The 144179-nt window shown below is 32.0% G+C and overlaps 4 protein-coding genes and 1 long non-coding RNA gene across 10 annotated transcripts; 2 read left to right on the forward strand and 3 right to left on the reverse strand.

The window, feature by feature from the left end:
* Positions 1-961: 961 nt before the first annotated feature.
* Positions 962-58932, reverse strand: LOC143072465 (uncharacterized). 5 transcript variants are annotated; one of them, XM_076247388.1, is made up of 15 exons: positions 58846-58932; positions 39640-39718; positions 36065-36150; positions 32849-32919; positions 27294-28128; positions 25390-25493; positions 21173-21240; positions 19196-19278; positions 15974-16040; positions 15371-15515; positions 14745-14901; positions 11669-11732; positions 10333-10461; positions 9737-9835; positions 962-7492 (listed from the first exon to the last, which is right to left on the reverse strand). In XM_076247388.1, exons 1-15 carry the CDS (start codon positions 58887-58889, stop codon positions 7277-7279), a joined length of 2247 nt encoding a protein of 748 aa, XP_076103503.1. In that variant the 5' UTR covers positions 58890-58932; the 3' UTR covers positions 962-7276. The 5 variants fall into 5 exon arrangements, with proteins under 5 accessions (XP_076103503.1, XP_076103505.1, XP_076103506.1 ...); XM_076247390.1 differs by lacking the exon at positions 58846-58932 and adding an exon at positions 58703-58824; XM_076247391.1 differs by lacking the exon at positions 58846-58932 and adding an exon at positions 58776-58799.
* LOC143072470 (uncharacterized) lies at positions 43030-81488 on the forward strand. 2 transcript variants are annotated; one of them, XR_012977197.1, is made up of 3 exons: positions 43030-43114; positions 58562-58674; positions 81285-81488. It is a non-coding gene; the product is annotated as an uncharacterized LOC143072470 (long non-coding RNA). The 2 variants fall into 2 exon arrangements; XR_012977196.1 differs by lacking the exon at positions 81285-81488 and adding an exon at positions 59745-60162.
* Positions 77907-81488, forward strand: LOC143072469 (uncharacterized). Its single transcript, XM_076247395.1, has 4 exons — positions 77907-78165; positions 79049-79237; positions 79583-79762; positions 81236-81488. Exons 1-4 carry the CDS (start codon positions 77922-77924, stop codon positions 81250-81252), a joined length of 630 nt encoding a protein of 209 aa, XP_076103510.1. The 5' UTR covers positions 77907-77921; the 3' UTR covers positions 81253-81488.
* On the reverse strand, positions 80956-103096 carry LOC143072467 (organic cation transporter protein-like). The gene is made up of 10 exons (XM_076247393.1): positions 102947-103096; positions 100914-101128; positions 99055-99285; positions 96404-96606; positions 95260-95601; positions 94781-94915; positions 93894-93979; positions 91644-91764; positions 91165-91237; positions 80956-81363 (listed from the first exon to the last, which is right to left on the reverse strand). The coding sequence occupies exons 1-10, from the start codon at positions 103077-103079 to the stop codon at positions 81154-81156; spliced, it is 1749 nt and encodes a 582-aa protein (XP_076103508.1). The 5' UTR covers positions 103080-103096; the 3' UTR covers positions 80956-81153.
* Positions 103097-110316: 7220 nt separating this feature from the next.
* On the reverse strand, positions 110317-140290 carry LOC143072468 (solute carrier family 22 member 6-A-like). Its single transcript, XM_076247394.1, has 10 exons — positions 139846-140290; positions 130827-131038; positions 128371-128601; positions 123961-124163; positions 122272-122586; positions 119895-120029; positions 118014-118099; positions 113111-113231; positions 112386-112458; positions 110317-112108 (listed from the first exon to the last, which is right to left on the reverse strand). Exons 1-10 carry the CDS (start codon positions 139979-139981, stop codon positions 111899-111901), a joined length of 1722 nt encoding a protein of 573 aa, XP_076103509.1. The 5' UTR covers positions 139982-140290; the 3' UTR covers positions 110317-111898.
* Between the last annotated feature and the right edge of the window lie 3889 nt (positions 140291-144179).

Consider the following 144179-nt stretch of genomic DNA (forward strand, 5'->3'; position numbering starts at 1 on the left):
TCTTAACTCAAATATTATGACTTTAATTATATATTTAATTAAAAAAAAGCTGTAGAAGATAAATGTATATGTATCATGTACAACAGTGATATCTGAACACATAATATATGAAGAGTATACTTTACTACATCTTCAATGACAATCTACTAACTCAAAATGAGAAGGATTGAGGATAAAACAAGAATGTGAACATAGAACACGGATGTCCCACTTGCACTATCATTTTCTATGTTTAGTGGACCGTGAAATTGGAATAAAATCTCGAATTCAGCATTTAAATTAGAATGATCATATCATATGGAACATGTATACTAAGTTTCAAGTTGATTGGACTTCAACTTCATCAAAAACTACCTTGATCAAACACTCTAACCTGAAGCGGGACAGACAAACAAACGAACAGACGGACAGACGAACAAACGGATGCACAGACCAGAAAACATAATGCCCCTCTACAATCTTAGGTGGGGCATAAAAATCTATATCAGTGATAACAGAACATGTTTCCTCTTCCAGGCAGAAATCCTTTAATATTCAATAGAAGTAGACTTTTTTCATATTACCGACTTGATTCCAGATTATATAATTTGTCGACTGGTTACCTTGGACATCATGGTACTCCGTCAAGTCAAAACTTTACTGTTTTCCGATGATTTTGTAGCGAAAAAAATGTTAAGCAGGCAATTTCCCCCCAAAACTGTACCGATTGAAAGCTTGGTTTTACATCTTTTGCTTGCTCTTACCTGACTTGGTAGGTAACCAGTCAACAATTTATATGATCAGGAGTCAACAGTCAGTAATATGAAAATAGTCTTTGTCAATATGTAGTATAATTTGTGAGGTGTTAAAAAATGTAATAACAAGAATGTGTCCATAGTACACAGATGCCCTACTGGCACTATCATTCTCTATGTACGATGGACCTTGAAATTGGAATAAAAACTCTTACTTGATATCAAAATTAGGAAGATTATATTATAAGGAACATGTGTACTAAGTTTCAAGTTGTTTGGACTTCAGCTTAACCAAAAACTACCTTGACCAAAAACTTTAACCTGAAGCGGGACAGACAAACAAACAGACCAGATAACATAATGCCCCTCTACTATCATAGGTGGGGCATAAAAATGATAGGTCAACAAGATTTTTTTTAAAACAAAAGGTTTGGAAAATATGGCACATTTTATATGGATAATACTACCTTAAACCTATTTTGTCTAATCAAATAGCATAAATAAATCCCACAAAATTGGAGCAGATTCAGTGACTAGTTTTTTTCAAAGACAAATGAACACAATGATTAACTAAAGATTATTACATTGGTTGCAATGAATTACATTGATTTCCCAGTTAAATAAACATGGTTAATCACTCTCTGACATCATACAACAATAGGCGTTGTCAAGATGTCGATAACGGCGGATCAAAACAAATTGTGAATGCATAGAAAAAAGATATAGTTCCTTACATGTTTTACATTAATTTCTTTAAAAAAAAAAGCCATTTTCCAATGTAATAAAAAGAATAACTAATTAAAGAATTCAAATATCGAAAAAATATTCAACTCGTGACTGAACAACACTGATAATTAACTCGTGTGCTATGTGCATTTGTGAATTAATGTGTTGTTTGGTCACTCGTTGAATATTTTTCTCCATTTGAATTCTTCGATCAGTTATTCTATAATTAACAACTTTAGAATGAACAATAATCAAAGAAATTACATGAATCTCATAAATCAAACGGACAATAAAATGCTTCACTGAGCACAGCCTGATACGACCGCAGAGGTTGAACCCTGAACTGTTGGAGCAAGTTTGGACACAATATTCAAGCTTGATACTGTCTCAATTTATATTTTGATAAAATTTTTGACATAAAATAGGTTTCTGACACAAAACAAATGTCAAGACCTAACAAAGACTTTTTCTTGAAACTTCAAAAATTTGAAATTTGAAAGAAAAAATATGGAACCCCACCAAACTTTTTGAATCCCCCTTGGAGCAATTAACCCCAAAATCGATCCCATCCTTTCTATTGTAGTATGGAACCTTGCAATACAATTTCAGAGAGATCAATAAACTTAAACACAAGCAATTGTCCAGAAACTACAAAAATGGTTGTTTTTAGTCCCTTGTTGGTCCTTAATTAATCCAAACCTTCTATGTGTGGTATATATATTAAACATTGTGGTAAAATTTTAGAGCAATTGAAATACTTATACACAAGTTATTATCCTGAAAGTAGAAAAATGCTTGTTTTGGGTCCCTTTTGGGCCCCTAATTTCTGAACGGTTTTGACCACCATCATCAAAATCAATCCCAACCTTCCTTTTGTGGTATTGAACCTTCTTAATAAATTTCAAAAAGATCCATTCACATAAACTAGTTATTGACCTGAAACCAAATATGTCTTCAGACAACGCAGACAACGACAACATCATACCATTATACAATCCCAAATTTTTTTTGCAGTCTTATGAAAAGAGTCATGTGAATAAAATGTTCTTTTAAACCCAGTGTAGCAGAAAATTGTAGTTAGCACTTAACTTCCATAATGACAACTTTCAAACCAATAAAACTGAAAAGTTGCATTTAAATGATTATAATACCTCTTTGATTTTGACATCATAAATTGTTTGTATTATTTTAAGCTGTAAACATGTTGAATTAATAAAAAAATTAATTAATGAATTGGATTAAGGTTATTCCCATAGCCTTCTTTCTAGAAAAAAAACCTAAGCAATAAAGTAGACAATGTTTACAACTAAATTCATGGATTCAGAATCATACAAAATCAGAAATAAAGGAGATATTTGAAGGGAGATGAGGACCTGGATATGCATATTTACATTATTGAACCTCTCAGACTATGTTTATAAAGTCATGGATTTCAGACTCATAAGGAGATATCTGAAGGGAGATGAGGACCTGGGTATGCATATGTACATTATTAAACCTCTCAGACTATGTTTATAAAGTCATTGATTTGGTAAAGAAAATCACTGAAGGAAGACACTAACCTGGGTTTATATTAGTGTTGTCAACGGTTAACTGGTTAACTGGTTAACCGTTTGAACTACCGAATACCAAAAAACGCTAACTGGTTAACCAGACTTTTTTTTTCAATTTTGATAGACTTGATATAAATTTGTAATGAAATCATTAAATAGTTATGTTGTCTTAAAAAATTGTCGACCTGGTAATTAATTTTACAGATCAATTATCCAGTAAATTGATTGCTATTGTTAATAAAAAAAATTACTTAGAACTTGTCTCTCAGCTTTGGGCAAGATCTAAAGGAAACATAATTAGTATATATGTTTTGTTAACAGTAACTTTAAATCAGTAATAGGATTAAGTTTTACGATTTACTTTATTATTTCATTTTTGTTCTTATATTGTGTCGACCTACATCTGAATGTGCAATCTCTGTCGTGCAAGGCTTTGTCATACTTAAAATGAAATGCTAACTCAAAAATGGTGAATTGCAAACCTATGTGAGTAACAAGCTTTGGCTTAATCATTTCAAATTGAAACACTCCACATTATTTTTGGAGACAACAAGAGAAAATCAAAGAATCATCAGTTTCAAACATATTCAATTCTACGAGATCAAGAAGGTTTTTTTTAACTTTTCAATCTGAATTTAGTACAAACGCCATAGTTGATACGGTGTATTTGATTATTAAAAGTCAAACTTTTTCAAGAATCTTCACAAACAAGCCTTATAATACCAAAGGACACTGAACTTCAAATCAGCGTATCATAAAAACTTAAATGTATGACTTGGATGACCGAAGGTTGTAACATTATATATATGTAGGACTCAAATCCATGGTGGGTTCCAAATGTATGTCAGATTCCTAATCTGTGGTAAATGTGACGTCATGCCATCCCAAATCTATGGCAAGTTTTGTAATTTCCTAATCTATGGCGGATTTATGTTGTTTCCAAATCTATGGCAAGTTTTGTGCAAATGGAAAACAATGCAGTACATTTTTGACCAATGACTTGTCTTAAGTAAGCAGGTAAGAGGAAATGTATGACAACGGGGCCATGTCTTTAAACATCTTTTTTATTAGATGACGATTTAAATCAATTTTGTATCTGGTAATTTTATATATCATTTTATAAACTTTGCCTAACCGAAGACAGTAAACCACTACTAATTAGACATAGGAAGATGTGGTATGAGTGCCAATGAGAGAAGGTACAGCCTTCAACACGGAGTCTTGGCTCACACCGAACTGCAAGCTATAAAGGGCCCCAAAAAATCCTTCTCTAAAACATGTGGTACTGAAAATAGTGGCGCCATTATTCATCGCGGGATTCGGCCAGTACAGCACATTTGGTCTATCTTCAGGATAATAGGTCACATCTTCCTTTAAACCACCCGCAAATTTTTGTCTGGGAAATATCTTCATCTTGAATGGTGTTCAAATCTATGGGTTCCGCCATCGTTAGAGGCGGTGAAGATGTAATATGGCGTTATATTCAATTGTGACGTTATATGGTACCCTCTCCCCAAGATCTGCCATAGATTTAGAGTAAACAAAAATCTGCCATAGATTTTAGTTGTTTGGCGTTTGTAACGTCACATTTGCCAAAGATTAGAAATCTGCCAAATATTTGGAACCTGGCATAGATTTGAGTCCTACATATATAACACTCATACCACATCTTCTATATATATGTGTAGGGTACTATAGATAAGGCCTTCAAACATCAACATAAACTACCGGTTAACCAGTTAATCAGTCAAACGAGGATCCAAGTAACCGGTTAGGCAAAATTGTACGATTTGACAACACTAATATATATTTAAAAAAAATAAAAAATACATTGTGTATAAAATAACAATATAACATCTTCACACACTTAAACACATGTCTTATATCTATCTCTAGATTCTCCTTCTGTGACAAGGTAACACTATGACTATTGAAATTATATTTTTTATATAGCGGATGTGGTCGAGTGGTCTAGAGGGCTGGACATGAGGCTAAGCAATTGGTGCTGTAGTGTATCAAAGGTGTGAGTTCGAATCCCACAGAGGGACGGACAAAAATTTGTCAGCAGAAAAATCTAACTCTAACATTGTTTGGTGTAATTTTCAGACTTATAGAAGAAAATTATTAAAGATTTTAACGGTTTCAATGCATCACTTTTTTACTAGTACTTTCACTGGTTTCGCAGATCTTCAGGTAATGTGACCTGTGTACATATAAAACAATTGATTGACGTTAACAATAGTATGACGTTAACAATACAAGAGAGACTACTAATGTCATTTTAAGTCTTCAAAATGTTACGTTAAAATTACAATATCATTTATCATTTAATCCCGGGTTGAGAATGTTTATGAATAATTCTTCTTTCTTCCTCTGGAAAAAACGTCATACTATTGTTAACGTCAATCAATTGTTATATATGTATACAAGTCACATTACCTGAAGATCTGCGAAAGCAGTGAAATAACTATTAAAAAAGTGATGCATTGAAATCGTTATCTTTTAATAATTTTCTTATATGTTACCAGCATACAGACTTCACTTAACTTTTTCTTATATATATGTGTTTCAGACCATATGAGTATTTGGACCGTACGCGTACGGTCTTGACCGTATGCGTACTTTTTCAAAATACTCAGACGGACGCACCGTACGCGTACAATCTGATTAATATAATTAAGAAGTTGCTTAAGTTTATAAGTTACAAATGCATGTAACAGATCAACATAACTTAACTCTCAAATTAATATTGAAAAGTTCAATTGTAATTGAAATAAAAACTTTATTTTTTAACTATTTAAAAAATTCACGCTAACTAAATCTGTTAATATCTTGTTTTTAGCATGTCGATCAGTAATACATTAATTGAATTATGATCATTGAAATTGACGATATCGAAAGTTTAACATAATGTGGGAGAACAATTGTTTAGAATATTAGAAACTTTACAAAAAATGCAGATGCAAAGGAACATGAATGAACTCAAACATGTAAATGTAAAAAATATATCATTAATTGTGGTAGCAAGTGTCACCTTGGGTGAGACTACCAAAATAGGATTCAGATATACAATTAAACAAATATTTAATTTCAATTGTTCATTTGTTCATTTTATCCATCTAATTGTAATGATAACAATTTATAAAAATAAAAATATAGATTGTGATAAATGTTTGTTTAAATTTAACACATAAGTTCCAATCACATGTCACGATGGTCAGCTCGTGCTGGACCGTACAAGTATACGTATACGGTCCGGACTGTACGCGTACGGTCCAAATACTTGTATGGTCTGAAACATATACATATGTACTTTATAACATATCTCAAAGCTAATTGAATTTCCAGTCAACCCCTGCTTAGAACAAGAGATCAACTGTATTTCAATTCAATTATAAACAAAGATTGTTGTTTTAGTTGTAAAATTTCGTGTAAAGATAAAAAAATAAAAATAATTAACAGGTGTTATTGATCCAACAGATTTGTTTTCATTGTCCCATATGTAAAATGAAACATCCTACATCTCTGTTTTAGTAAAAAAAAAACATGATTTTTACAAGAAATAATTCAGTAATGATTGTCATCATTATGATTATGAAAGTGTAACTTTGTGCCAAAGCATTTTTTATTACCTTGACACTGTTTCCAAATGCAAAGTAGTAAAGAGTCTCCTTTGGGTTTTTATTTGATACTGGAATTTGATATAAAAAATGAAAATACATTGAGTTTTTTTTAATAGACTACACAATTAAAATCCCAAAAGTCTTCAATCAAATTTTTAAAACATTTATCTTCCTGGTCTAAAGTTAAAGCTTTTTTCTTGATTAAATTTCTAGACTTTCTTATAATATTCAAAATCCTCTATCAATTCATACCAATATACACCAAATAATGTGGACAGATGACTTTGTTGTATGTTATACTTAAAAAAAAATGTATTCCTCCCCACTCTGAGCATGTCTGTATTTATCAGTGATGATGTGATTTATTGATTGGAGTCAGCTATACTGTAAACCATGCACACTTTATTTCATGTTAAGCCCTTTTCAGCCAGCTTTGGTGTAATTTATTTTCATGATTTCCTGAATATCCTGATGTAAATATATAAGGGAAAACCCAGGTGTTAGGTGTTACATATTCAAGACCATTTATATTTGACTAATTGTACTAATCAGGAAAGAAATGAAAATAAGCTGGTTTACTATAATTCAATGATAATTTGATAAATTTTCACAAAGTAAAGACAACTTAGTTTCAATGTTTCTATGTTAAACCATATTTATATTTAAAGGTTTCCATCCTTTGCTGTGACTTTTGTAAAGCTTCTTCTTTTTCTTCAGCCGTATAACCGCGAAACTCCATTAACGATTGATGTTGTCTCTCTCTCTCACTCTTTGTCATATAAACACCTTTATAAAATTGTTCTTTAGCTTTCGTTCTGCCATAGGATTTCGTTTTAATTAGTGCATATACAATTGCCTGTAAATAAAACATATATGACTCATTATCAAATAAGAGTTTAATTGAAAAAAGATTTTGAGATCAAATCATTCATCATGTTTTAAGAACTTTTGGTATATATGTTTTTTTATGTACAATTCTTTTGACTCACAACTTTCAGGTTTACTTTTTATTACTTTAAAAAAATGATAAAAAACTGATTTTAAAACATCTTTTAGCTTACTTTGAAAGTATGGCAGTGTTGAAAGTTAAGGTCAGCTTATATTTCTACAACTAGTTTCTGGATTTTTGATTTTTTTTTTAAATATTGCTACTTGTTGGAACTGGTTCATAATCCTTGCTAAACATACAAATTCAATATACAGAATTGTCGAAGACATTTCATTTAAGCACAATATTGAAATTAAATGATTGGTCTTAGTATAAAAAATAAGAGTGTGTTGTAAATATCAAGGATATTCTACCTCAGGAATTCAAACATCCAGTACAAAGGAAACATCAAGGATATCTTACCTCAGATGTCCAAACATCCAGAACATGGGAAATATCAAGTACATCTTACATAAGTAAACATCCAGAACATGGGAAACATCAAGGATATCTTACCTCAGATGTCCAAACATCCAGAACATGGGAAACATCAAGGATATCTTACCTCAGATATCCAAACATCCAGAACATGGGAAACATCAAGGATATCTTACCTCAGATGTCCAAACATCCAGAACATGGGAAATATCAAGGATATCTTACCTCAGATGTCCAAACATTCAGAACATGGGAAACATCAAGGATATCTTACCTCAGATGTCCAAACATCCAGAACATTGGAAACATCAAGGATATCTTACCTCAGATGTCCAAACATTCAGAACATGGGAAACATCAAGGATATCTTACCTCAGATGTCCAAACATCCAGAACATGGTAAACATCAAGGATATATTACATAAGTAAACATCCAGAACATGGGAAACATCAAGGATATCTTACCTCAGATGTCCAAACATCCAGAACAAGGGAAATATCAAGGATATCTTACCTCAGATATCCAAACATCCAGAACATGGGAAACATCAAGGATATCTTACCTCAGATGTCCAAACATCCAGAACAAGGGAAATATCAAGGATATCTTACCTCAGATATCCAAACATCCAGAACATGGGAAACATCAAGGATATCTTACCTCAGATGTCCAAACATCCAGAACATGGGAAACATCAAGGATATCTTACCTCAGATATCCAAACATCCAGAACATGGGAAACATCAAGGATATCTTACCTCAGATGTCCAAACATCCAGAACAAGGGAAACATCAAGGATATCTTACCTCAGATATCCAAACATCCAGAACATGGGAAACATCAAGGATATCTTACCTCAGATATCCAAACATCCAGAACATGGGAAACATCAAGGATATTTTACCTCAGATATCCAAACATCCAGAACATGGGAAACATCAAGGATATCTTACCTCAGATATCCAAACATCCAGAACATGGGAAACATCAAGGATATCTTACCTCAGATGTCCAAACATCCAGAACAAGGGAAACATCAAGGATATCTTACCTCAGATATCCAAACATCCAGAACATGGGAAACATCAAGGATATCTTACCTCAGATGTCCAAACATCCAGAACATGGGAAATATCAAGTACATCTTACATAAGTAAACATCCAGAACATGGGAAACATCAAGGATATCTTACCTCAGATGTCCAAACATCCAGAACAAGGGAAATATCAAGGATATCTTACCTCAGATATCCAAAACTTCAGGACATAGAAATTATCAGATATCTAACCTAAGGTATCCAAAACATCTAGAGCATATGAAATATCAAGTACACCTTACCTCATGTATCCAAAACTTCTGGACATAGAAATTATCAGATATCTAACCTAAGGTATCCAAAACATCCAGAACATAGGAATTATCAAGTATATCTTACCTCAGATATCAAAACATCTAGAACATAGGAAATATCAGGGATATCTTACCTCAGATGTTCAAACATCTAGAACATAGGAAATATCAAGTATATCTTACCTCAGATGTCCAAACATCTACAACATAGGAAATATCAAGAAGGATATCCTACCTCAAATGTCCAAACACCTAGAAATATGAAATATCAAGTATATCTTACCTCAGATGTCCAAACATCTAGAACATAGGAAATATCAGAGATATCTTACCTCAGATGTCCAAACATCTAGAAGATAGGAAATATCAGGGATATCTTACCTCAGGTATCCAAACATCCAGAACATAAGAAATATCAGGGATATCTTTCTTTGGTAATTCATAAAGCCAATCTTTCAATATTTCTACAATTTCTTCTTCCTGAAATACAAATATGTTATAATTTGTTATTATAGATACTTCAAACTGTTCATCAAATTTATATACTGAATAAAGGCTTGTATGGTTCACGCTTTTATTCTCCAAAATTGAACCTGCCAGACTGCACTATAGAGTACAATAAGAAAGAAATAAGAGAAAAAAAATTGTATTTAGAAGGTCTGTTAATTTCCAGCCATGTTTGTTATTGAAATTGTAGTGGGGGCTCTTATCATTTTCAAAACTAATAATTTTGACTAATCCATATCATTATGTTATTTGTATTCAATATCAAATATAAAATAGCCTTCGGGCTAGGTGAGCTAAAAAGAAGATTTGGTATAATTGCCATTTAGACAACTCTCCACAAATGACCAAATGACACAGAAAGTAAACATTTCAGGTCACCGTATGGCCTACAGCAATGAGCAAAGCCCTTACCACATAGTCAGCTATACATTATCATATTTTGTTTTCTATTTTTTGTTACCATAGCATACCTGTTCTTCATTGTAAATTGGACCAAACCCTGCATACCGCAAACTATTTTTCTCCTTCACTGTGCCATGAATAAACTTTTGATGTAATTCACTCTTTCTTCTTTCATAAAAAATATCCAATAGATAATTCTGAAATTTTAAATTGCAAAACAAAGTTATTTCACTAAACATGCTTTCTTATTAGTTAATACAAGTAAAAACAAGAATGTGTCCTCAGTACACGAATGCCCCACTCGCACTATCATTTTCCATGTTCAGTGGACCGTGAAATTGGGGTAAAAACTCTAATTTGGCATTAAAATTAGAAAGATCATATCATAGGGAACATGTGTACTAAGTTTGAAGTCGATTGGACTTCAACTTCATCAAAAACTACCTTGACCAAAAACTTTAACCTGGAGCGGGACAGACGGACGAACAGACGGACGGACGGACGAACGGACGGACGGACGGACGAACGGACGCACAGACCAGAAAACATAATGCCCCTCTACTATCGTAGGTGGGGCATAATAACTGTACAGCATCAAATTTATATTCTAGTCATTTTCTTCTGATTATTTACTAAAGGAAAAATTAGCAACTGTAGAGCATCAAACATGATTTCATGAATATCTGAAATATTCTGTTTTAAAAAATCATAGCTAGCCAAACCTGTTCTGATATTTCAACTAATTTTTCTGGACCATTAGAAAAGGACATTATTAAAAGGCCAGTAGATGATTTATGAATATAAAATAAACAAAGAATGTGTATGTTTGAAAATATACAGATAATTTAGCAATTTTTTCCATTTAAGGAATGACTGTAATATTTTTTTATGTCTATGAAGAAAAAATTAAAAATGTGGTTCACACTGAATAACGCACAACATTTTTTACGTTATTTCGAATAGACAGAAAAAATATTACAATTATTCCTTATAATTCAATTCTAAATTTCATTTTAAGACTAAGTAAACCATGAATAAATGTTGATGACGTCGCTGTCACATGACACAATTATGTCTATGGGTTGATAAACAAAACACTGTCAGCCAATCTGAAGACACATAATATCCAAAATTGAATTATTTATAAAGGGACATTACTCGAGAAGGTCAAAAGTGATGCCACCCAAATTCAAACTTGATCTGTATTTGGTGGTAATAAGCATTGTGTATAAGTTTTATAACATTAGGTTGAGGCAAACAAAGTTAGAGAACTGAAAGTTACTTTTTTGGGTTATACAGATGGACAGGGATAAAGCCTAATGCCCCTTCTTCCACAGAAAGATCCATGGAAGCTGTGAGACAGCTTTTCTAACTTGTTCAATAGAAGCTGTGACTTTATCTTACCTTCATTTCTTCTGACTTGACAAATTCCACCAGTTTTGACTGTTTCTCTGTCATTTTTCTTATTCTGCAATAGGATATGAATGATTATGTACATTAAACCAGATGTTCCGCATGGCGCAGCTTTATACTACCGCAGAGGTCGAAACCCTGAACAGTTGGGGCAAGTATTGACACAACATTCAAGCTTGATACAGCTTTGAATTTGGATTGTGATGAAATAGTTGACACAGTAAAGGTTTCTGACACAGAATGAATGTGTTCTAATGAACTTAAAAAAATATTTTTTTGCTTTTGAGCAATACACCCTTATTCCAAAAATAATCTAAATTAATATTTCTAATTAAGTTGGCAACAATAACTACTCACTTAAATACATCATAAAGTATTAAAATATAAAATAACTTACAGTCATGGTTAACATTTATATTAATTAACAGTAACTTCTAAAAATAAATTTACAGCTACTCAACTCAAGACAATTATAACTTTCATTTAACATAATTTTCAAGCAGTGTAAGGGAGGTAATCAAGTAATCAAACATATTTTAACAGTATTCTTTGAATTTTAATTGGAATTGAATTACCTCCCTTACACTGCTTTTAAATTGCCAAAATTGTCCTTTATCCAGAAAACCCCTTGCCCCCCTTATTTGCCCCTTATTTCTTAATGGTTTGATCTGTTACCCATATAACCATCCATTTGTAGTATATTGATTATTATTATATAAAGTTATTGATTGAAAACTACAAAAATGCTTATTTGGCCCCCTTTTTTGGCCCCTCACTTATTGAAACCCCCTCAGAACAAGAACCCAAAACTCAATTCAAGCCTTTCCTTTGTAGTAAGAAACCTTGTAATATGATTTCAGAGAGATCCATACACTTAAACACAAATTATTGTAAACTAGAAAAATGCTTCTTTTGGCCCTTTTTTGGCCCCTTATTCCTAAATGTTCAGGGATATTAACCCCAAACAAACACCGAGCCTTCCCTTCATTACATGGAACCTTGTGGTACAATGTCAGAGAGATCCATACAGTTAAACATAAGTTATTGTCCCGAAACTTCAAAAAAAAAGAAACCTATCAATGTTGGCACTGACTGACATAGATATTATTGTGTTGGTAGAGTTAAACTGTAAATTTGTGAATTTTGAAATAGATAGAACACCCTCCAATCCAAGCAATAATTTAAATGAATTACCAACAGGTCCCCCCTAAAAAAATGTGTTAATGAAAAAAACAATAGAACTTCTTAAAAAACCAAGGAGAAATTGATAGGCCCAAAGAAACTGTTGTGTGACTGTGACCTCATTGACCTCATTGACCTGGCTGGTACTATAGAGTGTACTATAGAGTGTGGGTGGTCTTCAGAAACTTTAGAATCAGGGACAATTGTGCACAATAAACTTCAAAATGCTTGGTGGTATATAGATCACATCCATAAAAGACTGCAATTTACTGCAATTTACTATGAAATATGTCAAAATCCTACTATCAAAATAAAATCTATCCGATATTAAAAATTTATTCATTCCCAGAGTGCATCTTACAATTGTTTTGATGAGAACACATATCCTTCTGTTTGTCTTTTAGTTTCCAAGCACAGCTCTTAATATAACAATAAGGAGATGTGGTTAATTGGCAATAAGACAACTATCCACCAAAATTCAAAAGAAATAGATGTAAGCAATTATAGGCAACCAAAAATTCTTCAACCATGAGAAAATCACATGTTTTGTTTAGGGCCTTTCCAGAATTAATTGTATGGGGGGGGGGGGGGGGGAGGACAAAAGGCACCTGTATTAAAATTTGATGGGCGGTGGGTATTTAAGAAAGATTGCTTAAACGTTTAAATGAAATATCCAATTTAAAATGTATGCATGGTCAATGATGGGGTGGTCAAATAAAAAGTGCCTTCCTCCCCCCCCCCCCCTCCCATACATTTATTTTTTGAACAGCTCTTGGTGGAATTTAATTAAACCTTAAACATTGTCAGAAAAGGCTGTTCATCAAAAAGTTACAAACTGAAAGTATCAATTTAATAATTGTCATGTGTTTTGCATGCTCTTTACATTTGTGAAGGTCATTGGTATTGCCATTTCTAATTAACATATAACAGTTTTTTTTTCAAATATTTTCTTCTGCAAGGTGAATGAGTCTACAGTTGTTTGCTTAGAGTCAGAATAATGTATTCAAATGGGATAACAGGCCTTTTGCATCAAAACATCAGTGCTTTTCCTTCTTATTCTGTTTGATAAAACTGGCGTGTACCGGTAATACTTTAAAAAAAAAAAAGATATCGCTCGCTCCTCTTGCAGACCCACTCGCCTGTCAAAAACTCATTTTCAAGAATTTTTTAAAAACAAAAAAATTTTGCTCGCTCACCCTTTTTTTTTTTTTTATCAAATTGGTGTGGCCTGAAGTACAAGTTTCCATTAAAAAAGTATGCAAAGAGATATTTTTGTATTTTTATTTTAGTATTGAAAATAAATTCCTCATGAAATTTTCCCATTCAATACAAATAGAAAAGTTTGAAATCTACCCAGTGATGTGAACAGCTGCTTTGTCTATTTCACACACACTACAAGTTTTTAGAGAGAAACGTATTCTTTTAATAAGTTTTATCATCTGAAATGCGCTTAGAAAATAAGTATGGGTCCATAGTACACAGATGCCCCACTTGCACTTTTCTATGTTTAGTGGACTGTGAAATTGTTGTCAAAACTCAAATTTTGCATTACAATTTGAAAGATCATATCATAGAGAACATGTGTACTAAGTTTCAAATTGATTGGACATCAGTTTCATCAAAAACTACCTTGACCAAAAACTTTAATCTGAGGCGGGACAGACAGAATTATGGACGAATGGAAAAACAAACGGACACACATACCTAAAAACGGAATGCCCCTAAATGGGGGCATAATAAGTTCTTAGAAGGATATAAGTTTCATTAATGTTTTACAAGATTGTAACCATTAAGTGGCCTACAAGATTAGACAGACAGACAGACAATCAGTATTTCTATGTCACTCAGGGGCAAAAGCCCTACATCAATTATGATAAAGAAGTACCTTGCTATCTCCTTTGCTGATGGTTCCAAGGAGTTATAATTTGGTGAAGGACTACTAGATAGTACATCTTCTGTGTCACTGAGTCGGTTTTCAGTATCAGATGAGTTTGGTCCACTGTTTATTTGCATATTAGTATCACTATCTATCTCTTCCTCATCTATAATTGAAAAGTTTTTTTTTAATTTCAGGACGTTATCAGTCTATGTTATAATAGATGTTTCAAAATCTGTATAACTGTATGCTTTTTTGTGGGGGTATCTTTGTTCTTATTTTGTTATTTGAATTTGGACCTTCTTGTTTGTATAACTTTATGAAAGGTAAAAATCATTATCTGTTGTCTAATTATCATTTCTATTCAATCTATCATTTATATAAACAAAACAAAGTTTTAGAAATACAGTGAAACATGGCTAAACCGAATCCTGCATAAACAAAAAACCTATATCAACCAAATATGTTCTTAAGCACTGTCATATCAAATTGTATGTGTTTTGACCTAACAAAATCGAACATCGGCCAAAACCAAACAAAATCTTAAGACCAGACGAGGTTGGGTTTAAACAGGTTTTACTGTATAACTCTCTTTGCATTAAAATTAACTTTTCAAAATTTTGTTTAATACAAACCATCACTTTCTCTGGAGAAAAAGGAGAATTCCTCTTTGTTGAGAGAAGACAGAGCCCTCTGGTGGAGGAAGCTCTCTGCCTTCTCACATGCTTCCCTGAACTTCCTCCTCATCTCAGGATCATAGATACTACTCTCTCCCTGGTCCTATAAATTGTAATTCAATGTCTTAACTTTCAATTTAGTAACAATTAAGAATGTTTAGGGAGGAAAAGGTGGGGGTGATCTTAATCTTAATTGGTACAAATAATTCATTTTATTTTAAAATATTTTGCTTAATTTTTTATTGGATACTATACATATCTAATTTACCAGTGAGGGTTAACCATCTATAAATTGAGATGGATTAGAACCTCTATTTTTATCATTGAGACTTAATAACATTCAATCAAAAATAAGGTATGCATATCTATGTGAGTACTTTTTTCAATCATTATTTTCTTTATACCACAAAATCTCTGATGAAAAACCTATTTTTGCTTTGATGTTCAAAGACAAATATACCTGAGAACTTGCATGTTAACCTTTTAGGTATTTTTTTGTGGCCATAGAGCTTGGTACAATGGCAAATTTATTACATTTTCTATATGTAAGAAGTGACTTACAATAAACTTTTGTTTCTGTTTATCAATGAATGGAACAACAGTCTTACATCTGTATGTTACTCTCAGTCTAAAAAAGAAAGATAAAATATTTATCTGGAGTTATATAATATATCTTTAAAATTTCAGGCACTTTTTGTGGACTAAAATATGGAAGTATTGAAAAATCCTAGTCAACTAAGATTGTAGTCAAGTGCACCCACACGAGCAGGGTTCAACTTGGACTGGCTAGTGATTACTAGCAAGATACTACATGCAAGAATATATATGGTTTAGGGGTGGGGTTCTCCACTGCTTACAAGTTTCAAACAGGAGTGTGTAGCGGTGACCACATGGACTTCCCATATATTTCATTGATTTGATTTGTTTTATTGTCCCATGCAAGAATATATATGGTTTAGGGGTAGGAATCTCAACCATGAACAAGTTTTCAAACAGGAGGGGGTGGGGGTGACTGCCAGAGACTTCACCTATATTTCATTTGATTTGATTTATTGTCCCATATAAGAATATATATGGTTTAGGGTGGGGATCTCCACAATTTTCAAGTTTTCAAACATGAGGGGGTGGAGTTGACCCCCATTGACTCTCCCAATATTTCATTTCATGTGTTGTATTGTCACATACAAGAATATATATGGTTTAGGGGTGGGGATCTTGATCGTTTACAAGTTTTTAAACAAGAGGGGGTGGGGGTGACCCCCAGGGACTTCCCGTTTATTTCATTTAATTTGTTTTATTGTCCCATATATAGGGTTTAGGGGTGGGGATCTCAACTGTTTACAAGATAATAGCACATTCTCAAATTGAACAGGGTGGGGATGACCCCAGGTACTTCTCTTTTATTTCATTTGATTTGTTTTATTTTCCCATACAAGAATATATATGGTTTAGAGGTGGGGATCTTTACCGTTTACAAGATAATAGCATATTCTCAAATTGAAGGGGGAGGGGATGACCCCCAGGGATGCACTCTGTATTTCATTTGATTTGTTTTATTGTCCTGTAATCATTTCTGAAGGGTGCATGTGTTTATCACTTAGTTTTCAAGTTACGGTCATTTGAAAATTTAAAAAAATTATATCCCCTAGGGTTCTATAGTAAACCACTCCCTTTTTTATGTCCCTCAAAATACCCCTTAATAGACCCCAATGCACAAAAGAAAGGTTGATGGCTCCCCTACACATGTTAGTCTAACATTTTATAAAACCCTAGGTAAAATTGACAAGCGGTTTTGGAGAACTGCTGCAGACAAGTTCATTTATAAAGCGGTAGAAGAAAAAGAGTGTGTTAGTGTTGTTACACCATAGGGTAGTGAAATGCATCTAATGTGGTGGCTATTAGATATACTGCTGCTGGCAGCTAGCCTACTTGTAGGTGAAAGGAAGAGTCACGTGCGTAAACCTTGCATTGCAAGTACAAAGCCTCTATACTACCAAGACTATTGCAATGCCACTTGTGGCAATACACGGAAACTGGGGTCCAGTATTCCAGGCTAAATTGCAAGGGATCTTGGAGCAGCATGGGGCCTAAAGATGGGTCAGGATCCCTAATAGACCTTGAGATGAGGAACTCAGATGACGTAATCAAAAAAAAATATTAGTCCGCCATACAATTGTGAATGCTGTGATTTTAAAAATGGACATAAATGAACAATAAGAGCTGATGTGATGAGAAAAGAAATATGTAGATTTGACCTGAAATAAATTATTAGAAAGGACAATTTTTTTATTGGATTTTATGATCAGAATTTTGGGATTATTTCATGAGGAGAGTGAAATTTTTCACCATCTTCCGGGGTCCAGCAATTTGCGAAAAAAATAATCTCACTTGTCACCCCGAAAATTTAACCAGACATGTATAAATGTATTAGCTTCGATATGAGCCATCATACATGTTCAAGTAAACGATATGGACTGAGAAACGGAGGAAAACGTTATCATTACCGCCTATGGAGAATTAATTGTAAATGTTTACCCAAATTAGAAGCTTAATTCCAGAAAATTGTAGCCCCCCCCCCCCCCCCCCTATTTTTTTTCACCTCCCCCTTTTCCTTATTCCAAAAATAATCTCAATTCAAATTTCTAATGGAGATTGCAACAATAACTACTCATTTAAATACATTATAAAATATTAAAATATAAAATGACATACAGTCAGGGTTAAAATTAATATTAATTAATAGTAACTTCTAAAAATCAATTTACAGCTTAATCATCTCAAGACAATCATCATTTCTTAATACATAATTTTATAGCAGTGTAAGGGAGGTAATATAACAGTATTCTTTAAATGGAATTGGACTACCTCCCTTACACTGCTTTTAAATTGTCTAAATAGTCCTTTAACCAGAAAAACCCTTGTTTTTCTCCATAATTGCTAAATAATTTGAGCCATACCCCCCCCCCCCCCCCCCCCCCCCTTTAAAGTATGGAAACTTGTTGTATAATTTCAGAGAAATTTATACACTTTTACACAAGTTATTGACTGGATACTACAAAAATGCTTATTTGGGCCCCTTTTATGGCCCCTAATTCTTAAACTTTTTGGGACCATAACCCCCAAATTCAATCCCAAATTTCCTTTTGTGGTTATAAACTTTAAAAATAAAATTTTATTGATTTCTATATACTTATACTAAAGTTATTATCCGGAAACCATCTGTCTTAAAACGACGCTGACAATGACGACAAACATGACACCAATGTACGACCAAATTTTTTTATATTTTTGCAGTCGTATAAAAATAGACATAAATGGAAATTTTGTATAAAAACTTCAATTTCAATAAAAATAAAAAGAAATATATGCCCTTTATGCACCTTGCAATAACATCCGCTGCTGGTAACCAATAAAATAAAATTGAGAATAGAAGTGGGGAATGTGTCAAAGAGACAATAACCTGACCAAAGCGCCCAAGAACATTAATGGCTCCCTAACATAGTGAGAAAATCTTACACAAATGTTAGGCTCATAATCAATTACAATAACAATTTTATTTGACTTTTAAGGGAGTACAAATACTTCTATCATAGTTATTTTTAATGGCAATAGGAAGTAGCAACTTAAAATTCCAAGATCTTTTCATTCTTACTACTACTATGTAAACTATCTCATTAAGCCAGTTAACACTTATAGCTTAAGTACCTCTTATTAATTTCAACCACCTTATTTGTTCAATAACCTTGCAACATATATTTATAATGTACTTAATAAACTAATTACCTATTTGGCATTTTAGTACATCCTTCAATGAAAGTAAGTGACAGCTTATGGATTCTCCGCTTTTTTCTGTAGACACGTCTGACCTGGAAGGAGAAAGAGCATGGATTTCTAGTTTCCACCATAAGAAAAATGCATAAATTTTGGATCCTCAATGCTCTTCAACTTTGTACTTGTTTGGCTTTTTAAATATTTTGATATGAGCGTCACTGATGAGTCTTATGTAGACGAAACGCGCTTCTGGCGTACAAAATTATAATCCTGGTACCTTTGATAACTATAAACACAGAATAACAACGAAAAATGAATTGCATTAAAACTTATTTATTAAAGTTCTGCTTTAAAACAGGACAATGAATATATACACATGGAAAAAAGTATTGCAACACCAAATTGAAATTAAAATAAAAAAAACACTATTTATTTGTTTGTGATATAATTTGTTAAAATAGAATTATTTAAACATTATTTAAATATCACCTGAGTTTAATCAATAAATATTGACTCGATAAGTTCTTATCTGCACATGCAGCTACTGTACCCGTAAACAGCAAAACAGATGTTTTTATCCTCATTGTTTTCAACACTTTAAATAACCAACTTAATAAAGTTATGTGATTGAAACCTTGTAATGGGTCCTCCACAACTCTTACCTGCAGCAAGATGGCAGATTTTAAAAATCAGGCAATAAACAATGTTAAAGATCTTCCGAGATCAAAAAGACCCCCTATACCATCTGCTAGGGAAAATCAAGCGTAATGAAGGTTGGTTAGAAGGAAACCCATTGCATATAATACAATCCTAAAAAGAGAGTGGTGGGTATACAGGAGCCTTTTAACAAGAACTGTTCGAGATCGACACATCGCTAATGGTTTTTGTGAGATTTTGTACAAACAGACACACATTTGTCCGTATCCAATGTAGTGCAGAGCTCGCCAAAGTTGGAAATTAGCATTGTGGAGGAAGATCCATTGTTCAAATGGAATTCCGTTCATCTTCCTTGGCACGATCGTAGCCTGGATTTGAACCATATCGAGCATATATGGGGCACTATTGGGTGTAAAGTGCGCGAAAGGACACCCCAGTTCAAACACGGCATAAAATAAACAATACCCTTCATCAGAAATGGTTGCTGCTACCTTAGCAACAAACTAGTCGATTTAAGAAAGGAATCAGAAGACGTTAAGAGGAGGTTATCCGTTTGAATGGAGGCTGCGCACAAAGTACTAACTCTTTGGTGCATAATGATCAACCATGATGTGAACAATCATCTTAAGATTAATTTTGAAATGTCTGACATTGTAAAGTTCGACTACAGCAAAAGTTGTAAAATGCATTTTTTTGTACAAAAAACACTTCATTTTGTTATTAAAATTGTGGTTAGATAAATATTTTTTTTTCAAACATTTTTTGTTCGTATAAATGCCAATGTTATCATAAACTATGTTTCAATATTATTCTACAAATATTTTATCATATTCCATCCAAAACAAGAGGCTGAATTTTCAAGTTTTAAAAAACCAAGGTGTTGCAATACTTTTTTCCATATGTATATATAAGTAGATGTGGTATGAGTGCCAATGAGACTACTCTCAATCCAAGTCACAATTTGTAAAAGTAAACCGTTATAGGCCAAAATATGGTCTTCAACACGCAGCATTGGCCCACACCTAACCAATGAAGTCTTGGTTATCAGATCTCTGGCTTAAAATATAAACTTAATCAGGGATCATAAATAGCCTTAGAAATGAAGTCTATTATTTAGAAATTTCTTATACCATCCTGGTAAATAGGAAATTATGAAATTCCATCTTGTTTCTAATATAATAGCAACACATTCATAGCATTATCTATAACTATAAGAAAACAATTTCAGATAGCATCACATATTCGTGGTATAGCATTACATTACCATGATGTTAAAAGGCCCTGGCGAGAACAATAAAATGTTAGAATGACAAATATAAAATAAGTACTTACAAAGGCTGGCCATGCTGGAAATTTCAGCCATATCAACCACACAATGTCCTTCTCAGCTATAGGATATTCTATAGAAACAATATTTATACTTAATGTAATATTATAACATTTATTTAAAGATCTTTTGAAATTAAGCCCATCACCAAACATACAAATTTACTAAATAGATCTCATAAACAGTTATGAAGATTTACAGTCAGCAAACAGAATTAACAACTATGGGTCACCATACATCCTTCAACAATGAGCAAACCCCATACCACATAGACAGTTATAAAAGACCCAATGTGCATACATAACATTTACACATTTACTTTTAATATATCAATTTTCAAGAATAAATTTTTCCTTTTTATATTTCATAAATTGAAAATTGTCATTTAAAAAAACAAGAGGCTCTCAAGAGCCTGAATCGCTCACCTTAATTTTTTTGGTTAAATCTCTCATCAATGATTATTTTGGCTTTTCAATTTATTTAAATGTTCTTTGAATCGTCCTATTTTCTTCAAAAGCAAAAAAAAATCATTTTCTCCTATGTTCTATTTTAGCCATAGGAGCTATGTTTCTGACATACAATATATGAAATATAAAATTTATACTAGATACTCTGAAACTCATTTAGCCTAAGTTTGGCTGAAATTGATACAGCAGTTTCAAAGGAGAAGATTTTTTAAAGTAAGTCAACATGATGAACAAATTGTGAAAAAAAGTCTTTAAAGGGCAATAACTCCTTAAGGGGTCAATTGACAATTTTGGTCAAATTGACTTATTTGTAGATCTTACTTTGCTTAACATTTTTGCTATTAACAGTTTATCTGTATCTATAATAATAATCAAGATAATAACCAAAAACTGCAAAATTTCTTTAAAATCATCAATTCAGGGGCATTATACCTGAAAAACCAGTTACCCAATTCGGCTGAAAATTTCAGGACAGGTAGACCTTGACCTAATAAATACTTTAACTTCTTGTCTTATTTGCTCTAAATGCTGGAGTTTTTGAGATATAAGCCAAAAACTGCATTTTACCCTGTGTTCTATTTTTAGCCATGACGGCCATGTTTTTTGACGAAATAAAAAATAAAGCACAAACTTTATTTTATACTCCCTACTGATCATTCAGTTGAAGTTTGGTTGAATTTGGTTTAGTAGTTTTAGAGGAGAAGATTTTTTAAAGTTAGCAAATATGATGAACAAATTGTGAAAAATTGTCATTAAAGGACAATAACCCCTTAAGGGGTCAATTGACAATTTTGGTCATATTAACTTATTTGTAGATCTTACTTTGCTGATCATTTTTGCTGTTTACAGTTTATCTTTATCTATAATAATATTCAAGATAATGACCAAAAACTGCAAAATTTCCTTAAAATTACCAATTAAGTGGCAGCAACCCAACAATGGTTTGTTTGATTCATCTGAAAATTTCAGGGCTGAGAGATCTTGACCTAATGAACATTTTTACCCCATGTCAGATTTGCTCTAAATGCTTTCCAAAAACTGCATTTGACCCCTATGTTCTATTTTAAGTAACAGCGGCCATGTTTTTTGACGGATCCAAAATCGAAGCACACACTTTGTTCATGATAATCTAAGGAACAATCATGTTAAGTTTCATCCAAATCCATTCAGTAGTTTCAGAGGAGAAGATTTTTTAAAGTTAGCAAATGTGATGAACAAATTGTGAAAAATTGTCATTAAAGGACAATAACCCCTTAAGGGGTCAATTGACAATTTTGGTCATATTAACTTATTTGTAGATCTTACTTTGCTGATCATTTTTGCTGTTTACAGTTTATCTTTATCTATAATAATATTCAAGATAATGACCAAAAACTGCAAAATTTCCTTAAAATTACCAATTAAGTGGCAGCAACCCAACAATGGCTTGTTTGATTCATCTAAAAATTTCAGGGCTGATAGATCTTGACCTAATGAACATTTTTACCCCATGTCAGATTTGCTCTAAATGCTTTCGTTTTTTAGATATAAGCCAAAAACTGCATTTGACCCCTATGTTCTATTTTAAGTAATGGCGGCCATGTTTTTTGACGGATCAAAAATCGAAGCACACACTTTGTGCAGGATAATCTAAGGAACAATCATGCTAAGTTTCATTCAAATCCATTCAGTAGTTTCAGAGGAGAAGATGTTTGAAAAATTGTTAACGACGACGACGATGTCGACGACGACGACGACGGACGCCAAGTGATGAGAAAAGCTCACATGGCCTTTTAGGCCAGGTGAGCTAAAAAGTGAAAACATTTACTTCAACATGTTCAAGCCACTATGCATTTGTGTGTGTTTTACGCAATTTCAGAGTCTTTGACTTTATCATGGCATTTAGTTTTTATTGGTGAAGAAAGATGGAGTACCCTGAGATAAAGAAACAACAACCTCTATCAGTATAACTAACAACAGTCACTGTAATACAGTGGTCTATTAACTAATTTCCAATCTCAAATGATTTTTTTTATTGTACCGTACTTTGACATGTTGCCAATATTTGCCAAGCTGTGTAATTTTATATGAATAATAATTTTCTCACTTACTTAAACTTTAAATAGTGTTAAGGTATATCATGAATGATGCCAATATGATATGAATTCGTAATTTTTACCTATTTTGAAAATTAAGTATTTCATTAGTTTCTTATTTGATTTTTCTTATATATGTGTGCGTTAGTTTGATTAATTCATAAACTGTTTGTTTGTTATATTTCATTGTATTTTATGAGGGCCTCAGAGAAGATAAGTGTTAAAGCTAACTGTGTAACCCTCTTCAAATAAAGAACTATTACTAAAGGCCCCTCTTTTTGTGGGAGAAATTTGGTTGATTGTAAAGGGAATCACTGAAGGATGACTGGAGCCTTATAAAATGTTCTGGATCCTTCACTGAGATCTATAATCTACTTTTGTAATAGTTATGATAGTGGAACGAGTCACTCAGTAAGACGTAAGTCTGGCACACTTACTATAACTGTGATAAGTGAGTGAGTCTGCCAGGAAGATCTATAAGTCTAGAGCCTTATTATTACCTATAACTTAAACATGTTTAATAGGGGAATGCATAAGTCAGTAAGATGTAAGTCTGGCACACTAACTATAACTGTGATAGGGGAGTAATGTGTAACTATGGTTGGGAGTTCACGAAGAGTATATGAACACTTACCAGCACCAGTTATAGGTGATAGTCCTTCAGGAAGATCTGTAACTATGGTTGGGAGTTCACGAAGAGTATATGAACACTTACCAGCACCAGTTATAGTTGATAGTCCTTCAGGAAGATCTGTAACTATGGGTGGGAGTTCACGAAGAGTATATGAACACTTACCAGCACCAGTTATAGTCCTTCAGGAAGATCTGTAACTATGGGTGGGAGTTCACGAAGAGTATATGAACACTTACCAGCACCAGTTATAGGTGATAGTCCTTCAGGAAGATCTGTAACTATGGTTGGGAGTTCACGAAGAGTATATGAACACTTACCAGCAACAGTTATAGGTGATAGTCCTTCAGGAAGATCTGTAACTATGGGTGGGAGTTCACGAAGAGTATATGAACACTTACCAGCACCAGTTATAGGTGATAGTCCTTCAGGAAGATCTGTAACTATGGTTGGGAGTTCACGAAGAGTATATGAACACTTACCAGCACCAGTTATAGGTGATAGTCCTTCAGGAAGATCTGTAACAATGGTTGGGAGTTCACGAAGAGTATATGAACACTTACCAGCAACAGTTATAGGTGATAGTCCTTCAGGAAGATCTGTAACAATGGTTGGGAGTTCACGAAGAGTATATGAACACTTACCAGCACCAGTTATAGGTGATAGTCCTTCAGGAAGATCTGTAACTATGGTTGGGAGTTCACGAAGAGTATATGAACACTTACCAGCAACAGTTATAGGTGATAGTCCTTCAGGAAAATCTGTAACAATGGTTGGGAGTTCACGAAGAGTATATGAACACTTACCAGCACCAGTTATAGGTGATAGTCCTTCAGGAAGATCTGTAACTATGGTTGGGAGTTCACGAAGAGTATATGAACACTTACCAGCACCAGTTATAGGTGATAGTCCTTCAGGAAGATCTGTAACTATGGTTGGGAGTTCACGAAGAGTATATGAACACTTACCAGCACCAGTTATAGGTGATAGTCCTTCAGGAAGATCTGTAACTATGGGTGGGAGTTCACGAAGAGTATATGAACACTTACCAGCACCAGTTATAGGTGATAGTCCTTCAGGAAGATCTGTATCAGAATCTGAACTTGAGTCACATTCATCTTTATCTAAGTTTGGATCAAATCTAGATGTTGCTCTGTAAAAAGAAGATTAAAGGTAGACAACAAAATTAGTAAAAAGGGAAGAGTAGAAATATAATCATTAATGTGCTTAATGAAGCATGTACATGTACTATCTGCCATCTACAATAAAATATAAACTTAATATAAGTAAGAGACATGCATTTCTATTATCTCCAGAGGAAGGCAGCATCCTTTAACATGTGTTTAATGAAATTGAAAAAACAAAAATTCCCTCAGAATAGTTCAGGTTTATTATTTCACCTGTCTCTGACTGTCAGACAAATAAATCAATATTGGATCCTCATTGTTGTGCTAAGCTTATCCCTATTCATAATTGAAAGTATTTGAAATCAGGCACCAAGCATGGTAAGTATTCAGAGAGTTCTAAAGAGAAAAAAATGTGTGACTGTTGAGCTGCTCACCAGATATGAAGTACTTCTGCTTGGTTACCAGTGTTCAATGCATGGTACATGTATTATACAAAAGTGTGACTGAAATTGCATACAGGTATCTGACTGATAAGAATATTGATCAGTCCTTCCACTGTCTTTATCACTCTGTTAAGTTCTAAATAAATAGTATGTCACGGATTTGTGACATCAAATACATTGACCTGGCCTTAATAACTTTGACCCTGACATATCAGCAACGTCATAATGTTTGAACTGACGTTGATAAGTTTGACCTGAACTTATCAAGTTTTTTTTATCTTGTTCGCTGCACTCTCTCAACAAAAAGCTTCATATTGTGACTCTCAGCTGATATTTTACAATATCAATATGCAGACAACCTGATAATCAGTACATATATATAGTGCTCACATTTACATCTCATCACTGTCAAGCCTTTGAAGCCTAGAAGTCATTCTGTGTAGAACTTTCTGAGAATAACTAACCCGAATAATTCAGTCCCTCCCCGTAATCGATCTCTCCTACTTGCGAGGGCCTGAATTCCTAGCACGATAAAAACTCTTCACGAATCCTGGATTTTGATTGGTGCCCTGTAGAAGAGGTGACCAATCAGCATTTAGCTCAATTTTATCGAGATAGTTAAATCCCGAGCTAATTCAGAATGGTTGAATGAAGATTTTTCATTGTCTATGCATTCAGGCGTTAATGTAGTAAGCGGAATATAACGACAGAATTATTCGGGTTAGAGAATAACAGCAATTCTAGACAAAGGAAGATAACTCAATTTTTTTTAAAGATGACTTTAACAATGACATCATTTATATTTTTAGAACAGATATTAGATTCCTGCACCTTGCAAAAGTTATATAATATTCTTGACCAGTTTAACATCAGTTTGTGCCTTGAATATCTGAGCATATATTTCATCCTTAAATTTCTGGAAATGTTCATGGATAGGATGTATAGAATGCTATGATTAATGCACTATATTTTGTGTATCAAAAAGGTAGTGATAAGCCTTGGAAGATTTAGATATCAAGTCAGTCCCATAAGGTTTTGATTGCATTTCATGCAAACTTTACCTAAAAATTAAATGAGACAAAACTGTAAATGAAGGATGGAAAATGTGATTGCAATGTAGTCCCCACTAATTTGGTGGGAGTATAATAAGTCAACTATTTCTAGTAGTGGTTAATTGTATGTTCAACCCTTTTCTGTGATTTCAGCAAGGGTCATCAAATGAATCAAACCTTTCAACTTTTTTTTTAAATAACCAAAAAACAAACTTCCGAAAAATCTGTTACTACTTATTATAATACAACCAGTTGAAAATGTAGATGGTACAAGTATAATGTACCCTAGCTAGCATTCAAATAAATTAAAGCCAAACATAAAAATACTTACAAGAATGACGTACAAGTAGCACTCTGACTAAGGCTTGGTGTAGGCAATTCAAATGAGTCCTCCCATTTTAAACATTTAGGCGTCTGTGCATTTTCACTTTTTGTTATGGCATCTGATTTTGGAAGTGACTTAGATTTTGGACGTCCTCTTTTTGGTTTCACATTTTCATTATTCTTCTTCTGGGACAGTTTAGTAAATGTTTTGATGATATTGTTTTTTGATTGACTAGTTCCAGTAAAATTCTTTTTAATACTGAGCTTTGGCGTAGAAGTTCTGGACAAATCTGGTGGAAGCTCTGATTTAAGTACTGTCTTCTGCATCACCTTTTTATGCTGCTTTGATTGTTCATTTACATTTTCGTCAAATGTTAGTTTACGCTTTTTACAGAAGAAATTTTTCTTCCCTTTTATAACATTAGTCTTTGTTTTAGCACCATTTACATTAACACTTTTACTTACAACGCCATTAGAATTTTCACTACAATGCAGATTTTCATTGTTAGTAACTCTCACATTTTGGTTTTCCTCACAATCTGGAATAGGTTTGTCCCAGTTAATTCTCTGCTGTAGTTTGGTTGTTTTAAAGGCTTGATAGCAGGACTGATTTGCAATGTATGAATTATCTGAACTTATTTTATCGTGATTTAAATTTTCGCTGGGAGCTACTGGAAGACTTGTTGATAAATTTGTATTAGTCAGTTCACTATTGCTTTCACTAGGTTGATGTTTTGATGGTGACATGACAGACATGTTAGTATTTCCATTGACTGCATTGTTAGCCATTTTCAACGCTTCTGTAAATAATTTCTTCCTTTCTTCGTCAGTGATCAAAAGACCTGAATCAGAAATAAAAAGAAAACCTTTGTCGATATATGAATATATAATTTTTACCTTAAATAATCTGTAATTTTATTTTTTTTTAAATTAGGGGGGAATTTATGACAGACAAAATACTACTCCAATAGAAAAATCCTTGCAAGCTTAGACAGGAATATATTATAACTAAATCAATGCTGAAAACAAATGTGTGTAGTAGATGAATATCAATGTCTATCTAATTCTAAGGAGGAGACTTCTCCCAAAGAATTTTTTTTTTTAGAATGATACTGGACCGTGAAAACTGGTATTACAAAGGAGATATTATAAATATAAAGTGTCATACCATTACAAAGAAAACAGTACTTCTTGGAAGTTCTAACCAGCTCTATTTGAATAATTGAAAAGAATAAGAATTTTGTAAAAAATCATCTAAAATTCATTATTCTTCATTTTTCCTATTAAAATGCTTTCCATCTTATCAGAAACTCTAAATAATTTAGTGGTAAGATATTTTCAAAGTCATTTTCTATTTAATGTTTTTTTAAAAGAAAATCAATTATTTTAACATTGTTAAATAATCAAATATTTATAATGACTACTATCAGATACCTTTAACTTATACTATCCCTTACTTACACAACAGACAATAGCCACAAAATAAGTTTTGCTACAGCACTGATATTAAATCTAAAATTTCTGACAATTTTCCAACAGTGAAATGATCATACCTTTCCGATAAAAACAAACAATATATTGAAATACAGGGGAAAAACATCTGTCACGTATTTAAAACTGCTTACAACTCAATATTTTGCTATACACATATATTTCTCTGTATCAATTTGCCATTTTTTTATTTCACTGAATTACAATCAATATTACTGAAATTTTGTACAACAATCCATATCTGTGTTAAATAACTGAACATATTAAACAATGATTCAGTTAAACTTATTTTATTGCATGTATATTATAAGCATGATAAGTGCAGAATTCTCAACGTAATGTGTTTTATTGAAAATTTAACTTGTGACACTATGGCTTTGATATCTTTGTCTTTATACAAAATAAGTAAACAAATTAAACAACTTATAAACGAAATCTTATCAAAAATTATTGAAAAAATCTAAAGTGTATCATTCCTCATCTTCCCATTAAAAAAAATTCCAGAAACTCTAAATAATAAGTGGCGACAGACTTTAAAATGCATTTTGCTTTAAATTTTCTCAAAAGAAAATCTATTATTTGAACAAATGTTAAATAATCAAATATTATAAAAAAAAATCACATTCATTTTCATCTAGATCTGAACAATAAAAAGAAGAAACTCACCTTTGGTAAATTTGTTCGTATTTTCTTAGTGAACACCTCAACATAAAAGTAGATTATGTTTTTCAATTATTATTTTTTGATGAAAGGAGACAAATGTTACATAGATCAATATGTGAGGTTAAGTGGGAATTCAATATATATGTTAGCGGCAATAAGTGAAATTAGGCATTAAGCTTAAATCCTAGGCAATAAGCTAACGTCTAGGCAGTAAGTATATTGCCTAAATGATGTTAGGCATTAGTCTTAAATCCTAGGATTTAAGCTTAAATCCTGAAAAATATGTACAGGCATTAAGCTTAATGCCTAAAATATAAATGCGAGTAAATAAAAGACATTTATTCAATTAAATAAAAATATATTTGTTACATAATAACATTATGAGAACTAGGTTTATCGAAATTAAACTGTCCTGTGATTGGTCCTGTAAAATTATATTCTTAGGACAGAAATTATGATAAAGTAAGGACCGACTTACGACATGTCTCAGCATACACATCGAAGCTGTCTGAGCTTTACCTTTCAGGATTGATTATCTTAGCTAGATTGTTCTAACCGCTGTCCTTTGTTTTGGCGTAAAAGAAAATAGCAAATGAAAAAATTGAGATATTGTATCAAATTTAACCAAGAACTTAAATTTAAAAAGCGATTTATTATTAGAAAATACTTAATATTTAAAATTTTAAATTAAAGGGTAATAAATAATTTTGATATTATAATTGTACATTGAATCTCTTTGAAGCAAAAAAAAATAAGTAAAAAAAAATATTACACCAGGGTTTTCGATATCACAAACTAGTCAAAACATTTACTAAATTTTATCATCGGTTTAAGGAAATAATTCGTAAATATAACTCAACATGCTGACATCTTATACGTTCAGGTATTTCACATCCAATCTTTTATGGTAATATTATTTACAAAGCACAAAAATGTCAGTATTCACCTCAAAAACTTACAAAACCTTTAAACAGACTTATTAAGAAGGGATATAATTACGATATTGTTGTCAGGTCATTAAAGATTGCATATTTTGGCTTTAATATTGATTCACTTATAGGGTCTTTGCATCGGAACTTAAAGTAGTACCTTAAAGCAAATCAGTTCAAAGACGTGTAACTCCTAGAAAAAAAATTGAATCGTAATTTCCTGTCGATATGCACATCTACATATTATGTCCTTATTATCTTAAAAGGTTTCATGAAATTCTGTTGTGTAGTTTCAGAGGAGTTGCGATGACAAACTGTTGCAGTAGTACATTAAAGTAAATAAGTTCAAAGGGGCGTAACTCTAGAAAAAAAATTGAATTGTAATTTCCTGTCGATATGCACATCTACAAAGTATGTCCTTATTATCTAAAAAGGTTTTGTGATACATGTATTCTGTTGTGTAGTTTCAGAGGAGTTGCGATGACAAACTGTTGCAGTAGTACATTGAAGCAAATAAGTTCAAAGGGGCATAACTCCTAGAAAAAAAATTGAATTGTAATTTCCTGTCGATATGCACATCTACAAAGTATGTCCTTATTATCTAAAAAGGTTTTGTGATACATGTATTCTGTTGTGTAGTTTCAGAGGAGTTGCGATAACAAACTGTTGCAGTAGTACATTGAAGCAAATAAGTTCAAAGGGCGTAACTCCTAGAAAAAAATTGAATCGTAATTTCCTGTTGATTTACACAATTACATAATATGTCCTTTTCATCTAAAAAGGTTTCGTGAAATTCTGTTGTGTCACAGGTTTGAGAGGAGTTGCGATGACAAGAAACAGGACTGACGGACGGGTCAAAAACATTATACCCTCCACAACCCGTTGCGTGGGGTACAAAAACTCGCTTTTATCATTTAGTTTGGTTTGGTCAATTGACACTTTTTTTTCTAGTCAATTTATAAACATGGCTACCAATTTTGGATACAAATAGAACATAAAAAAAGTATTTTTGAAAATCTAAAGAGGACACAAATGCTTATATTGTCAAGATCAGCCTGCTTCCTATTATCATCAAAATTATCCTATGACTTCTCAAGGAGTTTACTAAAACTATTGGATGCCTTAAAAATGACTACTTTTAACAAATATAAGAGTACTACCAGGATTCATTTATTTTTGTGGGTACCAAGTTTCCTAGATTGAACAAACACTTTCTTGAACATTTAATTTGAGGTTTTGTCAAAGTCTGCATACATACATGCCTATGGAAAATTGATAATTTGTTAAAGATTTAAATTTGTGGTTCACCTGAACCCAAGAAATCAACAAAAATTGGTATCAAACGAATACTGAATATTCATTCTTTTTCAAGCACTGCTGGTTAACTATTAGTCTCTCAGGATATTATCAGTTCAATAGTGTTTCCATACTGACATAATTTATAACATATAATTTCTTTTAATTCTCTGTTAAAAAATAAAGAAAGTATTAAAAGAAACTAAGGTTCTAACTTCCTGGGCGAAAGTTGACAATAATAAATTTGCCTAAATTCTTTTTAGGCCCGTTTGATCATACAGTTCCTAATATATTCTGGTATTTTGTCATTCTTGGCTTTTAAATTATCAGGTTCGAGTTTTCCTGATAAAAGTTAATAGGAAATTTATAAAGTGTCTTTTTTGAATTTTTCAAATTGCTAAGGATACCCATGAAAAAGATTACTGTAGCTGTATTTGGCAAAATCTTTCTGAAATTTGGGCCCTCAATGCTCTTTAGCATCAAGCTTAATTTAGCTTTTTTTTTTACTTTTTGGATCTGAGCATTCCTGATTACTTTTTTTAAACAGAATACACATTTGGGGTACAAATTTTAAGCCCTGCATGTAGATGGCTACATCTATGATGAGTTTATTTTTATATATCTGTATATTAGACCACAAGTCTGACATACCTCAAACTGATGAGGACAATGTTTACTTAATTACAACTCAAACATAAACATATATTTTTTCAGGATACATGTACATAAAGTCTATAATTTTTTCTGAATAAAATGTTTTGATATTCCTGCTTTACAATTTCTGTTTCTAACATTTTTAGAAAGACTGTTACATGTACTTTTAATCAACTACTTGATTATTTTCTAAATCTCCTATTACATGTTGTTTAAAAGTGTCCAATCAGAACGAGGAAAACTGTTGCTGTCTCATATTCTATTTCCTTGAAACTAATTCATACAAGTTATGGGCAATCTTATTGGTTTATACTGTATACTATTGCCTGTATTGTATTTTAACTTTTCCGTGTTTACTTACTTTCAAAATAAAATTAGCATGCATTAAAATTATCCATTCTCATACATTTAAATTTAATATAATGCTTACTAATTTTCAATTAAAAATATCTGCTTAATTAACAGTTTACCTGTGTGTGAGGTATAAACTTGCATTGAAAACCTATACCAATAAAGAACTTATAATTACCTTTTGAAATGAAGCTATCTTTTTCAATGCATTCAAATCTTTTGATTTTGGATGGATTTTTAACTTCTTCCCTGCAATAACAAAATGCATTTATTTTTTGAAGTATTCTGCACAAATGTATTTGAATTAATATTCTAAAAAGATTCCCAATCCCCTTGTTTAGGTTGGATTATATGATGATCTATCTGAGACAAAAAAATTGTGTCATTAAACAAATTGCCAAAGAATACATTTTTCCCCTAAAAAAATATTATCATGTGACCCTAGAAAAATAATAAAATTACTAGTAATGGACAAAAAGAAGTAGTTTCGGCCATTAACTTTCTATGAATCAAGCTGCAACCCTTGTATTATGACATAACAGTAAACTTCATCAAATACTGTGGATTCATTAATATTTCTTGGATACCAATTTTTGTGGATTTCATGGATACACCTAGGGAAACTAAAAATTAAAAAAAAAAAAAAAAAAATTTCTAAAGGAATGTATTTAGACTTTGCCAAAACGAAATTAAATATCCATGAATTATGCAAGTTTTCCTCAAACCACAAAAATTGGTACCCACGAAAAAAAGGAATCCACAGTATGTTCACACAAAGAGCTCTGGCCTCACGGTCATAAAACTTTCGAGCATGATTTTTGTACTCAGACTCGAAAATCAACCAATCAAATTGCTGGATTTCCTGTTTCGAGCATGATTTTTGTGCTCCGAGCACTGAGCAAAGTTTTATGCCGTCAAGGCCTGACCATCTTCATAATGTAAGCAGAAGAGCACTTGATGAAAGACAAGTTTTTGGCAAAATAAAAATTTCAAAGGGTCATATTTATCATAAATTAACATAATTAAATCTCTCTTGGGAACCAAACAAGGTTCAGTAAAGAAATAACAAAAATGTCTTGTTTCAACTTCACCTGTATCAAGTCACTCCTAACAAAATTTCCAATTGTCATTTGATTTTGGCAAAAGTTCACTTTAAGTTAATAGTCAAAACCATTTTGTGAGATAAGGATTAAACTAAATATACATTTCTTACAGCTAAAACAGTTTTAATTAAATTCTAAGGTGATCTACACACCAAGATTTGGTCCTCAGGTGCAAAAAGTGTCAATTTTGACGTTTTTTCATTCTTTTTCTCGACCTGTAAGTCAGAGAGATGCTAATAGATGCATTCATCTGTAGTTTTCATGGAGAGTGGACACCAGTGAACACTTTTAACACAACAGTTATTAGGTCGGAGTGAAACTGATCTGGGTTCAATAGTGTAAAGAAGGTCATTTCCACCAAAATTCACAAAATTTCCGATTTTTTCCGATTTTGAACTTTAACTGGACTTGCAACCGAAAGTAGTCGTTTCCTCGGCGTATTCTGATAATAAACACAATCAGTCGTTATGTGCCTTTAGTATTTGTCAAGGTTTCAGTCCTCTTAACTCCATGTTTCAGACCTTGAAGGTAAGCCCACCCCTCCAAAAAACCCAATTTTGTCCGATATCAAATTTTGAAGTTCGTATTTGAGCTCAAAATGAATATTAAAAGTGAGAAACATGACAATCAATAGTGCCAGATTGAGGAAACATGCATACACTACGAATTAAATGGCATTACGATTACCTTTAAATGTATGGAGCGCCATTGATGTCAAAATAATGGTGGTCTTGGTACGGCCGTAATATTACAACCCCCGCACGACAAGGGCTAGGAATAAGGCCTCCAAGTCTTCTAATACTGTAAATTCAGAAATTATTGCGCCCATTTACTATTCATTGCGATTTTGTCAATTTGGACAAAAATGCAATTTTAAAAAAACTGTTTGATTGGTATAAAAAATATCAAGATGCATGCTATTTTCGGCATTATTCAAGGAACCAATCAGAATATTTTAACATAAACTCATTTTTTGCGCCAATAAACTTTTAAATAAAAGTGAAAAATGAATTTCTGTTGAGTCAATACGCTGATGATTCTTCTGTAGTCCTGAATGGTGACCACAAATCCCTAAATCAGTGTTTATATTTGTTTGATAAATTTTCAGAATGTGCTGGACTTAGGTGTAAGGTAGCAATACACAGTTAGGAGTTTAGTTTCGCATTTTGGCCCCTGTGGATTTTTCAAATAGGAAAGTTATTGTGTAATAAAATTCATTTTTAGACAGCTGAGTGCTAATTTAGCCTTCAAAGATGGTTTATAAGAGCATCAAGATTATTTTTTACATGTTTTATGGGCTGTTTTCTGTTTGACAATCCGTATTTTCATAGCTAGACCGGCCATCGGTCCAGAAATTAATGTAATGTTTACAAACACTTTTTTTCTACACAAAGTTTTTGACGCAATTTTACAAAAAAATGAGATGAAAGACATATGATTTTCATTGGATTTGCTGAATGATATATATACACAGTTTCAGAAAAGGTATTACTTCAAGCGATTGAAATTCTACTTTTAGCCAAATTTTGGGGAAATATGTGACATCTTTTCCCCCCTTTTTGCAATATTTTATAACAAATAAATGCAGATTGTTGCCATGGATACACCCAAAATAAATTATATTTTACCATTTTATATACTGGATATAAAATCCATGGAAGATTCTGATTACATACATATGCCCATACATGACACAAACAGTAAGCTTGATATTGCAAGAAAGCAATGAAAAGGGGATGGTAAAATTTATATGGGCAAATTTTAATATTTTTTCCTAACTGTTTATTGCTACCTAATGTTGACAAAACCTAAGCCGTATGGATTGGGTCAAAAAAGGGTAGTATGGAAAAACTTTTGCCAGAAAAAAATCTTGTATGGAACCATTCTGGGAGGTTTAAACTACTGGGTATATGGTTTGAGATTGCTAAAATGGATAAAACTCTATGTAATTTTACAGCCAAGATAAACAGTATCAAGTCATTACTCAATACTTGGGCTTATAGAGAACTAACATACATTGGGAGGGTTGTAGTTATTAAGACTTAAGCACTACCCATTTTGGTTCAAGTTCTGACTGTCCTTCCTTACCCCCCAGAAGGGGTTTAGAATTTAATATCAAGTTTTTCACAAAGTATCCACTGATATGTTTTCTTTTTTTTAAATGTGCATTAAAGGGATTAAAATATCCCCAAATTTCACACCCATATAAAAGTATAGAGTATAGGCTTTATTGTATGGTCAAAAACATGAATTGCATTTTAACAGTAGGAATCTATGCAATCTATACTTACATATACTCTTCGTTAAAAAATTTGACAAATAAAACATTGGTCATCTTGTCTTGGTCTGTGCTGTCTGGATTGTCATCTATAACCACCTACAACATTACAGAGAGGATTTTTAAATGACACTTTAAAGGTAATGTATATATATATTAAGAATTATGTTATCCCTACTGTCTTAGATCTAGATCATAAGATCTCTACACTAACCAGAAAACATGAAGTGTAAATTTCTGTTAATTTTGATTGACTATGAAGGAAAGAGCCCTGAAAACTGTGGATTCATTAATTTTCCTGAGAACCAATTTTCATGGATTGTAGAAAAAATTAAATTTTTCATACATATTTCACTGTATTTGATTTCGAGGTTTTGTCAAAGTCTGCATATAACACTAAAGAAAATTTGTACATTTCTAACCTCTTTCAACATTGAAATTTGTGGTTCAACTATGTCCAAGAAATCCATGAAAGTTGGTTTTCCTTGAAAAATGATGCTTCAACAGTAATCTGATTGCAGTTTTTCATGGAATTTCATGCTACTTTAGGAAGATTTTATGCCAAAATCAGGTAACTTGGAAGTAAAATTGGGTTCAGATATGTGATAGTTTTAAGAATTCTGCATTTGTAATATTTTTGATCATGGGAACAATTAATGTAAATTTAATGTAAGTCATGATATCATATGTACATGTATTTCTACAACAAATAGCAACAATATTGTATTACACCATATAAACTCTAATCAAAGAGCTGATAGCTCTGAGGTGGAAGAAGGTGAATAAAAGGTTACTTGAATTACTATAAAAGCAGCCCCACTAACCCAGCCTGCTTTGTTCCATTATCATTATGATGTATCTTTTTTCTTCAAACAAGAATGTGTCATAAGTACATGGATTTTCCCATTCGTATAATCATTTTCTATGTTCAGAGGACCGTGAAAATTAGGTAAAATTTTTAATTTGGCAGTAAAATTAGAAAGATCATATCATAAGGAACACATGTGTACTAAGTTTCAAGTTGATTGGATTTCAACTTCATCAAAAACTACCTCGACCATAAACTTTAACCTGAAGCAGGATGGACCGACAGACCAGAAAACATAATGCCCATAAATGGGGCATAAAAATAGTAAGACTTGTTACATACCTGCCAAGTTCCCATTGGGATTTTTAGTGCGCAACAACATTTTTAAGGTTACAATTTTTAGTGAAGTATTTTGCACGATCTGGATTGTCTAGAAAAAGTATCATATTTGAATGATGAGCTTACATGCCTTTCTCTTAAGTCTGTTTGCATGATTCTAGTTATTTAATCAATAGAAAAGATGAACATGTAGCTAGCAGACCAGGGTTTATTTTCTTGTTATGAATATATGATGCTTGTTGAAATTTCCAATTTTGAATTATGCACAAATATGGACCTTTTACCATTGTTTATAGGCTGGGAACAACACTCCAAATGAGGGGTAACCCTCATTGGAAGAACATAACAAACCACAGTAAAAAATAAGCACCTTTATATTCATATTAATTGATGAAACTTTCCCCAAGAACTAACAAGTATCAAATGGTCAAAACATGTCGAAAGCATTTTGTGAGTAAAAAATCTTAAAAATTACTTTCTTTTTTTTTCAACAGTAAAATGACCCCTTGTTTTTAGGGACAGTCCCTCATTTAAGGGACACCACCCATAATGGAAGAAGGGGGGGGGGGGGTCCCAACCTGTTTGTTGGTCTTTTTGAAAAAAAGAATAGTACATTGTGCTTTAAATTATTTAATTGAATACAAAAATAACATATATTACAACAAGTATTATGTCAATAAATTAGTGAAAAAACTACTATTCAGAATTATCTTTATTTGTAGATCTTACTTTGCTGAACATTATTGCTGTTTACAGTTTATCTCTATCTATTATAATATTCAAGATAATAACCAAAAACTGCAAAATTTCCTTAAAATTACTAATTCTGGGGCAGCAACCCAACAGCAGGTTGTCTGTTTTGTCTTGAACTGACCTAATCACAAACTAATACATGATAACTTAGAAAAAATTTCAAAGTCAATAGACCATGACTAAGGGGGCGGAGTCAAATTATCTCCGTGGAAACGAGATGTGCCAATGCTTATACAACTGCATACCAAATATCATTGACCTACCACTTGTGGTTCTCCATAAACTGACCTAATCACAAACTAATACATGTAAAATAAGCAAAAGTTTAGAAGTCAATAAACCACGACTGAGGGGGCAGGGCCAAATAATCTCCATGGAAATGAGATGTGCCAATGCTTATACAACTGCATACCAAATTTGATTGACCTACCACTTGCCTTTCACCATACACTAGACCTAATCACAAACTAATACATTGTTGACGCCATCATCGTCGCCGGAAACAGTATACCTATGTCTTGCTTTTTGACTTCGTCAAGGCGAGACAAAAAACTGTTATCACAGAGATATGTCTCCTTTTTTTGTAATTTCCATATATTTAAAATTGAAATAGCAACACTAAAACATGTAAGTTTTGCAAATATTCAAAGTCAATGAACCATGACTGAAGGTACATGACTAAACCTTGTGCCAATGCTAGTATAACTGCATACCAAATACCATTGACTTATCATAAGTAGTTCCCTGCAAACATAAACACAAACTAATACATGTCAACTAAGCAAAGTTTCAAAGTCAATAAACCATAACTGAGGGTAGGGTAAAATAATCTCCATGGAAATGAGATGTGCCAATGCTAATACAACTGCATACCAATATCATTGACCTACCACTAGTGGTTCCCCATAAACCAATCTTACCACAAACTAATACATGAAAACTTGAGCAAGTTTCAGTCAATTGACCATGACTGAGGGGGCTGAGCCAAATAATCTCCATGGAAACGAGATATGTCAATGATTATACAACTGCATACCAAATATCATTTACTTATCTCTAGTGGTTCCTCATAAACTGACCTAATCTCAAACTAATACATGAAAACTAAGCAAAGTTTCAGTCATTAGACCATAACTGAGGGGTTGGGGCCAAATAATCTCCATCCATGGTAATGAGATGTGCCAATACTTATACAACTGCATACCAAATATCTTTGACTTACCACTAGTGGCTCACCATAAACTAGACCTAATCACAAACTAATACATTGTTGCTGACGCCGGAATCAGCATACCTATTGTCTCGCTTTTTGACTCCATCAAGCGAGACACAAATGATGGAAAAATAATTGGGCTATCTCCCTGCTTTTTCAATTTATTATAAAAATTTTAAAATATGTACCAAAACTGGTCTGAAATATTGATATTGATACTAATTATTAACCTAAATCCCAAATGTTTAAAACTATGGAACTGATCACAACTGGCAGAAAACATAAACATTTAACAGAATAAATGGAAGAATTAATTTCATATATATAAAGAAATAGATTCTTCATTTTCATGATTGTTAATTTTTACCAATCTCAAAACTTAACCAAATATTTTGTACAATGTAAATCTATAGAATTTTACTACAAACAATGTTCAAATATTGTTCAATTTAACAGTGTGACGGGTAAAATTTACCTGTGCTGGCCACCATGGGAACCTTGAAAGCTTAATCCACACCACTTCTTTGTCTTTGTATTCCATTGTGCCATACAGCCTGGAATGACAAAACATGTAAATATAAGTATCCAGCTGATTAATAAGGTAGAAATCTACCATATTCAGCTTAATTAGAGACAATTTTAACAGTTATATAATTAAACCCTACAAAGGTAACATTTCAGATCCAATTTATATTATGTGATTTCAAATTACAAATGAAAATAATTCACACACAAAAATAAAGCAAATGTATGTGTTGATCAACCTTTTTGTGATTTAATAAAAGAAGAAATCCACAGCATGTATCAAATCACACTGAAAGTTAGAAACTCTGTATAACGTGCCTTCAGACTGCCAATTCTATAGTATTGAGTTTTTCATGTAAAATGTACATATATATGGCTATGGCAATGTATGTACATGTAGCAATCATAAAAAGGTATATATATTTTGTAAATATAAATCTCCTATGAGAGGAACATTGCATGTAAAGTAATATGATGCAGATGTTTAAGTCCACTGACCAGTTTTTGTATATAATTATTCATTATGTATTCAAAATATGCGTTATAATAAGTATGTACATTCAATCAATGTACACAAGAATCTACAAACTGACCAATTAAAAATTTCACAATAAATAAGCAAACTTATTGACCACCCTTGGCAATCAACTGCATTTTATGGTTATTTTTAATCCTTGTCTATACAACACACTATACATTACAATAATAGACATCAGTATCAGTATATGGGATGTTAAAATATCAATGTTCTTTCAATTTCACATTTTTCTAATAATAACAAACAGTAGGTTAATGTTAAGGTCAAGTAACAGTAAAATTTTCAGAGATTTATGCAAAATTTTGCATACAATTCTGCTGAACTTCAACTGAAAATCGAAAAAATAATGCATTTATCTCATTTATTATTTTTATTATAACTGATTGAATTCTTACAAAAAAGGTGAACATTTGTATAGAAATCACATAAAATCGGCATGTATCAACAACATACATTTTTTTAAGAAAAATCTATGGAGTAGAATTAGAGATTTGACAAATTTAAGAAAAATTACAGGATGTTTTTCGCTGATTCTTTGTGCTTTCTATACAAATATTCACTCATATTGAAAGAAATCAAATTGTTATATTTCAGATAATAAAAGAGATAAATGCATTGTTTTTTTTATTTTCAGTTGTAGTTCAACGAGCCAAGGTTACATGTTAAATTTTAGCTAAATCTGCTACATAGCCCATTTACTGTTCCTTGACCTTAACATTTATGTAACCATAATTTTTAACTTTACATTTTTTATGCATGTAAATTTTTTATGGATTCCTTATAAAATAAGGAATAATGTTCTATTTTCTTTCGTAAAAGTATAGCCATTAAATTAATGGACAAATCTTCAATTTCATCTACTTATAGAAATTATTTTATTTTTTACTTTTGGGTCCATATATATAAATCAAATGTACATGATATGTAATAACAGTTTTTTGTACGTTATCAAAAGTTATAGCTAGAGGCTCTTAAGAGCCTGTGTCGCTCACCTTGGTCTATGTGCATATTACACAAAGGACACAGATGGATTCATGACAAAATTGTGTTTTGGTGATGGTGATACGTTTGTAGTTCTTACGTTACTGAACATTCTTGCTTCTTACAATTATCACTATTTATAATGAACTTGGCCCATTAGTTACAGAGGAAAATATTTGGTTAAAATTTACAAAAAAATTAAAAATTGACTATAAAGGGCAATAACTCCTTAAGGGGTCAACTGACCATTTTTTGTTGACTTATTTGTTGATCTTACTTTGCTGAACATTATTGCTGTTTACAGTTTATCTCTATCTATAATAATATTCAAGATAATAACCAAAAACAGCAAAATTTCCTTAAAAATTACCAATTCAGGGGCAGCAACCCAACAGCCAGTTGTCGGATTCATCTGAAAATTTCAGGGCAGATAGATGTTGACTTGCAAAACCATTTAACCCCCATGTCTGATTTGTTCTTAATGCTTTGGTTTCAGAGTTACATGTATAAGCCAAAATCTACATTTTACCCCTATGTTCTATTTTTAGCCATGGCAGCCATCTTGGTTGGTTGGTTTGGTCACCGCACACATTTTTCAAACTAGGTACCTAAATGATGATTGTGGCCAAGTATGGGTAAACTTGGCCCAGAAGTTTTAGAAGAGAAATTTTTTTGTAAAAGATTACAAAATTTTACGAAAAATTGGTAAAAAATGACTATAAAGGGCAATAACTCTTTTAAAGATTACTAACATTTACGAAAAATGGTTAAAAATTTACTACAAAGGGCAATAACTCCTTAAGGGGTCAATTGACCATTTTGGTCATGTTGACTTATTTGTAGATCTAACTTTGCTGAACATTATTGCTGTTTACAGTTTATCTCTATCTATAATAATATTTAAGATAATAGTTAATAGTTAATGACGACGATCCCCTGACGCTAAGTGATGAGAAAAGCTCACAGTTAAAAAGTCATTAATACTAATTAAATTTTTCAAGTTTAGGTGTGAGAAAATTTTAATTTATTTTCAATTGTTCATGTATCAATATTGTAACAATATAATGGAGTTCTGAGGGCTATTAAGATTATTATTTTTCAATATGCAATGTAGCTTTTATGGCTCATTATTATTACTTTAAGTCAATATTATTTTTTTAAGTTAAATGATCTGACAATTTTCATTAATAATTTACATGAAGAGTCAGTCATCTATCAGTCAATCTAAAATTTCGAAATAAAATAAAAAACAATATCCCAATAAAATAACACAAGATGTCACAATATAAAAATTTTCATTTTACTTATTTTTAGTATTCAAATATAGAGGTTAAATTCTGAGAGAAAGACATATATCCATTTATAATTTAAAAAATGCAAAAATAAACTGACCATAGTGTTATGAAAACTTGTTTTTATTAAATTAATTAAAAAGACTGTCATTTCCATATTATAGAATTTGCAAAGTATATCTACTGGGAGAGATGACCATATTGCAACTGTTACCATAATAAGGATATTTACAAAATAGAAACATTAATCTCTCATGTCATGACGAGAGCATTGCATTTAAAGTAAGATAATGTTAACAACCATTAAATATATATGCAAATATGCATTAAAAACTACAAATTACAAATACCAATGCTACAAATATCATAAAAAATAATGCAAATGTATCGACCAACCTTGACAAGACCAATCTTGACAACGGACTGCATTTTATAGTTATTTTCAATCCTTGTCCATACAACACACTGTACATGACGAGAATGGACATCTGTCAATGTCACTGATATATGTATAATATAAAAAGAACATCTGATAGATCAGATAATATTATACCAGTAAGTCACATGTGATCATATAAAACAATATAAAACATGCCTGTAAGCCATTTATTAAGGTAAGTACCTTTATTCTCAAATAATTCTATTTTTGACAGTATTCAGTGTTTTCTTTAATTAATTAATTGAAATTATAAAAGTTGGATGAGTTTAAATGTCTTACTTCAAATCCTTCCAAGAGACTTTCAATGGCTGATCAGAAATTTACATAAGTGGAGACCCCTGACTGCCTAAGAGGGGGTCCGCCTCAGTCATGCTTCAGTGATTCCCTATATAATCAACCATTTTTTTTCCAGAAAGGGGGGGCCTGGCCCCCTGAAAAACCCTCTAAATCCGCCTATGAATTTAGGGGTCATCCATAATTGTCAACCATTTTCCAAAGTGTACAAAACATACACTTTTTCAGAATCAACAGTGTACATCAACCATTTTCAGATTTCAAGACAAGAATCAAAAATTCTTAATAACTAGAGGCTCTAAAGAGCCTGTGTCGCTCACCTTGGTCTATGTGCATATTAAACAAAGGACACAAATGGATTCATGACAAAATTGTATTTTGGTGATGGTGATGTGTTTGAAGTTCTTACTTTACTGAACATTCTTGCTTCTTACAATTATATCTATAATGAACTTTGCCCATTAGTAACAGAGAAAAATATTTGGTAAAAATTTACATAAATTTACCAAATTAATGAAAATTGTTAAAAATTGACTATAAAGGGCAATAACTCCTTAAGGGGTCAATTGACCATTTAGGTCATGTGGACTTATTTGTAGATCTTACTTTGATGAACATTAACGCTGTTTACAGTTTATCGCTATCTATAATAGTATTCAAGATAATAACCAAAAACAGCAAAATTTCTTTAAAAATTACCAATTGGAGGGCAGCAACCCAACAACCGGTTGTCCAATTCATTTGAATATTTCAGGGCAGATATATATTGACTTGATTAACAATTTAACTCCTTGTCAGATTTCCTCTAAATGATTTGGGTTTCAGAGTTATAAGCAAAAAACTACATTTTACCCCTGTTCTATTTTTAGCCGTGGTGGCCATCTTGGTTGGATGGCCAGGTCATCGGACACATTTTTCAAACAAGGTACCTCAAAGATGATTGTGGCCAAGTTTGAATTAATTTGGCCCAGTAGTTTCAGAGGAGAAGATTTTTGTAAAAGATAACTAAGATTTATGAAAAATGGTTAAAAATTGACTATAAAGGGCAATTACTCCTAAAGGGGTCAACTGACCATTTCGGTCATGTTGACTTATTTGTAAATCTTACTTTGATGAACATTATTGCTGTTTACAGTTTATCTCTATCTATAATAATATTCAAGATAATAACCAAAAACGGCAAAAATTTCCTCAAAATTACCAATTCAGGGGCAGCAACCCAACAACAGGTTGACCGATTCATCTAAAAATTTCAGGGCAGATAGATCTTGACCTGATAAACATTTTTACTCCTGTCAGATTTCCTCTAAAAGTTTTGGTTTTTGAGTTATAAGCCAAAAACTGCATTTTACCCCTATGTTCTATTTTTAGCCGTGGCGGCCATCTTGGTTGGTTGACTGGGTCACGCCACACATTTTTTAAACTAGATACCCCAAAGATGATTGTGGCCAACTTTGGATTAATTTGGCCCATTAGTTTCAGAGGAGAAGATTTTTTTAAAAGATTACTTAGATTTATGAAAAATGGTTAAAAATTGACTATAAAGGGCAATAACTCCTTAAGGGGTCAACTGACCATTTCGGTCATGTTGACTTATTTGTAAATCTAACTTTGCTGAACATTATTGCTGTTTACTGTTTATCTCTATCGATAATAATATTCAAGATAATAACCAAAAACGGCAAAAATTTCCTCAAAATTACCAATTCAGGGGCAGCAACCCAACAACAGGTTGACCGATTCATCTGAAAATTTCAGGGCAGATAGATCTTGACCTGATAAACATTTTTACCCCACATCAGATTTCCTCTAAATGCTTTGGTTTTTGAGTTATAAGCCAAAAACTGCATTTTACCCCTATGTTCTATTTTTAGCCGTGGCGGCCATCTTGGTTGGTTGACCGGGTCACGCCACACATTTTTTAAACTAGATACCCCAAAGATGATTGTGGCCAAGTTTGGATTAATTTGGCCCAGTAGTTTCAGAGGAGAAGATTTTTGTAAAAGATTACTTATATTTATGAAAAATGGTTAAAAATTGACTATAAAGGGCAATAACTCCTAAAGGGGTCAACTGACCATTTCGGTCATGTTGACTTATTTGTAAATCTAACTTTGCCGAACATTATTGCTGTTTACAGTTTATCTCTATCTATAATAATATTGAAGATAATAACCAAAAACAGCAAAATTTCCTCAAAATGACCAATTCAGGGGCAGCGACCCAACAACGGGTTGACCGATTCATCTGAAAATTTCAGGGCAGATAGATCTTGACCTGATAAACATATTTACCCCTGTCAGATTTCCTCTAAATGCTTTGGTTCAATTTGGCCCAGTAGTTTCAGAGGAGAAGATTTTTGTAAAAGTTAACGACGACGGACGACGGACGACAGACGACGGATGAAAATGGTTAAAAATTGATTATAAAGAGCAATAACTCCTTAATGGGTTAACTGACAATTTTGGTCATGTTGGCTTATTTGTATATCTTACTTTACTGAACATTATTGCTGTTTACAGTTTATCTCTATCTATAATAATATTCAAGATAATAAGCAAAAACTGCAAAATTTCCTTAAAATTACTAATTCAGGGGCAGCAACCCAACAACGGGTTGTCTGATTTGTCTGAAAATTTCAGGGCAGATAGATCTTGACCTAATAGATTATTTAACCCCAATGTCAGATTTGCTCTAAATGCTTTGGTTTTAGAGTTATAAGCCAAAATCTACATTTTACCCCTATGTTTTATTTTTAGCCATGGCGGCCATCTTTGTTGGTTGGCAGGGTCATGCCACACATTTTTTAAACTAGATACCCTAATGATGATTGTGGCCAAGTTTGGATTAATTTGGCCCAGCAGTTTCAGAGGAGAAGATTTTTGTAAAAGATAACTAAGATTTACGAAAAATGGTTAAAAATTGACTATAAAGGGCAATAACTCCTAAATGGGTCAACTGACCATTTCGGTCATGTTGACTTATTTGTACATCGTACTTTGCTGAACATTATTGCTGTTTACAGTTTATCTCTATCTATAATAATATTCAAGATAATAACCAAAAACAGTAAAAATTCCTTAAAATTACTAATTCAGGGGCAGCAACCCAACAACATGTTGTCCGATTTGTCTGAAAATTTCAGGGCAGATAGATCTTGACCTAATAAACAATTTTACCCTGTCAGATTTGCTCTAAATGCTTTGGTTTTTGAGTTATAAGCCAAAAACTGCATTTTACCCCTATGTTCTATTTTTAGACATGGTGGCCATCTTGGTTGGTTGGGCGGGTCACCGTACACATTTTTTAAACTAGATACCCCAATAATGATTGTGGCCAAGTTTTGTTTAATTTAGCCCAGTAGTTTCAGAGGAGAAGATTTTTCTAAAAGTTAATGATGACGGACGATGACGACGGACGCAAAGTGATGGGAAAAGCTCACTTGGCCATTTGGGCCAGGTGAGCTAAAAAGTTGTTGTACTCTGGTTAAAAGTAGGGCAGACAAAATGAAACTGTTTAGAATCTTTAACTGCATGCACATATAGGTAATTATTTGTAACACATTTGCATGTATATGTACAAATAATTACAATATCTACTGCTATTTGAAGGATCCAATGACCTTCTAATTTAAACCACTGTAGGGTACATGTAACTGCAACACAGCTGTAGTTACAAATAAATCATAAATGTACATCATTTAAAATATCTGCAAGAATGCATATGGCCATATGGATGTGAAAAAAATGTACCATCAAGAAAACTGATTCAATCTAAAGCTACTCATTATATAATTAAGAAATAATTCATGGGGGCTTGAATATATTGTGATTATATAGCGAGGGGTAAAATATCACCATAAAGGGACAACCCATGGTAAAATCACGATATATTCAAGCCCCCATGAATTATTTTGATTCTAATAGGACAAATACAGTAATTCTTTTGGATTGAAGCGCACATGGTAAAGGCATTATTTGCCGTTCCCATAAATAAACGCACTATTAAATTGACGTAAAAGAATGGACTAAACTGAATAAATGACATGCTTAAACTATTTACAATAACGTATTTAGAAAAGTTTGGATACTTGTAAATGATAACTTTACTTATTTGTCTTATTATAAGACTCTTATATGTATCAACAAGGGCTTATATAACACATTTTAGCATCGTTTGTTTACATTTCCTTGTTGTGATGATTTTTGGTTTCACAAGCGTGTATTTTCCCGTAAAATGCTTCTATTCTGACGTCATCATTCTATTACGTCGAGAAGTTCATTCATAAAAAAAGCACGACTCAGAAGTACGATCGGAACAGCCAGAGCAATATATTCATATTTTACCAGGGCTGTGTACTCAAAGTGTTTGAAGGATGTCATGTTAGAATTATTTGTATTCTTTTAAAATGTCAACTCAACATCAGCATAAAAGACCGAAAACATAGGGACAAAAATATCCTTTTCATGTCATTATCAAAGCCCAAGGTCTGTCCTTACAATGTAGGTCTAAAGTAAAATAACTGTTACAAAAATTATAGGTAATCTACTGATACAGATGCTTCCTTGTTAGTTGTGCCAAATTATATCATGTTACCTTTTAAAACTAAAATAATGGTAGGGATTCCTGTTTGAAGAACCCAATTATACATTTGTTAATGTGATACTTTCAATGAGTTTTAACACAATTATGTACTAATTAAAGCGATGTTAGCCATGATGATTGTTCAGTGAAAGGCTATACAATACACACAATTGCAAAGAAAACTGGTAGAAGTTTAATAAAAATGAAAGAAAAATGTGTCCACGTAAATATACAGCAACCTAAGTAATAAATAAAATGAAAGGGACATAACTCAAAAACAGTGAAGTGAAACCATACAAATTTGACCTTGGTCTGAGTTAGGTGGCAAATTCAGTAAATTTTCAATTTTTCCAATTATAAATAAAAGGGACATAACCAAGGAACAGTGAAAGTTACTCCATCCAAACTTGAATTTATCTCTTCTGTGTTAAATGGTTATAATAAACATTGTGGATAAGTTTCATTCCATTTGGTTGAGGTTAACTGAAGTATGAGAACAGAAAACAAATTTCACGAAGAATTGTTTCCTTTTTCCAATTACATGTGTAAGGGGACATAACTCAAGAACAGTGAAAGTGAATTTGAAGTCACTTAAATTTGAACATGATGTGTGTTTAAAAGTGGTGATACAAATTGTGATTCAGTTTCAACATTTGGTAGAGGCAAACTTAAGTTGTAGACTGAAATCCAACTTTGGACATACATACAGACTTACAATATGTATGAATATATAATCAATGGTAAATACCAAATTTCAAATCCTTGTTGGTCCATCACAGGAGATAAATCAATGACCTCTGAGAAGACCATTATTGGCTTTTATTCTTTAAATTCTGCTATTTTTAGCTAATGGGAGAAGCTTCAATATTTGGCTTCACCTTGCCAGGCCAAGAACCCAGGATCTTACACACTACATATACTACTATGAGAAAAGAGGGTGCTCAACTTTAAAAGAATTACAAATATAACCAGATGCTGCGCAGGGTGAAGCTTTATACAACCACAGAGTTCGAACCCTGAAAGGTTGGGGCAAGTATGGATACAGCTCTGAATTTGGATTGTGATTAAATAGTTGACACAGCATAGGCTTCTGACACAGAATGAATGTGGTCTAATGAACTTAATTTTTTTTTTTGCTTTTAAGCAATTCACTATGCTGTTGAATATTAATCCTCTCAACAACAAAAATATTTGAAAAAAAATCTTTTTAATTTCTGAAATCTGGAATGAAAAAAATTGACCCCTCCCTTCCAATTTTTGTTCACCTTCCCCTTTCCCTTATTCCAAAAATGATCTCAATTCAAATTTATAATGGAGTTTGCAACAATAAAATTATAACTACTCATTTAAATACATCATAAAGTATACAAATATAAACAATAAAATGTCATACAGTTATGGTTAAAATTAATATTAATTAATAGTAGCTTTTTAAAAAATAAATGGGGAATGCCCCCGCTAGCATATAACGTTATAAAGGGACATAACTCAAGAACTGTACAAGTGAAGCTACCACAAATTTAACTTAAACTGAGTTTAGAGGTAATAAGCATTATACATGTTACAGTGTATATACACATTTCATTAAATTTAGTTGAGACAAACTTAAGTTAAGGGAACAGAAACATGAAAAAAATCTTCAATTTTTCCACTTGTAAAGGGGCATAACCCTGGAATGGTAATCAAAGTGCTTGTAATCACTGAATGGTAAAGATTGCTTTAATTTATCGGTTGGAAGCCTGAACACATAACCAATGAAAACTTGTCAATAAGATTAATTAATAATTTGAACAACTCAGTATTTACCTGTCCATGTACCGGTACTGGTATAAGTAGAAGTTGAAAGGAATAAGTCTCATTTTTTCTGATTGAAGATAATTATAATTGAATGATCTCATGTTGATCTCTGATTGGTACAAAATAAAATAGAGGCTCTCAAGAGCCTGTATCGTTCACCTGACTGTAATTCGGTTTTAGAAATCATATAAAAAGAGATAAAATTTGGCTACAAAGTAACAACACTTGGCCAGCACCTCATGAGGAAAGGAACATTCATGCTATGTTAAACCAAGTCAATTCTCAATGTTATTTCCCATAGGGTCATATGTTTAACTAAAAATTAAAAAAATTTAATAATTTGTTTACGCACCCATATAAGGGGAGATAACTCAGACATTATTTTTTTTTGGGAGAATAGAGGTCTGCAACTTGCAAGTATTTTTCCTATTTTGTTGAGTTGCAAAAATACCAAAATTATATAGTGGCACAGGTTCCCCCACCCCCATAATATTGAAGCATGCTATTAGATCTACATCGATCATACAAGAACATTGCTTCTTTTCATATTTATTTCTGAATTGATATAATTAAGTCTTTAAACTTACACAAAATTGATTTATCATGCATAAACATGACAAATTTGAATATGGCAACACCAATTCAATTTCTTGTTCTTCAAATGTTTTTGCGGTCGTATAAAAATCTGAATGTCTAAGGGACATAACTAAGCCAGTTTTTAGAACGTTCTCACACATATATAATATGTAAAATAATTCAAAGGCTTCCTGCACAAACACGATCCGACAAGTGCACAAGCCTACTCGTTTGGCTTCTTGTTGAGTGCTATATTGACAAGTGTAAGTTACAAATTATTTTATGGAAGACTATGTAGGATGGACAGTATCTTGCTACCAAAACGTATACTATAACTATGACTTTAAGAATTTAGAAACAAATGTGCCAAAAAGCAAGATGGTTTTGTACCAGATTTAATCAGAATAGCCGTTAAATGTGATTTGACAAACTTTGTTGAAGATTTCATGAAATCAGGCAGTATGGAACAGATATATTTTGACTTCCATGTAGCGAATTCTGAAAACAACAAATGGCAACAAAATTAAAGAATATCAGTTGACAGTGACTATGAAATTTTCCGTACAATTCACAAACACATTGCAATTGTACCACACAGAGCTTGGGTATTGCTAAAAGTAATCCTAACTTCAAAGAAGGAGCTAAATATAACATTATTGAACATGCCATGTGTATGTACGATCGTCAGACTTAAGAGCGAAGCTTTGGGAGAACTTAATAAGTAAAATGTATAAAGCAGATTGTGTTCAGTGTGTATCTAGACAATCTAATGTCATTCACATTCACAGCAACACTTTTGTCATGTTATACAGATTGAGAATATGATCTGGATAATGATAAAAGTATTTATTTCTCAAAAACTTATATTACGTATACACGTTCAACGAATGTGCAGCATTTTTTATAACAGTTAACTTAATTACCTTCATAAATATTATCATTTACTTTATAGTGACATTCAACTGATTCAATCACTCTAATCAATATGTGACATTTAAATAATTCAATCACTCTAATGTCTTGATCAATATGTAAATATTATTATTGTACAAACATTGTTTAATACATGCAAAATCTTCGATAAGAAGGAAATAAAGTTAATATATACCCAATTTTAATTGCAACATACTTATGACTTCTTGTAATACTGTTACTTTCTGAGGACATCAGATCTTGAACTGAATAATTATTTCAATTGCCTAATTAAAATGATCTCCTTTGAATTGTCCTTGATTCTAACAACGAAAAAGAGACATGATTTTGTGAAATCTGTGTTAATGCTCAAAACAGTTGAAAGGGCTGCAATTTGGCATTGACTATGAATAGAACTCTCTTGTGATCGCCTTTCTATTTTTTAAGGTTGACACCAAAAAAATATGATACAAGAAAACAACATAATTGCTTTAACGGATGGGTGAAGAACTTCAAGAAGGAATATTTTATAAAAAAAATATAATTAAAGTTTAGAAAAAATATGTGACAAAATGGTTGAACATAGAATTAAACTGGGTTTGCATAACCAACAACTTGAAAAAGAAAAGCTTTGTTACCAGTCTTCATGTTCAACATCAGGCCCAGCAGCCAAGGCTTATAAAATTGCAGTCGGACCTATAAAATTATCTCTACAGGCCAACATAATCTAAAATTAAAATAAATTAAACCAGGTGTTGAGTTGACTTGTAGCCTCACTGTGTGCTTTTATAGCTATTAGTATAACATAGTACAAGTGTGTGTCATTGTATGGCTCTTTCTTTTCTGAGTTTTTGATCTATACATTTTATGTGTAAGTAAAACGTAGGGGGTCAGACCCATAATCCGACAGTCCTATAACCCCACAGTCCTGTAGTCCGACGGTCCTATAATCTGACAGACCGATAGTCCGACAGTCCTATAATCTGACAGCCTGATAGTCCAACGGGCAGTCAATTGCCTCTGAAAAGTATGCCTATAAAGACATGGAACGACTTAATTATTTTTTTTGTACACAAAAAAATGTCAAATCGATCTTTTATACATTGCATAATAGATCAACAGGGATCAGTCGAGACATCTATTGACGCTGCAAATAGGGGAGATAACCATCCAAATAGAAGGAAAAGTGGAGGGACATGGAAATAGGCTTCAAAGATTGAAACAAGAATATATGAATGGAGCAAGAAATTTGATGGACTAAGTGGGAAGCTGTTTGTCACTATGTTGTCACAATTCTAGGTGTATTGTGTGATGTCCGGCTAATTAGATGGACATATAATTGTTTAACATTACAACTTTGTATTGCTTTGTTTTATGTTTCTGTCAGCATAATATATACTTCAAGAGAAGATAATGAAACATTGTTTTTTTTAGTTTGTGCCAGTTTTAATGATACAATATCCTTCGGTGGTATGGATTCACGTCCGGTCGTATTCCTACAAAATCTTATGTAGTCCTTCAGATGATTTTGAATCTGATAATTTTTGTGAAAGTCTGATAGTTTTAATTCGCCCCTTGAAACCATCATCCTAGGCCACACCAATTTAATTTCTTGTTCTACAGATTTTTGGACTCCAAAAATTGGGGCGAGCGAGCGATTTGAAAATTTAAATAAAAAAATACTTAATTTGCAAATTTTTGAGGCGAAGCTTGAAAAGTAAAGGCGAGCGATTATAATATTTTTTTGTAAACATAAAATAGTAGGATTTGACAATATTAAAACTTGATTTATCACTTGTACTTTGACATTTCTTTAATTTATGAAGTATTTTTTCCCTGTTTACCAAGAAATAATTGAATAATTAAATCTGGTCTTTGTATGTGTGACTGACAATGAGACAATTTTCCATCCATTCCAATCAATACATGATTTAAAATATGTTTAACTTCCCATTAAAGTATATATTAACTTCCCATTTATGATCATTATTTGTATATACCTGGTTAACATAAAGTTCATGATGAAACCCATAATAAATCATGTGGTTAAGGTGTGATTGAGCCCCTGTATATAGCAACACCCAAGTTACACCGTATGGTGGTGCGCCTGACAGAGGCGGAATTTACAGATTAGGTAAAGGTCTGTATAGGTATTTCCGCTGTTATATTTCGGGGCACTCCAACTTGGGATTAATTGGTTTCACAGATACATGTATGTACAGTGTGGTGGGGTGCTAATAGGTTTAAAATCGTTATATACAGTTTAAAATACTTTGATCTAAAGACCAATGTTTATATCTTTTTATAATATTTACAAACCAGATGCTCCGCAGGGCGCAGCTTTATACGACCGCAGAGGTTGAACCCTAAACGGTTGGGGCAAGTATGGACACAACATTCAAGCTGGATTCAGCTCTAAATTTAGATTGTGATTAAATAGTTGACACAGCATAGGTTTCTGACACAGAATGAATGTGGTCTAATGAACTTAAAAAAAATATGTTTGCCTTTGAACAATTCACTATGCTGTTGAATATTAATCCTCTCAAAAAAATGTTTGAAGAAATTTTCTTTTTATTTATGAAATCTGAAATGAAAAAAATTGACCCCCCAATTTTTTTTTCACATCCCCCTTTCCCTTATTTCAAAACTGATCTCAATTCAAATTTCTAATGAAGTTTGCAACAATAACTACTCATTTAAATACATCATAAAATATTAAAATGTAAAAAAAGTGCTTGTTATTACTGAATGGTAAAGATTGTTTTAATCTATCAGTTGGTAATAAAAGTGAATATACATTGTATATTGTATAAAACAATGATTTAAGTTGATTCAACTACTATTCTGGACAAAGAAAGATAACTCCAATTGAAATCCAATTGGAATTTCTTGCTATTGCACAATATTGTGCAATTAGATATTTCTTGCTATTGTGCAATACTGTGCAATTGAAAATATTTGCTATTGCACAATACTGTGCAATTGAAGATTTCTTGCTATTGCACAATACTGTGCAATTGAAGATTTCTTGCTATTGCTGAATACTGTGCAATTGAAAATTTCTTGCTATTGCACAATACTTAATATAATAATTTTGGATCCTGATTTGGACCAACTTGAAAACTGGGCCCACAATCAAAAATCTAAGTACATGTTTAGATTCAGCATATCAAAGAGGCCCAAGAATTCAATTTTTGTTAAAATCAAAATTAGTTTAATTTTGGACCCTTTGGACTTTAATGTAGACCAATTTTAAAACGGGACCAAAAATTAAGAATCTACATACACAGTTAGATTTGGCATATCAAAGAACCCCAATTATTCAATTTTTGATGAAATCAAACAAAGTTTAATTTTGGACCCCGATTTGAACCAACTTGAAAACTGGGCCAATAATAAAAAATCTAAGTACATTTTTAGATTCAGCATATCAGAGAACCCCAAGGATTCAATTTTTGTTAAAATCAAACTAAGTTTAATTTTGGACCCTTTGGACCTTAATGTAGACCAATTTGAAAACGGGACCAAAAATTAAGAATCTACATACACAGTTAGATTCGGCATATCAAAGAACCCCAATTATTCAATTTTTGATGAAATCAAACAAAGTTTAATTTTGGACCCTTTGGGCCCTTCATTCCTAAACTGTTGGGACCAAAACTCCCAAAATCAATACCAACCTTCCTTTTGTGGTCATAAACATTGTGTTTAAATTTCATTGATTTCTATTTACTTAAACTAAAGTTATTGTGCAAAAACCAAGAATAATGCTTATTTGGGCCCTTTTTTGGCCCCTAATTCCTAAACTGTTGGAACCAAAACTCCCAAAATCAATCCCAACCTTTCTTTTGTGGTCATAAACCTTGTGTCAAAATTTCATAGATTTCTATTAACTTCAACTAAAGTTATAGTGCGAAAACCAAGAAAATGCTTATTTGGGCCCTTTTTGGCCCCTAATTCCTAAAATGTTGGGACCAAAACTCCCAAAATCAATCCCAACCTTCCTTTTGTGGTCATAAACCTTGTGTTAAAATTTCATAGATTTCTATTCACTTTTACTAAAGTTAGAGTGCGAAAACTAAAAGTATTCGGACGACGACGACGACGACGCAGACGACGACGCCAACGACGACGCCAACGTGATAGCAATATACGACGAAAAATTTTTCAAATTTTGCGGTCGTATAAAAAACGGTGCGGGAAATGGACATGATTACATTTACGGATGCGGGTATATAAAAAAAATCTGTTTTGAAAAAATAGGTGCGGGCGGGTCCGTCGAACAAGGAATTAAATTGGTGTGGCCCTATCTATACATTTTTGTACATCTCCCCATCTATCCATCCATGGATTTGTTTTCCGCAGCAATTTTTGGGAAACCTTAAGGGCATACGATACAGTTACAGGGGAGGTAATGACGTTGCTAACGTAAAATGTTATTTTCGCGACGTCAAACTGTGACATATCGGGAAAAGATGCATTTTTCGACTGATTTTTATCATTCAAACTGATTTAATTTGAAAACGAGTTCATGGACCCCTATTTTTCAAAACAGCAATTTGTTTCATTTTACAGGGAGATTATGTGACCCAAATTTTATAAAACTGTAAATAGAGGATTTTTTTTAATTTTGATAAACATGCAGCAAAAAATGACGTATTTTCCTCAATTCATGAACATTTAATAAATATGAGTTATTTCTGAACAAAAAATGCATAATTTTTTAGGATACTTATAAAATACAGAAATTACCAATTATTTAACAAAAAACAATTTGTGTTTATCTTTTATAACAAAAAAGTTATGTCTTTCTTTCGAAAAAGAAATTACGGTCACAAATCTGAATTTTGAGCAAATATACAAAATTTCGACCTCATTTTACTCAAAAAGTAGCACATGAAGGTATATTTTTTATTACATATTTGATTTAATCAGGTAAAAAATAGCCTATATGCAAATTTCCACAAACTTGTAAATACAGGATCAAAACTGTATCGTATGCCCTTAAAGCCATGATTTTCTTGGAACTTAATATGTATATTTTCATTTTATTTTTTTTTTTTTATAAGCATTTTGTTTCCGCAGTATAACTTCAATTTCCCTTTATTTATTTAGATGACACTAACACAGATGTTGCGCGAGGATATACAAAACAAACTTAAGTATTTTGAGGTCCGTATGTCATAGGTCAAAGAAAATGTCAGTGAAATAGAATGGGCGGTAACACCAAGCTGTCATTGTGTTTGTGGTACTTAGCAACAAAGCATTCATTACGGATATAACTAACCTATCTGCAAATGTTAAACTTCTTTGATTGCCTGTCTTGTAGGACATCAACTATATAACTATATGCAATAGGTCTCAAGTATAACATTTGGTGTATAGAATTATTTAAGATAGACATGTCAGTCTTTGCAGGTTTTTTTATTTAACCTTGACCTCATTGCACATTGCTCAGTGTTTTGGTTTGGTCTGGGTTTTTTATACCACTGCAAATTGCTGTGGTATACATACCTGTCAACCTGTGACGATGAAAATACAGGTCATGACCTGCATTGAAGAATCAAATCTCAGGTCATAACGCGTACTAACTTTTTCGAGCTGAATTTCAGTATTTATGGTACATTTTCTTATAATGTATATCAAAGATACCAAAACATCAATGCATTTATTCTAAAAACAGTTGTTGGCATGACACGGGTTATGTTCTTCTCATATATGTTATGATGGTATGATACTAAACCCCTAACGGGAAGGATTGTGCCTGATGTTCATATGATGAAATCATAATCTTTCAGTCAGTTTAATTTAAGTCTGGAGCTGGCATGTCAGTTAACTGCTAGTAGTCTGTTGTTATTTATGTATTATTGTCATTTTGTTTATTTTCTTTGGTTACATCTTCTGACATCAGACTCGGATTTCTCTTGAACTGAATTTTAATGTGCGTATTGTTATGCGTTTACTTTACTACATTGGTTAGAGGTATAGGGGGAGGGTTGAGATCTCACAAACATGTTTAACCCCGCCGCATTTTTGCGCCTGTCCCAAGTCAGGAGCCTCTGGCCTTTGTTAGTCTTGTATTATTTTAATTTTAGTTTCTTGTGTACAATTTGGAAATTAGTATGGCGTTCATTATCACTGGACTAGTATATATTTGTTTAGGGGCCAGCTGAAGGACGCCTCCGGGTGCGGGAATTTCTCGCTACATTGAAGACCTGTTGGTGACCCTCTGCTGTTGTTTTTTATTTGGTCGGGTTGTTGTCTCTTTGACACATTCCCCATTTCCATTCTCAATTTTATGTTCACTTGGTTAAGTCATTTTAAATCTTAAAGATTTTTATAAATTTGTGTAACACAGTCTTATGTGCTTTACTTTTTGAGAAAAATACCACAATCATCAAACACTAGAATTTATTTTTCAAATGTAATTCTTAAATGTTTGAGACTATTGACTAGGTAGCCTGTAAACATATTATTTTTCGTTACATATGGAAGTTTTGAACATCCTTGACTGGCTCTACAGCCCTTGCACGGTTGGTATTTTTGGTTGGACAAGGAAATTAGACTATGATAATATATAGTAATACAGTGAAAGGAAGTATAAATGTAAAAAATAATTTTCAACTTTTTTTTTTAAATTGAATAAAGGTATAAAAATAATGAAAAGTTATTTTTCAATATGTATTTGAATTTTATATTTTTATGATTTAATCTTTTTTACCCATAAAACGTAAATATAAGGAATAATTTTGAATGGTGACAAATAAGGGGAAGGAACTCTAGTTCAGTTTGTAAACCAATGGTACAATTTATTTACGACCTAAAGCTTAGGTAATTGGTGTTAATTAACAGTGTGTCTGACACCAAAGTTGTCAAGTGAAGCCATGCACTTAATGGGTCACTTAATTTGACAGTTTACATTGCTAGATGAACTTCCTGTTCATGGAAGAATTACGAATTTGCCGGTATTTCAAAGGAATATTACTTATGAAATCAATCTCAAGGCTAAGAAATACGGGTGAAATCGGGTCGTTTTCGAAATTCCCGGGTTATTTCAATAACTGGCGGTAGTTCCGGGTGATCCCTCAGAATTGTGAAAATCTCGGGTCACACCTGCAAAATACAGGTCAGTTGACAGGTATGGGTTATTGCTATCACGTTGTCGTCTTGTCTTCATTTAACCCGATGTAGTTGTCTGATATCTGAACGCTGCTCAGATTTCAGAAGCATACAATTACGAAGGTCGTAATATTTAGGGGTTTGTTCATGATGACGAATAACTGTAAAGTACTACATGTGACATATATATATATCACATTCTACCTCATATGATACATACAGATGCATGTTATCCAATTATACAGCGCATGATTCCACTATTTAAATTTTACAAACTGCTTGCGTTTCAGTAGAATAATAATATGCTTATATAGGACGATATCCATATCCTTTGCAGCAGAAGATCGAGCAAAGCAGAAGGGCTTAGTGTCGGACAATCAGACTGTTGGATTAACGGATTGTCGGATTATCGGACCGTCAGACTATTGGACTATCAGGACGACAATTTAGGTAAAAAATCAAATGGTAGCTCCCTTACTGAAAACAGCGTTGTAAAGTTTAGGATTTAGTAGATGGCACGTGCTTTGAAGAATGAAAAGAAAATTTCCTACGATGAATGCCCCTGTTTATGCAGTTAGTGTGGCATAACTTCCTTTCGAAAAACATTACCCATGTACCTACATCAAAAGTTTTAGAAGGGTTTTGTTTGGAAACAGTGTCGCCATCTGTTAATCTTATTCAGAAAATCAAGAACGAAAACTCTAATCTAGAACTCTCTATAATAATACCAGCACAACCCGGCTAAACGATAACTAACACCAGGAACTTTAAACTTTTAACGTTAGATCCCCGGTTAGATCATCCTAACTGTCAAAACATATGCATATGTATTTTGACTTGGAACTATCGATATTCGGTTATTAAAAAGCTTTCGAGACGCGACGGCCATACTTCCATGACGGCCCTAGGATGTGTCGGCCATACCGTCATATCGTCCATGGGACATATCGGCCACACATTGTAAGACGTATCGTCCACACTTTTATTTTTTTTTATTGAGTTTATTACATAAAATATCATACGAAAAATAAGTATTTGTTCATAATAATAACATAAATATGATTGTGTAGTAGTTTTTTTCTGCACATACGATCTTATTTATTCTTGTAAGAGTTATCTTTGCTTGATCATCATCGCTCGTGTTTACAACTTGTTACGGCCATATTATGTAAGTATATTGATTATTTCTTCATTATCAGTTGTAAACATTTTCTAAAGAATCATTTTTATTGTAATGAGATATAAAGGCATCATATTTTATATGATGTTTAAACTGTAGTAATGTTGACCGTCAATGTCGATATATAAATACAAGCACATGTTACAGATCTTTTTATTATATCTATAAAAAATATATATTATTCTAAACTATAAAAATCTTCTCAATCTCAGTGTTGGTGAAATTAAAAACAGGACTCAGTGTAAAGGTCAACTCTAAGGAAGGCAATTCATCAAGTTCGAGTTATATTTGTCATGATCATCAGACACATTGTTTAATATTTTGTTTTTCTTTCTTATAGTTTAGAGTCATTCTATTTGCTGAACATCTTTCCAAGACAGAGACTGCTGCAGAATTTTCCAATAACAAAACAAATTACCCGTAAAATCTGACAGGAATGTGCACCCGATTGGCTAATTACATGATAAAAGATGGCCAGTTTCATTTTTATCATACTGAAGTTTCTTTTTGCGTTGTTCATTGTATTGAATTGTGTTGAATACTATTTGTTGACCATTTAAATGTTCCCATTTTTGTGCATTTGTTGATGGAAAATTGTATTATGGGCAATGATACCAATATACTCTAGTATAAGAAACAAAAAGATGATATTTTTTTAATATATTTTATTTATTCATTCAGTCATACAGATAAACAAATATACAACAAACATAACTTTGGCATAACAGCACTTTATATTCGGACTAATAGTCAACAACAAAAAATGAAACATTTATGTTGAATACAATTTGTTTTCTAATAAAAAATAATAAAGAACCGATAAGAAATTAAACAATTCTGTCGAACACACAACATTTAAAGAAATAATACAATAACGTATATGTACCTCAACCTCCATATCTTGTGGTATGTGGACACATTCTACACAGTGGAAAATGATGTCGACTTCTTCATTGACCATCAGGCGGTAATCAGTAATTGATATACCTGAAATAACAATAAACTAAAATATAACATATATTTCTTTACAGTCAAGTAATTTTAATACACTGATAAAAAGATTAAAGGCCTTAGTGAGGTGACCTACAGTTGTTAATTTTTGTATCATTTGGACTCTGGTGGATAGTTTTCTCATTGGGAATCATACCGCAGTCATACCACACCTTCTTTTTATATCTATCAATTGATACCTATTGTCCATTTATTGGACAATGGTGTAATGTAAATAACACTTAATAAAGATTTAATTCTTATCATGTAAAGGTCGTAACCCAAATTAAAGTAAATCAAAGTGTATCAAATATGACAGAAAGTACGAAATATGTTTCAAAGGCAAAACCTAAATTAATAATAAATTTGTAAATACCTGTATTGCAAAGCCTGTGTTGCCATTTATCACAATCTTCACATTGGAGAGCATGTTGTCTTGGTCGGACTTGCTGGTCACATAGCACACAGGGGTACGACATGATGAACAGCAATTTCCCAAATGAGTGCCACCGACATTTCTGGTTACTTTTATAAAGCAAGGTCGGTACATCAAAAAGACTGCTCAAACAGCTTGTATTTTTACAAGAATTTCACTACCAAATGTATGTTTTCACTCCGCTTGAACTCAGCTTGGGAGTTGTGTTTTTATAGTGATCTTGGATTGTATTTCCTTTACAATTTCTTGACAAAAGCATAATTAATACTTGTGTTCATCAAAGAAGTAATAATAATCAATCAACAATCTTCTTAAATTTCCAACTTAATCATTACTTGATTACAGCTGATTACCTTGTTTTATATTTCAAAACTGAACTCATTGTTTTAATTATGACAGAAATTAGTCTCCCATTCGGATATAGTCATTAATATTTATTCATTTTGTTCTATTTGCTACAGAAGATATCAAACAATCATCGACAAAACAATAAGATATTTTAATATTTTATTAGATTAAACACATTCATTTACGATAAATATATAATGAGTAAACAAATGATATAACAAAAATTAAGATGAAAAATAATGTAAAAACAGTATAGTTTATTTAAAAGTTATAATAACCATGTATAAGTATCAAAATAATTCATCTATAACATCTAAAAAAAAAAAAAAAACCATGGACGATACGTCTTTTCAAAGTATGGCCGTTTTTGTACTAGGGCCGTTTCATCTTTTCGGGGTATGGCCGTTTCATCCTATGGCCGTCATGGTAGTATGGCCGTTACGTCTTGCATCGATTAAAATAAAGCAATGTACGCTAGATTTATAAAACTTAAATCTTCTATAGTTTTATTGCTTAATTCTATCATATGTATTAAATAATACTTGTAATAATGATAAATAATAAATATTATTCAACAAATGTTGTTTAAATAGTTTTGTGTATTAATGGTTTTGATGTTCTTAAAGATACTACTCCAGATTAGGAGTGTCAAAGGCGCGGAAAAAATATAGTACAATGGTTTCACTTTTAAGTATTTAACTGCACACCTACTCTTATTACTGTTATTATACTTTGAACAATGGATGAAGATATTCCTATAACCAATTTTGTTTAGGGTGAAAATTTTAAAACTTGGGATACGTTTTAAACGAAACTGAAACAATATCAAGACACAAATTTCATACAGCTATACAAACCGGCAGTTCTAAAAAAAAAATTGACACATCAAAAGCAAAGTTTGCTAACTGTAACTACTGGGAACTTCTGTATGTACATGTATCCATGGAGGACGTTCATCAAAAATGTGTGGGACTTAATCATGCTTTAAAAACCACGTACTGGATTTGTAGAAACTGTCATTGTAAATAAAAAAAATACAGTAAAGAAATTGTAAGTAATAAATGTATTTATTGTAAATATAAATATAAAATAAATGTCTTCAACTTTTATTATTTAGTACATATTACTAACTTCCGATCGTACATTTCTGTTTTTCATGTAACAAAAACGCAATGTAACCGTAGCCTCAATAATTATTGTTACATTCGTAATTAAACAGGTCCTTACCCAACCATGCATTTCGGCATTTAGTCTCCAATGTAACAATAATATTTTTATTATTGTTACATTTCCATGTAACCGTAGCCAGTGCCTAAAATAAAACGATGAAAAAAAAGCTGCAGGTCTATATCGGATAAAACACATGTGTTATAGTAGTCTCAGGTAAAACTGAGTAGCTAAAACAATGCAAAGTTGTTTTTACTTAATTCGTAAAATCAGTGTTATCAGAGACATATAATACAATATTATATGCCTATGGTGCTATGTATATTTGTGTTCATCAATATTTCAGCAACTCAGGAACATATATATTATATAGATATACTTTTCCCAGAGCAACTAGATGATATTTATATTATACTTTTCGGATTTGTCTTTCTTGCTACCAATTTTAGTTTCGTAACAGTCATAAAGATTGTATTTTTGTCCATCTGATGAGTTAAGCCTTTTTCAACTGATTTTTATAGTTCGTTCTTATGTTGTACTGTTATACCACTGTCCCAGGTTAGGGGAGGGTTGGGACCCCGCTAACTTGCATGTTTAACCCCGCCACATTATTTAAGTATGTGCCTGTCCCAAGTCGGCCTGTAATTCAGTGGTTGTCGTTTGTTTATGTGTTACATATTTGTCTTATCTCTGAAAACCCGGATGATGCGGACAAACACTCAGCATGATTGTATTACTTATAACATGTACAGCAGTAATGCATATCAATTTGTAAAATTGGAAAGTAAACATTTACATTGTGTTTAACTATATTAATATATTATAATAAATACATTAACAAAAAATATAACAAAATGTACAGTTAAATAGATTTTTAGTGTTTTATATTAATTAAGCGTACTTATATTATCAATCTTAACAAATTTTTCATTATTCTAAATTTCCCCTTTAGAGAACATATTTTACTTTATTTTTTGTTGTTGTATTTTTACCTGCTGGAAATGTAAACAATTATACAGTCCATACTATAATAAATAAATTTGGTGTATTTACTGTCTTCTGATTGGTTAAAAGAATTAGTTTTATTTTCAATGTTATCAATTTTTATGAAGACACGCCCACTCTAACGTTGTGTATTCATACGCAAACATCTGTGTACGTTGTTATTCGTATTAATATATATATTTGAGCCTAATTTTTAATAGAAATTTATTTATAATGAATGGCAATAATTTATTTTGAATTTATTGAACCATAAAATTAATTTTTGACTCTTCACATTTAACATAATCCGCTTCGCGGATTATTCAATGTGAAGAGTCAAAAATTAATTTTATGGTTCAATAAATTCAAAATAAATAACAGCCATTCATTAAATGAATAAGTTTCACAATAATCCTAATAAAAAGGATTCTCTGATCAATAATCACTGGCAGATTCAATTTTGAAGTAAATTATCTGACTCAATAGAATGTACTTTTTTTGCATTCTATTTTTGTGTAGAATGGTAGATTTTGGCATGGAAAGACAAATTTAACTAAAAATGAAGTAATTTTAATCTGAAACACAATATAAGATAGAATTAATGTTCCCAATATATGATTTTGGTCTTGGTTAAGAGTGTTGAAATATATATATATATTGATTACAAATGCTTATCTGCTTGTTTCAAGTGATTGTACTTGCAAGTCTTTAGATTAAACAAAAGAAATTGCATGCCCACTCCTATGGGTGGGTAGAGTGGACAAGGTAGAAATTTTGCCCACCCGGTGCCCACTCCCATGGTGGGCCGGTGGATAAAGCAAAATCCACCTGAGATGTAGTGTATATATATATATATATATATATTTGGTTGAATAAATCCCCTGCATTTGATTGACTCGCATGGTCAAACATTAAAGTTGTCAAATAAAATTGAGAATGGAAATGGGGAATGTGCCAAAGAGACAACAATCCGACCTTGAGCCTAAAAAAGCCTACTTGATTGGAACATTATAGAGTCTATATCATACATATACTTGAAACATTTGTCAACAATTTTTGTATTTTGGTATGTTGAAAATGTTATCCAGCGCTATTAGGTGCTGTTGAAGCCATTTTGATATGATATTGCAAATTTTACATGTTTTTGTACAATATGTCATCAATAGATATCTCAAACCAAAATCAAAATTAATTTCTATCCTGAAAAAAAATTTAAAACTAAAACTTCCAACACATTGTTGTTTCGGTTGAAAATGCCCTTCTCGTACATTTTTGGGATGAATTTTTCAAAATTGCGGTTTTCTGTTGTCTTTAGTCTATTATTTATTTTTATTGAAAATGTCATTTTATTGTAAGACTCTTAAAGAACATAAATGGAGCTGTAAAACTGTGAATTTGAGTATAAAGAATAAAAAACTATTTGAGAAGGACTCTTGTGGGAATTAGATTCAGAGTAAATTGATTCTGCGTTCATACAGTGCAAGATGCATATTTTCTTAATGAGTCTTACTGATAAAATAGTATACATATATGTCATTTTCTATAAGATGCTGTCCTTTTTTTTTTGGCTCTAAAACTGTAAATATTCATCTATAATATTCTTCCAGGCTAAGTTAAAATAGACTCTTATAGAAAATTTAAAAAGAGAGTTTGTAGAAGATTTTGTTGCAAAGGGTACCTTTATTCTTCTTTTTTCTAGGGAATTATGTAAGAGGACTTTATGTGGGTTTCTTTTCAAAGAGTACTTCCCATTACTATTTTAAACTAATATTTCAACCAAGAAAGAATATTCTTCAATACTTTTTTTCCTATAGACAACAAGGGGTGGCCTTTAAGTGTATATTTGTTTTATAAACATTCAGAAATGTTACTAGTTATAAAAGAATGTTGCATCAGTCTTTACTAAATCATATATTATTGAAGTTATAAAAGACCAAAAGTTACTATTTCATATTTAAGGTCTTTCCCCTGCGTGAGGAAAGATCTTATTGTTTTTCTAATGTTTTTTTTTCTTTTTCTTTTTTTTCTTCCAACATTTTTTTGACATGCCCGCCTCGTGTTTCTTTTGAAGTTATGAAGACCAAATGTGGACCATCGATAGACCTCATCATGAAGTATTACCAGATTACATTGTTAAGGATTTCATCAGAGGATGATGAAATCCTTAACAATGTAATCTCAATGAAAGGGAGATTACTTCTTAAGAGGTTAAGAAGTAATCTCCCTTTCATTGATTTTTTTTCAAAATAGCCCTCCCTCGTTGTTTTTAAAGATATCATGACCTTATTACGACCATAGGTAGATCTCATCATAATGTATTACCATATGAGGCTGAATAGGATTTCATCGTCCCCTATGAGAGTTATATCCCCTTGAAACAATTTCTTTCCATTTTTCTCAAAAAGTATTAGAGATAGAATCGATTTGAAAACGGCAACATGTACAGGAACAGATGGCAATCTTAATGAACATATACAATCATTTTGTTATTAAGCCTTATAAGGAGTTATCCCCCTTGAAAAATTGTACACAATTTTAGAAAAAATCTATTTCGAGAACCGGAAGTCGTAGAGATCTGGGACCTTCACCAATAATTTTTAATGCATGTGACCTTCAATATGCACCCAAGGTCAAAGGTCACAGAGTGCAAAAAAAAAATTACGCTGCAATTTCAAGCTTACAAATTAGGAAAACGATAAGACTTTGCTGCATACATACAGCGTATAATTTGTTCCTCTCGACGAGCTCTACATTTTATATAATAAGCCCAAAAATGTCCGACCGTCTGTTCAAAAGTTTCTACGGGATGATTCTTAAAAGTATAGTATTTTGTGTATATCTTTTTAAAGGTAACAGATATCAATCTACTATAAACTGCAAAGATGATCAGTAATTCCAGACCTTCAATTTGAGGTCAATGTCAGGTCATGATGAAATTTCACCTTGACCTTCACAGTATACTATGACCTTGACCTTGTGATATTTGAAAGGTTAAATGGTCCTGAGTTGAATGGTGGTAATCCCATGTCTCTACGACTTCTGGTTCTCAAGTTTGGTATTGCATCATATATTTGATGATTAATTGTGACCTTGGTGAACTTTGAAATTGTCCCAATTCTTATTCTATAATGTTGTCCTTTAACAGTAGATCATTTACCATTTAACAGATTTGAGATATCTATTGTCGTTTTAGAGATAATGCAGTTTGAAATTTTGCAAGCGGCGGCATGTATTTCTGAATCAACAACAGCTTACCACTTAAAATGTTTAAGAAATTGAAGAGGTTAACATAGTTATATGTTTGACCAAATACCAAAAACATTCCATTTAAAAAAAAACCACCAAAAAATCATTTTGAAATTTTCATGTTTTGCATTGACTTTGTAAATTTCATAACTTCTATTTATATCGTTGATATTGCATCATTTTTGGCACTTTGTCAAATGGGGTCATCTGATATATCAAATTGAAGGTCTCAATAAACTCTACTTAAAAATGAAAATTTTAAACCTCTTTTTCATCCCAGGCGAAAGGGTGGGGTCATTTAGTGCAAAAATTCAAATTTCTCAGATGGTAAGGTTGTCGCATATCAAATGAAAGAACATAAAGCGTTCATTTCAAATTTCAAATTGACGTCCCCCAAAAATTGGTTGGATGGGGTCATTGAGTGCAAAAAATAAATTTTTCTTTTACTATAGGGTTGTTGTATATCAAATGAAAGGTCATGATGTGTACATTTGAAATATCAAATTCCCAACCTCCAAAAATTGGTTGGATGGGGTTATTAAGTGCAAAAATCAAACTTTTTAGAACATGGTGTTGTCGCATATCAAATGAAAGCTCATCTACCCTGTGTTACATATATCATACTTCCGATCTCAAAAATGTAGGCGGATGAGGTCATTAAGTGTAAAAAGAGAAAAGTTTCAGAAGGTATGCTTGTCATATATCAAACGAAAGGTCGTACAAACTACATTACGAAAACATAACTTTTACAGGAAAGACCTTTCAATTGTTTTACAAACAATTGAGATACTAGTTCCTAGTAATTGTTTGTTTAATACACTACTGATATGGGAACAAGTTACTGATTAATCAGTGAGTAGATAAGGTTAACTATAAATAGAACAATCAGATAATCTGAACCTATGCTAATACGCAAAATAGGCAAATTTAAACGAATATTTTCAAATGTTTTTATACTGACTGTCCTTTTAATAAAAAAAAAATAATCATGCAATATTGTTTCCTCCATGATTAGATCACATACACACATCAATAAAGTTTATATTTGTTAATTCAGACATGTCAAGGAGAGTTTCAGGTACACGTAGACATAATAAACGAATGTAGGACAGAAAGTCACAGGACAAAAAGTCACGGACAAAAAGTCACAGGACAAAAAGTCACAATTCATTTTTTCTGATTATTTTCTTTGAATAAAAAAACACTTATTTCTACAAAAATATTTTTGTGTTTTTCTTGAACTATTGTATACAAACCAACTTTGTAAACAAAATTTATATAAAAAAAAAATAATGTCAAAGTGGCTTAAATGGCTTCATGGTGCCAAGAAATTTTTCCTTTGCGTGACAAGTTAAAATTAAATAGATCTACATTTTTCAGGTATAATGACACATTTCCTAAACTTTTATATGAATATATGTATTAAAAAGTAAATATTTCAAGATATTTCTCTTATATATTCAAAACAATTGTCAACAGATTATTTGTGACTTTTTGTCCTGTGACTTTTTGTCCTACCAAATTTGTGACTTAATGTCAAGTGACTTTTTGTCCGTTTACCTAATAAAACAAGAGTGGGTGGCCGACTTAGCCGATAGAGTGTCAGAAATTATGTGTACACAACAGGAAAATGATAATAAAAATGACAATTATCTGAAATATCGACAAAAGATTTACCGTATTATAAGTTATGTTACATTTTATAACTGAAAATCAAAACCACTTAAATGTAAAATTATGTCAGTTTAAAACGAACTGACCATTCCGTTACTGGTTATATAAAGACGTACAATTTCCATTTATTTATTAAACATTCAAAAATAAGAAATTCTCTCACGTTTACCGTGTATACCATATATAACATCTGCTTCAAATATGTATGAGAGCTCTTCTAACAGATATTTGCTTAAAAGGGTCTAGGGTAATATTCTAAGAATCTACATATTATTACACTAGTAGTCTTCTTTTTTTTTTTTGCCCTTTTATACGCTTTGACACTTTAATGCCTTGCTTTTTTTCTTCAAATTAAAAACAAGTTGCTTTCTTTAACAAAAAAGAAAAGCAATACATGAACTTAAGACCGCTGACTGCCGGGTCACCAAAAGATTGTTGCTGAATTTGTGTTTGCTTTTGAATTGAAATAATTGACTGTGAATAGAAGAAGCCAGTTGAAAGTATATATTTACAGCTTCTATTTGAATAGTTATTTTAAAGCTCGACTATTTTATTTATTACTTGGAAATGTACATAATTTTTCCGATTATAACCATTTGGCAAATCATAATTTCTACTAACCGGATGACTTATGCAAATTGCACAAACCTATCGCAATATAAATTTATGCACTCAGTTTGCTTTGTAATCTGGAATTCTGGATGCATTTATTTTTATCTATCATATCTTCATATTTTGTTTCCTACATGACAGTTCTTGTCCATTCGTTTTTGATGCGTTTTGTTATTTGATTTTGCCATGTGATTATGGACTTTCCGAATTGATTTTCCTCTGAGTTCAGTATTTTTGTGATTTTACTTTTTATATTCTCAACTCGTATTTGAAGCTGTCTTTACTCATGGAAGATGTTGTATTCGGTGAAACCTGTGGCATGCAATTGATTTGGGACCCATAAAACATCTCAAATTTTCAGGATTTCCTGATTTTACTTAAATCCATTCAAACATTCTACAGGAAAACTTAGTTTTGCCGAAGAATTTCTTAATTCAGAAGTTTATGAATACCTGTACACACTTTCAAAATAACCAATTTATATAAAAAGGTATGTAGATGTAAAAAGATACCAGAATTAAAATGATGTACGCCAGACACGAGTTAAGTCTTCAAAAAAAGCATCAGTGACGCTCGAATGAAAAAAGTTAAAAGGCTAATTACATTACAAAGTTAAGGAATCTATTCCTTGGGTAGACAATCCTTAGCTTTTCGAAAAGGTAAAAGTTTATAATAGGACAGTGACTCAAAAAAGAAACAAAAGAGAAACAACTCGAAGTCAGAATACCGTGAGTAATGATGACCGTGCTTAAAATTCACATGTAAAGCTCATTTTGTCGTGTCCTGAATTTAGATAACAAAAACGAAAATAAGCTTTCACGAGTGTTATTGCATGCAAGTAGTATTTTAGCGCACGAAATAGTAAATAGAAAGCATCTCACTGATACCCAGGAAAAGAATACGCATTTGCGTCATCATATAACTTGTCTTTTTTAACATTTGATGACTAATTGAGTCATTACCTGATGCTTTTCCCAATTTCGAAGTCTGCAAAATATCAATGACTTGATTTGAGTTTATATGGAAAATATCAATTTTAGAATTTGACCTAGTCAGAAATTCTGGAGATCTATCATTATTTTCATTTATAGTAGATATGGAACAAAAATACTTATTCAAAAGACATGCTTTATCGTAATTTTCAGTGACTAATTCGTCATTTTCATTTTTAAGTTGAGTGATACGAGTAGAATTACCCGATGTCTTAACTAATTTTTTCATTAATAACCACTACGATTTAGAATTACCAGATGCAAACTCGTCCAACAAACTATTTGCGTTTAAGTAAACTTGATCTTTTGTGTATCGTTTTAAATTATTCACATAATTTCTTTGCTTTTTATACCTATTTAGATCTGGAATACTATTGGACCTACGAGCTTGTTTGTGTAATCTCGTTTACGTATTTCTCTTCGTAGGTCAGAATTAAACCATATTTTATCATTTGGTCGTATAGTTACTTCTTTTTGAGGAATACAGTCATTAATATATTCAAGAAATTTATTTGTAAAATTTTTTCAATTTTGATCCATACTATTTTCAGCATTAATTATTGATTCCCAATCAAAAGTAGCAATGAGCTCGTTACATTTGACGAAATCGGCATTTCGATAGTCCCAAATCATTCTTTTATAAGTAGTATTATTTTGTAACCTACCAAGATTATTCAAGAATAATAGTTCCGTCATGATCACTATACGTACGATCTATTTGTATTACATGGGAATCATAGACATCACATGAATCTGATACCAAAATAGGATCTAACAAGGACTGGCGTGTAGCACAAAATCTGGTTGGTTCGTTTATAATATTTTTAAGGCCATTTAGTCTCATAATGTCAAATATTTTATGTGAATGGTCAGTAAGAAAATCTACATTTACATCACCCGTTATTACAACATTTGGAGTATAGCTCATTGCGTTTTCGATAGATTCATGAAATTTATCCCAAAAAGTATTGTTATTTGAAGGTTGTCGATATACAACACAAAGGAGTAATTTGTTAGAAGGGAAGGTAATTTCAAGCCATAATGCTTCATTATCAAAATCCAAATCAGGTCTCGGTTTGGCTTGAATAAATTTACTAATATAAATTATAATTCCTCCTCCTGAGCTATTGCAGTCTTTTCTATAAGGATCTCTATTATAACCCTCAATAAGAATATTTTCATTTTTTATATTTTCGTCAAGATGCGTTTCCGTTAAACAAATCACATCAGCTTCATTACTAATGTTTTCAACATAGTCTACTTTATTACGCATACTTCTAATATTTAGGTGAAAAATTGAGAAAAAACCACCTAAAGGACCAGGATTAACTTCTACATCATTACTTAGTATTATCAATAATAATATCACAAATGTTAACATTGGTTTCAATAGAAACAAATCAAGATATATAGAATAGCATTCCGACATCAAACATTTGCATTTCATAATAAGCAAGAACAGTTCAAATAAATAAGTGTTTCTTTTTCTTAAATACATCATTTTCCTACAGAATACTGAATTATGTTCCCTTTACAAATGATTATTTAAAAATACCAAAGCAGACGATCTTGTTATATAAAATACTTATTTCTTAACTGCAACTATTGAAAATATTCTGATTTCAATCATTGTTAGTTTCTTCAGAAACATAGATACACTGTTTATATTTTATATATAATATATGTCTTTGATTCCGATTTAATTAAATACTTTTGATAATATTATCTTTCTGTTTTCCGATCTAATATTAATATTTTAACCAGAATGTTCTGTCCCGTAAGTCTATGATGAAATACACAGTATCCCGTGGTTAAATCTTCAAAAAATAATTAGTTTACATGTTATCAAAACAACAGAAAATACCAATTTATAATTGACTTAGATACACACAGTGTACAGTGGTCGTTTTAAAATAAATATAATTGCGTCGTCAAGGGCCATCAAGGGACCATATCAAAGACGTAGATAACAACTAGCCTGGGGTCCTAGCAAATGATTAGCTCCGCTACATGTTCGACGCAGTATGATTGGGCCAGGTTTTCCAGGCTAGATAGCAACCTGTTAAGACCTGTATAAATGACCGAAAACTTTCGAGACGTTCCGAGAATTTTATTCTGACTTCCGGCCGAGAGATATCGAGTGGCCCATAGACACATCCAAAACTCGCCAATATATAAGCATGAACCCCTGGGGGTTCATGCAAAAAATCTGTAAAGTAAATAATTTTTCTTACAAATTTGTTGATAAAAGTATAGTTTTTCAATTGGAGAGAATGAAATACATGTACATAATCTATCTCCACAAAAGAAGAAAAATGGATGTCTCATAATAGAGCTTTATCTATGGGTATTTCATCTATATATGTCTTTAAAACCCAAGTTTTGTTAAATACCTCGATACACCAGAAATCGACGATTCACGTCTGGCGTTATCAGCTCGTAACTTTGAATTATACAACAGAGGCTTAGAGGGAAGCACAATACTGTGATACTTAGATTTGACATTGATGTATTCAGACATTGTTTTGGTATAGAAAACAGTTGCATTTTACAAAGTGTGGATGATTTTGAAAAATCACCACTACTCAAGAACTGGCATCACAACCTGAACGCCAGTGGACGTGGATTAAACATTGCATTTCCATTAACAGTTAAACCCATATTAATATGTAATAATTATGTCATAATGAAATTATCACAATTTGAAAGATTAATCTTTCTTCTTTCTTTTGGTACTCTCAATCATTTATAAAATATAAAGAAGGATGCAATGAATTACATCAGTTTAAAGTTGTCTGATTGGGAGTGAAAAAATCTTTGTATTGTGCTACCTTAAATTGATTATAATTTTATAAGAGTGACAAGTAAATCTTCAGTTAGGTTAAGATGACTCTATAGCTATTAAACGATATTATCTTTTATTCATTTGCTACTCGTCATTTTGAATTACGAAAAACAAAGCAACATGTTATAGTTGAGTACGTTATAAGGTAATTGACAGTAACGCCTCTAGTTTGGAACAATGAGTAAATACATTTTTAAATATTTGTCAAACAACATAAAAAAAAACCAACATAAACTAACCAACTAGAAATTTTAAGTTCGACAAATTTTAACTTCAATGGGCATTTAGATAAATAAGATGCATGTAGCATTTCACATACTGCAACTAAAAATTTTGATACATGCAAACACATTTAGTTTTCTTTTTCACGAGTTTAAGATGTAAAGCAGTTATACGATGTTTCATACCATAATTCAATTTGGCATGAGAGAAAAAAACAAGTTTATTGCATGATTTCAATACGAAGCGAGTCGGGGTGATTTAGAGCAAAGGTTTATCACCCCATATAACTCCGATACAAATGAAACCGGACGTTGACGCGTTCGAAGCGATAATCAGGACAATATTTAGGATGACAAAAATTTGGAATGCCTCTCTTGAACTTATTTGAGTATATATAAATATGTCAATGTGCATGCTAGTTTATTTATTCAATTATACAATTGTTGTTAGTTTTAGATATTGCATAGAACGTTTGATAAAACTGCTAGATGCAAAACGCACAGACATGGTGCAATTTCATACGTTTTATGAGATAAACAATGCTGAATATCTTTTCGTGCATACACCTTTGCGTATTTTATAAAATACATTAAGCAATATCAAATAACTATACTTTGAATTACTACGTGCCTTGAAATGTTCCCTAGAACTAAGAATAAACGCAATATCATTGTAAATAAGTTTTCTCTTACTGTATTTTTCGTTTCACTAAATGTGTCGCGTTCGTTGTGCGTTTTTAAAAAATCACTGTACAATTCGTTGACAAAAACCGTCACAAATCACTTTCTTGTCAAGGTATTCGAGATGATGTCGGCGACCCATTTTTCTGTATTGTATTGTAAATGCTTATCCGTTAAATCAGTCAAAATAGTTGAACTTAAATCACCAGTAACCCAAAGCCAAAATTGCAGTGTTTAACCAGCGTACATCTGATAGGAATGTTTCTATTGAAAATTGGGACTTTCAACGTTATACCAGATGAAATGAACAGTTAATAAATATATTCCAGAGGAAATAAAGTTTAAAAAAGTATAGAACAGTCATTAAAACATTAATGACTTCCTTTTCACAATTTGAGGCTCTTCAATATGCTGATGTTGATCCAAATTCGCATAGACGAAAGCAGACATAGGAACTCGTTGAACTTAGTTTGCCGAATGCCTTAGATGGCATTCCAACTGCTTTATCTATGGGTTTTTTTTTTTTTTTTTTTTTTTTTTTTTATACATATAAAGCTTTTTAGATGTGGTGTGATGGCCAGTGATACAACTTTCCGCCAAAGTTTAAATGAAGTGGGTGAATAAAGCAATTATTATAGTCCAATGTACAACATTTAACAGTGAGGAAAACCTATACCATATAGTCGGCTATAAAAGACACCAATATAAATAATGTGAAAAAATAAAAACGAGAAAACTAACGCTTATTTATTTATAACTTATGGATAATTTATCAAAGAAAAAAAATATGACAGATCTATATAACCTATGTTATTCAGGCCCATGACGTAGGACCGACACGAAAAAAATGCGGCGGGATTAAACATGTGAGCCCCAAACCCTCTCCTTAACCTGGGACACTGGTGTAACAGCACAACTTATAAAAAAAACATTAAAAAAAAACCTGTACAGTTGCAATTGGCTCAACTCAAAATGTCGGTACAAGGCACAAAAAACATATACATAAAATATCGACAAAGGAGTAATTGTAGTAACTGATAGTTATTTCAAAGCGAATTAAAACTAAGAGTTAAATCATGTGTAGGTAGCACTCCACAGTTAGGTGTGTAGTTTCGCATTTTGGCCCCTGTGGATTTTTCAAATATGAGAGCTAGTGTGCAATAAAATTCATTTTTGGATAGCTGAGTATTAAAATAGCCTTTGTATTGGGTTTATATGAACATCAAGATTATGTAATGTATGTTATATAGGCTGTTTTCTGTATGACAGTCCGTATTTGCATGTCCCTACCATACATTGGTCCGGCAATTATTGTAATGTTTTTTTCCAACTTTTTATCGCACGAACTTTGTGATTGGATTTTACGAAAAAATGAGGCGAAAGACACCCATTTTTTATTTGATCATTAGGAACATTTATGAAAACAGTTTCTAAAAAGGTATCACTCAAAGGCATTGAAATTCTAGTTTGATCCAAATTTTGGGGGGGGATATGTGACATGTCCACCCCCCTTTTTGCAATATTTTATGGTAAATAAATGCAGAATGTTGCCATGGATCAGGATACACATAAAAGGAACTAATTTTCACTCTTTTAACTTTTGAAAATCAAATCTATGGAATATACTGATTACATACATATGCACATGTACAACACAAACAGTTAGGTTAATGTATTAGAAATCCAGGAATAGGAGATGATAAAACATTTTGTGGCTCATTTTTAATTTTATTTTCTAACTGTGGAGTGCTACCGTATCTTAAGTATTAGTCAGTGATTATGTTCCAGACCGTATGAGTATTTGGACCGTACGCGTACGGTCTTGGCCGTATGCGTACTTTTTCAAAATACTCATACGGTCGGACCGTACGCGTACGGACTGACTAATATTAAGAAGTATACATAAAATATCGACAAAGGACGAATGGGAATATACGATCCAATGTCTCGTGTACTTTACGAACCCTTGAAAAACTTTTTGAGAGGTCCATAAATGGCCTGTTGAAAGGCAACATTTGTGTCCTTATTCAATATACCTCATTTTATCCAGTGGCAGTCCAAACTTCCCTGACATAATTCCGGAGGGCCTCCTTCCAGGACCTAAATGTAGTATGTGTTGCTACTTTGTGCTTATCTTGAACGTTAAGCAGCCAACAATCAGCTATTACGTACGCGTGTTATTAACAAATAACAAATAAAGGGGTCCAGAAATTGTTAAGTATCAACTGTGAAACGTTTCAATTTCTTATTGAGAACTATTAAGACATGATAAAAGAAACAAAGCAAATGTCTAAGGTTAGGTTGATGGTTGATGATTGATGCTTTGCTCAATTGCATAATTTACCGATGACGCCAAAATAACTGGGGAATATAAACATGATAAATATGGTCCTTTTGGTCTTCTCCGAAATAAGTCAAAATTTGAATGAAATGCATATGGGTGGGTATAGACTTCATGGTGCTTAAAGTACCAGAATTACCAATCATGTAGATTTTTGCATCACAGAAGAAAGACTGTAATGTTCGAGGAAACTAAGCATAATCTTTATACCTTAAAAATTAAACAAACAAAAAAAAACATAATCGAAGAAAGCAATTCAGTTTATATTAAGAAGTATCTCTTCATCTTTATATCTTTACATTAAAGAAACTGTATTACTTTTGACGGCTATAAGTTACATGTTCATTGTATACACATATTCTCTAACCTTAATGTAACTCTATTGTAATCTATGACCCCCTTGGACCCGCCTCTGAGATTCAGGCCAAAAGCCTATAATCACGGCAATCAAAACAAAAATAATTGTTTTTGATTGCCGTCTACATCAAAAAGAAGATGTGGTATTGAAACAACTCTTCGCAAGGGACCAGACGACACAAAAATGAACAACTATAGGTCCCCGTACGGCCTTCAACAATGAACAAAGCCCATACCGCATAGTCAGCTAAAAAATCACACAGAAATGACAAATGTATTAAAAACAATTCATAAGAGAAAACTAACAGCCTAATTTTTGCAAACAAATAGTGAACACAAAAATATATATAACCACTGATTACAAGCTCCTGGCTTTAGACAGGCACATACAGAATATGGCGGGATTAAACATGTTAGCGGGTACCTAACCCACCCCTAACCGTACATTGACTGTCGTATGGTAAACATTTTCTAAAATGCTATCAAATTAGATATTCGGACGTGTGTATCTGTATGCTTAGTCATATTTGCATCTGTCGAGTTAATGTATTTCTACCAATTCAACTTTCGTATATACATAAGGATTTTTTTTACATGTACAAAATACCTCCAAGAGTGTTTCGACAATACAACGGATAATATGGGTTGCTGTCTGCATGTTATGGTGGTAAATTATTTATTTTTTTAAACATGCATATTGGTTATAATCATATCAAAGTATTATTTCATACACGCAAAATTCATTGACAAACGCAATATTGTGTCAACGAAGCGTACAGTATAAAAAGGTGTAATGACAACGAAGCGTAAACAACATGAAAATAAAGACACTTTTAAACGTATATTTTTTTTTGTTTTAATTTTTTTTAATTTTAACTATGAAATTTTCAAAAATGTATGTTATAAAAACTATGAGGTACAAGAAACATAAAGTTTTGAATATTTAAAAATACCAAGCACGTTTTATCATTGATATCGTCGTGCGTTATTTGATGTTTGTATATAAAAATTCCACATATTTGAAAAACCTTTTAGTAACTAATGAGTATTATGGCAAAGAATATATTGGAGCAAAATATCCGAAGAATAGATATTGGATTTTCCTTAAAAGTATTAATTTCTTACTGTCTGAACTCCGTGTTCGATTCGAACGCGTCAACGTCCGGTTTCATCTGTATCGGGGTTATACAGGGTGTTTATTGTTATGTATAAACAAAGAGGCCTATTTTTGTGTCTCCAGATCTAAAGAAACAACCAATTAGCTTCAAAAGGGGGATGGTTATAGTTTTTCCTAAAAAAAATATAATGATCCCCAATTTAAGGGAGAAAAAAATATTGTGGTCAGGCAGAAGACAAACAAAATTATTCAGAATCCAGAATTTCCCCTTACTAACTTATAATGTGATATTTTGAAAAAAAATCATTTGATTAATAGCGTCGAAAAATAATTCTGAATCAGACTAAAACCCACAAACACAACCCCACTGAAGTTAAATAGTTGCGCCATAAAACCTCAAAAACATTTCCTGATGTTAGTCCAGATTGCTGTCTTGTTCATAATAACTTTCATTAATCCATTGCCTACATCGGGTTGAATACGGATCCCTTTAATAAAGAGTAATTATGCAATCACGCCATCAAGTCACCACGAGTTTGTTGAATATCGGTTTCACAGATAAAAACGGATACATTCCAATCGTTGTAACCACAATCCCATTCTCCTTTTCGCCAAATTTGACCTATCAAATTAGACTTATCACCGAGTTTGAACTAACAGGAGTGACACGACAGGTAAAGCAGGATCTGCTTTCCCTTCCAGAGCAACTAAGATCATCCGAGGATGATTATTTCGAATTTGAAAAATCAGGTAAGAATGTGTGAAAAAAAACTCTCAGTTTTGTTTTTCTACTTAATAGGAAATCTTATTGCATACTTTAATTATCAACACGAAAGACATGTTATATTTTACGTGATCACGTCACTTGTTTCTGGATTGACTCTAAGCATGTAGGTAAAGTTTTTCTTACCACTCACTTGACTTTTCGGAGTTTAAACTTATTAAATTTATTCATTTTAGATAGAGAAAAGGATCTTATTCTATAAGCTCCCCTTGCAGATAAACACTGTTTTCACAATCAATAAGATTCGTTTCATATTCAACCGATATCAACGCATTCTTCATCAACGAATGCTATTTTTCAACTTCCAATGATATATAATAATCTTTATTTTTAAACACTCAGACACATATATCATGTTTACCAAGAGGCAAAATACATAATCATAGTTATGGTTGCTACAAAGCAATGTTAAAATAATCATTAAATTTTGATTGAATTGATTGAATTATTATAAATATTATAATATTTTAACTAATTTGTTAATAAAAGGTGATAAGTTCTTCAAACATTAATATTGCAAAATGAAAGCAGCCTTTCCTTTTCTCCACAAATGGATACCTCTGGTAATATTCTGAAATAAGCTTATTTCTTATAGTTTTTTTAACAATAACAGACTGGCACTCAAATAGATAGTGAAATGTATAACCAATTGACAAGGAGCAGAGATGACAAGGAGACTGTCTTTCATCTCTAGGAATTCATTTCCATCTTCCTGTTTCTCTTGGAACTTTATGATAAATGTGTTGGATCTATAGACTATATCTACGTGTCCTTCATAGTATATATTTTGAATTTCATAATACAATATGTATGCCTTCAAAGTTTTTGATCGCTCTTGTTATATTGCAGACAAATTTGGAGGAATATGTAACAAAAGGACAATATATAATGGATGGGGTTATAAACCTACACCCGGAACTTGCGACCAGTTTTATCAGTGTGACGAGGAAGGTGTACCACATCAACAAAGCTGTGCAGCAGGAACGTTCTATGATGGAAATGAATGTCGGCATGCAGAAAAAGTGCACTGTTCTTATGGTATTACTGATTTGACCTTTTTTTGAGATGAAAATATTTTTAATTTTATTTCACGTCCGTATCATAGTCTAAACTTATGAATAATATTTTTTTTACTTATTCCAATAACTACTAGTCTATAGCAAATAAAACTTTTCAAAAACAAATAAAAATATTTTTGAAAGAATTTAAAATTCACTTTTAGAAATGTCTCATAAATGTTACGACCTATGCATGAATATTTTTGTATACTACATAGTATCCATATAAAACAATAAGACACTAACATTACACTTCATTGTGATCTTTAATCAAATTTATCTTTAAATTAATGTATTCTTCTATACATATTTTCCTTCATTATAGATCCTTGCCAGAGGAAACCACATGGCTACAGTTATGCTGATGGCCAGAGTTGCTATGGTTACTTTGTTTGTATAGGTGGACGTTCAAAGTACTTGACATTTTCGAATGGTTTTTACTTCAATGCTCACAAAAAATCGTGCCACTCTGATCCTACCTGCTTTAAAGATAACCTTAAACGTCGTAAGTGTTATGCTTTATAAGTTAATATACATTTCAAAGACAAATCTTGATAACTTCCTATTGTCCCTTCAAATAAATGATATACAAAGCTATATGTAATTTTGAACAGACAAGCACATAGAAAAGTTAAAGTATTCTTTTGAATTTATTAAAAAGTATTCAATTTCTCTTCCAGATTTCTAACAAATAATTGATGAGATTCAAAACATGTTAATTCATATGTAAATTACGGTTTTATTGTGCAGTGTGCACTATATAGATTCTATCAAACCCCAGAGCTTAGTTTTTTGGAAACATCTTACTTTCGGTTGAAAGGGGCCTTTTTATACCTCAGCCACCCTTAGCACGGAACCATCCATATATGTTAAAACATCAGGCAATATTTTACATTGAAATATAACTGTACACTTGCAATAATAGTAAATTCACCATAATTTTTCAAAAGGGTTTGTGTTGCTTAGTCGTTAGTTTTCCATGTTGTGTTTTGTATACTGTGGTTTGTCTTTTGATCTTGGCGTTCATTTGCAAGCACATATACTACTGTGCCCCTCTTATTGCCGACTTTTCTTTATTCATAGGAGGCTGATTTTATACAGAAGTTTCATAGAAAGAAACGTTCGGACTTCCGCTACATACATACTGTTCTCTCACTAAAAAAATCGAAGTTTGGTGACTTTATTGAACGCACCTATCCCATCGTACTTAATTAAAAAAAAGGATGTACCAAATACAGATCAGTATACCTTATATCTTGACTTGCATATAGAAATTAACAATGAGTATCAGAGTATCAATTGAGAACAAAAATTTACCACAAAGGAAATGATAATAATTTTCCTATAATGAACTTTCTTTCTTTCACAACGATCCCTTCCGGAGAACCCCCGATTTTCATGTTTTTCAAACTTTGTTTTCTTAACTGTTGTTTGTCTATGGTCGTTTGTTGCCTTTCTTTCGCATCTTTCAACCCTCTTTTTCATTTCCGATCTAATTTGAAATAGTAAATACATAGGGATAAGTATTGAGTTATAGTTGGGTGTATATATATTCCTAAGTATATTAAAAAAAAAAAACCACACACACACAATGTTTAGAGTATCACATATACATTGCCCGATGTATATTAATGCAACACTTATTATTTCTTACATGAATCTGTGATATAATGTCCTTAAGTTTAGTTATTTGAAATATTTTATTGTGCATTATATTTTTTATTGATTTAATATAATACAAACATGGTTTGTGGTCATTGATTCAAATGGTAGCATTTACATGATCACATAATTATACAAATATTATTATTTTCATTAATGCATACAATTCTATTTCAAAGTCCAAAGACACATTCTTTGAAAGCTTCTTTAGTATTTTCTGGTACAAAACATAGATTAATAAAAAGTTTTTGCTGTCTCAATTTTTTTCCTCTTTCTTAGTTTCCCAAATTTCCATCCAGATTGCTCTTTATTCCAGTTCACCAATTCTTCTAGCGTTTGAGGAAGTTCTCGCTGTCCCGTTTCAGGTAGTACCGTAACGAGAATGGTAACAAGAAAACAGCATACTCCAAAAACTACTCCAGGACCCCAGATGATTCTAGCAGCCTACAGTAAATGAAATCCAATTCACTATAAGAGACGATCAACATGTAGCTTAACTTTATTTTGTTTATTTTAATTTTGTATTTTGTATTTTATTGAACAGTCTATTAAAATAAACATCATGGTTGTTCGTGCTCTATATATTAGTTACATAGTGTGCTAGTGACCTAATGACGGTATATATGAGGTCAGTAAATTCCATATGCGGTGAGAGCGAAGCTCAAATGGTATATATATGAGTTCAGTAAATTTCATATGGGGTGAGAGCGATCATATTCTTAAAAATGTATAGGAGGTAAGATAAATATATATATGACACTAAGAAAAACTGTGTATCTTTTTTTTAACGGAGTGTCTATTCGTCCGGCTAGCCGGGACCTTCCGTTTTGGGATGCGCAAATCCTTAATATCAATAAAGTGTCATGTGGTGCTTAAAGTGTCCAGGATGAGGTGTCGGATAACAAACGCGCGTATGCAATGGACGTTTTGAGAATTGGAGATCGTGATTTATATCAAATCAAATCAAATCAAATATTTTATTGTCATATAAACTTTACAGTTTGTGACCAACATATATTAACACAATAAACACAATAAACATACATATTAAACATACACAATAACAACAGCATCAAATTTTTTTTTTAACAACAAACAAGTTGTTAAGAGTCCCCTGCCCTCAGTTCTAATGACTTTTTCAAGAAGGATCCTAACTTATTTGTTTGTAAAGGCGATGATGGATTTAGTAAATATTGAATTTTTTCTTCTTCATTTAAATTATTAAAGTTATTATTTTCAGTACATAAGTGATGAAAAAGATCATTTCTTAGAGTTTTATTATACTCACAATAGAGTAAAAAATGTTTCTCATCCTCTAGTATTTTACATTTATGGCAAAGTCGTTCCTCTCTTTGGATTTTAAAATATCTCCCATTTTCAAACAAAAGGGAGTGATCACTTATTCTAAATTTAGTGATTAATCTCCTTATCTGAAAATTAGATGTATTAAGATAAGATTCTAGTTTGTAATCTTTTTTAATTTTTTTATAAAGAAAAAATTTACTTTTATCATCAATGTTTTGAAATTTATTTTGAATTAAATCTTCACATCTATTTTTCATTTTTAACTTTATATCGTTTTTTATTTTATTTACATCTTTTATGTCCTTACAAGTAGAAAGAATATTAAGGTCAACATTAGTCTCTTTAACAATATTTTTTGCATATGTATACTATAATGATGGAAAATTGCATGTTGTAAAAATAAAATAAAATAAAGTAAACTTAGATAAATAAACTAATAAATAAATAAAATTGAATTATATTGCATTGCTAAAGCTTCAAGACAAAGTAGATGACGTAAGATTAAGTTATAAATAGTTTCGTCTTTTTGTAAATAATATAGTTAATCTCATTTCTAGAGTTCTTTTGATCATAGCTATTAATTGCATCTTTTAAAAGAATAAAAATGTTTGTAATTTGCCGTAGGAAAATAACCCCAAAGTGTTTTCTATTGTCCACTTAATAATTCTGTAAAGTAAGTAAAGATTTTGATAATCCTTTAATTGCTTTTACGTAACTAAATAAAATGTATGTAAATCATATAAATCTATAACATAAAAAGAGAATATTTGACCAATAAAAAGTAACTTTAGAAAATTCAAAATTGACGCTTAAATTTCATAGGTGAATAAAATAATTCCAATCAGCACGTGATGCTGGGGTTAAAAGGGGAAGACCGCAACCTCCCAACATCACATATCACACTTAAATGTAGATAGCTGTTTGGAATAAATAATTGAAACATCATTGTATTTTATTCACCAGGTATGTAAATTGTTAACGTATAAACTATTTTCAATTGAATTTAAAAAAGTAAGAATTTATCTTCTGATTTAATAACTTAGTTTCGTATTTAAAACTTAACTTAAATTTATAAAAGATTTTCATTAACAGAAATAAGTTAAAACAAAGTTTACTATTTAAATAAATGATCACATATCACACTTCAATGTAGATAGCTGTTTGGAATAAATAATTGAAACATCATTGTATTTTATTCACCAGCGCCAGGCCTCGAAAGTACACGTGTCCGAGATGAGGGACACGCCAGAAGAAGGTGAATTAAATAATATGCTAAATTAAATGTTACTTTAACTTACCTAAAATAGACAGAAGTTCTGTAAAATGATGTTTTATTTTCAGGTTCCAAAGATCAAGTGACGCTAAAACATAATTTTGGATATTCGAAATTTTAGTCACCTGACCTTTGGATTTAAGAACTTCTTCTATTTTCTCCAATGAAATGCCAAATATTAATTAAAAAGACTTCCCATAATTTATTTCATTGGTCATCAATTACCTGCTGACCATTTAAGCTTTTGTCAATCAATTTGACTTAATTCTAAGCGTCCCTAGTAAACGGATTATCGAACTTTTACCTATAAACAAAGAAGATAAATAATTCCCTTTGTTCCTTTAAATCTAAATACTTCCCAAATACAATTGACATCTTTTACTAGGATTTATCTATTTACTTTATAAAAGTCTTTATTAGTTAAAAGTATTTGACATCTAGTTCTTACAAAAGATACTTAATTAACATGCTCTTTGATATAAGACTTTACGTAATACTATGTACAAAATATCTGTGAAAGTATATAATTAACTTTTAATTCTATTTACAAGTTTCCAACTTTAGTTAATATTTAAAATTATATTCTTCAACATAAATCCAATTTATAGGGTTACATTAATTTTATTCAATTCTTCTGGTATGAATTTTCTTTATAAATTAAGCATTATAATTTTACTTTCTTATAAAATCTATAATATTTCCTTTTATTCAAATTAAGCATTCTTTCTCTTTCTTTTAATGGAAATATAAAATTTCCATATTTTGTCTATTTTTCCTTCACTATATTGTTATGAATTTGTTCAGCTGGTGAAGAACTGAATTGAGTTGATTTTGCATGTCAACATATTGAGTTAAATATAATAATTTTGATGTTTTATGACATTTAAGTCTATGTAAATTCCAGTCATGAAAACTCATGGTGGTTATGGTTACAAAAACAACCTTACAATTGATGGATTCTAATTTTGTTCTTGTTTGACTTAAAATATTTTTCATAGTTAATAATTTATCATTGTCATCTAAATCGTAAAAACTTTCTTCGTATGCTGGGGCTTTAGTTTTGGTGCAGATATCTGGTATCCCTGCCATTATGTAAACTATTTTGGGTTGTTGAACTGCATGCAGTCTTTGGTAAGCAATATTTGCTAGTTCTTCTAATTTAGCTCCTGGCTTAACAAAAATTTCTTTGCATCTTATGTGTTCTTTAAAACATTTTCCCCGACTTGAAGAGAAGAAATATGTGTGGTTGAACATCTATAGAAACAAACAAAACAAAAAAAAATAATAGTAATAATAATAAATGAAATTAAAGGATTATATAATATTTAAATATACATACAAATTTGGATTAATAAATGATCATATTAAGTGTATTTGTTAATTAAGCATGCAAGGAGCAAACAAAAATATTACTATAAATATACCTAATACAAGATTTGTTAAGGATTCAACTAGTTATCTTGGGATGAATTTAGAATATAATATCATTTTTGTTTGGTTAGAGTAAATCATTCATGCAATTTGTATTTCATTTTTATTAATATAAACACTTAATAATCCTTTTGTATGGTATGGTGATGTTCACCTTTTCACTTTTTGTTATCACATCACAAATTCACTTCTTGTTATCTCATCACAAATCTCATTTCTAGAGTTCTTTTGATCATAGCTATTAATTGCATCTTTTAAAAGAATAAAAATGTTTGTAATTTGCCGTAGGAAAATAACCCCAAAGTGTTTTCTATTGTCCACTTAATAATTCTGTAAAGTAAGTAAAGATTTTGATAATCCTTTAATTGCTTTTACGTAACTAAATAAAATGTATGTAAATCATATAAATCTATAACATAAAAAGAGAATATTTGACCAATAAAAAGTAACTTTAGAAAATTCAAAATTGACGCTTAAATTTCATAGGTGAATAAAATAATTCCAATCAGCACGTGATGTTGGGGTTAAAAGGGGAAGACCGCAACCTCCCAACATCACATATCACACTTAAATGTAGATAGCTGTTTGGAATAAATAATTGAAACATCATTGTATTTTATTCACCAGGTATGTAAATTGTTAACGTATAAACTATTTTCAATTGAATTTAAAAAAAGTAAGAATTTATCTTCTGATTTAATAACTTAGTTTCGTATTTAAAACTTAACTTAAATTTATAAAAGATTTTCATTAACAGAAATAAGTTAAAACAAAGTTTACTATTTAAATAAATGATCACATATCACACTTCAATGTAGATAGCTGTTTGGAATAAATAATTGAAACATCATTGTATTTTATTCACCAGCGCCAGGCCTCGAAAGTACACGTGTCCGAGATGAGGGACACGCCAGAAGAAGGTGAATTAAATAATATGCTAAATTAAATGTTACTTTAACTTACCTAAAATAGACAGAAGTTCTGTAAAATGATGTTTTATTTTCAGGTTCCAAAGATCAAGTGACGCTAAAACATAATTTTGGATATTCGAAATTTTAGTCACCTGACCTTTGGATTTAAGAACTTCTTCTATTTTCTCCAATGAAATGCCAAATATTAATTAAAAAGACTTCCCATAATTTATTTCATTGGTCATCAATTACCTGCTGACCATTTAAGCTTTTGTCAATCAATTTGACTTAATTCTAAGCGTCCCTAGTAAACGGATTATCGAACTTTTACCTATAAACAAAGAAGATAAATAATTCCCTTTGTTCCTTTAAATCTAAATACTTCCCAAATACAATTGACATCTTTTACTAGGATTTATCTATTTACTTTATAAAAGTCTTTATTAGTTAAAAGTATTTGACATCTAGTTCTTACAAAAGATACTTAATTAACATGCTCTTTGATATAAGACTTTACGTAATACTATGTACAAAATATCTGTGAAAGTATATAATTAACTTTTAATTCTATTTACAAGTTTCCAACTTTAGTTAATATTTAAAATTATATTCTTCAACATAAATCCAATTTATAGGGTTACATTAATTTTATTCAATTCTTCTGGTATGAATTTTCTTTATAAATTAAGCATTATAATTTTACTTTCTTATAAAATCTATAATATTTCCTTTTATTCAAATTAAGCATTCTTTCTCTTTCTTTTAATGGAAATATAAAATTTCCATATTTTGTCTATTTTTCCTTCACTATATTGTTATGAATTTGTTCAGCTGGTGAAGAACTGAATTGAGTTGATTTTGCATGTCAACATATTGAGTTAAATATAATAATTTTGATGTTTTATGACATTTAAGTCTATGTAAATTCCAGTCATGAAAACTCATGGTGGTTATGGTTACAAAAACAACCTTACAATTGATGGATTCTAATTTTGTTCTTGTTTGACTTAAAATATTTTTCATAGTTAATAATTTATCATTGTCATCTAAATCGTAAAAACTTTCTTCGTATGCTGGGGCTTTAGTTTTGGTGCAGATATCTGGTATCCCTGCCATTATGTAAACTATTTTGGGTTGTTGAACTGCATGCAGTCTTTGGTAAGCAATATTTGCTAGTTCTTCTAATTTAGCTCCTGGCTTAACAAAAATTTCTTTGCATCTTATGTGTTCTTTAAAACATTTTCCCCGACTTGAAGAGAAGAAATATGTGTGGTTGAACATCTATAGAAACAAACAAAACAAAAAAAAATAATAGTAATAATAATAAATGAAATTAAAGGATTATATAATATTTAAATATACATACAAATTTGGATTAATAAATGATCATATTAAGTGTATTTGTTAATTAAGCATGCAAGGAGCAAACAAAAATATTACTATAAATATACCTAATACAAGATTTGTTAAGGATTCAACTAGTTATCTTGGGATGAATTTAGAATATAATATCATTTTTGTTTGGTTAGAGTAAATCATTCATGCAATTTGTATTTCATTTTTATTAATATAAACACTTAATAATCCTTTTGTATGGTATGGTGATGTTCACCTTTTCACTTTTTGTTATCACATCACAAATTCACTTCTTGTTATCTCATCACAAATCTCATTTCTAGAGTTCTTTTGATCATAGCTATTAATTGCATCTTTTAAAAGAATAAAAATGTTTGTAATTTGCCGTAGGAAAATAACCCCAAAGTGTTTTCTATTGTCCACTTAATAATTCTGTAAAGTAAGTAAAGATTTTGATAATCCTTTAATTGCTTTTACGTAACTAAATAAAATGTATGTAAATCATATAAATCTATAACATAAAAAGAGAATATTTGACCAATAAAAAGTAACTTTAGAAAATTCAAAATTGACGCTTAAATTTCATAGGTGAATAAAATAATTCCAATCAGCACGTGATGTTGGGGTTAAAAGGGGAAGACCGCAACCTCCCAACATCACATATCACACTTAAATGTAGATAGCTGTTTGGAATAAATAATTGAAACATCATTGTATTTTATTCACCAGGTATGTAAATTGTTAACGTATAAACTATTTTCAATTGAATTTAAAAAAGTAAGAATTTATCTTCTGATTTAATAACTTAGTTTCGTATTTAAAACTTAACTTAAATTTATAAAAGATTTTCATTAACAGAAATAAGTTAAAACAAAGTTTACTATTTAAATAAATGATCACATATCACACTTCAATGTAGATAGCTGTTTGGAATAAATAATTGAAACATCATTGTATTTTATTCACCAGCGCCGGGCCTCGAAAGAACAAGTGTCCGAGATGAGGGACACGCCAGAAGAAGGTATAACCTAGACCTGAATATGAGCGAGCTAGTATTCCCCAGATTCCTAGAAAGAAGCTAGAACCCCCGTATACAATATAAGCGAGTAAAGTCCCAAAGCGAAAGATGCCAGTCCCCCGATACATAACTTTATTAATCGTTTTGGAGGGAAAGGGGAGACAACCCGACAGTGCAGCGATTCTTCCCCCTTTTCCTGCATTACAATACCATGAGTAAGTTCCTGTCAAATCTAGAGACTGTGCTAGAGAAAAAGCTTCCTTTATCAATGGATTAATATTATTATTATATAGTCTAGCTAAATATAAAAGGGTTTGTGTTTTAATAAAACATTCGATAGGCAATCTCCCTAATTCAGCTCTTGCTCCTAAATTGGATGCATTTTTTCTTATTCCTAGAGTAGATTTACAAAATTTAAGATGCATATTTTCAATGGGGGTTTTGTCTATAAAATCAAGTTGATTAATTTCTTTTCCTGAAGATAAGGCTCTGTTATTGGCTCGATGAAAAGAAATATATGTATCCAAATATGTTACTTCTGAATTATAGGTCATAATTGGTTTTACTAAAGAATCAAAAAGATTATTTGCTACTTTTATAGGTAGATTATTCAATGATTTTGTATAGGATTTTATTGCAAAAAATACTTTTTTTGCCTTTTTTGTCAACTCTAAAGTACTTTGTGATAAATTTCCATTACATTTTATCAACATTCCCAAAAATGAATATTCTGTTACACTCTCTATGGCTTTATTCTCATAGTAAATATGTGATGTTTCACTATTATGTTTTGACTGACTTAAAATCATGGATTTAGTTTTGTTTGTATTCAAAGTCAAGGAATTGTACATTTAAAATTCCTTGTTTATATTTTAAGATGTAATAAAAAAAAAACTAGAGATAATGTGTTTGCTTTAAAACAAATTTGTATATATGAGTGACCCCAGAACAGCGTATATAGTATACATGTAAACTGAGAGGAATAAAGCCCGACATCAAACTGAATTTGCTGATTTACCCCATGAAGGCAAAACGCATTCGGATTATGACTAAATCAAATATGCATGGATGCCTTATTTTTAAGTTCTACTACAACGGAGATCTATGAACATGCATTGATATACCTTCATACTAGTATCAGGGTTTGGGTAACCCCCTTTTTCTGTTTAACTTAATAAAAAGAATTATTCTATATTGATTTTTGTATCGTAAACACAATCTTGCTTTTAAGGAGGGTTACACGTGCCTACCGTTCTCTCTTATTTCCTATGAGTTAAACATCCCCGAACATTTAATTTAAAAAATCGTGTCTGAAAATCATTTGACGACCTGATTTAAACCAAACTTTAAGGAAACAATAAATTCAGAATATTCTTTTGGAATCATAGATTTCTTTTAAAGTATAGATTAATTAGTGGTCAGACTCTTTACATTACATGGAATGCATAGGTAGAACAAATAAAAAGATTACCAAACTCCCCGGTTTAGAATTAAAAAAATATGAATAAAATGTGTACTTTGTAGAATATTCATTTGTATTTTGATTTGTTTTAGTGTGAATGAATGAAAATAATTTGCACAATTCTTTGCACTGACTATAAGTAACTAATTCAAAAATGTATTTTCTGCATAGATATTGATATACGATTTTAGACAATATTTCTCATAACTACTCGGCGTTTATTTATCTCATTAAATCACGATGTTATATCTTCACCATAAGATTTTTGGCCAGACAAATAGCAAAATACCATAAAAATATATTTGACCGGCCGGGTGAATAGACATTTTTGACTATTTGTCCGGCTAGCCGGACGAATAGCCACTGCCTTTTTTTAATATTTAAATATCTGTTGTTTTTTCCAGTAATATTCTTGTTTTACCCTCTGTCTTAAAAAAATGTGTTTTATTTCCGAATTTCACATTTGGAACAGTTTTAGGGTTAGAAAATTTCCATGGCCGATGGTTCACGAATTTTGGGATGTCTTAGAGTTAGAGAAAAGTTCATTACCAATTCGCTTTTATTCACTTGATATAATAAGAAAAGAAACGTATTTTATATATAAGAGTAGCACGGGTGTCACACTTGTCATGTGGATAAGCCTTTTCTGTCCCATTTAAAGCACCCGATATCAATCATGGTTTTTGGTGAGGTTCGCGTTGCTCTGTTCAACGTTTTTTGCTATATGTCGTTGTCAGTTTTTCATGTATTTCCCAACCCTTTTATGTTAACTTATTCTTACCCCATAGATTCTACTATTAAAACAAGTTTTTTTTCATAGTCACAAGGTGGTTTTATATGTTTAGTTGACTGTAAAATACCATCTTTTTGTTTACATAAAAAATGAGATGGTGTTGTATGATTGACAATGAGCAATGACAAAGTAGTTAGGAAGAAGGGCCTTCAACAATATAACTAAACCAATACATATGCTATTAAAGGCCTATAAATTGTTTACACTTTACAAATCTTCAAATATTCCGGTGGCAAATCGTTTTACAAGCAAAAATATAACTATAACGTGTCTAATTGTTATAATGAGGAAAAAGAATTTCCAAACTATTCAAAAACAAACAACATCAATTTCCGTGTATAATTATAATTATATGCATGTATGCATATTTTATCTCAAATGAAATATTGTTTGTAAATTTACTAGGATCCTATTTTACAACGTCAACAGAATATTATAAGTATCAAATAATTGAATATATCAAGGGGAAAATGAATCAACAAGTTACAAAGACAGATGAAAAAAAAGCCAAACACAAAATCTGAAAGAAAACTACAAATTATGTTACCCATTCAAAATCTGTGAGTTAGCTCAGATGTACTGAAAATGTATAATGTTTCCTTGTCCGAGGGTTATTTTCACACTCCCTGGGTAATATCTTACTTTGTTATGCGTAAATGCAATTTCAAATGTATTATCTAAATTTTATTTGCTCACCAACAAAGAAGAGAAGGGCGCAATCATCGCACCAACTCTTGCCATGGTAGACGCAACACCAAAGCCAGCCGATCTACAAGACATAACAAAAGATACAGCATAAATCACAATGCCGAGTTTTGAAGAAGATAAAGTTTTGTGTTTATCAATTTAGAGATGGAAAGTGAGAAATTCTGCAGTTACTTGTTGCATGCACTCTATTTTGCCTACCGTGACAAATTATTGACTCATACTTAGAAGAAAAAAGATATAACTGATATACTATGATATTGTTTTTGTTACGTAATACTATTTTATAATAACTGTGACTAGTAATGACGAACAGCTTTAGAGTGCTATCGGAGAAAATAATATTGAACAGCTATTTAGAACGGTTATAAACTGAGTTAACAGAATCTGCATTTGCTGGGCCTTTTTTATGCGTTTTTTTTTTGCGTTAAGAGCAAACAAATTACACAAGCACAATGCTATTATCTTACCTCAAATTGGTAGGGTACAGTTCAGGAGTATACAACCAAACTGAGTTAAAAGAAGAGGATATCGCAAGTTTACCAAGAAAGCCAAACGCTGTTGACACTACAGCGCCTTTACCACCATCATCTGTAATACAATATACATAGCTACGTACATATTAAACCAACACTTTTGAGTTTCGACATAGCATAATTTGACTATCACTGCCTGTAACTTTACGGTAGATGCTGGGTTAGAAATTTTTTTAAAGTTTTTTTACGGCGATACTTTTAGCTTGTTATTTACCTTCTTTAACAAGAAAGCAGCAGAAAATTGTATACATATAAGTTCATACACGTATATATGTTATGTACAGTGAATTTGTATAATCAGGGATTATGTAGAATCCCTGATTTTTCAGGGAATATGTAGAATCACTAAAATCATTAGTAATTATATATAATCCCTGAAAATGACCAGTGATTTTACATAATCACTGAACATTTTAATAATTATTCTACAAATTCCCTAATATTTTTTTCAGGGATTATGAATAATTTAAGGATCCTTTGTTTGATAAAAAGAATAATACATATAGACTAATCATCATTTTTTACTTTCATAGTTTAGTTTAAACATATTTTATTTGCTGAATCAAAGCAAAATGGATTAGACATAAGTAAATCATACTTTCATATTCCTTGTAGATGAAATAATTTTGCTTTTAAACACAGAGGATGATCTGAAAGATACAACCAACTGAAGGTTTAGAGATAAAGTTGAAGACTTTCAAAATTAATATTATCAAGATTCACTTTAAAACGATAACTTTACATGTATTGTTTGTTTATTAAAAGCCAGAGTCCAATGGATATTCATGTTCTATTTGTAATTATGGAACATCTGTTTTTTGTTTTTGTTTGTTTTTGTTTTGTTTTTGTTCAAATGAACAAGATATTTAAACAGAGAGAACTTACGCATCTAAATGTATAGAAAAACTAAGGATTGACAATTAGAACAAAAGTTTAGAGGAAACTGGCATTTGGTGTAATATTCTCTTAGCATGATTCCACAGGGTAAAAAAGGAAAGGGGATACCAAAAAACTTAATGATAATTGTTCACCAAAAGTCTGAAAAAAAGGATATCGCCTGGCCAAAAACATGGTTTCTTGTTCGAACCAGTTCGGTGTTGCTAATTCCCTTTTTGGGGGGTACCTACAGATGTTTTTTACTGAACACTTTATTTCTCTTAAGCGGGTCATAAAATCTGATTCGATATGTGAATGAAAATGGTTTCTAAAATGTGGATATTGTGGTAATAACAGATGTGAGGCATTTATTTTAATATATTGTGTTTAACATTTTAATATATTGTGCTTAACATTTAAAAAAAAAATAGGGTTATCATTTTGATATGTTGTGCTTAACATTTTACAGTTTATGTTTATACAGTGTAATGCTGTTTTATTATGATCATTTATAGCATAAATTATTTGACTTTTATTCATTTTCTTTATAAATTAAAACTATTTCTTCATTTCAGTTATTATGTATAATCCCTGATTTTTTTCTAGTGATTATACATAATCCCTGAAAATTTTAGTGATTATATATAATCCCTAAACTGGCCAGTGATTCTACATAATCCCTGAAAATTTCAGGGATTTTACATAATCACTGATTATACAAATTCACTGTAACATATACAAGGGTGATGTACTCATGCAGTCAAATGTGTAAATTACTGGCCGGTCAAAAATTCTGCCGATTTCAATCGAAATGTTTATACGAGTCTTCATAAAACCTACAAACAGTCTTTTTTGTCAAATTGTCTTTGTTTCTTGGGAGAAAGTATGTAACAATTGTGTCTTATTTTAAAAACCTGCATATAGTGGAGAGATCATTTGACACTTCCTTCCAAATCATATGCAGACTTTGATTTCTTTGGGATGTGCTTGTATTTTTACGACATAGGTCACGATAGGCAAAAGAGGAGGTTTGAGCTCCCGTTAAAACTGGCTTAACCCACTGAATTGTGTATATAAATCAAGTCAAGATATATAGAAGATGTGTTGTTCATGGTTGTACGTCTTTTTTTCATGGAGGAATTGGTGTTGTTGGTTGGTGCAGTATGTTGTACTTTCAATATTGTTAGTAGTTCCCTTGATGGTCTTCGGTTGTTTTTTGCTCTTTGGTCGGGGTGTTCTCAAATTTTACCTGGTATCCTTTTGTATTAAATGTCAAAATATTCCTATTTATTGTACAAATTAACTAACCTTTTATAGTGAGAAGTGCTACAGAAATTATAAGTGAAAGACCAGCTAATGCATGGAAGAAAACAACCAGTGTTTTTCTAGAGGTTCTGTAATAGAAGCATTTTACAAATAAACTTTTTTGAATACCATAAACTATTTTTCAGTGATAAAATCCCAGAAATCAAGATTTTATTTCAGAACAATTATTTTGAATGTAACGCGTCTTTTGTCTATCAGCTCATAGACATAATTTTGTCATGTAAAATTGACGTCACCAACGATTTTTCATGATTGACCCCGGCGTAAACTGGAATTTAGAATTATTTATAAGGAAGTACTGTAATGTTTTTTCTGTTTGTTCGAAATAATGAAAAAAGGTGATGCATTCTTTAAAATAAGATGCTACGCGGGTAATTCAGTCTGCACCACATTTTTATGCTATTTCTTCATAGACAGAAAAAATAGTTAAGTCATTCCTTAAATGCAACAATAAAAAATATTAAAAATATTAACTTGAAGTATAAACTTATGTGCATAAATAGACATGTTTTGTAACCATATAAGAATTATGGAGCTGTTGAGGTACTGCTGGGTAATCAACACAAAATCATACTCTAGTGCTAATCTACACCAAACATAATGTGTTATCTATTTTCAGTTGAAATACCTTCTTTCAGCTTCGACGATGTTTTCGAAACAACATAAAGGACCACTGCCAATATTATACAGGTTATAACCGTCTTTTCTTCTTAAAACATAGATTACTTGAATAGATGGATCTCTTCAATTCATACTTATCAAAGTCAAAGTTGAAATAGCTCACTAGAATGTTGCATGCGATTGGTCAATGTAATATACTCTTATAATCTGTCATTTACACTTTAAGTGACAAACATTTTAATAAATACCTGTTTACCATTAACCAAAACATAATGTTGGAAGGTAACTCCACTGTTGCATTGATGAAATAGTTAAGATAGCGACTGCCAGCCATTGAAGATGACGTCAAAAAGAGTCCATAATATGTCAAACTGTTCACACACCTTAGAAAAACAAACGAAACACCTTAGACTTATATTCTATTGGAAATAATTACCCTTAGCTGTATTTGGAAAACCTTTCAGAATATTAGTGTTCAATGCTCTTTAATTTTTCTTCTTTATTTAGCGTTTTTAACCTTTTTGATTCGAGCGTCAGTGATGAGTCTTTTGTAGAATAGAAAATGCCAGCTTTATTCACCAGGCTTTTGCGATACTACAGTTTAAATTTCCTTATTATAATTGAATTGAATTGAATTGAATTATATGAAATATGTCAAATATTTCGTTGGATAAATTTCAAACAAACTATGTTAGCTACATGCTTAAGGTTTTGATTTTCGACTCACCATGCAAACCAAAGAATTATAGAATTCCTAAGTAAAATGCTGCTTTTCAGAATATCAAGAAGAGTATACTGCTGTACAACTGATGGTGTGGAATCAGTGGTGTTTTCTATTAGGTCCGCACTTTCTATTTCTTCAGACGGTTCATTTTCCGGTACATCGCTAAACTCATCTATGGGCTCGGACCTAGGTACAGCCAGCTCACGCATTGGTTGTTGGGAACTGATTATGGACAGGACTTGATTGACATTGACCTTGTTTATCCTTGCGATTTTCTTTGCAACCTTTATTGCATCGTCTGTTTTCTTGTTTGCGATTAACCAACGAAAGGATTCATCTATTAACCTGTAACAGTTTTAAATGAACGGATGAAACGATACTGCAGCTGCAACACTATTGCTTTAGCAAAATAAGAAGGTTGTATATTTCTGTGTTGACATGAATATCAATTATATTGTCATTTTTTTTTATAAATTTCCTGATTACAAAACTTAGAATTTTTCGAAAAACTAAGAATTTTCTTATCCCAGACATATAGATTACCATAGCCGTATTTGGCACAACTTTTTGGAATCTTGGGTCCTCAATGCTCTTCAACTTTGTACTTGTTTGGATTTATAACTGTTTTGATCTGAGTGTCACTTATGAGTCTTCTGTAGACAAAACGCGCGTCTGGCGTATTAAAAAAAATATAATCCTTTGATAACTATTGTACAACATCTTAACTGATAAAGTCTGTAATCTTAATTTCCATGCGCCTTGAAATAATTACATAATTATTCAATTCAAATCTTTATTGCCATAAAACTGCATAATTAAAGTATGTGACACAACATAATAAAATGAAAATAAAAAATAACAACAAGATAAATTGATAAACATCTAAACCTAATACCATTGCAACAGTTTGAGATGGGGATTGATATTCATTTAAAATAAAGCTTCTAACCTGTTACGTAGTGTTAATTGAAAAAAAACCCATCTGTTATCAGTTGAATTCTCAAATAATGTGTAAAATATTACAAAAACTGATTTTTTTTAATACAGGGAACATATACTCATGGTGCAGTTGTTTATTTTTATTGTCCCCACCCTTTTTTTGGGGGTATCTTTTTGCTTTTTTACAATGATGTATATATTTCCTTACCAGTAACCAAACAAACTATGAACAGAAATTAAACCAGCCGCTAGTTGTATGTATCTCCATGAGTAATTACGCAATCCGTATCCAAATGCTGTAATGGACATCACAGACACCGTCCAAAAAACAGACAAAAGGGCTCCTATTGTACCACGGGATTGCTTTGGAAACATTTCTAGAAGGATCGTAGATAAAACTATTGCAACACCCTAAGAATAAATTGAAATTGGACAATGAATACAAAAAAAAACAGTTTGCATATTGATAACGTGTTGCTAGCTGCCACATGTATGCATCTCTAAGCATAATTTGCTCATTTAATTTGCAATTCCAGAAGAAACAAGAGGCTGTCACAACGACAGCAAACCGTATTTATTAACATTTATTTGTCCTGCCAATATCACAAAAACCATAACTGATGAACGGTGAAAGTGAAAATCGTCAATATCAAATTTGACATCCATTTTGTCATCAGTATCAACATATTAAAATTTGAAAAGCTTAGGTTGAATGGTTCATGAGTAAATGCAACAGCATGAATGGAAACGCCAATCTTTCAATCTTTCAAGAACCATAACTCCTGAACGGTAAAAGTCAAAATCGTCATTATTGAACTTGACCTTCATTTTGTTGTCAGTAACAACATATGTAAATTTTAAAGCTTTTGTTGAACGGTTCATGAGTAAATGCACGGACAACATTTGGTTGCCGCCCGCCCGACCGCCCGACTTCCCGCCGTACATCCATAAAATCAATAACAGACATTTTTGTCACAAAAATCCGGTTAATAAAATTTATTAACTGATCATGAAATATGTGTTTCGAACTTCAATTCGTTATTAAAATTTTTAAATTTGGTATCACAAATTAAATCAGTTATTACATAATAAAATTCGGAATAACAAAGTCAAGAAATTTGTTATCAAAATTTTTACCATTTTTGATTTTAGTAATCCTTGATTTTTGATTATTGCTCATTCTTTTATGTTCTATCTTGTGTTTTGATTACTGTTGGTCCTTTTCCTTTTATTGTCAGTTTATTTTCGTTACAGTGAATTTGTATAATCAGGGATTTTGTAGAATCCCTGATTTTTCAGTGAAATGTAGAATCACTATTAGTAATTATATATAATCCCTGAAAATGACCAGTGATTTTACATAATCACTGAACATTTTAATAATTATTCTACAAATTCCCTAATATAATTTCAGGGATTATGAATAATTTAAGGATCCTTTGTTTGATAAAAAAAAATATAGTCAATTTATCATTTTACTTTCATATTCCTTGCCAGATGAAATAATTTTGCTTTTAAACGGCACAGGGGTTTCAGATAAAGTTTATCATATCAAGATTCCCATTATAGCGATAACTTTAAATGTATTGTTTGTTTATTTTGAAAAGCCAGCGTCAAATGTATAGTCATGTCCTATTTGTAAATCTACAGGTAGAACATGTTATTTGTGGTACATGTAAAACAAATGGTGAAGATCATTATGGAACATCTAAATTTAGTTTTTTGTTTTTGTTCAAATGAACAAGATATTCAAACAGAGAACTGTAAACTTACGCATCAAAATGTATAGAAAAACTAAGGATTGACAATTAGAACAAAATATTAGAGGAAGCTGCCATTGAGTGTAATATTCTCATAGCAATTCCACAGGGTAAAAAAGGAAAGGGAATCCCAAAAAAACATAATGGTAATTGTTCACCAAAAGTCTGAAAAGGAGGTTGCTAATTCCCCCCCTTTTTTTGGGGGGGGGGGGTACCTACAGATGTTTTTACTGAACACTTTATTTCTCTTAGGTGGGTCATACAATCTGATTCGATATGTGAAGGAAACGTTTTCTACCATGTGGATATTGTGGTAAAAACATGTGAAGCATATTATTTTAGTATATTGTGTTTAACATTTTAATATATTGTGTTTAACATTTTAATATATTTATTGTGTTTAACATTTTAATATATTGTGTTTAACATTTTAATATATTTAATTAAATAAGGTTATCATTTTGATATTTTGTGCTTAACATTTTACAATTTATGTTTACAGTGTAATGCTGTTTTATTATGATTTTATAGTATAGATTATTTGACTTTTATTCATTTTCTTTATAAATAAAACTATTTCAGTTATCATGTATAATCCCTGACTTTTTTTTAGTGATTATACATAATCCCTGAAAATTTTAGTGATTATATATAATCCCTAAACTGGCCAGTGGTTCTACATAATCCATGAAAATTTAAGGGATTCTAAATAATCACTGATTATACAAATTCACTGTAACATATATAAATGCGCGTGAACTTCCCTTAAATATCTATCGCATCTTTTGTATAACCAATTTCAAGTCCAGAATAACGCACTAAAGAAATTTGTTAACTCCAAATTAAAAAAAAAATAATGAATAACGAATTCCATTGTTTAAGAGATATAGATGCTAAAGAGGCTGCCACATATATTTGTGCATAATTGTATACGATGCATATGTTTCAGAATATTAATCTTTTTATATTAAAATATGAAACGTCATCTTTGAAATCATACACATATCTTGGCCAATCATAGTATCGTACCATTTTATCAAACCATATGAACAGTAACTAAAGACATTTACTAGTTATGAGGTTATGAGGTTTATCTTACCTGTTGCAAAGCGCCGAGAAGAAGTCTTGAAATTGCAAATATTGTATAAGATGGAATAAAAAAAGAAGCTGTGTTTATGGTAAATAATCCTAAATGCGATGACATTAAAATTGGTTTTCTGCCGAATCTATCTGCCATCGACGCAAAGAGCATAGCTCCAACACACTGTCCGGCTGCTAAAAATGTTTGTGTCAATTCACCCAAACCGGCACTTGTACAAACTAAATTCCACTGAAAAATAAGACATATGATGATTAAAGTCATAAGAAACCTCAAATTAAAAAAAAAATATGCATATGTTTTTTATAACTAAATGGATAGTTTTCATTATACAACTTATGTACATATACTTTTTTCTGAGGAAAATTCTTTAATTTGTTCACATTTAGAAGAAGTTTACTTATTTTTAATTGCTTCCTTCCAGGAAGCAAATCGCCGACATATTTTCCGTATGCATAGTGACCTAAGCGTAACCCTCCTCGTAAAAATCCGGTGGTCGCAATACGCATGGATCTGTCATTAAAACAAACAATTATCTGATTGTTCATGTTAAACACGTGCTCAATAACCATGCTTTTTGTTATTTGTTTACTATAAGGTGACAATCGGTAAACTTCGGCTTCAAAACACAACATTCAATGAGTAGCCATATTTGACGATTAAACAATCTTATATGCGTAAAAAATGAGACATTCGTGCAGAGAGAACTTAGTTTATGATATATACATGCATTGGTTCAAGAATTGGATAAACATTATTTTTCACCACTCACTCGTTTCATATGACTTTAAACGCAACCTGAACGAGAAGTGGATAGTATCAAGTTCATATCAAAATTTGTCTTCGTAACTGATTTACCTATAAAACAAAACATGAAATTTTTTCTATTATCATAGGTGAGTCTAGGTAAAAATCATGCCATCCTCGTGCCTAATGCAGATACACTTGATCTATATTGCCTTCATCAATCAGATCACGAAACAGATATCAATGTATCAACATTTTTGGGGTAGGAATCAAGTGCTTAAAGTTAGGACACAGTGAGTTGATCATGGAGTACATACAGTTTCTACTAGTTAAAGATGATGTACATGTAAATAAAAAAGTTTTTTTCATCATCAATTTCATTTGAGGTTCACCTGAGACATATTCTATTTTGTCGAGAAATACCATGGTATCTACCTTGTTCAATTCTAAGTCTATGTGAGGAAATTCGTCTTAAGCGAATAAAATTTCTTCTCCGCTCAGGGGATTGCAATACAATAAGATATTTTTCAAAACCAAAATTGGTCTTGAAAGTGCTATATTTATAGCTACAGAGCTTTCCACCAGAACAGTTGTGAAATTGGGGTCTCCACTGATCTTCATAGTATATATTTTAGATACAAAATTCGAAGATCGCAATGTACATAAAAACCAATCTTTCATCACACTTTTGATATGCCCTCCGCTAGTCCAAGAAATGACACCCGTAATAGCCTACGATAAAAGTTTCATGCACTGGGGGATTGATTAATGTTTTAGACATTTTAAACTAATGTATGTACCATCTGCACATTGTTTTGCGCGAATGCAGGATCACACAATTACTATTCACCAATATAATGAGAAGTTAAATTACCGATCCAAAATGTGTTCAAAGAAGATCATCGTTGACGGCAACTAGAAGCGCAAAGAACGTATAAATTCTTAAGGAAAGCCTAGACAGATATGGGACTAGTTAGGGAGCAACAATTAAACTCCAAGGAGAGCGGGGGGGGGGGGGGGTGTATGGCTCCTTCTAGCAATTTGGGTAAAATAAACTGATGTAACACAATTAGTATTTATTCGAATCAAGCAAACTAGAATTACTATCTCACCTCAGACACAAATGTTTTTGCAGTATTTTCGTAAGTATATCCGTTAACACATGGTAATGTCCACTTCTCGGACGTCATGTTAGTTCCATTGGAATAAACAGTGATGTCACATTGGCTATAATGAACTATGACCTGTGATTCATTTATATAGCTTGGAATACCATACGTATGAATACTTTGTGTAAAGTTGCTGCAGTGATGAGGTGGTTGGTAACCTATATATGTAGTTAAATTGAAAGCTTCAAAATGTAAAGGTTGAAAGAGAAATTTTTAATATTAACAATTTAAAACAAAACAACGAATTTGACATGGCTGTAGGTTTGAAAAAGTATGACGAAGCATATGAATAGTATTTAATTTGAAGGCCCTTTTAAAGGTTTTGCAATACTATGAGAGCCATCTTGCAAATTCGCACCCCCTTTCCCCCCTAAGACATTTTGAAATATTGGCATATAACATAAATCAATTAGATATGCACAAAACCCTTTAAAGATAAAATAAAAAACATGTCTCAACAGTTTGCTGATTTTTGGTAAAGACAGGAACTAGCTTTACCGGTTTGAACAGAAAAATAACGTAGACAATAGCAACTATTGATTACCGTATGGCCTTCAACAATGAACAAAACCAATATCACAAATCAGGCTATAAATGGCCCCGATATTGCAAAATATGAAACAATTCGAAAAGCAACTCATAAAGAAATATGGGATACTTTTCGATATTTCAAATCTTGAAACAGTTATTCTATAAATAACTTTTAAATCATTCTTTGTCATAACAGTCATTATCATGATCGTCATCATCTTCTTCATCAATATCTACCTTTTTATGACTTATTTTTGAAGTGCTTGTCGTAGCAAAATGAGTTAGACGTCATAATAATCTAAACAAAAAGGATTAATCTGAAAGTTTGATAATCATAATTCATAAATCTTAGTGATGTTTGCTTGTATATAAAACCAGACACTATGTGCCTCGGGATAGTAAATATTATTATCCTGATTTAGAGTAATTTCTCGCAATTTGATTGGCTGATATTGTCCTAATAAATTTCAGTACAATTTTTTATTACGTCAATTGGAATTATCTCCCTTATACCAAGGATTTGTATAGTAAGAAGGATTGGAATCTCGTGAGCTTTTGCATAGACTGTAGTATAATGTCTTATGTCTTACTATACAAATCCTTGCTTATACCATTGACCTAATAAAAAAAATGAAATTTGAATTGCTATAAAGTCCTAATATTTTTAATTTTTCACAGTTTTTTTAATTATCTAGACTGTATTTGGTTGATATTGTCCTAATATTGAATTTTAATATTATAATATGTAATAGAACAAAATCAGGATAAATTCGTTACACAGTGTTCAATTGTCCTAATACAGAATTTATCGGGTCAATAAAATTCATATCGGGTTTGGCTTCGCCTCACCCGATATGAATTTTATTAACCCGATAAATTCTCGTATTAGGACAATTGCACACTGTGTAACTAATAATGTATGTGATCCGAGCATATTGAAGTAGGACTGTACCAATATAACGACATTACATGTATAAAATATTTTTTTTTATAGAGAAAACAGATACCAAAGCTAGAATCAGAACTCGAAAATTTTTTAAAAAAGGAGACAAAATCACTACAAAAACGAAAAACGACAAACAATTTACAGTCTACAAAAATCACACAAAAATTAAAGACTTAGCAACACGAACCCCACAAAAACAAGAAAACGATACCAGGTGCCCCGAAAATACGTAAGCATAATTATTCTGCTTCACATGTGACACTTGTCGAGGCGCTAAAGGAATGTACAAATTCAATGTTAAGAATCGTTCGGTGATGACAAAATCGAACAAAAAGGACGGCAGGTTGATGAATACAAAAAATGGAAACGTGGTCATCTGTGACACAGATAATCCATAACAGCCAAACATCTCAAGATGGCGCCCATTAATCGTCTGAATGCGTTTGGGTATTCAAAATAGACGTATGATAAGTATTTGTTAACACAATACGACTCTCACCTATGAAAACATATACAAGTACAGTATAAGCTCCACCAAACATATGAATAAAACCAACATAAAACAGTTGGAGAATTTGGTACCTCTTCCATGGACCCAAAGTTGTTAAAATGTTATCCACGTCAACATCCATATTGTACAATGTTTTAAATGAGAACGAATACAAATGATTGTATCACTATCGGCGCATTATAACCCGAATCGTGATGGTACATATATATAAGTGGAGTGACAAATCAAGAAAAAGTCGCTTATTTAAAGTGTTAAAACAAAAATACCTCATGGCTGAAAATTCACATGAAGATAAAGCAGTTATGCTTTCATTTTAGCCCTGTCGTAGAGTTTTTCCACGGTGCAGTTTTTTTGTAAAATTGCGATAAAGTGTTACTTTCTGATTTTTTCTTTTTCATTTTCAAACACGGGAACGTTTATAATAACTTCCCAAATGAATATATCAACAAACTGGTGTTATAAAATGAAACAGTAATGTACCAGCTATAATTCAACATTAAACTTTAATATCACATGAACATTTTAATTGAGTGAATTGGACGATTTTCAAATGTATGCTACAATCTTTTCAATCTTACCTTCTATCAAAGTATATTTCTTTTCTTATATACCTATGTCGTATACATTTTATTATTTTGTACAGGTTATTACTTGTACAAAAAAATTGTACAAATAATTACTTGTATGATGCCTTCGTACAAGTTATAACATGTACAAATACAATTGTACAAGTTTTTATATAATAAATGTGTAAGCAAATCTGTTCAGTTTAATGGGCATATCTAAAGTGTAAAGAGGGAAAACACCGTAGAAAAGAAATTTCATGATGAAATTAATAAATTGAAAAATGACAATAATATCTTCTAATAATATAATTCAGTATTCACATATGAAGGATACAGAGAGAATATAAGGAATGTAAAGGAAGCAAAATAAAGTTCCAAAAAACAGCACTTAAAAAATAATTCTTGAGACGGAATGATGTTTTGTTGAATGTAGTGATCAGGAATTAAAAAAACTCATTTGCAAATGAGACGAAATTATTTGTTTAGTTGATGAACTTTACCCTCTGATTAGAACAGCACATTCTGGAGTTGGTCATGGAGGCATATTGCCAAGAGCAGCTGAGTAGCTAACCATGCAACTCACTTATATTTGTTTTTACTTTTGTGAGCTACTCATATCCTGCAAAGTGACAATTGAAGAGAATTTACACCAAATTCACAGCTATTGTAATATAGAGGCTACCGTAAACTTCTTGGCCACGGCTTGAATTAAACCCTAAATGTCAGGTGTCCATTTAAAGAGAAAACGCAGAAATAAAGTCATGAGACGCATGAGAAAATAATTGTAGTAGTCCGTATTTTAAAATGGGCACTAGCTGTCAAATTCATGTTCACTGATTTGTCTTAAAAGTTATTATCGAAGGAAATACGGTACGCATGCGCCAAGTTTAAACCAGCGAAAAATTAAGAGAGGAAAAAAGTTGAAAAAAATCTTCGAGTTGGGATTTATATTGATTATATCAATTCAAGGACATTTATATGTGATATTACTTGTGGGATTATATGTTTCTGAACTGAAAAAGTGCAATAATGAGTAGTTTCGATATGTCAGAATTTGATCCACTGAATGGTAAGCGCAGCAGACACATACGTACAGTTGGTGATGGTTCCGCATAATCATTCTATATGTAGTCAGTTGGACTTATTGCATAAGGAAGTGAAACCAATATTACTGTACGGTTGTGAAGTATGGGATATTGAAAATAATGACATTATTGAAAATAATGACATTATTGAAAGGGTACAACTAAATTTTGAAAATTATTAATTTACAAAAAACTTAAAATTATCATAGTTTCATCTAACTTTGATAAAAAATATCCACTCGCATAATTTAATGAAAACTGAATTTCACAACCAGTTTCTGTTGAATTTTCAACCACAGAGCAAATGAATATACAGACTTTTATTTGACTTTATGAAATTTTTTACATAGGTAATATTTATTATTTAGATAGTATGCTCTTACATTTTATGCTTTGTGATAAATCGACATGCTAAGTAGCCTTGTAGATTAAAAATATATGTTTATCATCTTTTTACCTGTTTAAGAATGATTTTTTTTGGATCGAATCAGTCAATCAAATGATATACCTTTGTTTCACTTTCAATGTGACATTTTTGTCCTTATTAATCTCTTTCAAAGGGGTTAAATTGAAGTTCACATGAATACAGATTCAAAAAGGTCGAAGTATTCATTTGCAAGTGAATAATTTATCATCATTGATTCCTTCGCTTATTTTGACAAATTAAACCATACTTCTTCTTCTTCTTCTTCTTCTTCTTCTTCTTCTTCTTCTTCTTCTTCTTCTTCTTCTTCTTCTTCTTCTTCTTCTTCTTCTTCTTCTTCTTCTTCTTCTGTGTGGTGCGTAGAATGGGCCTACAATAGTCGGTTAACAAGTAAGTAAGTCAATGAATTACTGTTTTCTGAATAAAAGATCTTTTCAAATTATCAGTAGCTATCACTTAAGCAGGTCAAAAAGACTATTTACAGTCCTGTCATTCCGACAAAAGGTTGAGGACATCGTAACTTCCCATATTTTGAAGGGGAAAAAAACTCGTGGATGCCAGTTTTATTTATAAATAACATGCATTGTTTTGGGGTTGTAAATCCTACGCAAGAGAATTATTACCAGTTGAGTACACTAGGGTAAATGCATGTATACGAATTGAAATTAGAAAGTGAATGCATTTTGTATCAATTTCTGTGATCACTGTGACCATCTTTATTCGAAACGAATGTTTTCATCTGAATCGATCTTAACATAAAATTATTAATGTTAAGTTTTCAGTCATTATTTTTTACTTTGAACTCCGATATTGTTCAGACGCAGTCAATACTATAAGTTAAGATCTATACAGCTTTTTTCATCTGTTCAGTTTCATTTTACCTTTCACTCACTCATAAGAACGACTATAGCATATAACTATGGTCATCCGTGGAAACAGTAAGATGTATAAATACGCACGGGGTCGGAATAGTAACGTTAAATCTCTATTTCTTGTGTAGTGGAATTGTTACACTCTCTGCACATTAAAATACTTTGAAAAACTTTCTGACGAGTCTGAAGGTTGGCTCCTGATAGGCAAGTTTTTGTCCTTATCCAACATATCTCAATTTACAAGCGGAAGACTAGATTTTCCTACCTTCCTACCGGTCGTCCTACATTACAAAAACTAACTGGCGTTTCTTAATTTGTTCTCGCACTTAATATGCATGAATTATGTGTTACTGGACATTGTGGAATTATCAATCAATTGATATGTCTTCCTATGTAAAACATTGGTTCTGAATAGCAAAACATTTGGCAGTGGGAACTTAGTATCAGAAAAACAAGAAGATGTAAAACTTTAAAGGAGCCAACTTTAAAGGAACAAATTAAGAATCACCAGATAGTTTTTGTAATGTAGGACGACCGGTAGGACGGTCGGAAAAATTAGTCTTCCGCTTGTTTGATCGAATGCGGCTAATTTCAAAATAAAGGAAAAAGTAATGGCAGGCAAGCTCAGATTCAATCCGTATTTACGTCAGTGAATAGGAGGAAGTCTCCCATTAAATGCTTTTTCTCTTAAACATTCAAGAAGATTAAAGTGCCATCCTGATGATACCAAATGATTATGTGAATGTTTATTAAAAAGTGTAAAAATCTCTTTTTGTTCAAACGAGTACATACAAAGTTTTCATTACATTATATTTTAATCGTGCAGTTTTTTGGAATAGAATTGAGACATTTTATACTCCAACAGTTTGAGCATATACATGATCATCTGATAAACAGATATTCCATAATGAACAACCAAGTCATGACGGCGTTTGCAAAATTTTCAAAGGGATGTCTCCAACTTAACAACTAGGAACTCGTGGTTCAATGACGAAAAAGTAAAAAGGAAACCCTCTATTAAGGCAATTATGATACAAAAAGCAAGCTTTATAATATCGTTCCAACTGGGAGACATATACTCCATATGCATGCGCTGCGTAGTTGCTGTTACATAGAATTTAAAAGTACAAATACAAAGCTGATATGTTTGTTTTGTTTTAATCTGACACTCATTGTTATTTTTTGGATGTAACGCAAGATATGCGGCAAACTTATATGTAACTCATGTATCATATTTCAACATAGTCACCAAACTTATTTAATAAGAGGACATACTCTTTATAGCGGAACGTGAAGTCCAAGGATAATGCTTGCTTGCCTGAGAAGCAATGTCCATGTCTGAATCATATGAATAAAGAAACAAGTCAGCATAAAGAGGGTCGCAGTTGGTTCTCATAGTAGTGCTAATTAATTGTCTGTTGAAAACCACGTCCTTCAAACGTAACAAATATGTTGTCAGTAATGGAAAATAAACCGCATCTAAATGATGTTTGTTTCAAACAGATTTTCGATTGAATCAAATTGTTTATTAACAAGGTACATGCATGATTTATCCCACTTCAAACCAGTAAAAATCTGAAATGGCCTATATCTGTACTCGACTGTACTGATTTTTACTAGTCTAAATTGGTCTGAAACTTACTTGATAATACTCGACTGTAGTCTGAACCATACTTATAAGGAAATAATTCGTAAATATAACTCAACATGCAGACATCTTATACGTTCGGGTATTTCACATCCAATCTTTTATGGTAATATTCTTTACAAAGCACAAAAATGTCAGTATTCACCTCAAAAGCTTACAAAACCTTTAAACAGACTTATTAAGAAGGGATATAGTTACGATACTGTTGTCATGTCAATAAAGATTGCATATTTTGGCTTTAATATTGATTGACTTATAGGGTCTTTGCATCGGAACTAAACACATTTATTTTTTTTAAAAACAGTTATTGGCATGACACGGGTTATGTTCTTATGTTATATTTTATGATAGTATGATACTAAACCAATAACGGGAGGGATTAATCTTTCAATCAGTTTAATTGAGGTCTAGAGCTGGCATGTCAGTTAACTGCTAGTAGTCTGTTGTTATTTATGTATTATTGTCATTTTATTTATTTTATTTTGTTACATCTTTTGACATCGGACTCGGACTTCTCTTGAACGTAATTTTAATGTGCGTATTGTTATGCGTTTACTTTTCTACATTGGCTAGAGGTATAGGGGGAGGGTTGAGATCTCATAAACATGTTTAACCCCGCCGCAATTTTGCGCCTGTCCCAAGTCAGGAGCCTCTGGCCTTTGTTAGTCTTGTATGATTTTTAATTTTAGTTTCTTGTGTATAATTCGGAGTTAAGTATGACGTCCATTATCACTGTACAAGTATACATATTTTTAGGGGCCAGCTGAAGAACACCTACGGATGCGGGAATTCTCGCTACATTGAAGACCCATTGGTGGCCTTCGGCTGATGTCTGCTCTATGGTCGGGTTGTTGTCGCTTTCACATTCCCCATTTCCTTTCTCAATTTTATTAATAGTCTGAACCATACTCGACTTAGTCTGAACCATACTCGACCTAGTCTGAACCATACTTGACCAAGTCTTAACCAACCTAGACCTATTCTTGGTATCTATCAACGGAATTTGATCAATTTAGGAAATGTTTTTAAAATAAATGAAATTTGAAAAGCAACTTGAAATTGATAATGTATTCAATATAGTATTGAAATTAAAATTTCACAATAATCCTTCATAACATTACTTCAACACAATAATCATCAACACTTACATCATTATATATATCAACTTTAGAATATGAAAAAACAAGCTGATCAAATAATCTCAATAATTAATTGTGACTAATATTTTCAATGTTATTCAACATTTTTTGAATGTTTCAGAAGTATTTTCACCATTAACCTAAGCCTAGTATAGATTATGATGTCAGTAGAGTTTAATAAGTTAATAATGCAGTGAACAATTTTTTTTATTAATATATATATAAAATAGTATACAAAGCAACTTAATAAATTTTTAAAAAATGAGACCTTTGTTTTGTTTTGTTTAACCAAGAATTTAATATAATCTTGATAATAGAATTTCTATAGCAATCCTTAATAACAGGAACATAGTACACGGATGCCCCACTCGAACTGTCATTTTCTGTGTTTAGTGGACCGTGAAATTGGGGTAAAAACTCTAATTTGGCATTCAAATTAGAAAGATCATATCACAGGGAACATGTATACTAAGTTTCAAGTTGATTGGACTTCAACTACATCAAAAACTACCTTGACCAAAAACTTCCACCTGCAATTTGCGCTATCATTTTCTATGTTCGGTGAACTGTGAATAAGGGGTCAAAACACTAATTTGGCATTAAAATGAGAAAGATCATATCATAGGGCACATGTGTACTGAGTTTCAAGTTGATTAGACTCCAATTTCATCAAAAACTACCTTGACCAAAAACTTTAACCTGAAGCGGGACGAACGGACGGAAGGACAGACGGACGAATGAACGAACGAACGGACATACAGACCAGAAAACATAATGCCCCTCTACTATCGTAGGTGGGGCATAAAAATTCATTCAATTAAATTAAATTAGTTTTTGTCAAATAAAAGACATGGCATACAAAAAGCACTTTAATATGGTTGCATTACCTCAGTACATGTGTCTTTTACAGGTAAAAAGAAAGGTCTATTACTTAATCTCGTATATTGGAAAGGCCTTGTTAATTAAGTTAAACAAGGTGTTTCTCTTTTGAATAAATGTTATTTAGAATTTGATACCTCTGACCAGGTGGGATCTTATTTCTGAGTTTGCCCCAAGCAGAGGTATTCCTTTATACTTCACCACTAATCAGAAGATCAATTTTATTCATTTCTTTAATTTTATCCCTTTTTGATATAAATTGTATATAATATATTTTTTTTTATCCCAAATTAAAATAATAGATATATTTCTAATGAACTTGAAGGTTAAACAATTCATTGATTTTGTTGGCTGTTGTTACATATGTCAGTTAAAAAGAAATCTATTTTTTTACAGTTAAAGGTTAGTTGGTCCAGTATGGTTCAGACTGGTCGAGTATTGTTCAGACCTTTGGTTAAGTATGGTTTACACTAGAAAAATAAGTCGAGTACAGGTCGAGAATGGTTTTAGACTGTTTCAGACTGGTCGAGTAATAGTTCAGACTATTTTCAACGACAAAGATAAGGGTCAAGTACAATTCAGTACAGTCGAGTATGATTCAGACTGGGGTCGAGTAAGGTCAAGTAAAAGTCATACCAATTCAGACTGGTCGAGTAAAATAAGTAGTCAAGTACAAATATAGATTTTTCGTTGAGTATTTGGCAAACACTGAATTATATTTCCTGGCTTTAAAAAAGCACATTAATAATTTGTCGGAGTTTAATGTGTAAGTTATAAATTAACAGAACTTAAAAATAAACAATAAATATCAATGAAAAAGTGCTCCGGTTATCAAATTTGAGGAAAGCTTAAAAAATAAACCAACATGAATACTGCTTATTTCAATAAAAAAAAAGTTGTTATGTTACTAAGTATGTTGACATGGTGTTTGGTTTTGTTGTACCTCAGTATTTCTGTTGTTCCGTTGTTTTCCTCATATAGTTGATGTGTTTCCCTCTGATTTGTTTTTATCTCAACCGATTTATGACTTTTGAACAGCGATATATTACTGTTGCCTTTATTCATTGCATTTTTCTGTCTTCCCACTATCAGGCCATTTACCTAATTCGAACTAAAAAATATGCATGTGGTTTTGCTGCTTTTGATTCGCGATCAACTAACTCAGTAAATGTTGGTAATTTTGCTTCAAAATATGATTTCATTCATAATTTTTTCGAATTTTCAATACTTGATAACATAAGATATTCAGGTAAAATAGTTCATTAAAAAAATTAGATCACCAGGTGGTATGCTTGTCATAGGATTTATATACTTTGTTGTCAAGTATAAACAAAAATAGAAACTTGTTTCAGTTTTAGGATAAATGTCCAGAATGAATTTGAAGGATTTATATACTTTTTTGTCAAGTATAAACAAAAATAGAAACTTGTTTTACTTTTAGGATAAATGTCCAGAATGAACTTGAAGGGTTTATATCCTTGATGTCAAGTATCAACAAAAGTAGAAACTTGTTTCAGTTTTAGGATAAATGTCCAGAATGAACTTGAAGGATTTATATACTTTGTTGTCAAGTATAAACAAAAATAGAAACTTGTTTCACTTTTAGGATAAATGTCCAGAATGAACTTGAAGGATTTATAGACTTTGATGTCAAGTATAAACAAAAATAGAAGCTTGTTTCAGTTTTAGAATAAATGTCCAGAATGAAAAGGATTTATATACTTTGTTGTCAAGCATAAACAAAAATAGAAACTTGTTTCAGTTTTAGGATAAATGTCCAGAATGAACTTGAAGGATTTATATACTTTGTTGTCAAGTATAAACAAACATAAAAAACTTGTTTCACTTTTAGGATAAATGTCCAGAATAAAAAGGATTGATATACTTTGTTGTCAAGTATAAATAAAAATAAAAACGTGTTTCAGTTTTAGGATAAATGTCTAGAATGAAAAGGATTTATATACTTTGTTTTCAAGTATAAACAAAAATAGAAACTTGTTTCAGTTTAAGGACAAATGTCAAGAATGGAAAGAATTTATTTACTTTGTTGTCAAGTATAAACATAAAATAAAAATAGAAACTTGTTTTAATTTTAGGATAAATGTCCGGAATGAAAAGGATTTATACAATTTGTTGTCAAGTATAAACATAAATAAAGGAATGAGAAGGATTATATAAGTTGTTGTGAAGCATAGCATAATGATGAAATATGGATTCTGTTCTAGGATAAATGCAAGAATGAAAAGAAAATAGAAAGATGATAATTGCTTCAAAAGTAAAATGGGTATCTACATGGTTTTATGATAAAACTATAATTCAACACAATATCAAGAATTGTTAGGCATCTCCTTTCTGTTGCGATAATGTTTTGGCCAACGAACATCAAAAAGTTTTTTATCTTTGAACCAAGCTTTCATCTGTTGAACCGTTGTTGGTAGCGGGCGACCCATAGTTTCTGGCAAGGTCAATAGCATTATAGTACATATTATATTCAGCACAGCAAAAATGACCGCTGGTCCCCAAAATACTTGATCAGCCTGAAACAAATAGTAGTAAAACATTAACGTATGAAAGGAATCATGGAAGATTTAAATTGTGTAGGTAAGACATACATTTCTTCTAAAAAATATCATCAGTGACGCTCGAATGAAAAAAGTTAAAGGCCAAAAGTATGAGTCCGTTTTCAGGAATTCAAAGAACAATTGTACTTTACAATCAAGCTCTCTCATGTAGAAATAGTGTTTTAGAATTTTACATTGAATTGTTTTTCTGCCCAGTCTGATGATGTACTGTTCTTTTTAATTGTTTTCTTACCAGAGTAGCAGCAAATGGTGAAATCATCGATCCTATTCTAGATATCGTTGACGCCATGCCTAGTCCAACATTCCTGCAATCAAATTAAAATGTTTCTAAGGTAATTATGTGTATATTACTTTTCATAGTCATTGGTAGTTCTCATGATTATTTACTAACAATCAAACAATCAATGATAAATCGTTTTCATTTTAGTTTCAATAAGCATTGTTTATTTGAAATTCAACGTTTAAGAATCTAATGGATTCTTGGAAATATTTTCATAAGCTTACACCAAAACGTTGTGATTGGTGAAAAAGTTCTAAATAATTGAAATTCAACCAATGACGTAACATTATTTTCATTTTGGTGTACGAACAATGAGATTAACCATAGTCCTTTAGATTCTGAAAAGGCTAATTGGAACTTACTTTTTGCGTTTAAAAATTTACTGGTTAATTCCGAGACTTATATAACGATGATAATAAGTTGCATTTATATAATTTAGTACATTGTACAATGTTTTTGGCAAGAAACAACAGTTGTTTCCTTTTCTTTAAATAATAAAGTATGTAGAATCCTTTTGAACAAAGTTTGAGGCTTTCTGTTCAAAATTGATTTATGTAACAAATATTTCGAAATAAGTCGGTGACATGACTTGTACACAAAAAGCCAACAGAATAACAAGGCACTGCCACCTGTTGTGGCAATTTTATAATACATACTGTAAATATAATATTTTGTACCTTAAGTTGGTAGGATACAGCTCCGGAGTATAAAGGAACACACTACTGAAGGAACCGACAGCAGCGAATCTTCCAAGAATTGAGAAAAATGTCGACAGAGGTGTCAACCAATCATATTGTTCTAAAAAAAAAAAAAAAAATCATTGTTGCCAATTTACAAAACTTTGCCGAAGTAATGAATGTGTTGTTTTTATATCGTCACTTGTTAATAACTTGCTGTTTAACTTAATTATACAGTTTAATTCCGTATTTCAGTATTTTTTTCTTCTTATTTGTATTCAATTTGTTTATCATTTTTCTTCAATGTTTTAAAATGAGTTACATGTGTTAACAGGGGCGGATTTAGGCGGGGGCGTGGCGGGCGTGCGCCTCCATAAATTTGCAAAGCATGGGTTGTCTTCAACTTATTTAAGTATCAGAAGAGACCATTTCATCTATTTTACATTCAAAGTATATAAAACAGTCAGTTTAACATAATACGTGATTACTAATCAACTGACCTACGATTTATATAAGTTTTTATAAATATTATATACTTCAAAGGAAATGGTCAAACGCGGAGCTGAGTTTGATGACAAATAAAAATAGGTTTTAGCAGTTAAAGTACAAACGGTTTTTTAAGTTTGCAAGAACGTAAAATGTTTGAAGATACACCAGGCAAGAACTAAGTGTGGATCTGGGAAGCAGCAAAGGGAACGCATAGTTAACACTGATGATACGACGGAGGACCGCAACCAGGAAGCACACCACAGTGCTGAGGACCTCTTACCTAATGAAGCTACTCAGATCAACATTGAGGAGGAGCAATGGAATCAAAACCAGCAGAGAACATCGACACCTTCAGCAGACAGTAGGAAAGAAATATACAATAGCCACCAACAGATGATATGAGATGGGAGATCTTTGATGTAGACCTAGACAAGATCTTGGATAACACACTTACTGGAGATGTACAGAGAAAGATATCATCATTGTCAACGATTGTATATGCAGTAGGACAAGATCGATTTGGAGTTAGTAACACCAAAACCAGAGAAGGCACTCAGGGTAACATGAAACATAACAGACGTCAACAAGAAATACAAACACTCAGAACCGAAATAAATGATGTCACAAAGCAGTATAGAAGAGTAAATGAAGAGGGAAAAAAGGATTGAATGAGCTAAGATCAATGCTGAGGGAAAGAATAAACAATCTACAAAGAGCAGAAAGAATCAGAAAAGCAAGGAGAGAAGGGAAGAAGAGAGCAATGTTTGTTGCCAAACTTACAAGTTTACCAAAGCAACACTGGACGGAACAAAGGCGGGATCAGTAAAAAGCACGAAAGAGGAATTGTTAAAAAACATCTATCAGAGACACACAGCGACGAAAGGCAGTTGGAACATCTAGGTAACTGCGATAGGATAGAAAATGTACAAGAACCAGAAATACCAATGAACACTAAGGAACCATCATGGAAAGAAGTGTCATATGTAGTGAAGAAAGCAAGGTCTGCTTCATCACCAGGACCAAATGGCATCCCGAACAAGGTATATAAGAAGTGCCCAAAAATTTTGAAACACATGTGGAGGCTACTGAAAGTAGTTTGGAGGAAAGGGAAGATACCATCATGTTGGCAGAAAGCAGAGGGGTGTTTTATTCCAAAAGAAGAAAAATCGGAGGACATCACACAATTTCGGACAATTTCCCTCCTAAATGTAGTAGGAAAGATCTTGTTCTCTGCTATGGCTAGAAGGATGACATCATATATGACAGATAACAACTATGTAGACACTTCAGTACAGAAGGGCGGAATACCAGGATTCTCAGGATGCATTGATCATACGAGCATCATTTCACAACTTATTCAAGAGACCAAAGTGAACAAGAAAGATCTTACAGTAGTATGGCTAGATTTGGCCAATGCCCATGGTACTGTTTCGCACATGCTGATACAGCAGTCACTAGATCATTACCATATTCCAGACCACTTTAAGATATCTCAGCGGGATTGAGCTGCGATTTACAAGCACATTTACAACAACATGGCAGAAACTAAAAAAAAGGAATAGTTACTGGATTTACCATCTCAGTTATCTTGTTTGTCATGGGAATGCATATGATTATTAAATCTGAAGAGAGAGAAACTAGAGGCCCGAAAACATCAACTGACATCAGGCAACCGCCAAATAGAGGGTTCATGGACGATTTAACCATCACTACAGATACCCATGACCAGGCTAGATGGGTATTAAAGGCCTTGGAAGAGACAGTAACATGGGCAAGGATGTCTTTCAAGCCAACGAAGTCTAGAGCTCTAATAATAAGAAAAGAAAAGAGAGCACACCAAGTCGAACTGAAGGTGCAAGGAGAAGTCATTCCATCAATAATTGACAATCCCATCAAGTGCTTAGGAAAATGGTATGATGACTCTTTAAGTGACAAAAACAATATCAAGAGAATTGAACAACAGGTTTCAGAGGGAATGAGGAACATCGACAAGACAGGTCTACCATTGAAATTAAAGGCATGGAGCTTGAAAGAACCATCAACAGACATCTTAGGAAATGGTTAGGTGTCCCTCCAAGTTTTACAACTGTAGGACTGTACAGCAGGACCGCAAAGTTGGGAGCCAAGGCGCTTGGTCGAAATGGGAATTGGAACAACGATCCCTTACATGGTCAGATATATGGCGATATCCGCAATACCAACTGCAGTTCCTTCAGAGATCAGTGTATGATGTGTTACCGACACCTTCAAATCAGCACAGGTGGAAACTTTCAGAAACACCAGACTGTCCCTTGTGCGGAAACAGAGGAACTCTACAACATGTTCTTTCAGGGTGCAATATCGCTCGAACACAGGGGAAATATACATGGCGACACAACCAAGTACTCTGGGAACTCGCTGAAGTGATAGAGAAACAGAGGAAAGATGCAAAACACATTAGAAACAAACCTATCAAGATCCAGTTTGTGAAGGAGGGTGAAGTAGGCCAGAAAAGTAAAAAGAACATATCAGGAATGCAAAATCAGGCGAAGGATTGGCAGTTAGAAGTTGATCTAGGAAAGAAGATGCAATTTCCTGATATTGTACCAACTAACCTAAGACCAGACATGGTACTTTGGTCTACCAGCAGTAAAAAGGTAGTAATCATAGAGTTGACAGTTCCCTGGGAGGAGAGATGTGGCGAAGCAAATGAAAGAAAGAGGGCAAAATATGATGGACTGTTGGCAGAGTGCAGAGATAGAGGATGGCAGATTTGGAACTTTCCTGTTGAGGTTGGCTGCAGAGGATTTCCTGCACAGTCAGTGTGGAGAATGTTTTCTGCAGTTGGAGTGACTGGCCAGAATAGAAGAGCAGCAATTAAGAAACTGGACCAAGCAGCAGAGAAAGCGTCTAGCTGGATATGGATAAGAGAGACAGTAGTAGCTTGAAACCCACCACCAATGCGCAGTGATTGATCATCACTGTGGACCCCCCATCCTGAGAGTTAACCGAGCTAGGGGTCGAAACACATGATGACGGATGGCCTCGGCTGATGACATTGATGGTGTTTGCAGTAATTCCACCAGTACTGTATGTAAGTAAACTGTAAAAATAAATCTTTCAAGCGGAAGGTTAGTTTATTATTTGTATCTCTGTCTCTTTATATATTTCTTGCTTGCAACCTGAAATTTTGCCAAATTATTTACCGTATTACATGCATGGAATCCTTAGAAAATAAACATAACTTAATAAACGCATCTCATTCTAATTTTAGTGGTTTGTGGCGAACACAGTATATATAAAGTCTGGCACGACCTCCGAAAATCAAAAAAGTAAAAAAGAGATATTATGAAAGAACAATTAAAAATCACGGAGAAAATCAAAAATTTTCGTCTGCAAAATCTAATACTAGTTTTGGTCAGGTGAGCTGTTGTGATCTGTCTCGTCTCACTTTGCTTCCGTCGGTCCGCCCGTCTATCTGTCAACTCTTTACATTGCCATCGTCTTAACCAAGTTTGTCGGGGCTGGTGTTATGGAGTGTAAAAGTAATTCTTAAGTGAACCCGTTTCATTTCACATTTTTGAAACCATGTACAATTGGCTTAGACACATTGACGATGTGCAAACAAGGGTCATTTATTTTTGTGATGTTTTAGTATTACGTTTTGTCAAAACTACCAGCACCATGTCTTTCAAGGATTAGTTGAGATATTTAATACCTGATATTGCTATATATAGATCATTTTACAACAAGTGCTGGTGTCTTGATTGTAGATTGGTTTATATAGGAACACAGAATCAAAATAAAATGTTCGCATGATCTTCAGCTTCTGTTTTTTTGGGGCTGCAGCTTTATAACTGTAGCTTTATAAACTCATTCATATGTGCAAAAATAATCTCTTAGTGCATAAGTTAGGGTTGTGAGGAGATTGTTGTAGATTTTTCTAATTTGTAGGAGACTTTCTAATCATAACTCGAGAGTTCTTCGCGAAACAGGAACATATTGTTTTACCTCTGTCCGTCAATCCGTCAGTCAATCAATAGTGATTGTAGATTGTTGTCAGGGTGGATATGGGCGGTTTCTGCTTAAAAATTTAATTTCTTGCTAGTTTTACCTAGTTCGAAATACCTATATTTCAATAGTTTTACCTCAAAAAAAATTTGCCTCGCACCGCTCGGCGGTTATAAAACATTGCCCACCCCCTAATATGAAATCCTGGAGCCGCCCCTATTGTATCATAAGAAAAGGTAAACAATTACAGGTACAGAAAATAATAAAGGGAAGTAATTGCTTAATCAAAATGTTCCTTTTATTCTGTACTGATATTTGATGAAACAACCACATAAAACATATTGCTTATCAATTATCAAAATGTGTATATATCAATTACCAACGATACTTTGTTCTTAAATAATAGATTCAATATTATACATACTTGAATAAGTGAAACATAGAGAGGAAGCGATTAGTGTTACACCCGCTAGACCATGATACATCACAAGTACATATCGTCTGCCGATTCTAAAAATTAAATACACAAATAAATAGATGCAAGAGAATCATTCCTTTGAGGATTTGAAATTACTTCCAACCTTTTCAATTTTCTTATATGTATTACATATGTGTAGCAGGATTTACTAATTATTCTGAAGCACCTGAGATCCCTCCCATCCCCTGGTTTTTGGTCCGGTATAAGTTACACAGTTTATAGCTTTCTATGCTGCGTTTTGTGTATAATTATTTTTGTTTTATCTTTTCCTCCTTGTTTTGCCATGGCATTGCAAGTTTGTTTTTAGAACTTTTAAATGCCTCTTTGTTATTTTTCGTCTCCTTTGAGATGCACACATCGCACTAGTGACAATCGCACACAAGTGCACTATTGTTCTATCATCATGGTTTGTTTTTCCATTATCACTGGGTCAAACAAATACGGTTATACCTTTTATAAACGTTCTAAATACAAATCTCCAAATCCAAAAATAAAGCTGATGCTGAACAAAACCCTTAATAACAATATGTGACGTTTTTACAGTTCAATAATATTAACATAACCTGTATGTTTTATTATTATACGTTATTTTGATTGGCTAACAGCAATCTCTTGTCTTTCATTTTCATTTCAAAATGAAATGTAAAATTCTTGATAACAAGAATTGCAACCATAAAAGAGGGACGAAAGATACCAAAGGGACAGTCAAACTCATAAATCTAAAACAAACTGACAACCCCATGGCTAAAAATGAAAAAGACAAACAGAAAAACAATAGTACACATGACACAACATAGAAAACTAAAGAATAAACAACACGAACCCCACCAAAAACTAGGGATGATCTCAGGTGCTCCGGAAGGGTAAGCAGATAAAGTGCACAGGTATATAAAAGAAAGACTTGACAGAAATCATATTTTATTGAATAGTTGTAATTATAAGCAAAGATTGCATATTTTGGCGTTAATATCGATTCACTTATAGGGTCTTTGCATCGGAACTAAACACATTTATTCAAAAACCAGTTGTTGGCATGACACGGGTTATGTTCTTCTCATATATGTTATGATGGTATGATACTAAACCCCTAACGGGAAGGACTGTGCCTGATGTTCATATGATGAAATCATAATCTTTCAGTCGGTTTAATTGAAGTCTGGAGCTGGCATGTCAGTTAACTGCTAGTAGTCTGTTGTCATTTATGTATTATTGCCATTTTGTTTATTTTCTTTGGTTACATCTACTGACATCAGACTCGGACTTCTCTTGAACTGAATTTTAATGTGCGTATTGTTATGCGTTTACTTTTCTACATTGGCTAGAGGTATAGGGGGAGGGTTGAGATCTCACAAACATGTTTAACCCCACCGCATTTTTGCGCCTGTCCCAAGTCAGGAGCCTCTGGCCTTTGTTAGTCTTGTATTATTTTAATTTTAGTTTCTTGTGTACAATTTGGAAATTAGTATGGCGTTCATTATCACTGAACTAGTATATATTTGTTTAGGGGCCAGTTGAAGGACGCCTCCGGGTGCGGGAATTTCTCGCTACATTGAAGACCTGTTGGTGACCTTCTGCTGTTGTTTTTTTCTATGGTTGGGTTGTTGTCTCTTTGGCACATTCCCCATTTCCATTCTCAATTTTATTGAATGCTTCTTTTATTAATGTTCAAGGTTGTACATGGAAAAGTGTTGACCTTGCGTATATTATTAAAATTAAGCGCTTCAGTGCATCATTCAAAATGATGTTCGGACAGCGCTTATACACCCCAATGAATTTACCAAAAGATGCACAGAATTCTTAAATATTGATACAACGGAAAATAGTTACCTGTTTATAATAAGCTGCTGGAGGATAATTGCAGGAACCTCAGCAAGAGCACCTAATATATTGTTCAGATATCTGTCACCGGCAAGTTTAGACGTCATTAACATCAACCCGTAATACGTCAGTGTATTTGTTATCCTATCATAATAGAAACAAGAAAAACAGTAAATTCTAGAGTTTCTATTTTTATACTCACTCTTAATAGATTTTGTTGGACTTATGTACATTACAAGTGCAATTGATAGTAATGACTGTATAACTGAGCGGGTTTTTTTTTTTAACTTTTGAAAGTGTGTTTACCAGAAAATTTGTTGCTTTATATGATTAAGATAATCGCCATTTCTCCTAAAATTCTACTGGTTCTTAAAAATAATAAGTCCTTACTACGTACGGGGCGCCGAATGGGACTCTTGTGATTTTGTACTCGAAATTCAATTTTGTATGGACAAAAGTGAGTTTTGTTCAACAAAAATGAGTTCAGTTTAACAAAATTTGTAGCAGACTACAAATTTAAAATTTTGTCATACAAAATTATCTATCAGTGGACAAAAGTTACTTTTGTCATGACAAAATTCATTTTTGTAACACAAACTTTACTTTTGTTAACTTATTTGAAAATTGGGCGACAAAAGTCAAATTTGTATGCAAATTTGTTTAGTTTGGATTCTGTTAACTAATTTGCATACAAAATCGACTTTTGTGAGACAAAATTGACATTTGTGAGACAAAATTGACATTTGTGAGACAAAATTGACATTTGTGATACAATATTGACTTTCGTGAGACAAAACTGAATTTGTCTCACAAAATTGAGTTTTGTCTCACAAAAGTCAATTTTGTATGCAAATTTGTTTAGTTTGGATTCTGTGAACTAATTTGCATACAAAATCGACTTTTGTGAGACAAAATTGACTTTTGTGAGACAAAATTGAGAAAATTGAATTTTGTCTCACAAAATTGAGTTTTGTCTCACAAAAGTTAATTTTGTCTCACAAAAGTCAATTTTGTCTCACAAATGTCAATTTTATCCTCACAAAATTGAATTTTGTTGTCACAAAATTGAATTTTGTTGTCACAAAATTGACTTTTGTGAGACAAAACTAAATTTTGTGAGACAAAATTCAATTTTGTCAATTTTGTCTCATAAAAGTCAATTTTGTGACGATAAAATTGACATTAGTGAGACAAAATTCAATTTTGTCAATTTTGTCTCACAAAAGTCAATTTTGTGACGATAAAATTGACATTTGTGAGACAAAACTTAATTTTGTGAGACAAAATTCAATTTTCTCAATTTTGTCTCATAAAAGTCAATTTTGTATGTAAATTAGTTCACAGAATCCAAACTAAACAAGTTTGCATACAAAATTGACTTTTGTGAGACAAATTTACTTTTGTCTCACAAAATTGAATTTTGTCTCACAAAATTGAGTTTTGTCTCACAAAATTGAGTTTTGTCTCACAAAAGTCAATTTTGTCTCACAAAAATCAATTTTGTCTCACACAATTGACTTTTGTGTTTTAATTTCCATATCAGGTAACAAAAGTCAATTTTGTATGCAAATAATTTTATATTTGCATACCTTTTTGACAAAATTGACTTTTGTCATGACAAAAATGAATTTTGTCTACAAAAATGAATTTTGTCATCACAAAATTGAAGTTTTCATAAAACAAGTCTGTACCACATAGTTTTGTAAGACAAAAATAATTTTGTTATGACAGAATTGAATTTTGTACAAAACCACAAGAGTCCCATTCGGCGCCCCGTACTTACAAGATAAGAAGCAGGCATTGAAATAGTTTCAAATTATACTTGTATCATTATATTCAGACAATCGTCCTTCTCTGACTTGTAAATGCTTCGATAAAATTTCATAAAACATTTTTCACATTTGTGAATATATGAACGTTTGGTGTTAAGCAACTCCAATAAAAGAAACTGTGTCATACGTTTAAAACAAACAAAGTAGGAACACACAGATGCAAACAAGAATGTGCCCCAGTACACGGATGCCCCATCCGCACTATCATTTTCTATGTTCAGTGGACCGTGAAAATGGGGTAAAAACTCTTATTTTGGCATTGAAATTAGAAGGATTATATCATAAGGAACATGTATACTTAGTTTCAAGTTGATTGGACTTCAACTTAATAAAAAAATACCTCGACCAGAAAATTTTAACCTGAAGCGGGACAGACGGACGAACGGACGAATGAACGAACGGAGGACCAGAAAACTTTATGCCTATAAATGGGGCATAAAAAGACAACACATAAAAAACCCGTTAAAACCTAATAACAAGTAAACATTACCCCCAAAATGGTAAATATGAACAATACATAAACAATAACAAATCAAATACTTCGTTTAGCTTACCATATCACCCATAGCAAAACTGAGACGATAAGAATTTTTTTATGCTTCAAAATGGTGAAAGCTGAGTATTTGTGGACTTTTTGTTTAACCTCAGCCGTGCCATTGCCTTCCAACGGTTGATGATCGCCGTTTGATTCGGGTTTTTCCGGAGTTTGTATAACGAGCTCCATCGAAGTAAGTGGTTGTTTCTTTTTAACTGATTCCATTACTGACTCAAAACTTTGATTATTCCATGATGCTGCTTTCTTTATTATCTTCATTGCCTGTTTTGTTTTTCCATTTGCAAGGAGCCATCTTAGCGATTCGTCGAGAAATCTGTAAAACGTTACAAAATGGCAAATATTAATCAATAGGTACTGCCCAAGACTCGCAAACACATTTTTCTCTGCTGATATTACAAAATGCTGTTTATAAAATAATCTTTCACGTTTATATTTGTTACTTATCATGTGTTCTAATACTTTATTTAACTTTACCCAAAAAAATCGGTGTGTAATTAAAATGAGACGAAAACATACCACACATATTTAGAAAAGTAAATAACTGTTAAGGCTCCATTTTTTGATAGTATGCACATACACTTAGAAACATTCATGCATATATAATTTAAAGTTGATGTTTTAGTTGAATAAAAGGTCTTAAACACACAAATATTTTAGATCTAGCTTTTATTTCCAAAATATCATAAATAAATATTCATTCCAAAACAGTTATGATCATTTACGATCATACGCATTGTCAATACTTCTGTTTTGGAAGTCCCCATGGTTAGGTCAATTCACACTTTTTATACTAAATCCACTAATATTTTAGGTGTACTGATTGATATTAGTGTGGGAGACATGGTTTATTTATAAGTTGCAATAAATTTTGAAAAGCTTTTAGTAACGCCAGGGTTATTAGATCAGTACTTTGTGTCTCTTGTCTTTTTGTAATTGTTTTCTCAGTGCTTCGTGTCGATCAAATAAAGATCAATAAATCAACTCCTTTTTAAACTGATTTTATAGTTTTTTCTTGTGTTGCGCTGTTACACGAATGTCTTAGGTTAGGGATGATCGCTCGTAAACATAATATAACCCCTCCATATTTGGAATGTGCCTGTCCTATTCGATAGCTTGTAATTCAGTACATGGTTGTCGCCTGTTGATGTTTGTAATTTGTTTTTTAATTTTTTTTTATACACATCAGACCGTGAGTCTCAGTGTCGGATCCAGAAATTTTCATAAGTGGGGGCCCACTGACTGACCTAAGAGGGGGCCCGCTCCAGTCACGCTTCAGTGATTCCCTATATAAGCAACCAATTTTTCCCCAAAAAGGGGGGGCGGGCCCCCTGCCCCCCCCCCCCCCCCCCTAAATCCGCCTATGAGTCTTTTCGTTTGAACAGTTTGACATTTTGTCGTTTAGTGTTAATTTTTAGCCTCAATACGGTATAGGTTTCGTTCATTATACTACGATGTACGTGTGACATATGTTTACATCTACGTCATCTAGTCACTGGGGAATAGAAGTGTCAATGGAAATCATAACACGTCTTTTTTATGTGGATTGTTGAAAATTGTAAAAAAAGATACTTATTATATGCAAGTAAGCATATTTTTTTTTAATATCAAGTTTGTTTATGAATGTTACTCGTGAATGATACATTAAGGTTCAAAATATACCGGTGTTTTAAAGCTAAAATTTACTTACAACCAATCAAAAACAACATGCCATGACAATAACCCTAAAATCATTTGGAAATATCTCCATGGCAGATTTTGACAAATGTATCCAACAACAGAAGTAAAAACAATTCCAAATGTCCACGCCAAGAATGCTAGCCCTTCTCCTTTATGACGAAATTCAGTTGGTAGTAACTCTACACACATGGTTGTACCAGTCATCACACTGCCCTTCAAAAATAATAAAACAAATGGATAGCAGTTCCCATCTCTTAATTCAACTGTGAAATAAATGCAAAACTGTTTATTTGTTAAAAGAAAAATATATTATTCTAGAAGCATAACAAGAATGTGTCCATAGTAAACGGATGTCCCACTCGATTTATCATTTTCTATGGTCAGTGGACTGTGAAATTGGGTTTAAAACTATTAACTTGGCATTAAAATTAGAGTGGTCATACATAGGGAACATGTGTACTAAGTTTAAAGTCATATGAAACCTCAAAAAAAAATAATAATGATGCATATGTTTTTGATAACAAAATGGATAGTTTTCATTATTAAACTTATGTATATAAACTTTTTTCTGAAGAAAATTCTTTAATTTGTCCACATTTAGAAGAAGTTTACTTTTTTTTAATTGCTTGGTTCCAGGAAGCAATTCGCCGACACACTTTCCGTATGCAAGTTACCTTAGCGTGACCCTTCTCGTAAAAACCCATTGATCGCAATACGCATGTATCTGTCACTTAAATAAACTATTATCTGAGTACATGTTATAAACGTCTCAATATCTATGTTTCTGTGTTGATTGTTTACTATAAGGTGACAATCGGTAACCTTCGACTTCAAAACACGACAATTAATGAACTTCCATTTTTTCACATAACAGATAGAGAGAGAAAAAATTGACGATTGTACGATATGTTTGGGTAAAAAATGATAAAATCGTGCACAGAAGACTAAGTTTATGATATATACATGCATTGGTTCAAGAATTGGATAAACATTATTTTTCACCAGTCACTCATTTCATATGACTTTAAAGTTGAACGGACTGACAGACGAACGCACGTACAGACCGAAAAACATAATTCCCGTAGGTATGGTATGATTACACTTAATAAAGCATCAAACTATGAATATGCATTTGCGCTCAGCACCCGAGAACCATCACCTGTATTATCCTGGTTCCCGTTACTACGTTCCAGGTATAAGTTAATTAGCCATACCATGGTATATGTGTAACATACTGAATATTGCGATCGGGAACCAGTCTACACCTGTATAATAGTTTCTTTTTCGGCTTCATATAGGGTTTTTACTAAGTACATGACTATGGCAAGCCGTTCTCGTCAAAACTATGTTTAAACCATTTTTTAGAAAAATTTACACACTGAGAATTACAACAAAGCACACTGAGATTTAAAAACTTCAAAACACACACTGAGAATTAAAAACTACACACTGAAAAAGAAAAACACACACTGAGAATTGAAAATTACACACTGAGAATTGAAAATTACACACTGAGATTTCAAAGACACACTTAGAATAAATAAACTGAAAACACACACTGAAAATTTGAAATTACACACTGAGAATTTAGAATTACACACTGAGCTTTGTGCGCACTTTTTATGCGCATATGTCTAATTAGCATACTTAATCTGAATCTATTACAAGCTTAAAACAACTAGGGGACATAACTCGTTAGTCCTTCGATTTGGTTCCAAATTATTTACAAAAAAAACTTTCGAAATACAAGAACAAGAAAAATACCCACTTACTCTTATTACAAAATATAATCAAATGGTGAAAAACTTTATTAAAATTATAAGAAAACATTGGAACAATCTGCAAAAAAACAAAGAATGCAGTGAAATTTTTACTCAAGTGTCTATTATAGCATATAAACATAACAAAAATATAAAAGATAACCATGCGAAAGGGTAACGGTTGGAAGACTTTTGAAAAGGGACCCATGCATAAGCCTAAGTAAAAAAAAAATCCCGATACACTGGTAGTAATGATCTGAATTATAGGCAACATACTTATGAATATGAGCGATGTTAAGTCTTGCCAGTGAAATTTATTACGAATGTTGGTTGAAGGAATCGCATTTCATTATGAAAACAAGAGTTCTTGAGATCAAGATATTAATCTGTTGAATTATTCATCTCATGAATATTCATTAGTAATTTGCATATTAATCTCAGTGTGTATTTTTGAAATCTCAGTGTGTATTTTTGAAATCTCAGTGTATAATTAACAATTCTCAGTGTGTGTTTTTCAATTTATTTCATCTCAGTGTGTCTTTTTAAAATCTCAGTGTGTCTTTTTAAAATCTCAGTGTGTAATTTTGAATTCTCAGTGTGTGCTTTTTATTTTTTTAAATCTCAGTGTGTAATTACAATTTCTCAGTGTGATATTTTAGGTTTTTAAATCTCAGTGTGTATTTTTTTTTCGAAAAAAGGGTTTAAACATAGTTTTGACGAGAACGGCTTGCCATACATGACGACTGATATCATGTAGATGAATTACGTGTACTTTGTAGATGGGATTTTATGTCAGTCATAAAGGATGTTAACTACTAACTATGCAATCATACCAATGTAATTTAATTTCTGATGTATAGCGTCATTTTGTTGGCTGACATTGTTTTGTCAATCAGCTCATAGACTTAATTTTGTCAAGTGACCGTGCCATCATCAACGTTTTTTTCCCTCATGATTTACTCCGGCTTAAAATGAAATTTAGAATAACTATAAAGAATGACTGTTATAAAAATTTACAAAAGTTAAGTTCTGAAATGAACAAATCATATTGAATCATATTAGGCGTCTCTAAGACAGACTGGGTACTGAACAATACCAAAGTGTACTCGTCTAAATGCAAACCTTGCTTAAAAGGTTACATATTCAACACCGTAAACAAATCGTTGAATATTGTTTTATTGGTATAAATATTGATTTTGTTATCAGTAATTTAAAACCATACTTAGTATTACACATATGTATTTTCACGCTACTAAAATCGGTCATTACCTATAGTTTTGAATCGCATGTAAGGCCGTGTTTTTTTTCTCTGACTGTTAATCATGCCTTTACACTAAATTCATTGGATATTGGATGAGTACTGATTGGTATTTCAGTCTTAGATACATAATTTTTTGTATTAGTTGTTAGTTTTTTGCTTTTAACTAGCTAACAAAAAACTGCGAGTACTCTCAGGCCTGTACTTAAGTTTTTTTTTGTTGTTGAATGTATAATTACCCGGCCTCGTTCACTCTGTGTCTTTGTTAGATGTATTTCTATATGTATCCATCATATGAGTTAAGCCCTTTTCAACCGATTTTTATAGTGTTTTCTTATATTGCACTGTTACACGACTGGCACAGACTATTGGAGAGTTGAGTGCTCACATGTTTAATCCCACCACATTCTTTATGTGCCCGTCCCAAGTCAGGAGCCAGTTTAGTGATTGTCGTTGGTTCGTGTCGGTCATGTTTGTTTTACGTAAATTGTTTTGTTATAAATGAAGCCGTAAGTTTTCACAACTAAATTGTTTAAAATTGTCATGTCGAGTCCTTTAATAGCCGACCATACAGTACTGTTTTTTTCTCATTGTTGAAGATCGTACGGTTGCCTATAATTTATTACATCCTATTCATTTGAACATTTGTGGATAGTTGTCTCATTGGCAATCATACCAAATATTTTTCTATCAAAGATTCTAATGCAATACAAGAAGCATGACTGTATTCATAAATTAAAGTGTATATTTCTTATTGTTTTGGAGAAGACGTTAAACTTATGTCTGACCCTTTATCATTTAGAACATTAAACTTTCTAATCATACTGTACCGTGTTAATGTAAGGATGTCAAGGAAAATAGTTTTATGAATTATAGATTAAAATAGACTGAACATTAAAAATATGTCTTAATAATTAAGTGCCAGTCCGTCTAAGAATCAGGCTGCGTTGAAACCTGAACAAACAAACACTCAAGTTCACATATATTTAAGTTCAAATATGTATAACGATGCACGAATATAACATTAGTTTTCGGTATTTCAAGTTATAATTTGGTTGAAATACACTAGAAATGAACAATCATGGGGGCTTACCCCGTAATTTGCTATCATTCTAACCAAATGTTAAAATATAATTTCTCGAATTACCAGACAAGCAGAAACGAAAGACCTACCATTTCTAACTCAGAATGAGGGTAACATCAAAATAGGATGGGTAGGTCGGTGGGTTTTTTGCCATGTTTTGAAACATACATACATCTAAAATGGAAGTTGAAAACATTGCTGTCACCCCGGTTATTAGATAAAGACTTCGAGACAAAATGTTTATTGGTCTCCTTCCGTATATACTAGTAGCCCGATTCTTACTAAGACTGACACTTAGTGATTTTTATTGTTACTTACTCCTTGAAAAGTTCCTATCAACAATCTGAAAACAGAGAAAACTGCAATGGAGGGTGAAAACATTGCAGTCACCCCGGCTATTAGATAAAGACTTCGAGACAAAATGTTTATTGGTCTCCTTCCGTATCTATCAGAAAGAGGAGAGAAAATAGCAGCACCTACAGCTTGTCCCAACATGATCATTGTCTGAGCCAACTCTGATCGCGCTGATCCCTCACAGACAAGGTTCCACTGAAAGTTAAAAAAGAGAGGTTTTAAGTGTATTTATTTGTAAGGAATCGACATTCGTTTCGTGGTTATGTTTTTCGGGTTTTCATTGGATAATTTTTGGTCGGAAATGTGATTGCGTTTAGGTTTGTGAATTCTCTCCTATATATTTAAGAAGTGTCAAAAGCTATTGACATACAGTATGAGAATCCACCGACTTATTGTGTTGCTTAAATGTTAATTAGATTAGCAAAGAAAACATTGGTGAGTCGTGTTTTGGGGGGATAATGTTCCGATCACATTTGTCTTGCCTCCCTTTCTTATATTCAAATTGGATTTATAAAACACACTGACATAATGTCTGTATTTGTTAATAGGAATTGTGTAACACTGCAGCTAAATACATATAGTTTCATTTTAAACAAATTTCCCCCGACGAAACAAAGTTATTTCGAAACGTCCGCATTGTGTATATGATTTGCACGTACGCAGTCTAAACATAAGGGGAGAGTCATCTGTATTTTGGATTAAAAACATTTTTTTTTCATATTTGTTGATACTACTGCTGGTGGGCTGTTATTTTCCATGGTAACCAACAAGCTCAGAAGTCAGTACTTCGGTGCTGACATGATTTATAACATCCTTTTATTCTTAACTATTCTGTTCAAAGATTGACTATTAATTTAGAAATTATAAAGGTCGTCCAAATTCCTCAATCAAAGTTCATCTTGGTTCAGTTTTGCTATTATGTTCATGTCCCTCTTTAAGTCATACAATTCCTGACGGATATCATAACTTGGGGTTTGCTTATTTCCTCATGCAGTTATCATCTTTTAACTCTTAATCTTATCCTTAAACTCTTAATCTTATCATTAAACTTTTAATCTAATCGTTTAAACTCTGAATCTTATCCTTAAACTCTTAATCTAATCGTTTAAACTCTGAATCTTATCATTAAACTTTTAATCTAATCGTTTAAACTCTGAATCTTATCATGAAACTCTTAATCTAATCGTTTAAACTCTGAATCTTATCCTTAAACTCTTAATCTAATCGTTAAAACTCTGAATCTTATCCTTAAACTCTTAATCTAATCGTTTTAACTCTGAATCTTATCCTTAAACTCTGAATCTTATCATTAAACTTTTATTCTAATCGTTTAAACTCTGAAACTTATCATTAAACTTTTAATCAAATCGTTTAAACTCTGAATCTAATCCTTAAACTCTTATTATAATCGTTTAAAACTCTGAATCTTATCCTTAAACTCTTAATCTAATCGTTTAAACCCTGAATCTTATCCTTAAACTCTTAATCTAATCGTTTAAACTCTGAATCTGATCATTAAACTTTTAATCTAATCGTTTAAAACTCTGAATCTTATCCTTAAACTCCTATTCTAATCGAAACACTCTGAATTTTATCCTTGAACTCTGAATCTAATCGTTTAAAACTCTGAATCTTATCATTAAACTCTTAATCTAATCGTTTAAACTCTGAATCTTATCATTAAACTCTTAATCTAATCGTTTGAACTATCTTATCATTAAACTCTTAATATAATCGTTTAAACTCTGAATCTTATCCTTAAACTCTGAATCTAATCGTTTAAACTCTGAATCTTATCCTTGAACTCTGAATCTAATCGTTTAAAACTCTGAATCTTATCCTTAAACTCTTAATCTAATCGTTTAAAAAACTGAATCTTATCATTAAACTCTTAATCTTATCGTTTAAACTCTGAATCTCATCATTGAACTCTGAATCTAATCGTTTAAAACTCTGAATCTTGCATTTGTGAATGTTTTCGTTTTTGTTATCTAGTGCGTCCGAAAGGATTTTATTGATTAACCTACTCCAGTTGCGCTCAACCCTAAAAATTTGAAGTGAATGATGTATCAAAGTATTTAATACATGAATACGTGTGAAGCTATATGAATAAAGCAAAATTTGTGTAAGGGAGTTGGAACCTTGGTCTCTTACTTATTTATAGATTTACTGACTGAGAATTTAAGAAAAGTATACTATAAATATTGTCAGTTCCGAAGCTCTGACTACTATGCTAATAATACCATCGGGAACTGATAGACTAGTCCACTGGCAGCAGTATAATTTATGACAAAATGCTATAGAAAAGCTTAGTAAAGCTTAAAACTTATGACATTTTCAACATCCATACTAAAGTGTCTTCTTTTTTTTTTACAATGGTAAAGGTAAATATAAAAATACATATAAAACGACCTGCATACCTCTGTAACGGTGGATCTGTCTGTTGGTATATCGTATTCATAACCATTTGGACAAGACTGTGAAAATTTATATTCAGTACCATTTGCGTTAATATCAATTTCGCACTTTCCATATTTAACATATATATCAGATAAGTTGGAAGCTGATTTGTAATGGTTATAGATCAACTCTGTTGCATTAACAGATTTACAGTTGTAATCTGGTCTGTAACCTGAAAAAAAAACAAGTTAGAAAATTTACCAAAAATCTACATGATTTCTGAAACTACGATAAAAGGTAACAAGATGTGTTTTGGGCACTTTTTCTGTGAAAAAAATCGGGGAATAAATGAGGAATTATAGTCAAGAAATTCTGATAAATTTTTAATCATTGTGAGTTTGTAGCAATGCGAACCCTATTTGACCCTGACCCTAACCCTAACTATGTCTCTGACCCTACCTTTCATTAAAATTCTTAACAATAATCACATCATTGCACACTGAAGGAGACAAACGGAGCATTTGTTTAGGAAACTTAATGGGGGTGACAACCTAAAAAGAAATAGGCAGTACGCAGTACAATAACGAACTATAAATATCGAAAAGTGAATAAATGAGAAAAAAAATAATGAATGCATTGCAGTGTGAATTCTTAAAATACACAGCTTTTAGTTACGTTTTGAATTTGAATTGACATAGATTTCGCAAAAAAAAAATCAAAGAATTAAAAGGTTTTTTTTCTTCTTCAAAAACTGATATAAAAAACAATGTTGTTTCGGTTTTAATTTTTTTCTCAAAAAAAATGGGATAGTTGCTAGGTTAAAAAAATGGTGGAGCATGACCTAGTTTTTGGACAAGTTTAGTACATTTAAAATATTGTAAGATTTAATCTAAGATTAGTAATGTTATACCTTTAGGCTCTAGCAGAACAATACACAAAATAATAAATGAATAAATGTTAAAGTCAGTATTTTTTAAGACTACTTAATTGTATTACGGTCAAGTTTATCTTTAAGATTATACTAGAACACATCCGCGAAATCGCGGGCATTCAGAGCGTGGTTGAAAGTATGTAAACTGTTGTAGGCAGAATTTTGTAAAAGATTTTGTGACTGGAAAATTTAAGGAAAGGTATCAAAAGTCATAGGTGCTTGGGGATAGGACAATTGTTCTTGTCCCCCTCCTCCTTTTCTATTAATTTCAATATGGACATACATTTCAATAGTATATTATGAACATGCATTACTATAAATAAAGGGTATTTGCTCTTTACTATCAATTCTCAGTTTATAAATCAATGATTTTTTGTAAAAGATTTTATGACTGGATAACTTCAGAAAAGGTATCAAGTCATAGGCACTTTGGGACAGGACAATTGTTTTTCTTGCCAGGCTCCTCCTTCTCTCCAATGTTCCCATTTTTTTTTTTTTTTATCAATTTTACTAACACAGGAGTAATTTAAGCGCTTATCTGTATATTATGTTCATTCATTCCTATAAAAGGGGTCTCTGACTCATTGGGGGGTTTCGATCCCGGATCCCACTTACATTATGTACGTAAGCCATTCTCCTTTTTTGTAATTTCCCATGTCCCGCTAGACTTCATTTACTGTTTTCACGGCACAATATTTGACTTTCACGTGTCACGCTGTAACTGATGCGGATAATTAACTTGAAAATGATAGCAGATAGCAAATACACTTTATTCGTATTAACTTGAAAATGATAGCAGATAGCAAATACACTTTATTCGTAGCATGTGTATGTTCACTGTAAACAGAAAACGCCATCCGGAAGTCTGGTCTGACTTAAAATTTCGTCCAATGACGGAAACAATATCCGGATGCCTTTTTGCGTGAACCCCTGAGGGTTCACGCATATTTATTAGTTAGAAATATGGTCTATGGAGGAATATTCGGAAACTTTCTTTCTGTTCATTCGGAACATTTGTTCTTCTTATCTGTATTAGCTTCCTGCAATTAAGAGCACCTCCATACGGGGTATTCAATATATTTAAAACATGACAATAAAGAACTTTACACTGATCGCTAACTCACTTATTTGCTATATGACAATAAAATAAATAGTTGAAAATCTATATATATAAAAAAAAAACGAAATAGCTATCCATACGTCTAATTTTTAAAGAATGATAATGATTCAAAACATGGACACAGGTACCTCAGTCTTCCAAAAATTCATAAAATTAATTTAGAAATAATTAATGAGGCATTGCGAACTAATCAACAAGCAGGCGCGGATCCAGGGATTTGGAAAGGAGGGGGCGAAGTGTTAAAAAGATCGGCGATCGGAGCGAGGCGAAAAAAATTTTGGAACCTTTTTGGGGCTTAAAAACATAAAATAAGTGTAAAATGCACTTTTTAAACGGTTCCTGGCGTGGGGCATGTATATTCTATAGTTGCTGTAAAGTGTAAGGGTTAAACATTTTTTATGCTGTATTCTCCCTATTGATTGTCTATCATAAAATGATAGTATGGATCCAAAGCTATGTACTGATATATTTGATGTGGGACTTGTCAGTTAAAAATAGATCTCGACATGGAAAATCCTCGTTTGTCATTGGTTGTACATGTATGTTAAGTAAGCATAATCTCACAGATTTCTTGTTGTAAACAAGAAATACGCTGGGTTATAATATTTGATGAAATTTACAATACGACCGACACGAGTTAAAAAAGTCAAACAAGCAATTGTTATCCAAATGTTTGGTTGATATGTTTCACCCAAGAAAATTAAGGGAGGTGAGGGGTTCAAAATCAACCAAAGGCTACGAATTAGTCTAAAATGACAACGAATTTATGAATGACGATCGACAAATGGAGACATAAAGGACACACTCAGCAGTCAGGTTGCAGTCTGGTCTTGAAAAAAATATCCAATATATCAGTTCGGCGAAACAGACATTCCGGTCAGACATACAACCCCGGCCTAAAAAAAATACGCCCGTTTTTTATTTATCATGTTCCTTTAATGCTTAATAATTCTGTTGGAAATTTTCGTTCTAATTGCAAAAAAAATGGATAAGATTATTGTTTTCAATCCAGATACGGCCAGAATTTTTATTTAATGCAAAAATCAGTCATTTTTTTTTCTCTCAAATACCTTAGACTGCCTTCTCAAATCAAATGGTGCGTACCTTAGACTTTAAATCTATCTAGAGCGACTGCCTTCTCAAATCAAATGGTGCGTACCTTAGACTTTAAATCTATCTAGAGCTTATACTGACTGGGGATCATTATTCAGCTATCATGTTATTTTAAAATAGGCTGGGGCGTTTGGGGTTAAACATGTTTCCGTAGGTAAATAATATTGCTGTGGAATTGTTTTTCATGAGAGGGTAATATAGTATTACTTTCTGTTTGGTTGAATTGCGAAAAAGAAGTCACTACGTTCTTTCTCAATCCTGTGTCGCTTTGAATGTATCATGGTTGTCATCAGGCCTCAGCCTAAGCAATGTGTTACTGTAATTTGAATGTCAAAATGACTGAGTGAAGTTTTTTTTGACGCACTGGTCAACTCCATCATAGCGAATCACTTGACTTTGACATAATCAGTAAAATCCAGAGAAAAATATCTTTATAAGTAAAGAATTGTCGCATAAAAATTAAATACGCGGGAAACGGCAAAGTTCACGAAGTCTAGTCTGATTTATCATTTTACAAAAAAAAAAGAAAAAAAAAAGTCGTACGCCCTCTACGCCCCCCTCTGGATCCGCCACTGACAAGTATGATACAATGTACATTAATTAATGTTCCTTACGACCGATCATCAATAGGTGTAACTCTCCCACGAGATAGATTGAGATTGAGAAATTAATTGACCTAATATAAAACCATTATTGAAAAGGCATAACTTTTGAATTCTAGATACAACAGATTTCATTAATAAAATAGAGTCACACAAGATAAAAAGGGAATGCATTCTTATTGCCTATGATAATAATGATGATGTAACGTAAATGTACACAAATATAATCATTGTTAATTTAAAAGAAATGGTTATCAATGCAGAAGAATTAATTGATACACAAGAATATCTTTTAAAGATTCCCAACAAAAAAGGTTTAACTGCATTTGTTAAATTATTTCTAAGAAACAATGAATTTGGGTTTAATGGACAGTTATACACACAAGTTATACATGTAAGAGCGCCCATGGGTGGTATATTTTCACCATTATGCACATATCTTCATCAAATTAATGGCAATTTTTTTGTACTAAACAACGAAAAACAGACACGATAATAAGCAAAAAAAAAAAACAACAACAAAAAAACAGGCTCCTGATTTTGGACAGGTATATTAGGTATACATGACTTGTATAAGGAGCAAATTGAATGTATTAGCTGGATTCAAACCCATTTATAATGTGGAACATTCCACATTCTATGAAACAAAATCCCGCTGCAAATGTTTGCACCTGTCCTTAGTCAGGAATCTGATGTACAGTAATTGTCGTCTGTTTATGTAGTTCATATACGTGTTTCTCGTTTTTATATAGATTACACCGTTAGTTTTCCCATTTATAGAATGGTTTTATACAGTATATACTAGTAATGTTTGGGGCCCTTTATAGCTTGCTGTTCGGTGTGAGCCAAGGCTCTGTGTTAAATGCCGTTCCTTGACCTATAATGGTTTACTTTTATAAATTGTTACTTGGATGGAGAGTTGTCTCATTGGCACTCATATCACATCTTCCTATATCTATTTAATATGGTTTTTTTTTAACAGAAAAGTAAATAAAATGACTGAGGGACTGAAGTGAAATATCACCTCTTCTAATAAGAACCCTAGAAGTGTCATCCATTGGTAGTAGTTTGACCTTTCACGTTGGTAAAAATTAATATCGAAATAAAAAACATTTATCTCCTCACTTTATATTTAACACCACTCAACATACCCAATTTACAATAAAAAGAAAATATTATCCTCCACACACATGATAATGAAAACACTGAGATATAATTTACAATTCAGTTGAAATAAGAATTAGCATAAAAAAAGTTCTAAGGTTCACCTATTGACTTTTTTTTTTTAAAGCAACTTGTTTCTTGTTTTTCTCCCAAAATAGCTCAATCTGAATAATCTTAAGAATGGATGACAAATGCGACTATATGCACTGTACCTATAGGACACAGAGGCATGATGATTAATTTATTGTGGAAAGAAGAGAAGCGACACACAAAATGAGGTCTTCTCGTTTAATAGTATAGATTATATGCACTCACTCATGATTTTGGATGTAGGTTAAAAAGACACAATCTGCGTGGGCGTGATCATAGATGAACATATGAAATGCATGTCTATATAGCACAGGATAAATTTCTTTGAATTGCAAACCTTTCACAAGTTATTGGTTGTTGCTTAACGTTTGGTGTTTTTATCATAAAATTATATTGATGTAACCATGATATATATATATTATACTTCCTTTTTTTATTTATTCAAACACCTATAGGTCACCTTATGGCTCTCAATAATGAACTTTAAACTTATTTTAGTCCGTTTTTTTTATATATTACTTTCGGTCAAATCATGTAAAGTGTTAAAACGTATCTTTCTATTGGTACTAGGAATATTTATCGTGCATCATGTTTTCATTTAGTTTCGTATTTTTTTGCGTAGATCTTTACTGAATCATTACATGATCTTATAGAATCGTTGCTGGCAAATTCTTTTAAGCACGATAGGGTGCTTTTTTTTAATATTGCAGTCTTTTGTCTTTGTTATATACATTTGTTGATTAACACAGTTTTAGGTTTGAGCTAACTATAAACAGTCCAAATCCATCATACTTTCCATAATGCCTGTACCAAGTCAGGAATATAACAGTTCGATGTTTTTGTTGATACGTTTGTACAGGTACAAAATATGATTTCTTCTACTATATCAGTGAATTATCTCAAGTATATAATCATTCTAGATGCATCTGTATATTCATGTATTGATATGACAGAAATGCAAACATATAGATAACAATAATTGCCAATCACGTTTGGTTTATTTTCACATGTGGATCATCTTGTTCAGTTCTGGTCATCTAATGACATGATTGTTCTAAATACTTGGGAAGAAAACAGGGCTATCTGACTAAATGCCAAGAATACATACTAAATAAATCATCGTTTCTTATATCAGTTCATGATAACGTTTAGATTTGATGGAATCGTTTTTTTCTGACGAATGTAAACATTATTTTATGAAAAGTTTTATTCATGTGTTTTTCAAAATTAATCAAACTTTTAACAAATTTCCTAGCTTTTTTACAAACCATAAGACAAGTATGACGATAAAAAAAAATGTGTTATAGGATCTGGAGAAATATGAAAACACGAATTTATAGAGCAGTGGCGGATCCCGAAATTTTCATAAGGGGAGCCCACTGACAGCTATAAGAGGGAGTCCGCTTAAGTCATTCCCTAAATAGTTAACAAAATTTTTCCTACAAAAGAGGAGCAGCCCATCTGCCTCCTAAATCAGCCACTGCATAGAATCTGCATTACATCTCTAGAGAAATTAAAATTTCACAATTGCATTTTTTTAATACGACAAAATCAAATTCTAAGATAAGTTCGTATGTGCTAAATATATGACTATTTCAAATATGTAAATTATTTTTTTTTATTAGTTTAACATGATTATGATATTGAGCTACAGTTTTAAAGCTTACGTTAATAATGATATGCATTATTAGTGCATATAATACACATGTATACCCTTTTAATCTTTTCTTTTGTTATAAGCTTAAAAGATCTTAAGTCCTTTAAATATTTATTTAAACTTCAATCGTTTTGAATTTATTTTTTTCGATTCTATTGATTTGATTTATACAGTACATGTATTTCATATTGTGATTGTCGTTCTTATTAGCTAGTTGTCTTGGGAGCTATTATATTTCTGTGCATTGTTGTTTCTCAATTCAACAAATGAATACACCGTTAAATATAAAAGCATAGTATATCTAACACGTCTTTTTAAATCAATGAACACAAAGAATTTAATTCAAACATTCAACATTCAGTCTTCGTAATGCAATCGCTATTTGACACAAAAATGCAGTATCTCATCAGGATTTGGCAAATGCAAATCTATATTATACAGAAGATATTGAACTGTACTTTATACCATTCCATTTGCTATGTTTAAATGATTAGTTAAAGTCTATACAGTGAAACCGGTTTAAACCGAACCTCTTCGGGACTTAAGGTTTTGTTCGATTTTGACCGATGTTCAGTTTTATCAGGTTCAGAACGCACATAATTTGATATGATGGTGCTTACGAACATGTTTGGTTTATACAGGTTTTCGGTTAATACAGGATTCGGCTTAGTCAGGTTTCACTGTAATAGTGATTATGGTAATTAAACATTGGAAAACTGATAGTTGCATAGGAATGAATATCATAAAATCACTTTATCATTTTTTTGTCGAATTTAAAATTTTAATTTATGCAGACATGACAAAAAGACAGTACATTATTTAAGTTTAACCCGTTACTTCCTATTTCTATTTCTTTAAAGCGTGCACATGTTTAAGGCCGTGTGACGTCTATGTCATTTGGTCTCTCCCGGAGAGTTGTCTCATCGGTAATTTTACCACCTCTTCTTAATTTTGTACATAGTTAATATAAAACATTTCTAATATACACAAGAGCCATTTATGTATCTCTTAAAAGAGTTACGAAAGACTATTAAAACAATCAGCATTTTTCTTAATTGTTTTTGCAATTGTTTTTGAAATTAAGTGAATAAAAAAATCTTTAAAGAAGCAAAAAATTTAAAAGTGAAGTTAAAATTATTTCATATCCTGAAAATGCCATGTGATAGATATTATTCTTCCAAACAGGCAAAAAAAATCTTTAAAAAAATGAAATATTGATTTGATTAATTAAATACAATAATGGAGAATTGTATCACATCTTGTTATGCCGGGGCCATTTAGAGATTACTATCATTTAGAGATTACTTTAGGTATTGAAATCAAGTTCAAGCTCAAATCTGTATATTGGTAACTCTCAGACACATACAGTGTTACAAGAGGAATTCAATACATATAATCAAATGGAATGTTATCAGATTTGTTCATTGCGGAATACCATATGGTGACCAGTTCTTGTGTACATTTTTGTTCTTTGGTATCTTTTGATCTGTTTGGTAATCATATCACATCTACTTCTTCTCATGTGCACGCCTTTTATACATTAGTATTTTTCTCTTCTTATATCCAGAACAGAAAAAGTTGAGCAAATTTCCTTTACTGAAAAATTCTCAAATACTGAAAACGCATGGAAAATTGCACTGGTGAACTCAAATTTTAAGAGGAAAATAATGACCTGAACTTTACACCATCTCAGTTTGTTATATTAATACGGTCATTGGTCAAACTTAAATCAGCGATTAGACCTATTTTAAAACTCCTTCGCAGTATACTTTTAAACTTTATAACATTTAAATCTCACTTGTTACATTTAATTAAAACACATTTAAAACCTTATCGTATATGTACATGAAAGACCCCCCCTCTTTTTCCTCTTTTCCTTTTAGAAAAAAATCGTTTTAATTCAACATATTGCTAGGATTTTCGATTATCCTTTTATCCCTCGAGTCGAATTTCGTATGTATGTCGTATTCACGTACATTTGTAAATTCAAATATATTTGGATTAAGTTCAAATAAATGTGATATATCAAATTTTGTTTAAAATCTCAAAAAAAAAATAAAAAAATTAAGATTCCACCATTTTATACATATGCTTTCCAATTAAAAAAAAACCAAACAAACAAACAAAATATTTTCGTGCAAATAATTATGCTGTTATTGAAATAAAGTGGGAAAATACAAAAAAAATATATGTTACGTTTATTTTTGTATTTATTGTAGACTAATAAGTGACCAGAAAGACGCACAAAAAAAGAATAGAAAAAGACAAAAATTTAAATGAACGTAAGAAAAAACACTTTATTCATATGAATTATCGGAAAAAAATAATTAGTTTAAAAAAAATTAACTGGAAGATTACTTACTGATATAGTTTGCCGCTATCAAATGAAAAGCATTTTCCAACATAAATACAAACAGCATAGACAACTGAAACTTCTGATATCTACCAACATTTCCAAGCGCCTGTAAGACATGATCAACATCAGTACCTGGATCCATATCAAATGAATCAAGTCATCTATGCACAAATGTCTAAAGAACTGAGCCTAGTTCTGGTTGTTACGTTCCTAAATACTTGTTTTTATGGAAGGCAAATATAGTTATATTCTTACTTTTATGGAACGTCACGTTGACAAATTTAAATCTAAGCTTTTAAAGAGAAAAAAATATATCTCTTAACCTAGATAGGCGTTTTGTTATGGCGTACTTTAATTATTTACATTCGATATGCCATATTCATCGCTTTTACACACCATAATCTTGCATTAAGTGAAACTCGAATAGAATTAAGAACTTAATCAGCGAACAATAAAATTCCAAAATTAGTAGATGACAGCACATTTGTAAAATCATACAAGTGCAATGAATACTTACAGGCTACTACGTATTTTTATCGAGTGAAATAAAAAGAATGTTTTACTCGTTGTGACCATTTTCTATATAAAAAAAACCAATGAATTATTTGTGCTGTTTCATTCCATAATCCCTTAACATACTATTTGACAATCAATATATTTTTGAAAATACTTTTAACCCATTGAATAGATTTACAATCATTTTTCCCTCACTTTTTGGTGCTTATTTTTCATTGGACAATATTGACGTCATTGACTTTTCGCGTTTCTTGGATTTTTTCCCTTGGTAAAATACAACTTTGAAATAACTGCTAACTGTTTATAATTTTCAAAGTCAGTTTTCAAATAAAAATTACTTAACAGGAGCAAATAATTTAGAAAAGTAGAAACGTGTACATGAAAAAGAAATTTGTATAGATCTAAAACTAAAAAATCAATTCAAATGTATGGAATATATGTACGTCGTCGTGTTCCTGATCTCGAAATATTTTGGTGCACTGTTATGCATTTTTAGTTAAAGTCTAGTGCATTAGGAATTTTTGAGTTGTATTGTTTGGCATATTATTACACTTAATAACTGGTAAAAACTTAATGTTGTTCTTTCGATTTCAACTATTGCCCTCGGGTACGCCTCGATCATTAGTTGCTGTCGTAGACAAACCTCTTACTATTACGAAAATACTTTTAAAAAAAAACCAACTATTACGCTCAATACTTATCTTTATGTATTTACTATTTCACATTCGATCGGAAATGAAAAAGAGGGTTGAAAGATGCGAAAGAAAGGCAACAAACGACCATAGACAAACAACAGTTAAGAAAACAAAGTTTGAAAAACATGAAAATTGGGGGTTCTCCGGAAGGGATCGTTGTGAAAGAAATAGAAAGTTCATTATTGGAAAATAATTATCATTTCCTTTGTGGTAAATTTTTGTTCTCAATCGATACTCATTGTTAATTTCTATATGCAAGTCAAGATATAAGGTAAACTGAACTGTATTTGGTGCATCCTTTTTTTTTAATTAAGTATACGATGGGATAGGTGCGTTCAATATAGTCACCAAACTTTGATTTTTTTTAGTGAGAGAACAGCATTTATGTAGCGGAACGTGAAGATCAATGATAATGCTAGCTTCTCCTCATTCTTTCTATGAAACTTCTGTATGAAATCAGCCTCCTATGAATAAAGAAAAGTCGGAAATAAGAGGGGCACAGTAGTATATGTGCTTGCAAATGAATCCTTGTAAAAGAGAGGCGAAAGATACCAAAGGGATATTTAAACTAATAAGCCAAAAACAAAATGACAAAGCCAAGATCAAAAGACAAACCACAGTATACAAAACACAACATGGAAAACTAACGACTAAGCAACACGAACCCTTTCAAAAATCGGGGATGATCTTAGTTGCTCTGGAAGGGAAAGCAGATCCTGCTTTACCTGTCGTGTCACTCCTGTTAGTACAAACTCGGTGATAAGTCTAATTTGATAGGTCAAATTTGGCGAAAAGGAGAATGGGATTGTGGTTACAACGATTGGAATGTATCCGTTTTTATCTGTGAAACCGATATTCAACAAACTCGTGGTGACTTGATGGCGTGATTGCATAATTACTCTTTAAGGGATCCGTATTCAACCCGATGTAGGCAATGGATTAATGAAAGTTATTATGAACAAGACAGCAATCTGGACTAACATCAGGAAATGTTTTTGATGTTTTATGGCGCAACTATTTAACTTCAGTGGGGTTGGGTTTGTGGGTTTTAGTCTGATTCAGAATTGTTTTTCGACGCTATTAATCAAATGATTTTTTTTCAAAATATCACATTATAAGTTAGTATGGGGAAATTCTGAATTCTGAATAATTTTGTTTGTCCTCTGCTTGACCACAACATTTTTTCTCCCTTAAATTGGGGATTAGGAAAAACTATAACCATCCCCCCTTTGAAGCTAATTGGTCGTTTCTTCAGATCTGGAGACACAAAAATAGGCGTCTTTGTTTATACATAACAGTAAACCTTTGCTCTTAAGCACCCCGACTCACTTCGTATTGAAATCATGCAATAAAATTGTTTTTTTTTCTCTCATGCCAAATTGAATTATGGTATGGAACATCTTATAACTGCTTTACATCTTAAACTCGTGAAAAAGAAAACTAAATGTTGATATTAGACGAAAATTTAATAAAATTGAGAATGGAAATGGGGAATATGCAAAAGAGACAACAACCCGACCATAGAAAAAAACAACAGAAGAAGGTCACCAACAGGTCTTCAATGTAGCGAGAAATTCCCGCACCCGGAGGCGTCCTTCAGCTGGCCCCTAAACAAATATATGCTAGTTCAGTGATAATGAACGCCATACTAATTTCCAAATTGTACACAAGAAATTAAAATTAAAAATAATACAAGACTAACAAAGGCCAGAGACTCCTGACTTGGGACAGGCGCAAAAATGCGGCGGGGTTAAACATGTTTGTGAGATCTCAACACTCCCCCCATACCTCTTGCCAATGTAGAAAAGGAAACGCAGAACAATACGCACATTAAAATTCAGTTCAAGAGAAGTCCGAGTCTGATGTCAGAAGATGTAACCAAAGAAAATAAACAAAATGACAATAATACATAATTAACAACAGACTACTACCAGTTAACTGACATGCCAGCTCCAGACTTCAATTAAACTGACTGAAAGATTATGATTTCATCATATGAACATCAGGCACAATCCTTCCCGTTTGGGATTTAGTATCATACCATCATAACATATATGAGAAGATCATAACCCGTGTCATGCCAACAACTGGTTTTTGAATAAATGTGTTTAGTTCCGATGCAAAGACCCTATAAGTGAATCAATATTAACGCCAAAATATGCAATCTTTAATGACCTGACAACTGTCTACTTCATCACCCGAAAACATCTGAATACACAGTTTATAAAATCTAAAATTAGTCAATAGAATTAATTGCTTTGATATACAGTTAGATAGCAATATACAGTGAAGATCACTTCTAACCTCTCATAAGAACTGTCAGGATCAGTTCTAGGGTAGAACTGTCTAAAACTGTCCAAATCAATAATAGTCGTAGAACTGTCAACAGAACCGAACAAATCAGTTCTAACCGTAGAACTGTCAGCAGAACTGTTTAAAACTGTTCTAGCTGTAGAACTGACCAAACCGGTCAGGATTGTAGAATAGTTCTAAATGAGGTCACTGCAGTTAGGGAATCTCGCTGGTCACCATTCAGTGTTATTAACGGTTCTGAACATTTTCTGTTACGAGAAATGTTAACACAGTACTGCGATGAGAATTTTTTATTATATATTATAGTCTTTTAACTTATTTATATTGAAGACAAAGAGTTCTTAAAACTGTTCTATGGATAGAACTGACTAAATCAATTCTAGCCGTAGAAGTGACCAAATCAGTTCTAATCGTAGAACTGTTCTAGTCGTAGAACTGTTTTCTAGTCGTAGAACTGTCTAAAACTGTTCTAGGGTAGAACTGTCAAGATCAGTTCTAGGTAGAACTGTAAAATCAGTTCAAGGTAGAACTGACCAAATCAGTTCTAGGTTAGAACTGTTCTAGCTAGAACTGTCTAAAAAGTGTCAGGATGCACTGTTCTACATACTGTCCGAGAACAATTCTCTTGGCAGATTCAGACAGATTTGATGAAATTTTTGACTGCCAATGCAAAATGGGTGCATGTTGGATAGAGCCAAAATGATCTCCACTGTACGTAGTTGGGTTGTCTAACTTCAATGAATAAATAATTCGTGCGTTTGCGGTAGGGATGAAAACATTCCTTATTTTTATGATATCCGAATAAACAGAATTCTC

Source organism: Mytilus galloprovincialis, chromosome 4, assembly GCF_965363235.1.
Source record: "Mytilus galloprovincialis chromosome 4, xbMytGall1.hap1.1, whole genome shotgun sequence".
NCBI lineage: Eukaryota > Metazoa > Mollusca > Bivalvia > Mytilida > Mytilidae > Mytilus > Mytilus galloprovincialis.

Excerpts from the sequence above, each read along its gene's own strand:
- LOC143072465 (XM_076247387.1), bottom strand. The coding sequence starts at position 42,988 with ATGTCCATTCTCGTCATGTACAGTGTGTTGTATGGACAAGGATTGAAA. Across the intron at positions 15,516-15,973 it reads AACAGAAACAAAAGTTTATT|GACCAGGGAGAGAGTAGTAT; the intron begins GTAAGTCACTTC and ends TACAATTTATAG. Across the intron at positions 7,493-9,736 it reads TGGATGTTTGGATACCTGAG|GCAATTGTATATGCACTAAT; the intron begins GTAAGATATCCC and ends TTTTATTTACAG.
- LOC143072469 (XM_076247395.1), top strand. The coding sequence starts at position 77,922 with ATGCAATCACGCCATCAAGTCACCACGAGTTTGTTGAATATCGGTTTC. Across the intron at positions 78,166-79,048 it reads TTTCGAATTTGAAAAATCAG|ACAAATTTGGAGGAATATGT; the intron begins GTAAGAATGTGT and ends GTTATATTGCAG. Across the intron at positions 79,238-79,582 it reads AAAAGTGCACTGTTCTTATG|ATCCTTGCCAGAGGAAACCA; the intron begins GTATTACTGATT and ends CCTTCATTATAG.
- LOC143072467 (XM_076247393.1), bottom strand. The coding sequence starts at position 103,079 with ATGGATGTTGACGTGGATAACATTTTAACAACTTTGGGTCCATGGAAG. Across the intron at positions 95,602-96,403 it reads CATAGTTTGTTTGGTTACTG|GTTAATAGATGAATCCTTTC; the intron begins GTAAGGAAATAT and ends AAACTGTTACAG. Across the intron at positions 91,238-91,643 it reads CTGTACCCTACCAATTTGAG|ATCGGCTGGCTTTGGTGTTG; the intron begins GTAAGATAATAG and ends TATGTCTTGTAG.
- LOC143072468 (XM_076247394.1), bottom strand. The coding sequence starts at position 139,981 with ATGGATCCAGGTACTGATGTTGATCATGTCTTACAGGCGCTTGGAAAT. Across the intron at positions 124,164-128,370 it reads TGATAGGAACTTTTCAAGGA|GGCAGTGTGATGACTGGTAC; the intron begins GTAAGTAACAAT and ends TTATTTTTGAAG. Across the intron at positions 118,100-119,894 it reads CAGCAGCTTATTATAAACAG|AATCGGCAGACGATATGTAC; the intron begins GTAACTATTTTC and ends TTTAATTTTTAG.